The sequence below is a fragment of the Notolepis coatsorum genome (genome assembly GCF_963971535.1).
Source record: "Notolepis coatsorum genome assembly, chromosome: 7".
NCBI lineage: Eukaryota > Metazoa > Chordata > Actinopteri > Aulopiformes > Paralepididae > Notolepis > Notolepis coatsorum.
In genome coordinates, this window is record NC_140171.1 from 95955989 (window position 1) to 96077884 (window position 121896).

A 121896-nucleotide genomic window follows, 5' to 3' on the forward strand; every position below is an offset into this window, starting at 1 on the left:
TATAGTAGTGTCTTTACACCTGTATCACTGTACATATTAATACTACAAATCTGTACATACATACATATTATATATATATATATATATATATATATATATATATATATATATATATATATATATATATATATATATATATATATATATATATATATATATATATATATTAGAGCTGGGCCGTTAACGGCGTTAACGTGCTGCGTTAACGCCAGTGGTGCAGTGGCAAATTGACAGTAGGTCAAACGCTCCACTCGCGTGCGCGTGCGCGCGCATGCACAGTTTTTTTTGGCTGCTCTCGTCCTGCAGCTGGATACTATTGCCTCACAGCGCGGCCGTCAGCGCGCGGCCCAGAGAGCGCCGCTGGCTCTGCGGCTCTGCAGCTGCATGCTTCTCCGGGAGTCCGGTTGGATAATGCCATGTAAAAAGCGATTGCGCGTACTTCAGCCTCAGTGACCAAGGTATAACGCCGTTATACCGAGTTATACCAGCACTGCACCACTGGTTAACGCTATACTAGTATCGCGCGATAATATAATTAACGCATTAATCTAAAAAGAAAAAAAAAAAATTTTACATTTTTTTTTTTTAGCTTTATTTACCCAGGGTAGGTTCTCTGAGCACAGATGCTCTTTTTCAGGAACGCCCTGCTTTCCATTCACACCTGGGAGCTGCCCAGTACAACCACAGTTGACACCATTGGCCACTGAGCAACTCCACTGGAGCAGTTGATTCAAGCCATGTCACATACAGTAGTTCAAGTTTGAAATGATTCTTTCTGTTTGTTTTGCTCCTGAGAGTGCTAGATACTGTACTGTACTGGTAATATTATTTATCTGTGTTAACTTCTGAATAAAACTATTTATTAAACACAAGTACATCTTATTGAACATTATTTTGATATTTCATTACCAATTATCATAGCAAAACAGCTTTTTCAAACAGTCTGTAATGCATTTTGGAAACGGGAGATGGGCTCATGGTGTAATGGGCCACCTGGCCTGAGAAACATAAGGAGGAAAGAAAAAGTAAGGACTTACTTCTGGTCATTATTTGAGTAGAACACACATATTTTGAATGCCTTCGGCAGGTTTTTTTTTTTTTTTTGGGCCATTTTAATCTAGATGAATCTAGATTAAATCCAGGATTGCAGATAGATTAATCTAGATTAAAAAAAATAATCTATGCCCACCTCTAATATATATATATATATATATATATATATATATATATATATATATATATATATATATATATATATATATATATATATATATATATATATACATATTACTCAGTAGTACTAATTGATATATTTTATACCCAGTTTAATCACCTGTACACTGTATATTGCTGTTGCACTTTACCGTTACATCTTAACTCTGGTTGGATGCCAAACTTCTTTCCGTTGTATTGTACCTGTGCTGTATGATGACAATGCATTTGAATCTAATCTAATATTCGAGCCTACTGTATACACCCACCGGGTATGGACAGGCTACACGTCAGCCATCACCCCAGTCATCACTCACATAATAAACCTCTCCATAAAACAGGGACACGTCCCCAAGGACTTCAAAATTGCGAGAGTAACACCCCTGCACAAAAAGGGCAGCAAATTAGACCCAGGCAACTACCGCCCTGTTTCTATCCTTACATCCATCTCGAAAGTCATGGAAAAAATAGTATACGAACAGGTCGAAAAGTACCTCACGGAAAAAAATCTAATCTACGAATTCCAATCTGGTTTCAGAACATCCCACTCCACTGACACATGCCTTCTCTATTTGAACGACCACATCAAACAAGAGGTGGACGTGGGCAAATACTGCGGCATGGTCATGCTGGACCTACAAAAGGCCTTCGACACTGTCAATCACACCATTCTGATTGACGAGCTAAAAGCAATTGGTTTTGATAGTCTATCAGTGAGCTGGATACAATCCTACCTGGAGGGGAGAGAACAGATGGTGGAGGTAAACGGTACCATACCCCCCCCCCTCACAGTGAGCTGTGGTGTTCCACAAGGAAGCATACTAGGACCACTACTATTTCTAATTTATGCAAATTACATGTCGTCAGCTTGTGACTGCAACTTGTTCCTGTTTGCGGACGACTCTGCCCTGCTGGTCTCTGACAAGAACAAGTTACAGGTTGAAAAAGCCCTCAGCTCGGAACTAGGCAAAATCTGCATATGGCTCGCCGACAACAAACTATCATTACACATGGGCAAAACAGAGTCCATTCTCTTCGGTTCAAATAACAAACTCAGCAAGACCGACAGCTTCTCAGTTGCAGTGGGTGACAATATTGTCACAAGGAAAGATGAAATTACCTACCTGGGTTCCATCCTAGAGGCTAAACTTTCCTGTGACAAAATGGCATCCAATGTAATAAAAAAAGTCAACCAACGAACTCGATTCTTGTACCGGATCTCCTCTCTGGTAAACAAGAATACCCTGAAGACTCTGGCAGGAGCACTCATTCAAGGGTACTACGACTATGCTTGCACCTCATGGTACCAAAGCACCTCAAAGGCACTAAAAAACAAATTACAAACATCTCAAAACAAACTAGTCAGACTACTGCTTGACCTGACTCCTAGAACCCACCTCACCCCTGCCCACTTTGACAACCTAGGATGGCTTAGAGTAGACGACAGAGTACAGCAACTTGCAATGGGCCTGGTCTACAAGATACACTACACAACCAAGGTACCCATGTACATGTCAAAATACTTCCCAAAGGTCAGTGAATACCACGATCACAACACCAGAGGGAGCTCCACAAATCATGTTAAACCCAGATTCGGCTCAAACAAGGGACTAAACACGTTTCGCAATTATGCCACATCAATGTGGAACGCCCTACCCAAAGCTGTAATGGAATGTGAATCACTACCCACCTTCAAAAGCACTCTCAAAAAACACCTACGGGAGACTGCAATTCGACTACAAATATCATAACCCAGTTGTACAGTAAATGACCAAGTATGGCTTTGTCAGAATTCCAATGTACAGTGTACAGTGTCCCCTACCCAACCCCCCCCCCCCCCCACACCTCCAATGTACAGCCCCCCACCCACCCCACCTACTCAACCTCCTTCAATGTACAGTTTCTACGTCAAATGTATATACACTCTTTTTCTGGACACTTTTGTATCACAAACAGTACTGTATTTGCAAATCTGGTATGTCATAAATGTATAGATGTAGCAGTACTGTCTATCTGTATGTTGTGTATGTCATATATGTTATGATGAATTGAAAATGGGGGACCCTGATGTAAACAAGACGAAAGTCTTTCTCTGGTCTGCATCCCCTTTAACAATTGTATGTATTGAGCTGTACTCATGTGTGAATGTACAGATTCTGCAATCTGTTAATAAACTTTTCAATCAATCAATCAAAGCTGCACATTTCTGATGAAATCCCTCAATTTATGGACAAGCCGTGGAGGTTCCACTCGAGGACGAGTCACCCGGTGTGGAATGTCTGCCGCCCTGTTGCACTTATCTCTCTGTTCTTTTACATTATGACCTCATCCATCTCATCTCGCTCCTTCTTTTGTGCGTGTTTTTCAGCGGTGGAAGAAGTACACAGTTCTTGTAAACGTAGAAATACCCAGATAAATGAGTACTCTGGTGAAAGTAAAAGTCCTCCATTCAAATTCTACTTGAGTAAAAGTTGATAAGTATTTGCTATTGAATGTACTAAGTATCTAAAGTAAAAGTATACATTCTACATAACGTTTGTGTATCCCAGTGCTTGGGAGCATTCAACCCTCGATCCATTGACCTTTAAGGTTAAAGTGGTATGTGGTCCAGACTAGTTATGCAATGATTACGTCCTCTTGGAGTTCACAGGCTTCAATGTGAAAGTATATCATCTTCATACATGTTTGCCATGTTTTCTATGCAAAACATAAAAAAGTAACTAGTAACTGATGGGTTCAGATAAATGTAGTGGAGTAAAAAGTACAATATTTCCTTTGAAATGTAGCGGAGTAAAAGTATAAAGTTCCCTGAAATGAAAATACTCACATAAAGTACAAGTAGCTCGCAATTGTACTTAAGTACAGTACTTGAGTAAAAATACTTAGTTACTCTCCACTACTCTTTCGAGTCCCCGTCCCAAATCTTTTGGAATGTTACATCATTCCGCCTCGTCTCATTCCACTCCGTTCTCGCTTTGCCCTCACGTCTGCCTCATTTCCCCCCAGTACGTTAGACTCTCCTTCCTGTGGCTGTCTTTCATCTGTCCACACGTTTACCACGGAGGGCTCTGGCTAGCATCATCAGTACCAGCTCAGCATCAGGAGTGGTCCAGCTCCATAGCAGCAGCTGTCAACACTTTTGTGCCCCGTTCCCTGGAATCCATTTTCCCAGGAGGGGCCAACATCCACTGGAAAAACATCTGGAAGAAACTCAATGCAACGTGATTTATGCCGATTGGATAATCCTAATACTACAAATTCTGGGTCAAACCCCTTTTTGACCCTCCTCCGTGTCTGCGCACAGGTGAGTGGGATAGTCTGTTGGCAATGAATGGTTAGTGTCTTAGTGTCTCCCCCCCCTCCCCCCACACACCTCCTCCTTTCATCCCTTCACCCCCCTTTCTTCTCAGAGGGCTATATATTGGGAGTTTGTGATTAATCTGCATCTAAGCATCACTTGTACTCCCGTACTCATCTTTGGTTCATTTTGCGAGTGAGGGACACGGAGCAGACGTTTTGGAGATGAGTTGCCTGTTGAAACTGGCGCTGCTGCTGGTCTGTGTCCAGAGAGGAGAGGGCTGCTGGCTGAGGCCACTGCTCGGTAAGACTGGCCGAGCGGAGGAGAGGGGGTCATGACCCTCTTATCTGTTGGACAGAATTGAATTTATTTGACAACGACGACACAGCCTGTAACACGGTGACTTCAGATCCGGAGTCGTGTGGCTGTTGGAATATGACTTTCTGCTGAGAATTTGTTGATTTTGTGAAGTTGAAATATAGTCAATTGTCAAGTCTGCGTTTAGTTTTGCAGTCAGCGAGAGTAAGGCTCGATAGTTACAGCGTGATTTCAATGAAGAATATCAAGGGGGTTCCGTTAGTGACGTTTTGATTGTTGATACGGGAGGTGATGAATGATTTGACATTGTTGAATGTATAGATAACCTTCTCTCTCTATCTTCCAGAGCACAGAGGAGAAACTGTATCCCCATCCCACTCTCCGGACGAAGACAAGAGAAGTGGAGAGGCCAGCGAAGACGAAAGCCCAAAACAAGGTCCTGGACCCGGAGAGTCGACGGGACACGCCGTCTCCGTCCCGATCCGGATTCGCCGCGCGTCTCCGGATGCCCACTGTAGCCTGCGCTCCGTCCTCCTGGAGGTCAGGGACCTGGGCCTGGGCTACGACTCGGACGAGACCGTCCTCTTCAGGTACTGTGGCGGGGTGTGCCCCCGTGTCCGCTCCAACCATGACCTCACCCTCACCAAGCTGCTGTTGGCCGGCCTGCTGCCCAGCCTGGCGCCCGGGGAGCTGTGGCACAATGCACCCTGCTGCAGGCCCACGCACCACGAGGACCTGGCCTTCCTGGACAACTCCCACCACTGGCACAGAGTGGAGAAGTTCTCGGCTGCCAGCTGCAGCTGCGTTGGCTAGAGGGGAGGAGGTGGAGGCGTTGGAGCGCGCGCTCTTGGAACGTCTGTAAATGTAAAGACTATTTGTTTAAAAAAAACATTCTCTAATGTCAAGCCAATGTCTCCCTTTGCTGGAAGAAGCCTGATTTTCCCCATAATGTGGACTTGAATTGAGGCAAGAAAAACCAAAGAAAAAGTGGTATTGTTTTTGAATAAGCTCAAAAGAAAGGTGTATTTAATTATTTAAGTCCTCCTTGGAGAAACGTTCACCCGGGACAAGAATGGATTGTGCATCCTTTGCTGTGAAACGTGGAGCTTTTACAATTCAAAGTCCTTCATGGTCCAACAATGTATTTATGTACAATAAATTATTTATTTATTTGATATAATTTTTTGTCAAGCTGATTAACTTATTTTGAGACATACGTTGTTTTTACAGTTTGTACAGTTTGTACAGTTCATAATAAATACTGCCATGTACTTAAAACATGTTGGTGGAATCATCATTAATGACAATTATACACAGTCCAATTCAAATAGAAAAAGGTTTATTCAAACTTGTGTTAATTTTTTTTTAATAATTTTACAGGTGTTTCATCCAAGTGTTTGCATGCATTATTATTATTATTATTATTATTATTATTATTATTATTATTATTATTATTATTATTATTATTATTATTATTATTATTATTATTATTATTATTATTATTATTATTATTATTATTATTATTATTATTATTATTATTATTATTATTATTATTATTATTATTATTATTATTATTATTATTATTATTATTATTATTATTATTATTATTATCATTATTATTATTATTATTATTATTATTATTCTGAAGTAGAATAGCCGACTCTGCATCAAAGCCATTGATGGTGTGTTGCGTTGAATTTATCCTACCTTTACAACAAATGCAAGCAAAGTGGATGTTTGTTTTTCTTATTTTCACGATGAAAACATTTCATCAATGAATTTAAATTCAACAAAGAAACTATGACACGTTCAGGTTTCACCCCGATGTTTTAGGCTCAACCATCACAGGGATAATACCCCGATATGAAATTATGATTTTCATCAAGAATAATATGACATTTGGTCGATAACCATGCCTCGCTGGTTATCCACAGGGCCTTGGTGTAGAACTCTGCACGTAGTTTTCAGCCACAGAAATGCATTACGCATTAAAGCCCCAATCAGAGATGTTATGACAAATGTGGGCATGTACAGTACATTGAGAATGGTCTGTAGTCCTTAAAAGAACATGCCAACATTTTGGGAAATTAGCTTATCGTCTTCTCCAGAGAGAGAGAGACAATGAATGGGAGCGGACAGTGCCGGTTAGCCATCGGGAGAGGTGTTAGTTGGACAATGCCTAGGCTAACCGACCATGTCCGCTTCCATTCATTGTGCTAAGCTAGGCTAACGTGCAGCCCGATAGCTTTCTACTGAACGCACAGAGAGGAAACTGGTATCTATCTTCTTGTCTCTCTCTGGAGAAGACGGTACGCTAATTTCTCCAAATGTTGGCGTGTTCCTTTAACGTACGTAACGGGTTGGACATTTACGGTGGCCAGTTTCGAATGGCAGGTCATGGGTTCTTACCATTTTTTTTTTTTGACAATGACATTCCTTCAATGTTCTTCTGAAAACCGTGGTTTATTAGGCAAATTGTTCTTTCATCACACAATAATCATGAGGAATAGAATCTTACGTCATCAAGGCATACAACCAAGCTATAGACCGGAAAAAAATAGTTCCAGGAAGTGGCGGCTTCTGACAAAAACCGTGGGGCTACTACTTGTTGCCCCCGACAGTCTGATGTGCAAGGTGCAGACTCTTGATATAATAATAATAATAATAATAATAGATTTCATTTGTAATGCGCTTTACAGTCTGACATACTGCCAGTAGATGTAGTGACGATCTACAGAGCAGAACATTTGGTTATATACCTATTTATATATATACCTATTTATATATACCTATTTATATATATATGTAACAGATGGTATCGTGAAGTGCAGTCAAGAAGGGCTGGGGTGAGTAGCGGTGCTATGGGTTAAACTCACTCTCACATCCTCAAAAAGACAGATAGACACGTTGTGAAGTAGTGGATTCACCTCTTGGTATAGCGGTTTGTGTTGCTGCCTGCGGTGTGGGAGACCGGGGTTCGACTCCCACTCGGGGCATCAAAGTTTGAGGTGACGTTGTCACAACCGTTACTATCCAAATGTCCTGCTCTGTAGATCGTCACTACATCTACTCTATATAGAGAGAGATTTCAGATACACCACCTGTCACATTATGCAAAACACCCCTTTTAGTTTGATTGATTGTAACCACGCCCCCTTTTGAGCCCGCTGATTGGTCGAGATGTTTAAGGAGGCGGGACTTCCGGGTATGTCATACCTTATAAGGGCATATATCCAAGTTTGATGGATTGTAACCACGCCCCCTTTTTTAGATGATTTATGACCCCTTAGGGCTTTTCTGATTGGTCGAGAGGTTCAAGGAGGCGGGACATCCGGTTTAGGAGGCGGGACATCCGGTTTCGGAAGGGGAGGGGTTGTAACGGCGGGTACTTCCGTTTTTAGAATTTTTTTTCAAAATAAAAGTTTTTTTAATTTAAATTTTTTTCAAAATAAAAGTTTTTCTAAATAAATTTTTTTTTATTGTCAGAAATAAAAGATTAAAAAATAAAAGTTTTTTTTAATTTTCAGATTGTATGTGTATTCCAAGGTCTTAAGAAAAATACAATGTATTCACAATAAATTTATGTGGACATAAACATTTCAAATGTGTGTAGGGGATTTAAGAATACGTGTATGTGTTCAGAATGTGTGTGTGTGTGTGTGTGTTTTCTTGGATAAATGCAAGAGAGTGTTTAGACACTTAAGTGAAGGAATTAAGAAAATACAATGTATCTGTTTAAGTAGAGAATGTTTTCTTCCAGGTGGTATGGTTTGAGCAGAAAGCATTCTCCCCTCTGTTTCTGTCTACCTCTCAGTAGACTGAATATCTCTCCCTCTCTGTCAAACTGCAGCTTCTCTGAAATTCTGAAGTGACAGCCCCCTTAGCTGTCATAGAGGCGGGGTGTATGGATAACGAATAGGGGAGCCTGAAACTACTGTATGCACATTGTGTCACTGGCAAAAGATTTACGACATGTCTTACTTCTCCTTTCTGCAGAAAAAACTCGCGGCCCCCAAGGTGTGGCTGTGCGTGTATGTGTTTGTGTCTGTTTTCTTGGATAAAGCCAAATGCATGTTAGGGGGATATTTTTTAAGACAATACAATGTCACAATCTTTAGACATTTGTGTTCAGAAAATTACAAATGTAGTGTGCCTATATTTTAGTTTCATGGAGAATGCCCAATGCATGTTAGGGGAATATTTTAAAGAAAAATACAATGTCACAATCTTTAGACACTTCACCTTAACATTTCTTTTTGTTATATTGATGTAATGTGTCTATATTTTAGTTTCTTGGAGAATATCATAATCTTTAGACACTTGTGTTCAGAAAAAAGTTTCAGAATAAGTGTATATCTTCAGAATAAAGTTTCAGAATAAGTGTATAGGTTCAGAAAATACAAATGTATTCCCTTAGTGATCTTTGGGTGTCAAAGTGCACCATTTCATTAGCCTGCAAGGGTCTAAGGTTTGAATGTATCGTTAATACGGTCCTGTGAAGCGCTTTATTTAAAATAGATTCTTTTAAAAAGGTTGCATTACAGTGGTTTGTATTATTCACATTAATTATTACACTTAAAGATATGATTAGGTATAAAAGTTATATGTGTTAGCTTAAAGAGTTGTGCTGAAAATAAAATGTCTGTGAGGATCTGTGTGTGAGGGGTGTGAATAGGGCCTTCAAAACACCCCATGGGGGCGTGAAGTTTAGGGGACATGCAAACTTAGAGTAAAACTCTGTAGAACATTATACTCATAGCATATTTTTTGTTCACACAATGGATGGGTTCACATGAACATAATCTGACCAAAGATTATGACAATGTATTTTTTCTTAAAAAATATTCCCCTAAACATACATTTGTCCTAATAAACTAACCTACACTATAACATGCAGCACTTTTGATGAATATTGTTACACAGCTGACAGAGTTGTATTATAATTATAATTTGGATAAAAGCGTCAGCTAAATGACTAAATCTAAATGGTGTAATACCAACTATTTGACAGTTTGAGACACGGTGGTGATTCTTATTTCTTATTTCGTAAAACTAATACATTGTTGACTGGAAAATGAGTCTTTGACAAGGTTAAGAGGTTGCAGATCAGAGAAAGACTTTTGTCTTGTTTACATCAGAGTCCCCCATTTTCAATTCATCAGGGCATACATGACATACAAATAGACTGTAATGCTACATCCATACATTTAGGACATACCAGATTCCAAATACAGCACTGTTTGTGATACAAAACAACTAAAAGAGTTCAGAAAATATGTGTCTGTCTATCCAAGCTGTTTTAACTGTTTCAATAGGGTATTTCATATGTCTTTATTTAAGACTTATTTTTGGATATAGATCACTTCAAAGCATGAATATCCTTAGACTGTATCATTGCTAGGCCTATATTTATAGGTCAACTACCGTTTTTACCACGGTTGAAACCTTACCAACACATCTAACCCCCAATTTAATGTCACAGTATCCTGAAATAGCACAGAGTTTGGGTAAAAGGCCTTCTATGCTAGCTAGACCTTCTATGCTAGCTATGTCTGTAAAGGACTTTCAAAAACTTTGAAACTGTAGGCCCTCAATACCTTCCATCCTCTTTTTTACCCCCGAAAAACCCATTCAATATAGTTTGCTCCACCTCAAATGTAATGTTCAGAAAATATGTCTCAGGCTGCTTTTTGTGTATTATTAGGTGTTTGTTGTTGCAGTCATATGGAGCCAGGTCTAGCTAAAAGAGGGGTCAATGATCTCAAATGACTACTTGGTAAACAACTGTCATGCAAGAATACAGTTCTAATGTGCTACACAAGTAAAACAGACTTTTTGCAAACAGCAGTGTTCTAAACAGTGTATTACAAAATCTTTTTGTATCTACTATAGACAATATGCAATTATATCATTGTCACCTGAAAACATATTGCAGGCTATTTATCAGAAACTATGGTAAATGTAAAGAACATGATAACACATAATCCTATTGAATTCTGAATTTCTTGTTTAATGGCTGAGGGTCAATTATACACTTAAAACAGACATATCAACCTAGTTTTTTTTACCTGTTTACACAATGATAAGGTAAAAACAATACAGATGTATTTTTTAGAAGTTTAGTAACATCAAGCCCCAAAGCTCTCTCTCTCTCTCTCTCTTCTAAGATACAGTATACAATAGGGGTGGACGGTATGGTCTAAAATGTATATCACGGTATAATTTGAAGCATAGATGGTAAACGGTATATATCACGGTATCAGTGTTTCTGTTAGAATAATTTTTTTTGCCTGATAGGCAGGCTATATAAAGAATGACATCCTCAAGGCATGTAGATTTATAATATTTTAACTTAAAACTAGGCTACTTTTGCGTATAAAGTCATTATATTCCAAATAAAATAAGTCCAGAGTCGAGACTCCTGCTCCCATTGCAAACAGCGGGGCTGGATGCTGGATTTTGCTAGAAGCATATGTAGCTGCAGAGCCACAGAGCCAGGGGCTCTTTCAGGTCTGGTCACAGGCCCGCTCAACAGCGCTCCCCCACCCAACGGCTGAATTGCCAATGGCTGAATTGGAGTATTGCACAGTGCAATACTCCAATTCAGCCATTGGCAATTCAGCCGTTGGGTGGGGGGGCGCTGTTTGACGGGCCTGTGACCAGACCTGAAAGAGCCCCTGGCTCTGCGGCTCTGCAGCTGCATGCTATTCGCAAATCCACTGCTGCAGCCGTCCTCCTGGCTCCCGCTGCAGCCGTCCTCCCGGCTCCCGCTGCAGCCGTCGTTATCATAACACTACACACATATCGTAATGTTTACAGCAAACTGTAGTTGATCACCAGGTATGTTTTATTAACGTAGAATAATTCATATAAGAAAAACGATAGGGAAATATCTTACCTTTCTCCACTGGTTAAAAATGCCAGGAACTGAAATTGAAACTTGCTGTGCGCCGCAGTGATATGTGTTTATTATGAAATGACAATTGCGTGTTGACACGCCCACTGCGCGAAGCCTCCTAAATAACTTTTTCCAGTTTGCACATATCTATTATCTATGACTAATTCTATCTATTTTTAGGGGCAAATGCGATTGTAATAGTCGCGCTGTGGTTACATGACGTCATTGCTATTTTAGAGCTGCTCTACCGGTTACACGGTATAGTCAAAATCCATACCGTAGAGCAAATTAATACCGTTTATACCGTATACCGTTTATACCGTCCACCCCTAGTATACAACAAATACATTTCTGAAGTACTCTACAGAACAGCGTCTAGTTTTTTTTCAGGTACAATAAGAAAGCCCCTGCAACTTTAAGCTCTCACTATTTTGGACCTGTATTACAAACTACAGTTACACACAGCATGAAATATTCAATCAACACAAAGATGACGGTTCTAGGGTAAATAAAATGTAATTCAGTCAACATATATATCTGAGTTAGTAGGGGCTAGGAGATAGGTAATGTTTTGAAAATATATGTGAGGGTCTGTGTGTGTGTGTGTGTGTGTGGGGGTGTGAAATGGGCCCCCTTAGGTGTTAAAAAACCCCACATGGTGGTGATAAGTTTAACAGTCTACTCTAGAGGACATGCCGACTTAGAGCAGAACTATGGAAGGGTTCACATAACATAATTATGCTCTCTACTGGATTATGTAATAATAATGCACAAAGTAGATTCAAGAGAACATGCAAACTATTTATTAATTTCAGACTACATGTCTGAAAATTTGACTTGTTCCAAGACCAGATGACATACGAAGGAAACTCAAGATATTGTATGAGGTGTTTTTAAAAGGGGCGAATGAACTATTTTTAGTAGATTTAATCATTAGTCAGAAGGATAATGGTATTTTGTCAAGGGGGTTGAGATATATCACCCCCATGACACATCCATACTTTGTAAGACAAACAGCTTTGGTGCTGTAATTACAGTGATTAGGCTCGTTTGCCTGTCTTCATTTTTTATCAATCTGCTTTTTTGTGTATTTTTAGGTGTTTGGTTATGTTTTATCTGTCATTTGAACCAGGTCTAACTCGTAGAAAAGGGGTCTATAATCTCAAATGACTACCTGGTAAAAAGTATACCAATTGTCATGCAAGAATGCAACTATAATGTGCTACATAAGTAAAACAGACTATTTGCAAACAGCATTGTTCTAAACAGTGTATTACAAAATCTTTTTGTATCTACTATAGACAGTTTGTATTTATATCTTTGTCATATGAAAACATGTACTTTGGTAAAAACATGATATCACATAATCCTAGTGAATTCTGAATTTTTGACTGTCAATGATACACTTAAAAACAGACATGTCAACATAGTTTTTCTACCTGTTTACACAATGATAAGGTAAAAACAATACAGATGTATTTTTTAGAAGTTTAGTATGCTCAAGCCCCAAAGGTATTTTTTTAGGTGCAATAAGAAAACCCCCTGAGTTTTATGCTCTCAATATTTCGATATGCATTAAATCCTACAGCTACACACGATAGGAGATATTCAAACAGCTCACAGATGATAATTCTAAGGCAAATAAAAATCTAACTCACTCACCATAGTTGAGTTAGTGTATAGTATGGCTAACATGTATGAAAGTAACATAAAGCCATTATTAAAGTTGTTGATACAATATTATAATTCATAATAATTATGCAGAAAAAGCAAAATGCACAGTATTACCGGCGAGGTTGTTTGATCTTTCAAGTTTCTCAAGTTTCAAGTTTCTTTAATAGTTGTCATACAGAAGTACAGAATACTTTTATACAAAATGCTTCTTACTGTTGCGCTCCAGAGACTGTGCAAGACAAGATAAGTATGAAATAAAATAACATAGTAAAATTAGAAGTAAAAAAAATGAGGTCACAGTGTTCAGTTTAGACATATGTACAATGTTCGATGCAGAATAGACGTAGTTACCATACAATATACAATACTGTGCAGTGTACTAATATACAATACTATATAGTGCAAGGCAGAAATGGGGAAATGGGACGAGGTGCAATTTAGGTACAATTCACAGTAGGTGTACGAGTTGTAGTGCAAATCCTTTATCAATAAATATAATGTGTAAGTGTGTTTGTGTGATCTAAAGTGTGGAGAGTGGGTGCTGCAGTGTGTTGTTTGTTTGAGTGAGTGTGTGCGTGTGGGTGTGTGTGCTGTGTGCATTTGATGGTTGTTGCATAGTGATTATTGTTCGTTTAGCAGCCTGATGGCCTGGGGATAGAAGCTTCTTCTGAGTCTTTCTGTGCTCGCCTTAAGACTCCGGTATCGCTTGCCTGACCGCAGCAGTTCAAAGAGGCAGTTGTTCGGGTGGCTCGAGTCCTTAATAATTCTCTTAGCCTTCCCCTTGCACCGCTTGTTGTAAATGTTCTGGAGGGTGGGAAGCCCCCCTCCAATTGTGCGTTCGGCTGAACGTGTCACTCTTTGTAGTCTGCTACGGTCTTGTGCAGTGCTATTCCCAAACCAGGAGGTGATGTTGCCGGTCAGGATGCTCTCTATTGTACATGAGTAGAAGTTCCTAAGGATCTTCTGACTGACTTGGAACTTCCTTAGGCGCCTGAGGAAGTAGAGGCGTTGTCGTGCCTTCTTCACAACACTGTCAATGTGTGTGGTCCATGTCAAGTCCTCGGATATGTGGGCTCCGAGGTACTTGAAACTGTTCACTCTCTCAACCGGTGCCCCGTCGATGCTGAGGGGGCTGTAGTCCTTGACCCCCGACCTCCTGAAGTCCACAATCATCTCTTTTGTTTTGCTGACGTTCAGGGAGAGGCAGTTCTCCTGACACCACTGTGACAGGTTCTCTACCTCTTCCAGGTAGGCCCTTTCGTCGTTGGCAGAGATCAGGCCCACCACTACTGTGTCATCAGCAAATTTGATGATGGTGTTGTTGTTCCGCTGTGCTACGCAGTCATGTGTGTACAGGGAGTAGAGGAGGGGGCTCAGAACACAGCCCTGGGGGGCCCCTATGTTGAGCGTGATGGATGAGGAGGTGCAGTTGCCGGCTCTTACCACCTGGGGTCTGCCCGTCAGGAAGTCCAAGACCCACTGGCAGAGGTCATAGTTCAAGCCCAGGTCCCTGAGCTTGGCTATGAGTTTGGAGGGGACTATGGTATTGAATGCTGAGCTGTAGTCGATGAACAGCATTCTCACATAGTTCCCCTGCCTCTTGTCCAGGTGTGATGCTGCTGTGTGCAGCACATGGGCTATGGCGTCCTCCGTGGACCTGTTGGGGCGATATGCAAATTGCAGAGGGTCCAGGTTGATGGGGAGGGAGGAACAGATGTAGCCCTTCACTAGCTTCTCAAAGCACTTCATGGCTATGGAGGTGAGGGCTACAGGGCGGTAGTCGTTGAGGCAAGCGGGCGTAGATTTTTTGGGTACAGGGATGATGGTGGACTTCTTCAGACAGGTGGGGATGACAGCCTGTTCCAAGGACAGGTTGAATATGTCAGTGAATACCGGGGCCAGTTGGTCGGCACAGACTTTTAGGATGCGGCCGGGGATGCCGTCCGGTCCTGCTGCCTTCCTGATATTCACTTTTTTAAAGATCCGTCTTTGTCCCGATGATTGAAGGAAATTCATTTAAGAACCATTTAGCATGAAACATCTTAAAACAAAGATGTATTTTTATTCATTATAACCATGAAAATAATACAATGTTAGGTTTTACAGTGATTATAGTGTTCACAGATAGGAATGTATCCAGGAGGGGGTCCTTTATACATCAGTAACCCTGGACAGACTTGTGAAGTCAGAGATAGGAATGTATCATTCACATTCAATTATCCAAATGTACTCAGTTTGTGTGAAATTTACTCTGCGAAATGTATTGTGTAGCAAAAACAATTCATATTGTTTCAGTGATGGCCTGGTTGATAGGTCTATTGTTGATTTGTATTATTTGTACATGAAAGTTTTGCTTCGTTCACACAATAAATATGCTGTTTGTGTAAAAATAAGGTATAATATCTGGACTGATTCACTGTGCTACAGGTAGCGATACAGTCTACCCCCGTTACAGGGGTATAGTGGGTCGATTATATTTTGTATGAAACACCTTAAGACAATGAGGCATTTCATTTATAATATCAAAACATGGAACTCTTATGTAGAATGATGTAAAAAGAGTTCTAGTAATATATTTCACTTTAAAAACGTGTACAAAAAAGATAAATATCCGACTCCTGCTATGGGAAGTATGCCTTTTTCTATACATAGCAAATGTTATGGTATGTTTTATTGTAACTGTTTGACTGTTTGGTTGTTTTAGTGCAAGACTGTTGCATCATCTAAGAAGGGTCAGAGGTGCATTTTTGTCCTATCGATAGGTTTTTACATACCTTTGCAAGGATATGTATGACTGTGTTGCATTCATTTATTATTATTTAAATTTGGTGGACTTTATGGGGTATTCATGATTTATTGTGATACTTCTTCTTGAATTGTTTAAAGAAGATGTGTTTGGCCCGAGGGGACATTAATGTATGTATTGTAGGACCTTACAAATAAATCTGATTTGATCATGATCCCAACAAATGTTAAAATGTTTGCATGCATTACATTTAACTGACATTTTTATCCAAAAAAGAGACTTAGAAAAGGGGATCAACAAACTCTGCAGCGGGCCTACACCTCTGGCTGCTAGGGGGTAGTGGTATTGTTTACATAACAGTGCTGACATTTCAAAGTTTTAAAGGGATCACATTCACATAGCTGAAGATAGTTAGACAACTGGATAATATTTTAAATTGTTAAACATCTATAACTGTAAGGAGGAACTTAAAATCATTAAAAACAATTATTACATCTTGAGGTAGAAAGAAACGCAGTTGGGTATATTATAAAAAAAATATTAAAGAATATTGCAGATCATGCTGTAACCTTTTTTATCAATAATATAAGCGTGGATAACATCGATAATGTGATTAATATCTAAAGTTTCTAAACACTTGTGATTTTTCAGCTTAAAAGCCGTAACATCCACTATTACAGTGTATAAACATAACAGGTGTGCTCTGTTAAAATGACCATTCATATGATCTAAAATAGTAACTAAGCCGTTTTCAGATAGAAGACTTTCATCCTCTGAGAGTGTCTCTATCATATATTGCCAATTAGCAAGCCTTGCTCTCTCACAAGCTTCAACATATTTTCAAAAAGCCTTAAGCGCAGGCTATTGACATTCCCGTTTACCCATCGATGTACAATTGTCCCGACAGCTCCGCGGCGGTCACTAAGGCTCTAAGACTAGCTTCTTCGATTGGGAAGTGGAGGGTTTTTCTTCTAGTAGGATACAGTCTCTTAACCATACCCCGGGTTGGGGATGGCAGTGATGATGCTTTGTTGGTTACATCAACGATAGGTATTTCTTCTGGGTCAGGGTGGAATACATCAGATTCTGATGTAGGAGGGGTGTACCAGGGGCTATTAGGAGGAGGGGGATCCATACGCCTGACAGGGTTTGGTGGTGATGAATCCGGCGATGAAGTCTCCCAAATCGTTGAAAGAGGGCTGTAACTAGTCCTAGGGGTGTCTAGGAGGCTTTGCAATGAAAAAGTTTTAGTTGAACCATACAGGGGTACGGGTAATGTCTCAACTTCCTCGTCTGGAGCGTATAGTGGTGACAGGCTATCTGTGTATCCGATGCATGCTTAGAAGGATCTTCCCCGTGTCTCACATAGTAAGCAAAGTTTGGTCACGTTAAAGTAGGGTCACCGAATCTATAACCGCCAGCGGGTAGTGTCTCAACATCGTCAGGCGTATATACTGGGGACAGGCCTGTTTGTGTAGCCAATACAGAGTTAGAATGATCAGCCTCATGTGTCACATACAAAGCCATGATTGCTATCTAAAACTACAAATGCACTGTAAGTCATTTTTAAAGGAGGATTTAGGGTTGACACGCCCTATCCTCCGCCCCCTCGATGGGTCACTCCCACTCCATCTCCTCTGAATCGTCGGCTGAAAGGAGCCTTCTTCTAAAATATGCCAGGTCTGTCCTCACCTTAACCCCTTCGTTAGTAACCATTCCGCAAGTCCGAAGACATTCTAACCAGGCCGGTACCGGTACTGAGAAGAGGATATACTCATGACTTGTATTAAGGAACCTTGAGAAGTTGATTAGATTAGTCTCTACACCAAAAGCCAGAGTACTTTTTATAGATATCCGCCCGTAATACACATACCCGTAGTCTATTGAGCTTATTACCAGGGTGAATATATGCCCATCCTTAAGCGTTCTACCCACTAATCCATCCATAGCTTCATACGAAGCTTTATTTAGTTGCCAAAATTCACTCTCCGATAGGTCTATCTCAGATCTTCTTCCAACACCCTGTAAATTCTCCAAGGAGGTCTTGTAGAAGACAACTCTCTCAAATTTAACATCATAACAGAATCCTAGCACACCATCCCTGAGGGGCCATATCTCGGTGTAAAACACGCTACCAAATTTGGATGGTGCAAGTAACTCGGCCTTAAAATGTGCTACTCGGGCTGACGTGTGTATAGTAGATGTAGCTAGACTGCTCGCCATTTTCTTTTTCTAGGGTCTCTCTAAGAGGGAACTCTCTAAATATATAGGTTTTTATCCAACCCTGACCGCCTATATAGCGCACCCGTCCGCAGCTTCGCCCCCACCCTCATACATAAATACATTTACATTTTACATTTACATTTAGTCATTTAGCTGACGCTTTTATCCAAAGCGACTTACAAGTTCTGTGCGACAAGACAGCAAGAAGGGTATAACTCTATCAGCTGAGTAACAATGTTCATCAAAGTGTTGCGTGTTACAGTGTAGGTTAGTTTATTAGGACAAGTGCATGACATTAAGGTTAGTCTGGGTTAGATTTTTTTATTTTATTTTTTTTATCATTTCAGATAATGGTTGAAGAAGTGAGTCTTTAGTCGACGGCGAAAGATTGGACGGGATTCGGCTGTCCTAACTGGGATGGGTAGTTCATTCCACCATTGTGGGGCAAGGACTGAGAATAGGCGGCTTCTCTTTGATGACCCTCCGGGAGCTTGGATAGGAGTAGATCTGAGGCGGCCAGAAGATGCAGAGCGTAGGGGTCTTGAGGGTGTGTAGTTAGAGACCATTGACCGGAGGTAGGCGGGAGCGGTTCCCTTTGCCGCACGGTATGCTAGGTCGAGGGCCTTGAAGCGGATACGTGCAGCAATGGGGAGCCAGTGCAGGTCCCTAAGAAGTGGGGTGACATGGGCCGACTTCGGTAGGTTTGAGATCAGGCGGGCCGCTGCGTTTTGAATGAGTTGAAGAGGCTTGGTGGCAGTGGCCGGGAGGCCAGCTAGCAGTGCGTTGCAGTAGTCGAGGCGGGAGATGACTGTTGATTGGACGAGGAGTTGGGTGGCTTCTTTTGTCAGGAAGGGGCGTATCCTTCTGACGTTGCTCAGGAGGAATCTGCAGGTTCTGGTTGTCGCTGCGATGTGAGCAGAGAAGTTCAGCTGGTCGTCGAGGACAACACCAAGGTTCTTGGCGGTCGGCGACGCGGTCACAGCTGCATTCTCGACTGTGATGGAGAGGTCGGTCAGGGGGGAGGATTTGGCCGGCAGGTGGAGCAATTCTGTTTTGCTTAGGTTCAGTTTGAGGTGGTTGGTCGTCATCCAGGCGGAGATGTCGGACAGACAGGCCGAGATCCGCTCAGAGACGTGGATATCTGAGGGAGGGAAGGAGAGGAAGAGTTGAGTATCATCGGCATAACAATGATATGAGAAGCCATGAGACGTGATAATGTTACCCAGTGATTTAGTGTAGAGGGAGAAGAGAAGGGGTCCTAGGACCGAGCCCTGGGGGACACCCGTCCGGAGGGGGCGGGTGGCCGACAGAGTCCCTCTCGATGACACTTGGTAGGAGCGGTCATTGAGGTATGATGTCAGCCATGTCAGCGCAGATCCAGCCACTCCCATTCCTGCGAGGGCCGCGAGGAGGATCTGATGGTTGACTGTGTCGAAGGCTGCAGATAGGTCTAGGAGAATCAGGACAGAGGAGAGGCCTTTCGCTTTTGCTAAGTGAAGTGCCTCTGTGACCGCAATGAGGGCCGTTTCTGTGGAGTGGCCAGTCCGGAAGCCAGACTGATTGGGGTCTAGGAGGTCATTCTGTAAGAGATAAGCAGTAAGTTGGTTGGATACAGCACGTTCAAGTGTTTTAGAAAGGAAGGAGAGAAGAGAGACAGGACGATAGTTGGCTATGACGGTGGGGTTCAGGGTTGGTTTTTTTATGAGGGGCGTGACTCTGGCTTGTTTTAGGGAGGTGGGGACCACCCCCGAGTTGAGTGAGGAGTTGATGGTTGCAGTTAGGAATGGGAGGATGTCCGGTGCTATGGTCTGGAGGAGTGGGGAGGGTAGCTGGTCCAGCTGGCATGTAGTCGGACGGTTCGACGTTACCAGTGTCAGGGTCTCGGCTTCTGTAATGGGAGAGAAAGATGAGGATGAGGTTCTCGATTCAGCGTTTGGAATGGGTGGGGGTTGGGAGAAGGAGCTGCGGATGTTCTTCACTTTTTCCTCAAAGAAGATCGCAAAGTCTTCGGCAGAAAAAGATGAGGGAGGAGGAGGTGGGGGGGGGAGTGAGGACGGAGGACATGGTAGCATGCAGTTTGCGAAGATTCTTGGCAGAGGCCTCGATCCTATGGTGAAAGAAAGAAGCTTTGGCATTAGTAATGGTTTTGGAGAATGTTAACAAGAGGTTGTGATATGTGTCGATGTCAGCAGTGAGGCGTGACTTTCTATACTTCCTCTCAGCCGCTCTCAGGACCTGTCTTTGTTCTCTCACTGCATCCGTCAGCCATGGACTGGGTGGGGAGCGGCGGGCAGGTTTCTCAACGAGGGGACAGAGCTTGTCGAAGGAGGTTGCAAGGGCTGAGAGGAGGGTGGAGGTTGCCATCTCTGTGGGGAGAGCAGAGAAGGTGTCACTCAAAGGTAGAGCGGATATTATGTCAGAGGAGAGGGTGGAGGGGGATAGGGAGGGCAGGTTGCGTCTGAGTGAGACGGTTTGAGTTGGGGTGAAGACTTTTCGGTTAAACATGAGAGTTAGTGAGAAGGATATGAAGGAATGGTCAGATACATGTAGGGGAGTTACCGTGGTGTTAATGATGCTGGAGTTACGGGAAAATATGAGATCCAAGGAGTTGCCTGCTTTGTGGGTGGGAGGCATGGCAGTGGGAGTCAGGTCAAATTGTTGTAGGAGGGAGACCACTGGGACCGACTGAGATGAGTCAGGCAGGTTGAAGTCGCCCAATAGAAGGAGCGGGGTACCATCTTCCGGTAAGGAGCTTAGAAGCATGTCCAGCTCATCTGTGAAGTGATCGAGGGGACCTGGAGGGCGATAGAGTGTAACAATGGTGAGATTGAAAGGATTAGAGACAGATACTGCATGATATTCGAGGGAGGAGAGTGACAGTTCTGGGAGTTGCGTTAGGTTTGTAGCCCATGAAGGAGATGTCATGAGGCCAGTGCCTCCACCCCGTCTGGAGGGTCGAGGTGTGTGAGTGAAGTTATAGTTTGTAGATAATGCTGCAGGTGTTGACGAGTTATTGGGGGTTATCCAGGTCATCTAGACCAGGGGTAGGCAACCCTAGGCACGCGTGCCTGCATAGGCACGCGGGGGCATTTTCATAGGCACAGAGGGCAGCAGTAAAAAAAAAAAAACATTTGAAACATTATAGTGAAATATTTTGCACTGTTGTCGCATTTATCTTGTTGAAATCCTCCCACATGTTCTTTTTACTACCACATATTTAATTGACACCCTTTATTTGTTTATTATTTCAATTTAGCTGGAAATACATTGCTACATCATTCAGTAACATTTGCAGAGCCTATAACAAAAACATTATTACGGTCACCATTGTGACCAGTGGGATTAATCAACACATTTTATTATTTATTTTTCTATTTCATGTTAAAAGCTATTTTTTTTTACTCAAAATGTGAATATTACCAAGTCAACTTGTGTTCTTAAAAAATTACAATAAACATAGTTTTATTAGGTTGAAATAATGTGGTTGTGTACTTATTTTTCTGTTAACTTATTATGGATTGAAAACTGAAAACCTTAATGCACACTAACTGAACTCAATCTTTTTAAGTTCTGGTAACTTATTATTATAATTTTTTTTCAGTGTAGTCTTGCGATCAATCAAAACTTATTTACACGATATACCTCACATTCACCCTCCATTCACATCCTGGTGTTCTCCTGGTGTTCTCCATTAGGCCTGTAGGTGGAGCTATGACAGCACACGTACAGTACACACACCGATGGTGTGTGATGTGTCCAAAAATGAATGGGCAAATGTGAGTGAAATGGTTGCACTGTATGCAGCTATTTGTCTGCATTGCATTCCCCCCCCCCCCCCAAGATTTAGGGTTGATAATAATATTGTTAATAATAACAATAACAATAATGATGTAATAATGTAAAAATTATCATTAAAAAGACCTGATTATGAGAAAAAAAATTACGATGCATGGAATATTGTTGAGGCACACTAGTTACAACTATATTTCAAACAGGCACTCCATGTCAAAAAGGTTGCTGACCCCTGATCTAGACATACACACCCACACAATCTTTTTTGACAGTCATAGTCTTTGACAGATACTTTGAAGTATCAGCTGTTGTTTAAAGTATCAGCATTGTAGCATAGGAAATGGGGAATTTCTTCAGCACGACTACCACCTATATTATGAGTTTTATAAACTATGATATCGCATTGCTTTTAAAACATGCTATAGCTAATAAAGTCAACGATGCCGACTTGTACACTGTAAACGGGAATGTCAATAGCCTGCGCTTAAGGCTTTTTGAAAATATGTTGAAGCTTGTGAGAGAGCAAGGCTTGTTAAATAACTATGGTGAGTGAGTTAGATTTTTATTTGCCTTAGAATTATCATCTGTGAGCTGTTTGAATATCTCCTATCGTGTGTAGCTGTAGGATTTAATGCATATCGAAATATTGAGAGCATAAAACTCAGGGGTTTTTCTTATTGCACCTAAAAAAAATACCTTTGGGGCTTGAGCGTACTAAACTTCTAAAAAATACATCTGTATTGTTTTTACTTTATCATTGTGTAAACAGGTAGAAAAACTATGTTGACATGTCTGTTTTTAAGTGTATCATTGACAGTCAAAAATTCAGAATTCACTAGGATTATGTGATATCATGTTTTTACCAAAGTACATGTTTTCATATGACAAAGATATAAATACAAACTGTCTATAGTAGATACAAAAAGATTTTGTAATACACTGTTTAGAACAATGCTGTTTGCAAATAGTCTGTTTTACTTATGTAGCACATTAGAGTTGCATTCTTGCATGACAATTGGTATACTTTTTACCAGGTAGTCATTTGAGATCATAGACCCCTTTTTTCCGAGTTAGACCTGGTCCAAATGACAGATAAAACATAACCAAACACCTAAAAATACACAAAAAAGCAGATTGATAAAAAATGAAGACAGGCAAACGAGCCTAATCACTGTAATTACAGCACCAAAGCTGTTTGTCTTACAAAGTATGGATGTGTCATGGGGGTGATATATCTCAACCCCCTTGACAAAATACCATTATCCTTCTGACTAATGATTAAATCTACTAAAAATAGTTCATTCGCCCCTTTTAAAAACACCTCATACAATATCTTGAGTTTCCTTCGTATGTCATCTGGTCTTGGAACAAGTCAAATTTTCAGAAATGTAGTCTGAAATTAATAAATAGTTTGCATGTTCTCTTGAATCTACTTTGTGCATTATTATTACATAATCCAGTAGAGAGCATAATTATGTTATGTGAACCCTTCCATAGTTCTGCTCTAAGTCGGCATGTCCTCTAGACTGTTAAACTTATCACCACCATGTGGGGTTTTTTAACACCTAAGGGGGCCCATTTCACACCCCCACACACACACACACACACACACAGACCCCCACATATATTTTCAAAACATTACCTATCTCCTAGCCCCTACTAACTCAGATATATATGTTGACTGAATTACATTTTATTTACCCTAGAACCGTCATCTTTGTGTTGATTGAATATTTCATGCTGTGTGTAACTGTAGTTTGTAATACAGGTCCAAAATATTGAGAGCTTAAAGTTGCAGGGGCTTTCTTATTGTACCTGAAAAAAAAACTAGACGCTGTTCTGTAGAGTACTTCAGAAATGTATTTGTTGTATACTGTATCTTAGAAGAGAGAGAGAGAGAGCTTTGGGGCTTGATGTTACTAAACTTCAAAAAAATACATCTGTATTGTTTTTACCTTATTGTGTAAACAGGTAAACAAAACTAGGTTGATATGTCTGTTTTAAGTGTATAATTGACCGTCAGCCATTAAACAAGAAATTCAGAATTCAATAGGATTATGTGTTATCATGTTCTTTACATTTACCATAGTTTCTGCTAAATAGCCTGCAATATGTTTTCAGGTGACAATGATATAATTGCATATTGTCTATAGTAGATAAAAAAGATTTTGTAATACACTGTTTAGAACACTGCTGTTTGCAAATATTCTGTTTTACTTGTGTAGCACATTATAACTGTATTCTTGCATGACAGTTGTTTACCAAGTAGTCATTTGAGATCATTGACCCCTCTTTTAGCTAGACCTGGCTCCATATGACTGCAACAACAAACACCTAATAATACACAAAAAGCAGCCTGAGACATATTTTCTGAACATTACATTTGAGGTGGAGCAAACTATATTGAATGGGTTTTTCGGGGGTAAAAAAGAGGATGGAAGGTATTGAGGGCCTATAGTTTAAAAGTTTTTGAAAGTCCTTTACAGACATAGCTAGCATAGAAGGTCTAGCTAGCATAGAAGGCCTTTTACCCAAACTATGTGCTATTTCAGGATACTGTGACATTAAATTGGGGGTTAGATGTGTTGGTAAGGTTTCAACCGTGGTAAAAACGGTAGTTGACCTATAAATGTAGGCCTAGCAATGATACAGTCTAAGGATATTCATGCTTTGAAGTGATCTATATCCAAAAATAAGTCTTAATTAAAGACATGAAATACCCTATTGAAACAGTTAAAACAGCTTGGATAGACAGACACATATTTTCTGAACTCTTTTAGTTGTTTTGTATCACAAACAGTGCTGTATTTGGAATCTGGTATGTCCTAAATGTATGGATGTAGCATTACAGTCTATTTGTATGTCATGTATGCCCTGATGAATTGAAAATGGGGGACTCTGATGTAAACAAGACAAAAGTCTTTCTCTGATCTGCAACCTCTTAACCTTGTCAAAGACTCATTTTCCAGTCAACAATGTATTAGTTTTACGAAATAAGAAATAAGAATCACCACCGTGTCTCAAACTGTCAAATAGTTGGTATTACACCATTTAGATTTAGTCATTTAGCTGACGCTTTTATCCAAATTATAATTATAATACAACTCTGTCAGCTGTGTAACAATATTCATCAAAAGTGCTGCATGTTATAGTGTAGGTTAGTTTATTAGGACAAATGTATGTTTAGGGGAATATTTTTTAAGAAAAAATACATTGTCATAATCTTTGGTCAGATTATGTTCATGTGAACCCATCCATTGTGTGAACAAAAAATATGCTATGAGTATAATGTTCTACAGAGTTTTACTCTAAGTTTGCATGTCCCCTAAACTTCACGCCCCCATGGGGTGTTTTGAAGGCCCTATTCACACCCCTCACACACAGATCCTCACAGACATTTTATTTTCAGCACAACTCTTTAAGCTAACACATATAACTTTTATACCTAATCATATCTTTAAGTGTAATAATTAATGTGAATAATACAAACCACTGTAATGCAACCTTTTTAAAAGAATCTATTTTAAATAAAGCGCTTCACAGGACCGTATTAACGATACATTCAAACCTTAGACCCCTGCAGGCTAATGAAATGGTGCACTTTGACACCCAAAGATCACTAAGGGAATACATTTGTATTTTCTGAACCTATACACTTATTCTGAAACTTTATTCTGAAGATATACACTTATTCTGAAACTTTTTTCTGAACACAAGTGTCTAAAGATTATGATATTCTCCAAGAAACAAATTGACCTCAGACAAAAAAGAGGTGGCGGAGGGGCTGAACACTTTACATCAGTGGCAAGTAATCTGGTAAAAGATCTCCCACAGCATTCAGGGCGTTTCGGAGAAGCACAGGTTAATGAGTATTACTCACAACTAGAGCTGCAAGAGGACTCCTTTTCTTTTAGTAAAGTGACAGAGAGCGCAGTCCTCAAGAGGCTAAATCAACTTAATTCCAGTAAAGTGACAGGATTAGATCAGGTTTCTTAACGACGCAGCAGAGAGCATCACACCTGCTATTACCCACCTAATCAATCTCTCCATTGAGCATGGGAAGGTACCAGCAGATCTAAAGAGTGCTAGAGTAATCCCACTCTATAAGAAAGGTAATAAGTCAGACAAGGGTAACTATAGACCAATTAGCATTTTAAGTATACTATCAAAAGTCATGGAAAAAATCATTCATGAACAGATCAATACATATTTAGTGAGTAACAATATCCTATTTGAGCATCAGTCAGGCTTTAGACAATCTCATTCCACTGAGACTTGTCTGGTGTATTTGACTGACTGCATCAGAAAGGAGATTGATGCAAAGAAATTCTGTGGAATGATCATGTTGGACCTACAAAAGGCCTTTGATACGGTTGACCATAGTGTCCTTTTATTTAAATTGAAGGCGATTGGGTTTAGTTGGTCAGCGTTGAACTGGGTCACCTCATATCTATCAGGCAGGTCTCAGATGGTAGATGTAAACGGGACCTACTCCTCAGCCAAGGCGATCACCTGCGGGGTGCCTCAAGGGAGTGTCCTGGGGCCTCTCTTCTTTCTCATTTACATAAATGATATGAAGAATGCCTGTTCATCAGACCTTTTTCTTTATGCGGATGACTCAGCCATTCTGGTCTCCCATAAGGACTTGGCAGTAGTGGAGAGGACCCTTAGTGAGGAGCTATCAAATGTGCAGACATGGCTGTCAGATAACAAACTATCTCTTCATCTAGGAAAAACAGAGGCCATCCTGTTCGGATCAAAGAAACGGCTTGGTAAAGATATTGAAATGAAGGTAAGAGTAGGTGAGAAGCAAATAACAAACAAGGATTCTGTAGTATATCTAGGCTGCATACTGGACAAACATCTTACAGGAGAGGCCATGGCTAAAAAAGCCCACACTAAAATCTGCCAGAAAACGAAATTCCTAGCTAGACAAGGGAAACTACTGGACCAGGCAACACTTAAAATGCTAGCGGGCGCATTAGTACAGAGTCACTTTGACTATGCTGCCACCTCCTGGTTCAGTGGCGCTCCACAGGTCCTGAAAAATAAACTTCAGACAGCTCAAAACAAATTAATGAGAGTAGTCCTTAAACTACCTCCACGCACTCACCTAGGGCCAACTTTCTTTAGGCAACTAAACTGGCTTCCGGTCAATAAAAGGGTAATTCACATCAAATTAGGTCTCACACACAAGATAGTTCAAAATACAGGTCCGAAATATCTATCTAATTATTTTAATCGATTCCGTGACAATCATTCATACTCCACTAGAAGGAGCAGTACAGATTTCATTCTGCCAAAATTTAACTCCCTAATGGGCACTGTAACTGAGGGGTACAATTCCCTGACTGTATTACTAGATATGATACTTACTACCACTACCTTTGTACTTAATATTCGGCCACCCAGTACACGGCATAAATATATTATCATAAACACTCTCACGTAGATGAAACGGATCCAACACAAATGTACGAAGTCGAAGTATGCGTTTATTACTACACAGCAATGGTGTGTAGAGCAAGCACTTAATCACTTAATTACATTTATGAATTGAAATAGTATGCACTTTTATGGCAAAGAGTATTCGTCGGTATATCAATAGAGAATGTCCAATCTCTGATGGCGCAGGTGGTAAATATACGACCTGGAATAGTTAAGGAATAACAGCAATGATACTTTAATGATTATATACTAGATACACTAAGGGGGGGTTAATCCGGTCGCTTGTAAGCCGACAGGAGTAGGAGGGGGGGGGGGTAGAATCCGGCTGCCTCGTCCGGCCAAGGGTATCCCAGGTGAACCCACTGTAGTGCCGTTCAATGCGCCGGCGATCCTTGGACCACAGATGAAAATTAAAATTAAAAAAACGTTTATTTTAAAAAAATTCTAAAAACGGAAGTACCCGCCCTTACAACCCCTCCCCTTCCGAAACCGGATGTCCCGCCTCCTAAACCGGATGTCCCGCCTCCTTGAACCTCTCGACCAATCAGAGAAGCCCTAAGGGGTCATAAATCATCTAAAAAAGGGGGCGTGGTTACAATCCATCAAACTTGGATATATGCCCTTATAAGGTATGACATACCCGGAAGTCCCGCCTCCTTAAACCTCTCGACCAATCAGCAAGCTCAAAAGTAAAAAAGGTGGCGTGGTTACAATCAATCAAACTAAAAGGGTCGTGTTTTGCATAATGTGACAGGTGGTGTATCTGAAATATCTCTCTCTATATATATACATATGACCTTTTGATTTTACCACTATGAGTAGCATAGATGATGGGATTGGGTTTCTTCATTGAGTGCTTATCCTTATCATTAGGACCCAAGTATCTTGTGTTTTATTATAAATATGGGGGATTGGGTTATGGGTGGAGTGAAGCCTGGTCTGGCTCCAGGGTGGTCTTCCTAGGTATTGGGTTCTGGGTGGAGTGAAGCCTGGTCTGGCTCTTGAGGGTGGTCTTCTTAGGTATTGGTTTCTGGGTGGAGTGAAGCCTGGTCTGGCTCTTGAGGGTGGTATTCCTAGGTGTTGGGTCACCACCCTCCTCTCTTCCCTCTTCTCAGTATCCCAGGTGAACCCACTGTAGTGCCGTTCAATGCGCCGGCGATCCTTGGACCACAGATGAAAGCAGGTGGACTCTTTGTGGGCCGGCTCTCTCCGGTCCACGGGGGAGAGACGTGAAGCGACCTCGTCTTGCAGAGCGTCTCCTCACCTTGCGTCCTCTCCAGGGGGGGGGGTTCCAACACACGGCAGTGTCGGGGGTCTTTATCCATGGAATAATCAAAGTATACAAAGCATAATCCGTGCCTGGGAAGGCGGGCTGTCGTCGGTAGAATAATCCGGTATACAGGTCCACTCGCTCGTCGGCTCTGGGGCTCCTCGGGTGCAGCTTCACATGGGGTCAACCACCCTGGGTAAGCAGCCAGTTCTCTGCCCGAAACGATGGGGTACTGACTACGGTAGTATTCTCACCGCACGAAGCACTATATATTAACAGACTATTATTAGCTTAATAGACTACGTCCAACTCGACGATATAGTGCCAAATATGACTATTCAAATATTAATATACACGATGTCTCAATACCGATGGTAGGCGAACTTGGCCTTACTCCCACACGTGGCGTCGCGGGGAGGCTTTACGTCTGTGACTCTATTGGAGGGTAAGAAACTGGACTGAAAAGAAAGTCCTACTTTAGTAGCGCAGTATATATACGCACTATGAACAAATAGTCCCATTAGTGGTGCGGTAGCCAGATTCCTACGCGGAACTAGGACTTGTTCGTACATGTGGAGCGGTACGTTTGAACTGGGTCTGAGGGGTATGGCAGCCTGGCACCAAGGTCTCGACCAATAGTAGAATGGAGACTATTATGGGATGTTCAGTAGGCTAGAATGGATATTCAATGCATATTGTACAAGGAATATACAAGGGATATCAGGGAATATTAGAGAATATACAAATACAATTAAATATATATATAAATAAATATATATATTCGGTTTAATCTGGCCCTTCACAACAGGCACAAATACATTTTTATATTCTGCAGCACTGGAGTGGAACAAGCTTCCAGTGGCCCTGAAAAACATCGAAGAGGGGGGACGTTTTAGACGTGCCACAAAGAAATGGCTAGCCAGTGAAGTATAGAATAGCCATAGGAAGGAGAGGGTAGGAAGTGCTTTTTTGTATGGGGTTGCTATTATGTTTTATTCTGTTTTTTATTATGATGATCTATGTTTTATTATGATGCTCTATGTTTTATTATGATGCTCTATGTTTTATTATGATGCTCTGTTTTAGTATGTTTTATTATGATGCTCTATGTTTTATGATGTCTGTCCATGTCCAAAATCAGGGACCATGATGGAAATAAGTGCTTGCACTTTCTCATGTTTTTATCCCTTGGATGCTGTCTTTTACTCCACAATAAAAATCTATCAATCAATCAATCAACTAAAATATAGACACATTACATCAATATAACAAAAAGAAATGTTAAGGTGAAGTGTCTAAAGATTGTGACATTGTATTTTTCTTAAAAATATTCCCCTAACATGCATTGGGCATTCGCCATGAAACTAAAATATAGGCACACTACATTTGTAATTTTCTGAACACAAATGTCTAAAGATTGTGACATTGTATTGTCTTAAAAAATATCCCCCTAACATGCATTTGGCTTTATCCAAGAAAACAGACACAAACACATACACGCACAGCCACACCTTGGGGGCCGCGAGTTTTTTCTGCAGAAAAGAGAAGTAAGACACGTCGTAAATCTTTTGCCAGTGACACAATGTGCATACAGTAGTTTCAGGCTAATTTCAGAGAAGCTGCAGTTTGACAGAGAGGGAGAGATATTCAGTCTACTGAGAGGTAGACAGAAACAGAGGGGAGAATGCTTTCTGCTCAAACCATACCACTTGGAAGAAAACATTCTCTACTTAAACAGATACATTGTATTTTCTTAATTCCTTCACACAAGTGTCTAACACTCTCTTGCATTTATCCAAGAAAACACACACACACACACACACACATTCTGAACACATACACTTATTCTTAAATCCCCTACACACATTTGAAATGTTTATTTCCACATACATTTATTGTGAATACATTGTATTTTTCTTAAGACCTTGGAATACACAAATACAATCTGAAAATTAAAAAAAACGTTCATTTTTTTTTCTTTTATTTCTGACAATAAAAAAAAACTTATTTTGAAAAACGTTTATTTTGAAAAAAAATTAAAATTAAAAAAACGTTTATTTTAAAAAAATTCTAAAAACGGAAGTACCCGCCCTTACAACCCCTCCCCTTCCGAAACCGGATGTCCCGCCTCCTAAACCGGATGTCCCGCCTCCTTGAACCTCTCGACCAATCAGAGAAGCCCTAAGGGGTCATAAATCATCTAAAAAAGGGGGCGTGGTTACAATCCATCAAACTTGGATATATGCCCTTATAAGGTATGACATACCCGGAAGTCCCGCCTCCTTAAACCTCTCGACCAATCAGCAAGCTCAAAAGTTAAAAAGGTGGCGTGGTTACAATCAATCAAACTAAAAGGGTCGTGTTTTGCATAATGTGACAGGTGGTGTATCTGAAATATCTCTCTCTATATATATACATATGACCTTTTGATTTTACCACTATGAGTAGCATAGATGATGGGATTGGGTTTCTTCATTGAGTGCTTATCCTTATCATTAGGACCCAAGTATCTTGTGTTTTATTATAAATATGGGGGATTGGGTTATGGGTGGAGTGAAGCCTGGTCTGGCTCCAGGGTGGTCTTCCTAGGTATTGGGTTCTGGGTGGAGTGAAGCCTGGTCTGGCTCTTGAGGGTGGTCTTCTTAGGTATTGGTTTCTGGGTGGAGTGAAGCCTGGTCTGGCTCTTGAGGGTGGTATTCCTAGGTGTTGGGTCACTCACCACCCTCCTCTCTTCCCTCTTCTCAGTCCTCAGAATAAACTCAGTAGCTTAGCTGTGTGACAAGGGGATTGGGTTTCTTCATTGAATGTTTATCCTTATCATTAGGGCACAAGTATCTTGTGTTTTTGACTTCCGGTTTAGCGTTAGAATGGAGTAAGTCGCATGTGACACAGCTGCTCACCCGTTATTTTTTTTTCGTTTTAAAAACATATTTATAAACCATTAATGCGTTTAAAACTTGACGCATATATCAACTGAGATTATCAACTAACTATATTGACCAAAATAATCGAGATGCCAACAACAAGGAAAGACACAACGAGACCAAAATCAGTCGCAGAGGACCCGCCTAAGGAAGCAGGATTCGTGCGGCAAATAGCAGAAAATATTGACGTGACAGTGGCCGCTTCAAGTTCAACCCCTCCAAATACCTCCGCGGACACCGAACATATCATCCGGAGAATGGATAAAATGGAGAATACAATAACCCAAAAAGTAGATGCTATTAAAGAATCTATCGAAGGCAAAATAGAAGCGCTGAGAGCGGACGCCGATGCACATATTAAACGCACAGAGGCTCTGGAAACAGGTATGGAAGTCCACCAACAAAATTTCGTTCGAATCGACAAAGAAGTAGATGATATCAACGTTAACCTAACTGCTGAGATGAAGGGAAACTACAAAGAACTCAATACGGAGCTCAGCGATATAACGATGGAGCTTAAGCGAATCAATGAAGAACAGAAAGCCAAAATATTCGAGATGGAATATCAAAAACGCAAGCTGAATATTCGTATAGTCGGTCTGGACGAGTCGGTGAGCTGCGCACACCCTGAAGAGTTTGCCACAGAATTACAGAAAATCTTGGGAACAGAGATCCTTCCTAAAGTACCAGAGGTGGAACAGTGCTACATTGGGGACCCGATCCAATGACAATAACGTTAAGCCCAGAGTGATATTGGTTATCCTGCGCCAAGTCAGAATAAAATAAATTATTATTCGTGAAACTCGCAGGATGAAAGGCAATCTGAAATACAAGGATATACCAATACACTGCTTTGAAGATTATTGTCGTGAGGTAGTGGACCTGCGTGCCAAGTTCAAGACGGTGATGTCTCAACTCTATCTGGAGAAATACAGACCCCTATTAATATACCCTGCAATACTTTGCATCGTCGATAAACAAGGAGCAAGGGTTTTCCTCAACTCGCCTGAAGATGCAGCCAAATACATGTCTGCACAACACGCAGGATAGTGTATAAATGGCCTTTTAATCTCTGTTATGCATGGACACCATATAGTATAAACTTAAATGAACCAATGATTTGGGACAGAGAGACCTACGAGCTCAGAGCTATTGAATGCTTGCCCCGTCGGGATTCTATTATTGCGGACATATTGGATTCAAAATTGGAACACTCCAGAACATACTGGAACATTCGAACACTGTAAAAACGACATATTGGAATAATCTAGAACATCTAAAGCATTCTTTGATATAGGGAACATTCTGGAATAACAGCAATACGTGGCCAGACATACTACCAGAAGCCCTTCGGGGGAATAATCAACAGCATCTAGCTGCAGAACCACAGAACCATCATAGCAGCGGCCGGCTGGAATAACATTCTACACAACGGATCATCGCCCACCCCTGGCCAGGGGAAATGCTGCATATACGTATTTAAAAACTGCTTTTTATTAATTGGAAATATTTCCACTACTTCTCCAATTTATACTTTAGATGTTTAAGCATAGCAAAGCTCTTTTAAGATCTAAGTTAATGTTCTCTTCCTTTTACTTGTTTTTTTCTTCTGTTTTTTCTGATTTATTGAGGCTCTCTTTTCAGTTCAATACCTCCATATTATTCACGGGTTACTATAAATTACACAAGTTCATATAAAATGTAAGTGATTAGGGCATGATAATTGAAGCTTATTTTTGGTCTTTATTTTTAGTTTTATCTTATTTAAATTTGTATTTAACGGGAAAGTGGCCAAGCCACAGTCGACATTCTACTTATGGTAGAATTTAGAGTGTTAGATCCTATGGTATACATAGGAATATTAAGGATAATTGGATCATTCTGGGATATCCGGTGGTGCAAGGGAGGGAGTCATACGCAAAGGTTGTGTTCATGGAACATAATCCTGTACGACTCTCGGTGGGAGGGGAGGGAAGGGGATTTTTATTTGTATATATGTATGTTTTTAAGCTCGGCTCTCAACGGGACCTCACTAGTTGGATGTATATCTATTATTGCCTCGCACTCCAGAAGCATTACCAAAAACTACAATACAACATGTATAGAATATGGCTAGTTTGAATATAATGATATGGAACACCGGGGGAATAAATAACCAACTCAAACGCAAAAGCGTGCTCACACTGATGAAAAAAGAACATGTGGACATTGCTCTGCTAAGCGAAACGCACATTCTAGAGAAAGACATAGATAAATTAGCGGACAACACATATCATAATATTAGTCACTCTTCTATTGGTACGAGAACTCGGGGTGTAGCCATAGTCGTTAAACGTAAGTTGAATATTGTATTAAAGGGAGTATGGTCTGATGTAGAAGGTCGGATAACTATAGCTAAGATTGTACATAAGAACAGGAAAATAGCGTTGGTAGCGGTATACGCCCCAAATTTGTACGAAGAGGATTTCTTCACTACACTAACCAATGCAATGTTAGACATTCCCGATTACTCATTTATAATAGGTGCGGATTTTAATGCCATCTGGAATCCAAGGATGGACAAATCTTACCTCGCCTTTTCCAGCGAACAAAAGAATTCATCTAAGGCATTAAAGGATTGGTCGAAGATTACAGGTGTAAATGACTTATGGCGATTACTTAATCCCACGACCCGAAAGTACTCTTGTCGATCTGCGAGACATAACACATTATCCAGAATAGATTATGTCTTTGCATCACAGAGACTATTTGATAATTATGAAGTGGAAATGATACCCAACGCACTATCAGATCACTGTTATTTACTCCTTAAAGGAACATTTGGTATACTATCCTCCCGAGCCCCAAGATGGCGATTTAACTCGATGCTGCTTAATAACAAGGAATTCATTACACAACTCAAAGAAGCTCTTATAGTATTCCAACGGGAGAATGCAAACTCGGTGCAAGACCCCAGAATAATATGGATGTTGGTAAAGGGAATGATCAAAGATTTCACTGATAGCTTTTCCTCCAAAATGCGCAAGAATCAATGCACAAAACTGGCTGAGCTGGAAACGCTTTACTCAACGTTATTTAATTCTCTAAAATACAACAACTCAACTCGACTAGAGAATCAAGTTAACGTACTAAAAATAGAGATCAATGCCATATACAGACAACAATCGGAAATACAAATACGCAGCACAAGACAACAGCAGTACTCCCAAGGTTCTAAACCTAGTCACCTATTAGCCATGCGATTAAGAATTAATGCAAAATTTGCAGATATAACTACCATTAGAGCACAACAAGTACTTGAAACAGACCCTGTAAAAATAAACGATACATTCAAAGAATTCTACTCCGACTTATATAAATCAGAAACGACCTTCGATCAAAACAAAATGGACACATATCTTAATCAAATTATTCTCCCTAAACTTTCAGAGGATGACGCTAAACAGTTAGAAACACCGATCACACTAGAGGAACTCAAGAAGGCCATAACCGAAATGCAAAGTGGTAAGGCTCCTGGAAGAGACGGTATCCCATCAGAAATGTACCTTTCTTGTTGGGACATAATTGGACCCTTATTACTAAATATGATCTTATACTCAGTCAAGGAGGGGAACTTCCATAAGAATGACAATATTGCACTCATAACAGTCCTCCTTAAAAAAGACAAAGACCCCAACGAGTGCGGTAGTTACAGACCTTTAAGCCTCCTCGGAACCGATATCAAACTGTACTCTAAGGTATTAGCCATCAGATTACAAAAGCATATGACGTCTTTAGTTCACCCGGACCAAACTGGCTTCATAAGAGGCCGCCTGATCACTGATAACATAAGACGAATACTGCACGTACTAGATGCCGACAAGGATGACACCATACCTAAGGCGATGCTGTCCCTGGATGCTATGAAAGCCTTTGACAGGCTGGAATGGTCGTATCTATGGGCAGTATTAGAAAGGATGGGGTTAGGAAAAGGATTCATTGATATGATTAAAGTATTATACAAAGACCCATCGGCCATGATTACAACAGGTACAATCATCTCCAAAATCTTTCCGGTATCACGCTCAGCCAGACAGGGTTGCCCTCTTAGTCCCGGACTATTCAATCTATCATTAGAGCCTTTAGCACAATATATAAGACAATCCCAATCCATAGAACCAATCGTAATCAAGGGCACACAACATAAAATTAGTTTATATGCGGACAACGTAATATTGTTCATGCAAAACCCCAACACCACATTGCCTCATTTGCTCAAGTTGATTGAGAACTTTGGTGATTTATCGGGATTTAAGATAAATTGGCCGAAGTCGGCTTTCCTTCCACTTAACACCCCTGCAAAAAAAGATATAACCCTCCCAGGACAGATACCGATGGTGAAACATTTTAGATGCTTGGGAGTGGAAATATTCCCCACCATAAGACAAACGGTGAAGCACAATTACACAAAAATCCAAAACAAAATCAAAGACGACCTTGATAGATGGGCAAAACTTAAAAACACAGTACAAGCACGGATATCAATAGTTAAGATGGATGTACTACCTAGAATCAACTTCTTCAGTTCAATGCTACCGTTACCCCCTCCAGAGGGTTACTGGAAAAGATTACACTCCTCCACATACAAATTTATTTGGAATAACAAACCACCACGTATAAAAAGATCCACCGCACAGAGAAATAAAGCAGATGGTGGCATGGCATTTCCAGATTTTTTCCAATATTTTAAGGCGTACACATTAAGACCATTGACAACATGGTTTGACCCCCAAGCATTAGTATCCTGGAGAAAATTAGAAGAAAACATAGTAGCCCCACATAGACTGAAGGACATAGCATACACTAAACTACCAATCAAGCACTGTGAACGGAAATTTGTACCATAATTACTCATGCGATCCGGATATGGCGTGAAACACAAAAAAAAAATCCTAACCCACATAAATGGCACAATCATACTCCCTTATTCAATAACAATGCACTCTTAATTGAAAAACGACCTATAAGATTCCCTATATGGGAAGAGCAAGGCATACACTCATTAGGGGATGTTTTTAACAAACAGGGTTTTTGTAGTTATAAAGAAATACGCAAAAAATGTAATCTCACCAAGTCCACATGGCTTTTTTACATACAGTTACAGCTATGTTTGAAGTCTCACGGTGTTCCATTAGACATACCAATTGTACACCACAGATACCACAAATTCTTCTATGAAAGAGAGACATCGAGAGGTTTTGTTTCAGATTTTTATCATCAATTACTAACGTCCTCGTATGAAACCCTCCAACTAGACTCTGCCTGGAGGAGGGATATACCAGACCTGGAAAATGACTTTGATTGGCAAGGAGCCTGGTCAAATGTCCGACTTACATCAAGGAACCCGGACCATCAACAAATCAATCTTAACTATATTCACAGGACATACTTGACTCCTATAAGACTGTGCAGAATGGGTCTTAAACAAGACTCCAAATGCTCCCAATGTACAAATGGGGACGAAGGGACATTTATGCATCTGTATTGGGACTGCCCACCAGTTAAGGCATTCTGGAAAGATGTGACCCAACAATTATCAAAACTCGTATCTTGGAATATACCTGTACACCCCTCGGTATTACTATTGAATGATGTTTTTGAGTTTGCAGTAAATCCACAGCTAAAGAGATTGGTTTTATCGGGTATCACAGTAGCTAAAAAGCTGATCGCATCACGCTGGTTTCAACCGGAAAAAATGTGCCTGAAAGTTTGGTTTCTTACATATCTCGATGTGATTTATCAAGAAATATCTACAGCAAGAATTCTGGGTCTCAATGAATCCAAAATGTCAATGTGGTTAGAAGTGGTGGAGAGAATAAAAGCTAGCTTATAATGGTAGTGTCTGGTTAGGTGCGAGGGATAATGGAGGTACTACCCAAGGTGGGGTCCGGGAGGGGGGGGTTCGAGCTGGAGCATATGTGTGTAGGTTTTTAGATAACAGGTATTAGGGGTATATCTTATATAAGACAATTAACTAAAATGTGATTTCATTGGATGTGCTCTGACAATTAATGCTTGTATATCTTATCGTGTGTTGTCATGTTTGTTTATGTGTTTGTTTAAAAAATAATAAAAAAATAAAATACAAAAAAGTATCTTGTGTTTTATTATAAATGGTAAGTGGTGCATTTATATAGCATTTATAAAGCTCTTTACAATCCATTTTCACTCACACACCGATGGCAGAGGCAACCATGCAAGGTGCCGACCTGCTCATCGGGAGCAATTAGGTGTCTTGCTCAAGGACTACTAATATAATATCTACTAATATAGATAATTGTTGAAGCAGTTAGGGCTATTGTGAATCAAGTTGACTACCAAACAGCAAACAGAATTTCTTGCTTTTAAATTGACCAATACATTTCTCACAACCGTTATCAAACATTGGAAATATATATTTTCCATAGTAAATTATTATAACATAATTGTTTTCTGTGTGTTTTTCGGTTAATCACTACCAAGGATCAGTGGTGGAAAGTAACTAAGTATTTTTACTCAAGTACTGTATTTAAGTACAATTTTGAGCTACTTGTACTTTATGTGAGTATTTTCATTTTAGGGAACTTTATACCTTTACTCCACTACATTTCAAGGGAAATATTGTACTTTTTACTCCACTACATTTATCTGAACCCATCAGTTACTAGTTACTTTGAAGAAGAAAAGGATTTTGCATAGAAAATATAATATATATACTAATTAAAAAATGTATGAAGATTATACTTCACATTTGAAGCCTGTCAACTTCAAGAGGACGTAATCAGAGCAGCATAACTGGACCACATACCACTCTAACACAACCTATAGAGGTCAATGGATACACAAACGTCATGTAGAATGTGTACTTTTACTTTAGATACTTAAGTACATTCAATAGAAAATACTTCTCTACTTTTACTTAAGTTGAATGGAGGACCTTTACCACAGTACTCATTTATCTGAATATTTCTACTTTTAAGAACTGTGTACTTCTTCCACCACTGCCAAGGATGCTAATAACTCTAGGCAAGGAGGCATTGTTACAGTACCCGTTTGAGAAGAGAAAACAAGCGAGACATTTAAGAGTCTTATCTTTAATCATCACCTTGTCATTCAAGCACAATACCTAAGCAATGTGTAAATTAATGTGACAAAGCACTGCATGCAGTATCTGAAGAGCACATTTACCAGTATGTTCAACATTTGTATACATTGTGAAGTCCATGTGAAAAGCGCATTTTGGCCATTCTAGGTTACTGCTCCCATATATATATACAGTATATAGGCCACTTTTCAACATCAAACAACTCAGATTGTCTATTGTATCACTTCATGGCTGAAGCCTTCACTATCCATACTGTCTCCTCGAAGCTTTTTCTAATTCGACATTTGGCACAAGACTTTCTCTAAAAGAAAAAGCTGTTCATCCATGTACTAAAATGGACTGCATTCATATATCCAAAGCACTGTACAACGTATGCCTCACATTCACCCATTCATTCACACACACCAATGGTGGAGGAAACCATGCAAGGTGCCGACCTGCTTGTCGGGAGCAGTTCATTAAGTGTCTTCCTCAAGGACACCTCGACACACTCCTGGGAGGAGCCGGAATCAAACTGGGAACCTTCAGATTACCAGACGATTGCTCTACCTGAGCCACTGTCGCCCCCTAATGTAACTAATTACAGCAGGAATCCTTCTTCAGCACCTTTCAAAAATGCAAAATGAACAAACGAGGGGGGATCAAATCTGCAAGCAAATTTGGAACGTCACCAGATAATATTATGATCTTGTTTACACTGGCATTGTATGCGTTACAGTATATACAAATACCTTTTCTTATTTATCTATTTATTATTAAAATGTTTGAATAACCCGTCAGAAAAACACACAGCAAGTGTTGCATGAAACTTCAACAGGTTAACCCTTTCACTACCACACTACGAAAGGGTTAACCCTTTCACAACCACACTACAGAAAACGTCTGTAGTGTGGTGGTGAAAAGTTTACCTTCTGTAGTGTGGTAGTGAAAGGGTTAATTATACTCCCAACCATAACATCAGTTTCACTTCAAAATCAGTCGTACAAACGTTGATTAAAATGGGGCCTTCATCTTCCTTTGTTGTATCTTCACACTGTGTATGACATGTATTGGATCTTAATGCTAACCTCACAATCTAGTCCTAACTGGGAGGTAATGCTGTCATTCCACTAGTCATATGTTAATGAGTGGTTCATGGTCACGAGACGCCCGCCCATTCAAGTCTTCCTCTGTGGTTCCCTCAACTGCGCTTTTTTCTGTGTCCTTCTCCTTCTCCGGTCCTCCGCCACTTCCATCCCCGTGGTCAGGAGCAAAGTAGTACCTGAGGATGACAAGGAAATTCGTACAATAATATTATTTTGATAAGATTAGAGCCTGGGAGAGAGAATCTTGAGTCTCTACTGTCTTGAGGGAGGGAGTTCCAGAGCCTGGGATAGAGACTCTGAGTCTCTAACGTCTTGAGGGAGTTCCAGAGCCTGGGATAGAGACTCTGAGTCTCTACTGTCTTAGAGTCTCTCTCCCAGGCTCTGGAACTCCCTTCCTCTCTCTACTGTCTGAGGGAGGGAGTTCAAGAGCCTGGGATCTGCCCTGCAGAAGGGATCAAACTCTTTCAGGATGTACGTGAATATAACTGTAATGTATTAATTTATATATGGTAAAATGTCTTAATCCAGATTGAGCCTTTAACAAAGCATCTCAAAAGGAATATACCACAAGTGTCACGATCTAATAGTTGAAGCAAAGTAGTACCTGAGGATGATGAGGAATTCCTAAACGTTTGGAATATTTTCTCAAATGTCTTTACTGAATAATAATTATCAACCCCTTACACATGTCTTTCACTTAGTTTTCTCAGATTGCCTAAACTTAATTTACATTCATTTATATGCATGCATGCAAGCAGTATCCTTGATCGCCTCAATGTTTTCTATCACTCTTAGGTTTGCTATAAATGCCCCCTTCTCAACACATCACTGTGACTTATACACATCTGTAAATTACACTCTCGATGAGAAATCCATTGGTTTACACTCACGTTTGTAAATTTTTTACAAAACCCTCCTTGGTCTGACCCCTCCTTATTTGATACACCTGTTAAAATTGTCATCTACTCCCTATAACACCAGAGCTGCTCACCATATCTCGCTAGATGTTCCCTGTGTTCAAGTTCAAGTTTCCTTTATTGCCACACAACCAGGTTGGTGGTATTCTTGATCGGTACAGGCCAGGGTGGATACATAATACAGTACAACATGACACAATAAATACATAAATACAGCACAGCACAACACAGCACAACATAACACAGAAGAAACTAGTCCATCGGTCAGGAGCTTGGTTAGTGTGGGGGCGGAAGGGGGAGAGGGGGGCCAAGGGAGTTCAGGGTCCGAATGGCGGTGGGGAAGAAGCGGGTGGTTTTTAACACTTGTGTTAACACTTCCTTTGGTCATTTGCTGCTCCCAGCAGTTGGAATGAGATGCAAAATACTTTGAAAAAGGACAAATTGATTCCTGTCACTACTTTTAAAGACTCTTATCGCAGAGTTGTTTATACACACCTGCAACTGTCACCCAGCCTTTTAACTGTAATCCGTCTGTTCTGCTTCATGTATTTCATACCTTGTAATTCTATTAGGATGTTTGCTTAATGTGCATTTAAATGATTTCCCGTATCTGTGTAATGTATGTATCGTCGGTCTCCTTTACATTTTCTTTGTCCCCTTTCCCTGTTACCCTTTGAGTGGCCCTTTTGTCCTCTCGCCAGGCCGTCATTGTAAATAAGAATTTGTTCTTAATTGACCTGCCTGGTTAAATAAAGGTTAAATAAAAAAGTTATTTCCCATACCTGTCGTCGAGGACTCCATTGTTAGTATCCGTAGCGCCCCTTCCCACTACGTTATTAAACATGACCATGGCATCTGAAATGGCATCTGAAATGGCAGCTGAAATGTAAGAATCAGACAATTAATAGCATATTAGTCATAGCAGGCCAGCTGCAAATTTTTTTATTATAAAAATTCATCCGCAAGGAATGTAGATACAAACAAGCCCAAAGAGTATCTAATTGATACGAATTAATAGATACTTATGAGGATATCTGTACTGTATGCGCTCGGCTTCTTAGGTATCATGTACTTTATATATAAATACATGGTTCCCAAAGTTTTAAGGCTCGACCCCCGAAATAACGTGTCAGAGAGGCTTGGAGGGAGGCTATATACAGTTTCACTAACATCCACAGCGGAGAATATGAAAGGAATCAGAGCCAAACGAGCGAGAAAAAAAAAATCTAACCCCAACTAACCTTACTGTCATGCACTTGTCCTAATAAACTAACCTACACTGTAACACGCAACACTTTGATGAACATTGTTACTCAGCTGATAGAGTTGTACCCTTCCTGATGACTTGTCGTACAGAACTTGTAAGCCGCTTTGGATAAAAGCGTCAGCTAAATGACTAAATATAAATGTAAATGTAAATGATAGGTTTCATTCATTAAAAACATCCCAGCGGGATTCACATTTGCAATGCTGCGCGTTATTAAAATAACTACATAATGTGTATATCGCACCTTGCGAGCGCCGTATATATAACGTGCATTATTTAGGACAAAGTAAATTTATCAATTAGATACTCTTTGGGTTTGTTTGTATCTACTTATTCTGAACGAGCTTAACTATAATGTGTATATCACACCTCGCGAGCGCCGTATATATAACGTGCATTATTTAGGACAAAGTACATTTAGTATCAGCATTTTAGGTCTATTATTTTACATTTCAAAAGCCCCCTCTAGAAAAACGAAGCACAAAAACATAATTCAGAATGGTATAATGGAATCTAGACTGTGAGAATTATAGACAGAAATGCATGCGTGCAGACACAGATTCCTTCCTTTATAGACCCGTTCGCTGTATACGTTAAGACTCAGTGTGTGCGTGTATCATGGGGGCAAAAAAGAACGTAATCCTGGTCAGAACAACGGGGCAGACAAACAAGCCACAGTACAGCGACAGTCAGCCGGTTGTGTTTTTGTTGTGTTCTTCACAGGATTGAAATGTATTCTACCAGAAAACTTATGTACATCATCTCTGTACATATTTACTCTCAAATCTTTGTTAGAAATGATTAAGTGACCCAAGACCTTTGTTGCATAATCACCCCCCCCCCCCTTCTCTCTCCCCCTGATTTCCTGTCACTCCCTGTCCCATCTAATGAGCAGGAATACCCTAACGAGGAAAATAGAGGTCACTTTAACCCTTTACTGGCCAAGTAACCATTTTTGGCCACTTCCCCATACAATATATTTAGCCAGGTGGGAGAGGGGGGATCTTTAATCTATGAAAAAAACTTTTTCCAGACAATCAGCACAGGTCAGGCTATGACACAGATATTGTCACCATCCCATCTGACCAATCAGGATAGACCCTGGGGATCTGCAACTTCCTTCTTTTCACCACATCAAAAAAATGCCAATTTTTGCACCCGCTCTTCAAAATCCATTATTTCCTCAACAAGTCATGGTGAGTTGATAACATTTACTAATTTTTGCAGTTGAACAATCATTGTAAAGGATGGGATAGGTGTTTTTTGCATAGGATTAGTGAAATCAGGATTTGTTCTTACTGTAGCTAAAAAGTGGTGAAGCCATAAACGGTCATATGCCCCTTCAGGTGAAGTGACAGTGTCCATTTTTTGACATATGCCTGATGCATCTAGTCAGTCACACTTAGGGTATTACTTCTACCATGTAGTACCCTGTAGTGCTGTAGTGCCATGTAGTACCCTGTATTGCCATGTAGTACCCTGTAGTACCATGTATTGCCATGTAGTACCCTGTATTGTCATGTTGAGAGAGTCAACAGCTTTAAGTACCTCGGAGCCTACATATCCGAGGACTTGACATGGACCACACACATTGACAGTGTTGTGAAGAAGGCACGACAATGCCTCTACTTCCTCAGGCGCCTAAGGAAGTTCCAAGTCAGTCAGAAGATCCTTAAGAACTTCTACTCATGTACAATAGAGAGCATCCTGACTGGCAACATCACCTCCTGGTTTGGGAATAGCACTGCACAAGACCGAAGCAGACTACAAAGAGTGACACGTTCAGCCAAACGCACAATTGGAGGGGGGCTCCCCACCCTCCAGAACATTTACAACAAGCGGTGCAGGGGCAAGGCTAAGAGAATCATTAAAGACTCCAGTCACCCGAACAACTGCCTCTTTGAACTGCTGCGGTCAGGCAAGCGATACCGGAGTCTCAAGGCGAGCACAGAAAGACTCAGAAGAAGCTTCTATCCCCAGGCCATCAGGCTGCTCAACGAACAATGAACACTACACAACAACAACCATCAAACGCACATAACACACACATCCACACGCACACACTCACTTTAAACAAACACACTGTAGCACCCACTCCCCACACTTTATAGCACACACTCACTTTAAACAAACACACTGTAGCACCCACTCCCCACACTTTATATTTATTGATGAAGGATTGCACTACAACTCGTACACCTTACTGTAAATTGTACCTAAATTGTACCTCATCCCATTTCTGCTTTGCACTATATAGTATTGTACATTAGTACACTGCATAGTATTGTATATTATATGGTAACTCAGTTACGTCTATTCTGCATCGAACATTGTACATATGTCTATACTGAACACTGGGACCTCATTTTCTACTTCTAATTTACATGCTATACTATGTTATTTGATACTATCTTGTCTAGCACAGTCTCTGGAGCGTAACAGTAAGAAGCATTTTGTATGAAAGTATTCTGTACTTCTGTATGACAACTATTAAAGAAACTTGAAACTAGTACCCTGTAGTGCCATGTAGTACCATGTATTACCCTGTAGTACCATGTAGTACCATGTAGTATCATGTAGTACCATGTAGTTATATAGTTTTGTCCGCTATTCTTATTTGGGCCTTTATCGACTACTGTTGCCATGGCAACGCAAATTCAAGAAAACTCCCAATACATTTTCTTATTTATTTTATGTTATGAATCAGCCTGCCAAGTTTCATAGATATGCTCCCTAAGGAAAAATATGCCCCATAGCCCCCACATTTTTAGGGGTACCGGTCGAGGGCCTGTTTACGGATACTTTGGTTAACCTTAATTTACAGGGGGGAAATCTATTTTTATTTTTTTTTCATAATTGTAGATAACTTTTGAAATAGCACCAAAATAACATTCTAGAGTTGAAATTGTGAATTTCCAGGTATTTCAAGAAGTGACCGATAAAGGAAAGAACTGATGTGGTTCTTGTATAGTATAGTTTAGAAATAGCATAAGGATATAGAGTAAAAACTGTATATTGTATAGTAGTGTACATAGGACCCAGTGCCTAATTCGTAGCTAACATTGTATTGCATTATCTCAGGACTTTAACATGTCTATTTTATCATGCCTATTTCATGTCTATTTTATTACCTGTTTATTATGTCTATTTTATTATTTAGTATTATTGCACAATCAAAGCGGGCATGGCCACCCACATTTCACTGTATACCCTGGTATGTAAGTGACAAATAAACCTCTTGAATCTTGAAAAATACCTAACCCTTTAATGTTCACTCCAAGAAAACAACTATGTAAAAATTATTCTTTTGTATTTTTTATGTTATATATAGTAATAGCTTACGCTCTGCTCGTAGTGGAACATATCCCATATCAGTCTAATACTGAATACATTTCTTCACATGTACACACCCATCCGCCTGGCCACACCCCCATCCGCTCCTCTACATAAGCGGGGATGTGGCCATACTAACAGCTCCTTCCCTATTTTCACCACCGACAAGTGTCTGTATACACCACTTGAGTTTAGTGCCGAAATAGTTGTTGGAAAGGAGCTACGTGGACATTGTATCTTATTTTTTCTCTCGCCAATTTACGAGAAAAGCTAAGTCATAATGTCTGCACCTTCGGGGGGTTCGAGCGCTCACAACGTCACCCTTCACCAGCGCTTCTCCATTGCCGTGTCCGCCGTGCGTCGTGGGGCTGCTCTGACTCCACGTTGTGGCAGTCAGATACGCCCGAGCAGTGCCCGGTGGTGAGTCAGCCTCTCCGAGGGGCCGTGGCTCGAGACTAACGATGTCCCGTCGTCCCGGGGACGATCAAATATTGATTTGGGACGAACAGAAATCATTGCCGGGACACAAATGGGACGAAGAGGATTTTTTTTTTTTAACAGGAAATGTCAATTAGCCGACTGTCAGTGCGCGCACATATTGCTGTCAAACGGTGCGTGTCTCGTGCCGACTTAGTTGACAGAGAGACGGCAACATTATCATGTGGGGTTCACTGAAGTCTAAACGTTGCATGATTTGCCGAATCCAATGACTATCTCCGCTGTCCCAACGCAGCGATACGCTAATCCAGCATCAAGCTCCCGCCCACCATTCTGATCAGCAAACCACAGGTCGCGCTGCAGCAGCCCCAAATTTATCTCGACATCGAAAAAGAAAGAGATTAAAAATGGCCAGGAACTGGTGATACTTACTGTGTGCGTGAACATAATCCCTTGGACATGAACTGACGGTACGTTTTTATTGATATATCATTGGGATCCCCCTCCGAAATTGGTCAACACGTCACCATGCATTTTGGCCGGAGCTTAAAAAAGCACGGTGGACACGGTGGACACCTTACGTCTGTGTTTATAATGAATGAATGGTAAAACGGATTATATTGAAACATAGTGCGAGCACTCACAACAACTATTCACACAATTTAAAACAGCCCATATTTATTATAGTTGACAGTCGCACGAGACCACTATACAAGAACCTTGAAAATATCAGAATGTTATAAAAATAAAAATAAACGTTATACTGGCATCCTCTCAGTGAAGAGAGCACCGCAAATATGCTGCGCTATTTGAAGAGGATAAACACAGCAGAAGAAGATGGAGAACAGACACACACTGACCAACAGGGAACTGCATCCAACAATACAACCCCTGACTCTAACGTAAGGACACATTTAAATAACAGAAGTGTAATGTTATCCACAACGCCCCAACCCTGGACACCTTCAAAACTGCTCTAAAAACACCAAGGCTTTTCCCCATCAGTTAGTTTAGATTAGATTAGGTCCATTATCCATTATCCCTAACCTTCCCTCATTCCCTTTTTCCCCCCTATTTCCCTAGCCCTATTTTTTGTCCTGATTGTGAAGCGACCTTGGGTTCTATGAAAGGCGCTATATAAATTTGATCTATTATTATTGGAACTGTATATAGTTATCGACACGTTCTAGTTATAGCTGCTTATTATCTTTGTGCTTACAATAATCAAAAGGTACGGTACACAGTAGGTCTCACCCTCTGTGCCATTATCAGCACAAAATATGTCCCCATATGATCAAATTGACGTTGATAGATTATATATATAAAAGAAAATTGGGACGGTTTACATTCACTTTGGGACGGTTAAAACTGTATTTCGGGGCTGGCTTTGGGGTTGTGCTGGAGCCGAACGAGAGTGCTCTTGCCCCGTCTCCGATGGAAACTGAGGATCACATGGAGGGGGCGAGAGCACTCTTGTTTGATGAGCCAATGGATTCGTATCATTCTCCCCCTCGGGGTGTGGCAGGGAGTGTTGCGTCTCCTTGGGGTCCCTTGTTCTCCGGTGTTGGGTTAGAACCTCCGACCCCGAGACAAGATGCCCAGCTATCTGCCGCGTCGGATGATGGCGCCCGACATGGCAGCCTCCCGTACGTGAGGGACGCGAGTGACGTGGAGGGAGGTACGCAAGGGGAGTTGCTTGCCTTGTTCCCCGAGCTCATGGCGGCCGCCGCAGCCGCTATTGGCATGGCGTTGCTGCAGCCTCTGCCTGCACCTGTCCCTGATGACATGATAGGTCATCTCTGGCAACGTCGTCCTGTGAGAGAGACAGGCGTTGTCTGCCCATTCTTCCCTTCAATGGAGGCCTACGTGAAACAGGGACAGGTAATCTCCCGCATCACTGGCCTTACCCCCGCCTACGTGCCAGTCACACGGGTGGTGGGTTTGGTCCAGGGACTAAAGGACAGGGTGCCTCGGCTTGATAGCCCGATGACATCCATACTTTGTCCCGAAGTGGTGTGGGAGCCGTTGCGGAAGCCGGTTCCCCAAGGGAAATTGGCTAGGCAGATGGCTAATTGGAGTGACCAGGCATACATCGCCGCGACTCAGAGCCTAGCTGCGACGTCTAACATCGCGCAGCTAGCGCGCTACATGTCAGGGATGATGGCGGGCCGGTCGGTATTGGATCACCACCATCAATATCTTCACGCCCAAGCGGCTGGAGCCATCCTGCACCTTACCCAGCTGCAGGCGATAGCCGCCGGGAAGGGGCGCGCCCTGGCCACTCTGTCCCAGCGCCACCTTTGGCTGGAGCAGGCGAGGGTGCCGGAACAGAAGAGGATTCCCCTGCTCACGGCCCCCCTCTCCGATGCTGGGCTGTTCGGGTCGGCCATGCAGCAGATGACGGCTGCCTGCAGAGAGATGGAGGAGGAGCGCTCTGTGCTCCAACCCCATTTCCCCCGACCCGATGCCACCGGTGATGGCCGACGAAAGCAACGCCGGCAGAGGACCGCGACCGTTGCCTCCGCCACCACCGCCGCCGCTGCTGGGCCTTCGTCCAAGAAGGCCAGGAGTGGAGGGAGTGCCTCGTCCGCCGCAGCCAGCCGCACCACGCCCGGAGGTGACGGTAAGGATCGACGTGACCAGGCTCCCCAGAACAGTCCCTCCGGGCCGGCTCCCCGTGGGGGCAAGCACCGCTAGTGACTCTCCCCTGTTTACCCCTGTCCCTTTCCCCTCCGCGTGAATATTAAAGGCAACCAACTTGTGTTTGGCTTTTCTCTGATTGGCCGCGCCCCCCCGCCCCCACGCGCAGGCAAGCGCAGTCGTCCCACGTCCCAAATGAAATTCAAGGAGCGCAAGCGAGCGGCAGCGCGGGCAACCAACTTGTGTACCATGGGCTGCTGTTCCAACGCACTTGTGTTGGGCTGCTGTTTCACTCGTGTATAAACAAAGCCCATACAGTTATGAAACGCGCTGAACTAGAAAGCGTAACGTTATTATGTTTCGCGTTTTTAACAACCAACTACCAGATTCACTCGTGTATAAACAAAGCCCATACAGTTATGAAATGCGCTGAACTAGAAAGCGTAACGTTATTATGTTTCGCGTTCCATTGATTAACGCCATTACCTGCTGTGCTGTAGGAAGCAGAGGTACAGTAAGTTACAGTAGGTGTAGGTTACATGTTTAATCAAAGCCCATACAATTTTTTAGATGAATGATTGTGGATATAATATAGAAAACACATCATAAAATCTCGAGACTCCAGTGATAAAACCCAGTGCAGTCTATGTCTCTATGATACCTGCTGTGCTGTAGGAAGCAGAGGTACAGTAAATTACAGTAGGTATAGGTTACATGTTTAATCAAAGCCCATACAATTTTTTAGATGAATGATTGTGGATATAATATAGAAAACACATCATTATGATATTGTCAGAGGGAGAGGCATGACTTCACGACAGCCATATTAGACACTCACTGTACATCAGTGTGGAACTGTAACGTTATATGTTATTTCGCCCGTGGAGGCTGCTGAGCCTGAAGCGCCAGCGGGGCGACGCGGTGGTTTATCCCCGGCTTCCGTGCGCCGCCGCCGGCTTGATACAGCTTCAGCAGCAGCAGCGGCGGTGCTCTGTTGTAGGAAGCCCTTCAATGACAGCGGCGCGCTCTCATATTTTGCAAATGCATAAACTATATCTTAAATTATGGCTATGTGTCTAATATGGCTGTCGCTTATCAATGACTTCGCGACAGCCATATTAGACACATCGCCATAATTTAAGATATAGTTTATGCATTCGCAAATATGAGAGCTCTGTCATTGAAGTGGGTGGTGGCAGCATTACTAACAGTAGCGATTTTTATTGTTTTGTCATGACCAAACATAATCCCAACATAGATAGGAGGTGTACTGTATGTCAAATGTCGGTCATGTGGTAGAAGAGTTTAGTACAGTCACACAACAGAACACCGCTGTAGTACAGTCACACAACAGAACACCGCTGGTTCGACCAGTGCTCCTGCCGCGTCTCTCTTGCCGCAAGGGCGTGTGCTAGTGGATTGATTGATTGGCCGTGTGGCCAATCAGAGAAACGCTGAACGAAAAGCTGAACACAAGTTGGTTGCCTTTAATATTCACGCTTCCCCTCCCCAACATATAATTGTTACTAAATAAAAGGTCCCTCCTGGTGGGGGACTGTTTTTTGTTACAAACTGTGTGTTATTCACTGTTATATATTGGGGATACGATGTGTAAACCCTCACCTAGCTGTGGGGTTGTGTGTTTGTTTAGGAGAGTTTCTTGTAAATCGTTCTGGTCGCTATATATATATTATGTGTGCTTGGCAAGGCCTGTGGCTAGCACTCGGTCGAAAGACTGGTCTTCCCTAATCATGAAGAAGACTGTTCTTCTTGTAATGGTAAATTTTACAGTTTTTTTTATCTGAGGGGGTTGTGTGTATTCTGTTACGTTGGAAACATGGCATCGAGTCCACAACTTGGTTAGAGTGTTAGCCTACAGAAGTGCTCATATATGTAGCTTGTACCGAGGTCTTGACCCTCTCTTAAACGTCTGTGTTTTTCTTTAGACATAAAACACGGGTGACGTGTTTCGCACATAAGCCTAAAGCCTTGTATATAAAACCCGTTCGCAAACGAGTTGTCGTCTGTGGCTGGCGTGCATTGGTTTAGTTTATCCTAGTGGATACACGCTTTTCATGTAGCATGCTAGGTACACGAGTATCATCTCTGCTGGTTGTTTTTCATCGTATCCGGGGTGTGGGGTCATGAGGGGGTGAACTGATAAACCTCCCTCCTCTTTTTTTCTGATTGGTCAGGGGGTTGGCCCTCCTGTTGGGTCAGCGTGTCACAGGGTAGGGAGAGGGGGGGTGGGGAAGGGAGTTCCCTGGTCCCACGCCATATTTGGGCAGGTGGGTAACGGAATTCCCCCCGCCATAGAGTACGTCACTGGGCGCGTTTCTATTGGTTGTGAGACTTCCGTGAGTTCTTTTCAGGCTCCATGTTGTGGACCTCTGTTATTGTCAAGATGAGTTATGCGGTGCGTGAGAACTTAAAAAGAAGTTTTCTGCTCTGCGCTCTGTTGCATATGTCTTGAGCTTTTGGTCACGTAGCTCAATGTTACATATATCTTTTCAATTATTACTCACGTGGGAAGTCTCTCTGGGGGTTCCCCGTCTCCTCTCTTTTATACAGAGCAGGGTTGACAGGGGTGTTTTCCCTCGGACGCGTCATATGGGACCCATATCTGTGTCTCTTGGCCGGCTTCCTGCCGCTCTGCCAGGCGCCTCATTGCTTTTACCAAACGGTTCGTGTGTTTTGCGAATCTGATTGGCCACTGACGTTTCTGGGACGTTTCTGGTCATGCGACATGTGCGCCCAATCGTGTGACGGCAAGTTCTTTGGACGGTTAAGCTTAGGCGCTCTTCCGAAGTTGGTTAAGGTTAGAGTTTGTCTTAGAGCATGGCGATAGAACGCCAGCCCTGATTCCAAACTCTAACCTTAACCAAACCCCGAAAGAGTCGCCTAAGCTTAACCAGTGTTATACAACGGCATGCAAATTTCTCGATTCTGATTGGCTGAAACAGTCCATTTACACGTATGTATAGGGACCATTCTACGGTCCTGGTCCCAGGACCCGCCCACAACCGAATCACATCACTCCGCCAGGATCACTCCGTCGGCAAAAACAAGATGGCGGACAATAATCTTTAACAAATGGATATGTTGATAGCGTCATAACGACTAAATATAAAGCGATTCTGTCAAGGCGAATGTCTTAGTCCTTTAAACAATGTTGGATGATGTAATTGATGGGTCATGAGTCATTTTAGAACAAAAGAAAAATCGCGGATTGATTGATTGATTATTTGCAATTTTATTTTAAATTTCTACTTCCTTCCCCCGGACTGCAGCGTTCACTCTCACACTGTCCGACGCTGGCGTACCCACCCACCCCCACACAAACACACACACACACACACACTCCTGTCTGCAACAGCGGGGGAGTCAGACTGAGAGAGAAGCAGCGCTGTTTTAAGTGAGCATGGTCTATTGAATTGATTGGTTGATTGCTAATTTTATTACTGTACGCCTGGTTTCCAACTGGTTAAGTTTAGGCTAAAAAAATAAATAAAAAAATAGGGCGAAGAAAACTTTTTAATTTGTTTTACCTACTTTCTATAGAAGCATCTAAGAATGAAGTTCTATAGAAAGTAGGTCTGCATCCCCTTAACAATTGTGTGTATTGAGCCGTACTGTATTGTACCCATTCTGCATCTGGTAATACAATTTTCAATCAATCAATCATTCCAATAACCACTAACTTCATAATTAAAAACTAAAGAAAAGTTGGATGTGTTAGTTGGTTAGATGTCCTAGTTGAAAGGCAGTTGGATGTGTTAGTTGGTTCGATGTCTTAGTTGAAAGGCAGTTGGATGTGTTAGTTGGTTGGATGCCTTAGTTGAAAGGCAGTTGGATGTGTTAGTTCCAATAACACACAGTTGGATGTGTTAGTTGGTTGGATGCACTTCAAGCTGCTTCCAATAACACACAGTTGGATGTGTTAGTTGGTTGGATGCACTTCCGAGCTGCTTCCACATGGAGGCAACTTGTCTTTTTTGTAGTTGTGGGAACAAGTTTTTCTGGCGGATGGTTCTCAATAAATCTTCGATTAATGTGTTTATTGTATAGCAATGAGGTTGGATGAATGTGGCAGTTGTATAAAAGCATTACACCACTTGCAGTCGTGATTTGTGAACAATAAACCATGCCTAGGGGGGGGTCTAATGACCACCCCTAGGCATGGTTTATTATTCACAAACCACTCCTGCGCGTGATGTAATGCTTAAATAAACTAGGCGTTAGGTCGTTTGCAGGCTGTTCGACGCGGAAATGGGCTAAGACACTGCTCGTCATGCGATTGGGCGCACATGTCACATGACCAGAAACGTGCATGGCCAATCAGAGCGGAAAACGGGAACGCGGAAACGGGAACCGTTTGGTAAAAGCATAGACACCTCCCAGGCGGCTTGGAGGGAACGTTATCTGGGTTCTTGTTAGAATTACCATTGATATGTTTTGGGTCTCGACGTGTACATAGTGCTGGCCCTGGGTGCTTCTGTGTGGAACCACGCATGGGCTTGCACGCTTTGGTTGCTCATCATGGAAACATGGTTTTTATGGGGCAACTAGGATGGAGTTTGTCTCTTCCGAGCGCCAGTGTACTAGGTTAGTCTCGATGAATTCTCGTTCATCTCTGGGGGGAGATAACGGAATAGATCAAAGCATTGGCGGAGGGGTCTCACGCTTTTGGGGTGGGCCACCGGGCGCGGTGCTTTTATGTTCTGACCGTCTTGGTGGCACCCTCTGTGATGTTTTAGATCGACACGCGTACCTACCCCCCTCTTAGGACTGGGGATGGTGGCGTGATTAGGACACAGGACTGGTTCTGGTCACGCCGGACCAGGTCAGTTAACCCGTTGTCCGCCGGGGCGCAGATCTGCTGTTCTGGTACCCTGAAGGACTTGTGCTTTTTCGGGGGGGGAAATGCCGGGTTAACTGACCCTCTTTTCTCCTGCTTGGCGGGGCTGAGAGGGGGCTGTCGAGGTGGTTCTTGTACCCTTCTCGCATCCCTGTGTACATCCCGGTCCGCCGGGCCCAGGTCCGGACTCGTTCTCGTCGACCTGTTGGCCTGGGTTAACCCCTTCTTGAGAACTGAAACACTTGTACTGCTGTATAGCCGGTGTATACTTGCAGTTGTGTTTGAGTTTTTTCTTGGGGGGGTTATAGGAACAACCGCCTCCTGTTAAACTAAACATAGGGTGGTGGTTGGTTTCCAGGTGTGTTGGTAGCGGAGTCGACACTCGGGTTAGGCCGGGCTTGACCCCGTCTGCCTGCGAGTGTGCCCCTGCACCTTTCATGACGTCTGCCAATCATCTCAGCCTTCTCTGCAGGGTCAGGTTTTTTTGTGGAGGCTGCGACATGGTGCACAGCATACCGAACGCCCCTTCCACCGGGGTGCTGTTTTCAGCAAACCCCTTAGGCGCCTGTCTAGTCCGCAGTGCTCCAGGCACAGGTCGAGTCCTTTTGACCTGTTGCCTGGATTGAGGGATCAACCTCTTTGGGGGTTGTCTCCCCGGTGCGCTGCCTGGTCCCGCTGTGGGGGTGTAGCCTCTTGAGTGCTTCAGGGCAGCGTGTTGTAGGGGGGGGAAGGGCCTGCTCTTGGATGGGCCCTGTCCGATACGCTGGCGATGTGGGGGGTGGTGTCACTAGTGACCGCCTGGTGGGGTCTCGATGCTGCGGCGTCATTGGCCTCACCAGGCCCCCTTTTCCGGGGGGTCCTGACCCTTCCTGGGGCTGGGTCCTCCTTCACGCTCCGTTGCTACGGCCTTGCCACAGGGTTGGGTTCTTGACCTTGACCCCGTGATATTAGGGATTGTAACAGGTTTTTTTTCCTTCCCGTTCGTTCCCTAGTGGCATGTGGGTTGCACGCCTGTGTAGTCGTGGGTTCTTCTGTGGGAAGGTAAGTCCCACGATCTGCTCACCCTGTGCGTTTGAGTTGCTAAACCCTCTTCGCACAGTCGGATCCGATTCCCTCCCGTCCTCCACTAGGGGGGTCCGGGGGCTCGGGTACTCCCCGGTTCTGATGGTTGTGGGGGGCCTCAGCGGGCACATTTGTTGAGCTTCCGCTCTGCTCAGCTCCTGTGTTCCACTACGAGCAGAGCGTAAGCTATTACGATATATAACATACGGTTATCCTATAACCATATAGTTATACGAGTATAGCGAGCGCTCTGCTCGGACTCACTGAGGACCCCGTGGTCTTCGCCTTCGGTGGTGAAAGACTTGGGAAGGAGCTGTTAGTATGGCCACATCCCCGCTTATGTAGAGGAGCAGATGGGGGTGTGGCCAGGCGGATGGGTGTGTACATGTGAAGAAATGTATTCAGTATTAGACTGATATGGGCTATGTTCCACTACGAGCAGAGCGCTCGCTATACTCATATAACTATGGTACAAAATGGCACAAAAGGTGGTCACAAAGATCAATCAGAGAATAAAATTTCTCAGTAGAGTGTCCACCTATATTAACAGGTCAGCAATGGAAGTCCTGGCAGGGGCACTGATCCAATGTCATTATGACTATGCATGCTCCTCCTGGTACACTGGCATCACAGTAGCACTGAAAGGTAGGCTCAGAACAAATTAGTTAGAATGATTTTAAAACTCCATCCCAGGACTCACCTTACACAGACACATTTTAACAGCCTCAAATGGCTCAGGGTTGAGGAGAGGGTCTCTCAAATAAAACTCAACATAACACATAGGATACTCGGGAATACTGTCCCTCAGTACCTCAGTGGATATTTTAACATGGTAAGGGATGTACACGGACACGCCACCAGGGGGAGCCCTACAGACATCGTCCCAGTGAGATGCAATAGGAAAATAGGCCAAAACGCATTCCTATATTCAGCAGCAGTACAATGGAATAGCCTACCAATGGAGTTGAAGACCATAAGCCCCTTCTCCACTTTTAAATTAGCTATAAAGAGGTGGATCATAAGTAGCAGAAGCTGGGAGTAGTGAACAAAGGGTTTTTAATATGTCATACATAATCAGTATAATAACACTATGAATGTAACATATTAACACATTGTCTGCCACGCAGTTTGCCCATCTTAAGGTGCTCCCATGGTCGAGCGGACTGTATGCGGACTGGACTCTGCGAGGTCTGCATGGACTCTTTGAGCTTTCATAGTCGAGCGTACCTCCGCGGAGGTACCAATTTCCTACATGTCTCGCGCCAGTTTACACAAAATATTTGACCCTTATAAAACATTTTTGTGTTGCATCAAGTTACATAATTATGTTAAGTAATGTGTTAGATGATATAATATGTTGAAAAAACTAAGCTTAGCTTTGAAAATCCAGCCAAAATTGTTTCATGTCAGGAGAGATTTTTCAGCTTCTAACAGTGCATGTGAGCGGATCGGAGCGTGAGCGGCGCGGGGCGCGGAGCGGCCGGTTTTGACGTGAGCGAGGAGTGGGTTTTAAAATGAGTCGGCGCGACGTCCGGAGCGAGAGTTCTCCTCCGCTCCAATCCACTCCAGGCCGCTCACAGTGGTTTAACACTGATGTAATATATACATGCAGTACAATGCCAAAGCAACAGATGGCGATGTACAAACATGAAGGCCATTTTCAACCAATGAGAAGGGTGAACCTGTGATAGGCTGTTCGTTCAGGCTTTGTCACTGTAGAGACGCCCACACTCACTCCAGTTAGAAAAAGTATATCGACGCCATTGTTGTTGACGTTAGCTTACATGCTAACGTTAATGGCAGCGACCATAGCATTGTGGCTCGGCTAGCCTATCATCGCTTAATAGAGATAGTGAATGGATAAACAACGTTATTTAACATTGCAGAATGGCTACAATTACAATGCGGCTCAATACAAACAATTGTTAAGGGGCCCAGGGGGTGTAGACTGTTGTAGTTTGAGCTCATTTACACCATGCTCCAAAAAAAGAAGAAAAAAAACTGCCGAGCGATCTGGCGCGGGGAGCGGGGAGCGCTCGATTCAAGGTGAGCGGGGAGCGAGCGGAGAGCGACTTGGGGGCGGGGTCAACATGAGTGATTAGCGGAGCGGACCAAGCTTTAAAGAGCGAAGAGCGGATTTCTCGGCCGCGCCGATCCGCTCACGTGGTCTGGTTTCTAACTTGCTGGTAGCACACTGAGTGAGAAGGCTACTGTCAAAAAGCAGAGGGCCATCTAATGGATTTTTTTTGGCATAGCATACGTGAACCGAATGGTAGAGATGGCTCAGTTAAGTTTAACACATTTTTCAATGAGAGATAGTGACAAAAAATTTGCTATTCCAAATGGTTGAGCAGACTATTAAAACCAGTGGTGGAAAGTAACTAAGTATTTTACTCAAGTACTGTACCTAAGTACAATTACGAGCTACTTGTACTGTACGCAAGTATTTTTATTTAGGGAACTTTATACTTTTACTCCACTACATTTCAAAGGAAATATTGTACTTTTTACTCCACTACAATTATCTGACCCCATCCAGTTACTAATTACTTTGACGAAGAATATTTTGCATAGAAAACATGGGAAATGTATGAAGATTATATACTTTCACATTTGAAGCCAGTCAACTTCAAGAGGACATAATCAGAGCAGCATAACTGGACCACATACCACTTTAATCAGAGCAGCATAACTAGACCACATACAGTACCACTTTAACATAACCTATAGAGGTCAATGGATTGATGTTTGAATGCTCCCAAGCACTGGAATACACAAACATTATGTAGAATGCACACTTTTACTTTAGATACTTAAGTACTTTCTTAAGTAGAATTTGAATGGAGGACTTTTACCAGAGTATTTCTACTTTTACTTAAATAAAAAGGAACTGTGTACTTCTTCCACCACTGTTAAGAACCAGTGTAAATGTGTTACTCACGACCAATGAGTTGCCTTCTCCTCCAGACCAGGAAGCCGGCGGCCAGGACGAGCAGCAGGACGAACAGCCCGCCAAGAACTCCTCCGACGACCGACGCTGACGCTGTGTGGAAAGTAACTTTTTAAAGTATTTTTACTCAGCTACTTGTACTTTATGTGAGTATTTACATTTTAGGGAACTTTATACTTATACACTACATTTCAAGGGAATTGTTGTACTTTTTAACTCCACTACATTTATCTGAACCCCTCGGTTACTAGTTGCTTTGAAGAAAAGGATTTTGCATAGAAAACACAATACAAAATAAAAAAAATGCATGAAGATTATATACTTAAGCATTACATCACGCGCAGGAGTGCTTTGTGAAAAATAAACCATGCCTAGGGGTGGTCGTTAGACCACCACGACTACAAGTGGTGTAATGCTTTTATACAACTGGCACATTCATCCAACCTTATTGCTATACAATAAACACACATTAATCGAAGATTTATTGAAAAAACCATCCGCCAGAAAAAGTTGTTCCCACAACAACAAAAAAGAGAAGTTGCCTCCATGTGGAAGCAGCTCGGAAGTGCATCCAACTGTTCTCAGTAGGACATCCAACCAACTAACACATCCAACTGTCTTTCAACTAAGACATCCAACCAACTAACACATCCAACTGTCTTTCAACTAAGACATCCAACCAACTAACACATCCAACTGTCTTTCACCTAGACATCCAACCAACTAACACATCCAACTTTTCTTTAGTTTTTAACCTACTTTCTATAGAACTTCATTCTTAGATGCTTCTATAGAAAGTAGGTAAAACAAATTAAAAAAAGTTCTCTTTGCCCTATAGGATTTTTTATTTTTATTTTTTTAAACCTACTTTCTATAGAAGCAGCTGGGAGGTGCGCTGTTTTAAGTGAGCGTGGGTTATTGAATTGATTGATTGTTAATTTTATTACTGTCCGCCTTGTTTCCAACTGGTTAAGTTTAGGCCCTCTTTCGAAGTTGGTTAAGGTTAGAGTTTGGAACCAGGGCTGGTGGTCTATCGCCCTGCTCTAAAGACAAACTCTAACCTTAACCAACTTCAAAAGAGGGCCTAAACCCTGTTCCACCCCAGGTGAAAATCCACATAAAATGTATACCTAGGTAAATGGAATATTGCTCCACTTTTACAAGGGCTATTTGCATATTCTTGGTATCTAGGTACATCTATGGACCTCAGTGAATGTATTCACAGTGTCAGAAATATTGTGTCTATTACTAGGCTTGCTTAAATTGTGATGAAACAAAGGAAAATATGAATTATGATTTTTCTTTGCATCTTTGACAGTGAATAACACCATGATAATAATGACCAAACTTAAAAAAAACTACCACTGACCTCGTTCAGTACCCTCTTGAGATCATGTGTACAAAAAATCTAAGGAAATTAATAAAGGGAAGATGATAAAACCGAAGGTTCTGTATATACAGTACTGAATTCTCCCATCCGGACCAATGCAATTTGAAATATTATTATAGAATATATGCTTATACATTACCTTATTATAGCCAATTTGCACATTTATATATATATATACACATATAGTATCTTTCAAATGCCCGAGTTCAATTTGGATTTAGTATCACCAGGCGTGCATAATAACAGATACTGATATTTACTGTAATCGACTGTACTTTCTTATTTCCCCCACAGTGTAACTGTTGTGAAGGGCCAGATTAAAAGCTGAGAATCTACATTTATTGTTTTATATACCTTGTATATTATTTATATATACACGTTATATCCCTTTAAGCCTGCGTTTGAATCCCAGTAATATTCACTTTCCTCATTGGATAACGTTCTCGGCGCCAGGCGGCGAGCCCCCAAAGTCAGGTTCAAAGGCGAGTCCGGGCATGTTGGAACATGCCTGGGGACGGCGCATTGATTCGAGACGAGAACTGAGGTTCGGCACTAGAAAGCCACTTAAGTATATATATCGCGGCAGGTGCGAACAGTAGCTGTTCATCAAGTTCAGTGTGATTCTAATGTAGTGAGAAGCAGTTCGTCTAACAGAGCGTTGAGAACCACGTGCGAAGTGAATAGTAAAAGTGTCAGATTTAATGCAGTAACGTCAAGTTCGACTTAGCTTAATGTGAAGTAAAGAGTCGTTAATTATTGTGTATCGTGCCAGCAGCAGTTCGTTCGTGTGCAGCATTACCCAGCAGTTCGTTCGTTTAGCTAGTGGAACCTTAGCCAGTGTGCGTGGACTAAATACATTGGTGCCAGTACACGAGGAGGGCCTAGTCGGAGAACCTACTGGACATGTGCATATTGGAACCGACGGCGGCGATTGCAGAACCAGTATTGGTTGGATTATAGTGATTGTGGAACGTACTACCCTTGGAGAAGAGCATCGTTAATACCCACTGTCGTTTGGATTTAACCACCGTGAGGATCTACTTCGGGCTGGCTTCGTGGACCGAGGCTAGCTGGCTATCATCATTGCTATCGTGCAATTGGATTACAGTTATTGCTTTGTTGCTGAGCATTTGGATTACAAGGACTGGATTCTGTACGTGAACCCCCTTCTTCTTCAATTGAACAGACTGAGTATCCGAACATTCTTCTCTCCTCCAGAGCTTACATCTCTGGGAGGAAACCCCTTGTCTCCAGCAGTACCAGCGTTTCCCCCTATAATTGCCATCCTACGCCAGGCGGCGTTAGCCTAGTACCCCATCGTAGGAATTATTCTATTCCCACTGACTTTTGCTACTGACTGACTTATGCATATTCTTCGCCATACAAGCGCGACCTTAATTCTCATATCTGTACAATTTGCTGCATAATAATAAATACCCTCAATGATATTTCTTTGTCACCGTGCCGTGTTATTATGAGTGTCTGCCATAATTAGTTGTACTGTCTGGCAAGTAATACTAAGTACATAATTAGCAGTGGTTTAATCTATCACAATCTTTAATACAGTCAGGGTTTTGTAACCCCTCAGTTACAGTAACCGTTTTGAAACTAATTTCACATCTAATTGTTCCTACATGATAACAATAGTGAGGAGAAACTGACTGCGTTTCAATATTTGTCAAAAACGTTACCTTTTGTGGCTTATTATCGCGAATCATAACAATTCTTGATATGATTCATTCAGAACGCTGTACTTTGAACCACCATAGTATGTGACAGGAAGTGTAGATCTGATAAATTTCAACGCTGGCCGACAGCTATGAATGTCCTCTACAAAACTACAATTCCAATGGTTCAAAATTTCCATTTCCGGTTCCGGCTTGGATAGACGATCGCATATCGAAAACTTAAAACGATATAAGGACACTTTTAACCTATTGCTAACCTATTGCCAACCTAACGTTTTACATTCTACATGCTTTTGTGACATGTTAGTGATGTTAATACTTGGAAACGGTTGATTTTAAAATCGCTAATTATTTTCATCACTCATAAAAATATGCCTATATGATCATAATGTCAAAAGGGGTCGGTACCGACCCTGTGGGGGGGGAACAGGTTACCAGTTGGAAACCAGGCGGACAGTAATAAAATTAGCAATCAATCAATCAATCAATCAATTCAATAGGCCATGCTCACTTAAAACAGTGCAACTCCCAGCTGCTTGAAAGTAGGTAAAAAAAATAATAATTTGCAAATTAATCAATCAATAAGCGCGATTTTTATTTTGTTCCACAATGACTCATGACCGATCAATTACATCATCCAACATTGTTTAAGCAACTAAGACATTCGCCGTGACAGAATCGGTTTATATTTAGTCGTTATGACGCTATCAACATATCCATTTGTTGAATCCATCGTGATGCTATCAGCTTTTTAGCTGCTGTGAGACGAAAATTCTGATAATTGCAGAGTCACTTCTTCCCAGAATATCTTAACAGGTGGGCAATCCCAATACATAAATGTACCCTCATCACCATTTGTACATAAGGAGCATAGAGAATCTTGTCTAAGTCCCATTCTGTTCAATCTTATAGGAGTCAGGTATGTCCTATGAATATAATTAAGATTAATTTGTTGATGATCCGGGTTGCGTGACGCAATTCGAACGTTTGCCCAGACTTCTTGCCAATCAAAATCTACTTCCAGGTCTGGTATATCCCTCCTCCAGACTGAGTCTAGGGGAAGGATTCCATACGAAGACGTTAGTAAGTGATGATAAAAGTCAGATACAAAGCCTCTCGATGTCTCTTTCATAGAAGAATGTGATATCTGTGGTGCTCAATTGGTATCTTTAATGAGACTCCATGAGCCTTCAAATAACTGTGCGTAGAAATAATATGTGGAACTGGTGAGGTTAAATTTGTTACGTACATCTTGATAGCTACAAAAACCCTGTTTGTTGAAAACATCTCCCAATGTATGTATGCCCTGCTTTTCCCATTTGGGGTATCTGATAGGTCATCTTCCAATAAGGAGTGCATTGTTATTGAATAGGGGAGTATGGCTATGCCATTTATGTTGGTTAGAATATTTTTTCTGTGTTTCACGCCATATCCGAATCACATGTGTAATAAGAGGGCCAAATTTCTATTTGCATTGCTTAATTGATAATATGGTGTATGCTATGTCCTGCAGTCTATGTGGTGCTACTATATTTTCTTCTAAGTTTCTCCAAGATACAGATGCTTGGGAGTCAAACCAGGTTGTCAGTGGTCTTAAAGAGTACGCTTTAAAATAGTGGTAAAAATCTGGAAATGCTAAACCTCCATCGGCTTTGTTTCTCTGTGCGGTGGATCTTTTTATTCATGGAGGTTTGTTATTCCAAATACATTTATATGCTGTGGAATGTAATTTTTTCCAGTAACCATCAGGAGGGGGTAACGGTAACATTGAGCTAATGAAGTTGATTCTAAGTAAAACATCCATCTTAACTATTGATACTCTGGCCTGTACTGAGCTTTTAAGTTTGGACCATCTGTCAAAGTCGTATTTGATCTTATCTTGGAATTTTGTGTAATTGTACTTAACCGTTTGGCATACAGTAGGGAATATTTCAACTCCTAGACATCTGAAGTGTTTTACCATTGGTATTTTTTCTGGAAGGAATATATTCTTTGCAGGGGCATTAAGTGGTAGGAAGGCCGACTTTGGCCAATTTATCCTAAATCCCGATAGATTGCCAAAATCATCAATCAACTTGAGAAGATGAGGCATTGAGGTGGTAGGGTTTTGCATGAACAATATTACGTCGTCCGCATATAAACTAATATGATGTTGTGTGCCCTTAATTGCGATTGGTTCTATGGATTGGGATTGTCTTATATACTGTGCTAAAGGCTCTAATGATAAAGCGAATAGTCCGGGACTAAGAGGGCAACCCTGTCTGGAGGAGTGCGATACAGGAAAGATTTCTGAGGTGATTTTACCTGTTGTAATCATGGCCGATGGGTCTTTGTATAATACTTTTATCATATCAATGACTCCGTTTCCTAACCCCATCCTTTCTACTGCCCATAAATAAGACCATTCCAACCTATCAAAGGCTTTCATCGCATCCAAGGACAGCATCGCTATAGGTGGAGTGGCATCCTTGCTGGCATCTAACAGTTGCAGTAACAGTCTTATATTATCCGTGATCAAACGGCCTCTTATGAAGCCAGTCTGATCAGGATGAACTAAAGATGTCATATGCTTTTGAAGTCTGATGGCTAATACCTTGGAATACAGCTTGATATCGGTTCCGAGGAGGCTCAAGGGTCTATAACTACCGCAATCGGTGGGGTCTTTGTCTTTTTTAAGGAGGACTGTTATGAGTGCAATATTGTCTATCTTGTGGAAATTCCCCTCCTTGATTGAGTATAAAATCATATTAAGTAATAGGGGTCCAATTACATCCCAGCATGAGAGGTACAATTCTGGAGGGATCCCATCCCCAGACTTGGCCTTATTCAGTTTAAGGTCCTTCACAGAGTCCATTATAGTAAAGCCAGATTGGCTAAAATATATCCCAATGTGACAGACAACTGTAACAGATGTGCACAGTCACCAGGGGATCTAACCCACATGTTCTGGTCCTGCTCGAAACTGATAACATTCTGGAAGTTCTTTTTTGATACCATTTCGGAGGTACTGGAGATTACTATATTGCCCTGCCCCCAAATTGCTATCTTTGGGATCCCCGAGGAGGATGTGATCTTGACCAAAAAACAATACAATGTAGTGTCCTTTGCCTCACTGATTGCCCGCAGGAGGATACTCTTGCATTGGAAAGCATAACCTCCCCCATCATCCAGATTATGGCTGAATGATGTGATGTCATTCCTAAAACTGGAAAAAAATTTAATTTACAATTCGAGGATCCGCTGATAATTCTACACACATTGGCAACCGTTAATCTCATATGTAGATAGAATAGATCCGTTACCTCCTGACTGAAGTTATGTTGAGTGCCATGTAGGGGAGGTGCAATTTTCACTGAGTAGGCTTACCTGTTGATTGGGGTTGTTGGGGACAGTGGGCGTGTATTTATTTAATCTCCCACCTCACGTATTTAGGGTCATACGACCTGGCTTGTGTATCGGACCTGGAGTTGCACTTATGTTTCATTATATCCATATCAAATAGACTTATCCTTTAAGAGTACCATATGCTGTTAAAGTGGATCCTAATTTCACATTTTGCATTTGTCTTATTTTATTTTGTATGTATTTATTTACTTTTGTACCGTCTTTTTTATTTTTCTGGGTGGGGCGGGAGGGAGGGATATTCAGTAAGGAAAAAACAAAGAACACATGACATCTGTATGCAAGATATAAATGTAAATGTAATCTTTGAATAAAAAACGTTGTTTAAAAAAAAAAAAACACCTACGGGAGACTGCAATTCGAAACTGGCCCCTACAAATGTCCTAACCCAGTTGTACAGTAAATGACCAAGTATGGCTTTGTCAGTATTCCAATGTACAGTGTGTCCCCCCCACCCCCCTCCCCCCCCCCCCCCCCCCCCCCCCACCGACCCAACCCCACCCCACCTACCCAACCTCCTCCAATGTACAGTTTCTAAGTCAAATGTACACTCTTTTCTGGACACTTTTTGTATCACAAACAGTACTGTATTTGCAAATCTGGTATGTCATAAATGTATAGATGTAGCAGTACTGTCTATCTGTATGTCGTGTGTGTCATATATGTTATGATGAATTGAAAATGGGGGACCCTGATGTAAACAAGACGAAAGTCTTTCTCTGGTCTGCATCCCCTTAACAATTGTATGTATTGAGCTGTACTGTACCCATTCTGCAATCTCTTAATACAATTTTCAATCAATCAATCAGTTGGCACATATTATGCAGAGAGGACCTCGGCACGCAAGAGTCACCTGTTGCGATAAACCCGTATTTTAAATATGACTCCTGTTTATTAAAAGACGCTTTATGTGTCTTGGAGGTCGTAGGCTCCTCTTCTGGCTCCTCAGTTGGGATTTCCCCTTTACAAAGAAGCTATCCAAAGATGTTCGTTTTGTTTTTTTTAACATTTTTGCTAACGTTAGTCGCTCGCATCCCGAACGCGGAAGTGAAAGTGCGTTAGGGAAAATATACACGCGGTTCTCCCAGTCCATGTGACCATTTCTAGCATTTCAATTGGCTATAGTGACAGACATAGATATAATGAATAGATAGATACAGCTTCACAAAGACACTCTGGCGTCACAAGTGAATATTTCCCGTGCGTAAAATAAATATCATATTCTCAAAATAAACCGACAGGCCAGAAATTATTGCTGGCGGGCCAATTTCGGCCCGCGGGCCGCCTATTGCCGACCCCTGACCTACAGTATCATGCTTACTGTAAGAGTGTTTTAAATGTTTTTTTTGCACTTACAGTAATTAACATTGGCAGATTATTTGACTTGTTTCAAGCACATAGTATTTGCTTAAAACTAGTTCTTATTTCTTATTTTAGTCAGACCATTTTTGCAGTGTGTTCTCTCCACAATAAACGGTACAGGTTTTCATTTGATAGAACTACTCCTTGGACTAGTAGGAAGAGAGCATTATTATTTGTAATAGACCATCACTTTGCCCTCTGATTAATCACTAATGATAGATATGACACTCATCACTGTGTCCTTTATGAGAAGGAAGGTTGGTTGGTCCTCTCTGACGGAGAGGCGCAACAAACACTGGTATTTCTTGATTTTTTTAAGGCCCTTATTGGTAAGCTACCTCCTTATACTACATCATTATTGAGAATTTTGGAACCTATGGAAGCCGTTCTAGTGGCTGGCTGGTCCTTAAGGTCCCCTGAGTTTGCTCAGAACAGGGTAAATCTGCACTTTGCTATAATGCCCCTCTAGTTCATGGAATGAACTCCCAATATCTTGATCTCCAACCTTTATCAATAAAGTTGTACATTGATTTGTTATCCTTGCTTTTTACCTCATCTTGTCGCCTTATTGTTATGATTTTATACAGTGTGATTTTATTTGCTTATTTCTGTATGTACACTCGATGCGACTGTAAATGAGGGAAACCTCAGTTGCCTTTTGAGTTTAAATAAAGGTTTGAAATTAAATTAACTACTGGAGTTGGATCTTACCTGGTACTGTGACTGTAAGTGTTTTGGAGGGAGGAGAAGTGTCCGTCTGTGTAGAAATGGTGATGCTATAGACGCAGCTGTATTCACCCTGGACATTAGAGTCTGCTACATACTCAAAGTTAGCCGTGCAGACGCCATTTTGGCTGGTTATGGGCTTACGGACAGTAATGTTGATGTTAGATTTGGTCAGATCGAAGAAACTTTCAGAGTACGAGCAGTGAGTGGAGCATGTGATGGAGAAGCCGTCTCCCCCGTTGATCCGATATTTGTTCGGGCTTAAGACCACCACTGTGTGATGAGATGTCAAGGAGATACTGGGTTGCTCCAAGATCACTGAGGAACAAAAATTTAATTAGATTAGATTCAAATATATTGTCATTATACAGCACAAGTATACAAGTTACTGTACTATAATTGTATGACCTGTATCTACTGTACTATAGTTTTATGACCTGTAACATGTCTTCTACTATCACCATGTACCTGTACCTCCTCCCCTATGCTACCTGAATGTCCCCAAGGGGATCAATAAAGGAATATCTTAAGTACAGTACAACGAAAATAAGTTTGGCATCCAACTAGAGTGCAAATGTAACAGTAAAGTGCTGTAGTAACATACAATGTACAAGTGATTAAACTGGGTAGACCCATGTTACTGACCAAATACTCAAATACACAACACAAAATAATATATGAGAGGCAGTCAGAATGTAGAGCTATTATTTTAACACGTAGACCAAAGAAAATAGCACTTACAGCACCTTTAAACTTTTGCAAAACACGACTTTCAGTGTACCGAATCTTCAAGCATAGACTACGGTCTCAAAATAATGATTTGAAAACATCATTCCTTTGAAAATCGACTTAGGACTTATATTGTTATTTACATTGTTATTTACTTCACCATAAAGACATGCATGTTAGGCAGGGACTACAGATAAAAACTAGCTCATTAGCTAATTCTGGCACATTTACATTGATGTGGAAACTGAAGATGTCGATTAATGTGTACTGTCCCTGGGTAAAAAATAAACTAAACTAAACTAAAACTTGTATGCTACTCTAGAAACAAAACAAAACCATTCACCTGAGAGTTGGACAGGGTCTCCGTGAGGAAAGCTCATGGTTCGAGAAGCGGACCTCTGGCTATACAGACAATTGTAGGACCCCTTGTTTTCAAAGTTGACCTTAGGGATGACGAAGGTGGCAGCACCAGCGTCAGAGTATTTCTCCATTCTTAAATGGCCGTCAGTCTTTTCCAAGGCGAACGTTCCACCAAAGTCCTGCGTTATGGTACATGTGAATTCAACCGTGTCGCCCAAGTTCACTTCCGATGCAGGGCTCAGACTTATGTGGGTTTTCTCTAGTGAGCCTACAGTGGGAGACACGAGTGATAGGATAAAATGTATTAATGGGAGGCTGTATCAAACAAACAGGACGAGGTGTGTAACACATTAAGAGACAAGATGTGATGACGTGTATTGTAGAGAGAGAGAGGAGAGAAAGAGAGAAAGAGGGGAAAATACAACCGAAATACAGCACAAGACTGCAGTATCCCACGTGTGTATGTTTGAAATACCATTTTATTAGTAATAATAAATAGGGATGTCCGATATTATCGGCCTACCGATATTATCGGCCGATATCGGCATTAAAATGTGATATCGGAAAATATCGGTATCGGTTTTCAATTTTTTTATATATTTTTTTTACATTTCTATAACCTTTATTTACCCAGGCAAGCAAGTAAGAACAAATTCTGATTTTATTTATTGTCAAAAGTATGCATAATGTTGTGATATGTGATAAAGAGATATGTAATGTTAATTACCTGAAATTATTAAATTTTTTGGGGGGGGGGAAACCCTGCATATATCGGTATCGGTTGATATCGGTTGATATCGGTATCGGAAATTAAGAGTTGGACAATATCGGTATATCGGTAAAAAAGCCAATATCGAGCATCCCTAATAATAAATCATTACATTTATATAGCGCTTTTCTAAACACTCAAAAGCGTTCCCCACTGGTAGCAGGCTCAATGGCTGCCATACACTGGCACCAGGCACACATCACACTACACAATGGCTGAACGGCTCAGGAGACGGGGATTGATATCAGCCAATTAAGGGGAAGGGATGATTAGGTGGCCTTGATGTCAGAGACCTGATAGGGAATTTGGCCAGGAACGTCGGGGAACCCCCTACTCTTTGCCATAAGCGTCCTGGGTTCTCTAACGACCGAGATTCAGTCGAGACCTCGGTTTAGCGTCTCATCCGAAGGACGGCACTCGCAGCTGTCCCCATCACCGTAACAGGGGCATCGTTACTGACTAGTCCAGAAGACAGACTGCCCCTTGTTGGAAAACACCACCACCACCACTTTCCGACAACGGCCTTGACCGGGGCTCAAACCGGTGATCTTCCGATCATGAGTCCGGAGCTCTACTCATGTAGCCACGCTGCCGGATTGTGATGTGATAGTGATTGTGAAAATGTGCCTGAAAGTATGATTGCTCTGTCCTGGTTTAGCATGGGGCTTGGATGTGCAGGCTCCATGTTCTGTCAGTGTAGGATGTCACCCAATTTGATTAAATTACTTTTCAGTAGTTGAATGGTAGCTTAAGAAAATGTCAACTTTAAAAAAGTAATGTGTTTTTAATAGAATTTGGAAATAATTCAGGGGGGTGGGTTCAACTTCTCAGTGGGTTATTTTTCTTCCCTCCCCCCCTACCTATGTGAATTCTTATATCTTATTTATATATATTTATTTTTTTAATGTATTTTTGCTACAACAAATGAAAAAATCACCAAAACATTTTAATAAATAAATAAAAAGGATTAAATGTATTACAGCATTATGCGTGACTGTACTGAGTTTTAACTAATGGTTCGTGGCAGGGTCAAAGCGTGTGCCAGGGATGCAATAAAAGCAATGCCTCTTACCATAACAGACGACACCGGCGTCTTCACCGTGGCTACAGTCGTTACTTCCAAATCTACTATGCGAACACAGTGTGATGGCGCTCTCCTGACCTTGACAATTAACATTGTCCAGCCATATGGGACCTCTGCCACTACCAAAGTGAGCATTTGTAGGGGCACTGATGGCCCCACCGCAGTGAAGCTGTCTGCACACCACTTCGGCATTTCTCAGGACCCAGTCATCATCACAGACTGTCCCCCACTGCCCGCTGTGGAAGATCTCCACTCTACCAGAGCAGTTACGTTTCCCATTGACCAGCCGCAGCTTCTCTAAAAAAAAAAATTTAAAAAAGGATGTAAAAAGGAGTATTATGAATTTCCATGCACTGATTAGATGAAAGTGTATTGTCAATAAACAGTGTAAGTACAGTACAACAGAAATAAGTTTGGCATTCAACCAGAGTACAAATGAAACAGTAAAGTGCAATAGTAATATACAATGTACAGGTGATTAAACTGTCCAAAATGACCAAATCAAATTCCTTGTATGTAAAAACTACTTGGCAATTAAGACCTTTCTGATTCTGATTGTGATTCTGAAGTCCTGTGGTCGGAGTTCTGGCCTGGTGCTTAGTGAACCGGGAAGCTTCAGAGTTCTGGCCTGGTGCTTAGTGAACCGGGAAGCTTCAGAGTTCTGGCCTGGTGCTTAGTGAACCGGGAAGCTTCAGAGTTCTGGCCTGGTGCTTAGTGAACCGGGAAGCTTCAGAGTTCTGGCCTGGTGCTTAGTGAACCGGGAAGCTTCAGAGTTCTGGCCTGGTGCTTAGTGAACCGGGAAGCTTCAGAGTTCTGGCCTGGTGCTTAGTGAACCGGGAAGCTTCAGACAGGCAGCCAACAAGTGTCTACACCACAACTTGCAGGCAAAGGTTTTAACCATCCACCACAGAAAACCGTGGGCCTCTAGCATCTCCTATGCTTCAGATCGACGCTGTGTGTTGAAACTAGTCCCAGTGTCACGTAGTTACTACACTCTGGGGCTGGGTCCAACACGAATCAGTTACTACGCTCTGGGGCTGGTTCCAACACGAATCAGTTACTATGCTCTGGGGCTGGTTCCAACATGAATCAGTTACTAGTACGCTCTGGGCTGTTTGTGTAATGACATGTCGAGAGGAGTATGGCTAATGAAAAAAATATGGTTAAATGGAAATCATCGTGGGTATGATTTGAGCTTCACACGCGTGCGTTCACATGCACACAAAAAAATCAATCATGCATATTTCCATCCTATAATAATAGTGTCCCCCCACTTCTCAAATAAAGTCTCACCTTTGCCTGCAGGACTCATGCCATGCCTTCAATGAAGACTCTAGTTTGTTATAGATTACATAAAGCAAGTACTCTCACATGAAAAAGCTACATTTCAAATCAATAAACAGAGACGTACCGTATGACAATTAGGAAATTATATCCAAATTGCATGAAATACATTTTGAAAATCATCATCAACACGGAATGTGAACAAGCTGTTTTACCTGCGCAGTCCACACTGGCATCTCTCTCGTGGCCACAGCTCGTGAGGTTGAATCCCATCTTGGAGCACTGTTGGAGAGACGTCTCACTGCTGAAGCACGAGTCGCTGGCATCTCGGACCGGCCCGGTGCCTTGACCGCCTTGACCGCCGCCGGTGGCGACGGCAACCCCACACTCCAGCAGTTTACACACCACGTTGGCCTTAGCCAGGCTCCAGCCTTGGTCACACACTGTCCCCCACTCGCCAGCGTGCCTGACCTCTACCCGACCAGCGCATTTCTCACTACCGCCGACCAGCCTGGCATCGACGCTTTCTGTCAAGAAAGTGAGATAAATGCATTCAATAACTGAGCACAGGAAAAACAAGCCTACTTAAAGGCACTTCACACCTGACACCAATCAGGTGCCAATCCAGCACACACACCTGCCATGCCACATGGTAATTAACCCACAGTGTCTGGTGATTGACAGCTCACAAGAGAAACCCCCAAATAACCCCAAAAATAACTCCATAGCTCACAGGAATAATTAAAACCAAACCCACATAGACAGTAGTCCATCACACATACCTATTCTAATCGACCAAGATTCCAATCACCATATTTGTAACCAGAGGAAGCCAATCTTACCTGTACAGATGACACCTGCAGCTGAGGTTTGGTTGCACCCACCTCCATTCCCTCCTTGCATGCACAGGTTGAGCGAGGCCTCCCCTCCGTTACAATGAAGCCTGTCGATCAAGACCCTTCCGCTGCCGGGGCCAAAATGGCCGACAGCATGAGCGACCCCACAGTTCAGCTGTCTGCACACCACATGTGCATCATTCAGGTCCCAGGAATGGCTACACACAGTCCCCCACTGGCCCTCATTGAAGAACTCCACCCTTCCAGCACATCGACCAGACCCGTTGACCAATTTGAGATTACCTGGGAAACACAAACAAGACATGACGCTGTATAGACCTGTTCGCTGTATATGTCAGACTCAGTGTGCACGCGCATCAAGGGGGCAAAAGGAACGTAATCCTGGTCAGAACAACGGGGCAGACTACAATATATTTTCATTTGTTAGCCATGCTAGCGATCTAAACAATCAATCCATGCCAAAGCTAGATATGTAAAAGGTGAAAGACTCACACTCACAGGCAGCCATGCTGATTTGGCTAAATTACATTTTCGTTTGAAACTACTTTTAGGGCATGTCCACACGAATCCGGTTATTTTGCAAAACGCACATTTTCTTCCATGTTTGGGCCTTTCATCCACATGTAAGCGGCATTTTCGGAAACGTAAACAGAGATTTTCCAAAACGCATTTTAAAGTGAAGATTTTTCTAAATATCCGTTTCAGTCGATCCGTGTAGCCATGCTAAACGCATAGTCTAGATAAATGATGACGTCACAGCTCACTACGCATGCTCAGACTGTTGTTCTATGGCAATAGGCGGCCCGTAGCGCTTGCTTAACCCATTCTTCGCCAATGACGGATTCAGACGTCATTCCTCGCCATGCTTAATCTGCCAATGACGGATTACGCCGTCATCGAAATCAATATTACAAATTTCTGTCATGGTAATCATATTTCACCGACGGATCCTTGACGGGTGCTGTGGATCTCCACTCAACTCTCCAACGGTTCAATATCGCCACCTGGTGGCCGATCGGCCAACCGGAAGTGGGGAAGTGGGGCCGGAAGTGCTTGGTGTCCCCCCTATTCCGTCCGCCACTCGCTATCGCTCCCGGGGCTCCATCTCGACACACTGGATAATCGATCGGTTGCCATAACTCAATAAACAATGTTATTTGGACGTATATAGTATTATACAACCCGAAAATGGTTCATCTAGATCAACATCCCATAATAGCGAACTTTTTGCTCCACGCTGATCACCCAACGGTAAGAGGAAGCTGCGGTGAGTTTCAGCGTTTTTGATTATTATTATCCATACAAACTGCTATGATCAATATCACCCATATACATGATTCATTTAACGTCGGTCATTGCATTATAAACGACCCCCCCCCCCCCCCCCCCCCGGTCACCAGCAGATGATGAGTCATGACGTTTAGGACCTTGTACAATTGAAATTTTTTATCTGACGTCAATCGCTAGCAAACTGCATTTGATGATGTAATATATGCATAAATGGCTATAACTCACGTTCTATGAATTACTGCAGAAAACGATAAAAACATATTTATACTCTGGACGGAATTTTAGTATGAATGTGTGAATGAAAAAGTAAAACGTTCCTACACCCTGAACAATAGCTAATCGATGTTGAATGGGCCATAGTAATGTCAATTTAGCAATACAATTAAAAAAGTTATAGCCCTGCAAAGTAGGTGAACATCTCCATAGACAAATAGAGCTGGCAGAGGATGGTATAAGAAGGGTACAATGCCTGGCGAAGAATGGGTTTTAACATGAAGATAATAACGTTGGTGGACAGCGCCTGGTGCTGAAATGGCAGAGCAGTGAGTGCTCTTCAGCCACTCTGCAGTGGCTCTGTAAGTTTGAAAAATAATAATAATATAGAAATACATTTTTTATAAAATTTTATAAATTAAAGAGTGTTTAATATTTAATCAACTAAAATATACGTCACACCCCGCGTCCCTCCCTGCCATCTGCAGGTGGCTAATCTTGAGTTTCGGATCCCCCATTAAGTTAACATATTGGGCGCCAGCCATTAGCTTGTAGCTAACATGCCAGGTTTCCATAGCCTACTTTCACTGTGCGCCACTATGTTTGGAGAGCTATGGAGACAATATTATGGTCCTTATACAGTATTACAGTGACTTTCTTCCGTCGAACATGCAAAAAATAGATCGTTTTTTCATGCATACGTTTGCGCGTTATCCCGTGGTGAATATTGTATAGTTTAGGAGTGATCCGGGATAATTCCTGAAAAGCTGAGTTATAGGGCGCTACGTGAATTCTGCTATAAGCGTTGGCGTTTCTTGCCTGGACACGCTACTATTTCCAAATCAAATGCATATAATAGGTATTATGTTTCATCATGAATGCATGAAAGGGGAGGGGGTCATTTTTTTATGCTTTGATGGCCAGTAACGGCATTCGTTTTGAAGACCACACACGCTGATCAGCTGGATCGATATGAAAACATTGTTGGATCAAGCTGAAATTGATGTCAGATAGTCCTTACCTTTGATCAGGGTTATTCCAAAAAGAATATTACAATTGTCTGATCGCGATTTCCAGTATTGGTGTCCATCTGGTCCCGGACATAATTTGGCACAATTTATGGATTGAATGTGCTAGATGCATTTCGAAGTGGTCGGATGAAGAGATTTACTCTGCTCCGTCTAAATTCAGTGCCTAGAGGGGTTTAAGTGTAACACACGGTGAGATATAAGGTTTCATAGGGTGGGCAACACTGCCACCTAGCAGGATGCGGCCGGTATTGCACTTTGGCGATCTCAGAATAATTTCCTATTAACGACACCGAGGTCAGTGGATGAATAATGAATATAAATATCGAATAAAAGAAAAAACAACCAAAACCCGAGATATCTCGGGTCTGGCGCCCAACGCATGGCGAGTTAACCCGAGATATCTCGGGTCTGGCAGTCCATGTGTTAACCATGGATAAATAAATTAAAAAGAAAAGTAGAGGGTTTAATTCAGCGTGGACAGATTAATTAGCTTCCACTACTAATGATGCAGGCTTGATGTGTTGAGAATAACAACAACAAAAAATGTCACTCGCCACTTAAAATAATCGAAAACATGTATTTAACAAACTCTAAATTTTCTAAACACTGTTTCATATTAACTTAATAAATAAACAAAAATGGAAAATCTACTTATGTCAACAAAAATGTCCAGTAGGCCTAACTAAATAACACTCCGTTACACGCAAGCAGCGTCTGATGGCCGAATCTGTCCGACGGCGCACTGGAGTAGATAGAAAAACTATATGAAATATAGAAATACTGTAGATGCGTTCATTAGAGAAAATAATTTCAATAGCATACTGTATGCGCTATTCTATGTGCACTGCTAGCCAGCTATGTGCAACGGAGATATACACTTTCAATTTTGACACAGAGAAGATAATCTCCCGATTCAGATACAATTTAACACAAATGGGTCCAAAGATATTTAAAGGGGAACTATCTTATAAATTGCCCTTTTGAGTGTTTAGCATTGTTTCCTAGCTATGTGAACTTATATTAATATGATCTATGTCTCAAAATTCTCATATTGGCGCATTCTTCCAATTCTCCTCTCACAATATTCACCCTCACTGAACTGAGTCGTTTGAAAATGTGCCTATATGTGATGTCATATAGTCACTGCTGCATGTTAATGTTCAGGCGAACACGACGCGGCGCAGTGGTTTAGGAGCCCAGGCTCAAAACAGCTCAAGATCTTGAGGTAGAAAAATGCTGTTTTTGAGGACTTGATTAGAAATACAAAACAATGAATAAAAAATATATATATATTACAGAGGTGTTCCATAGACTCACAGGAATTGTGTAAAAGTGCCCAAATAGTGAAATAAATAGTAAAATAGTTCCCCTTTAATGTTTGTCTGCATATTTTCACTACATTATTTTACTCTTTAGTTTTTGCCGCCAATGAAAATCAGCTCACTACGCATGCTCAGGCTGTTGTTCTATGCTATTTGATATATCACTTATCGCCACGTACTGGCCTGGCATGCTTGTTGGAGCAATTTATATGCGTTTCTGCGTTTACGTCTGGATGGATTTTTATTTCATTTTCTTTTCGCTGCCATGTGGACGAGGATATTTTTTTAAACAGAGCCTAAAAATATCCGTTTGGCAAAATATCCAGATACGTGTGGACATGACCTTAGTCAGGAGAGTGTCATTCATGGTTTCATAGAGCCCCGTTGTACTTTTTTAGCGCAGCAGTTCGCGCAGGTAGGGGAGAAGCATCCATCTGCAGAACGTCAGCCCAGCACTCTCAGTCCCCACGCTGTCAGTCCCCACGCTGTCAGGCCCCTCAGGAATTTGGGTCACGAGACCATCACAGGCCCGCTCAGCAGCGCCACCCACCCAATGGCTGAATTGCCAATGGCTGAATTGGAGTATTGCACTGTGCGGGATTGATTGATTGATTGATTGAAAACTTTATTAACAGATTGCAGAATGGGTACAGTACAGTACAGCTCAATACACACAATTGTTAAGGGGATGCAGACCAGAGAAAGACTTTCGTCTTGTTTACATCAGGGTCCCTCATTTTCAATTCATAATGACATTTATGACATACTCAATGCAGTACTGTTACATTTGTGACATACAGTAAATATATACAAGGGGGAGGGAACTGTACATTTATGATGAATTGAAAATGGGGGACCCTGATGTAAACAAGACGGAAGTCTTTCTCTGGTCTGCATCCCCTTAACAATTGTGTGTATTGAGCTGTACTGTACTGTACCCATTCTGCAATCTGTTGACCAAGTATGGCTTTGTCAGTATTCCAATGTACAGTGTACAGTGTCCCCCACCCACCCCCTACCCAACCCCCCCCCCCCCCCCCCCCCACACACCTCCAATGTACAGTGTATAACGTTTTCAATCAATCAATCAATCAATCAATCAATCCCGCACAGTGCAATACTCCAATTCAGCCATTGGCAATTCAGCCATTGGGTGGGTGGCGCTGCTGAGCGGGCCTGTGACGGTCTCGTGACCCAAATTCCTGAGGGGCCTGACAGCGTGGGGACTGAGAGTGCTGGGCTGACATTCTGCAGATGGATACTATTGAGGTAGGGAGGAACTTAGTCACGTGACTCAGTTGGTATTGCTGATTGGCTCAAACATGGTATGTTTGTATACAGCAAACAGGCATTCATTCCTCTGTCTTTGCCCGTCTTGGGGCCAGCTTAGAATTAGAAGAGCTTGTCTAATAGGTGATTGCTCACCCCACTGTGTGTGTGCATGCGTGTATGTGTTTTCAATGTTAAACTATTGTGCAACCTTATACACTGTACTTGATAAACAACTTATTTGGAACTTACCCTTGTGTTTGCTATGTTATTGAAATTATGTTTTCAAGTTGCAGGAAATTACAGAAAATGTATTTCTTTATTGCAATTTATTTTGCCTCCCGGGCGGCGGGGGGCACAGCCCCCCTCAGGACCATCATCTAGTTGCGATTCAGCAACCTTGTTGGAAGATCCTGGGGAAAGCCTTCTTACCTGAACAACTGACGGTAGCCTCTCCAACACCAGCCCGGAATTGTCTCCAGATAAGTGAACACTCTGCGATCGAGCGCTCCGGACCGCGACATATGGCGGTGTACCCTGGTCCCCCGCTGCCCTGAGCGGAGCCAGACGGTGTCTGGGCAGTGACAGCATCTCCGCAGTCCATCTCTCTGCACACCACTGTAGCTTCAGCTGGACCCCAGTTCTGTTGATACACTGGGGACCAGTGGTCGCTCTTATAGACCTGCACTCTGCCGGAGCACTGGTTGGCCCCACCAATCAATCTGAGATTGCCTATAGGAGTCAAGGGAGAGAGTTTGACATAGTTTGAAAAGGAAAAGTACTAATTGGTGCACTCTGTTTGGCTGTTATCCAAAGCGACTTACAAGTTCTGTACGACAAGTCAGCAGGATTTATTGATTGAACATTTTATTAACAGATTGCAGAATGGGTACAATACAGTACAGCTCAATACACACAATTGTTAAGGGGATGCAGACCAGAGAAAGACTTTCGTCTTGTTTACATCAGGGTCCCCCATTTTCAATTCATGACATTTATGACATACACAACATACAGATATAAGAATCTAATCTAATCATCTAAACAAATCTAATCATGACATTTAAGACATGCATGACATACAGATATATATATATCTGACTCTGAGCACCTGAAGACTGTGCTATTAAACCAGGAAGTGCAACACTATGTCAGCAGAGTAGAGCCTCCACTACTGCAGTGCCCCGCACTGCAACACGAGTGAACAAAAATGCTCAAAAAGCCCTGTCAGTGACTGCTCGCGCGTGTTGTTCGTTGGATTCGTTTTGGATTATTTGGCCACCAAACAAACTATCAAAATGTACACGGACCGCGGTCTCACGTTGACTGAGTCGCTTGTGTTGTGTCGCTGTGTGTCAGACTCTGGAGGCACCCGCCCACCTCTACCTTTGATTGGCTTACCATGACATTTTACTCAACCTCAGCCAATCGCGCGCTGAGGTTGGCTGAGAAGAACAGTATGCCTCTCGGCGCAGAGATCTTTCTGATGAAAAAAAGTTATTAGGTTGAATTCATAATGTCATTGATGCCTCTTAAAAATCATGATAATGTGTGCATTGTGATGCATGCTTCTCCGTTTTCCTTTCAACCTTTCTCTCCTAGTGTTGTTTTTGAAGCATTGCAATCCATTGATACCAGGAAATCAACTGGAGGATAAACTGGATCCTTTTCTCAGGCTAGCCGCTCCATTAATTACAGAGCAAATAACATCTGTACATTTTTTCTGATATCCTGGAATCATTGGTAAATAACCAACTCAAAGCATTTTTCTCAAATCACTCTGTATTAAAGAAGCTGTAAGTGGTATTTTTGTGGCAGTGGTAGTTTTGTATTTTTGTAAGTGGTCTTTAAGCCCACACCAATCTGGTTTTACAGAAAAACATAGCATGAGCTCAGCCACCACTTTAGAACAGTGCAGAGACAATAAAATTACTTCTTTGTTTGGTTTCAGTCAGAAGCTATCAGTTTTTTCTTTTCTTTTTGGAAGAAAATGTATATGTGAACCATGAACGCTCTCATTAACGCTTTGTGCCAAAATAAAAATAAATTGCGATGTGCACCAGGACAAATAAGTGAAATGTGATCGTTTTACCTGATTGGATAGTTTTGGTTTAGCACTCCTACAGAGTTACACAAGTTAAAGGCGCTAGATAACATTCAGCCTCTAGATGTCGCACAAGAGCACCAGCAAGTCATTTATCCCAGCGGTTCTCAAACTACGGGTCACGACCCAAAGTGAGGTTGTGGGTAGGTGACAGCATTGGCAAGTAAAAAAAAAATACGATATATATATTTTTTATTATATATATTTTTGTATGTTCTGGCAACATATTTTGGCTAAATATGCCTCATTTTATAAATGTGTATTGATAACATAGTGTTGTAAAAAAAAGAAAAGGTCTAATATATGCATTATCAAGTTCAACAACGTGTGCGTTTATTTTGATATTCCTTAATTCCACGCTGAAATTACGCGATACATTAACTCAATCCCCGCCAACAACGATTATATACGTGTTTGGCCGACAACCGTTGAACGCCAACCACGTATATGTTATTTGATCGTTTTTCCTTTTTTTAGATATTCATTATTCATCCAGGGACCTTGGTGTTACCATAGGGAATGAGTCTGAGATCGCCAAAGTGCAATACCGGCCGCATCCAGCTAGACGGCGGTATCGAGCACCCTTTGTAACCTTGTATCTAGCCTGTGTAACGGAGAAATGTCTCCGGTCTCACTTTTCCTTGTCGGCCGAGTGGAGCGGTTCTCCCGGTTCCATTGAAGAGTGAAATATCCCCAATTCATATGTTGTGGTGGGTTATGCCGTGGACCAAATGGACATCGGATGACCAGATGGCGATCAAACAATAAATTGGAATATTATTTTTGAAATACTCCCAGGTAAATCACAGGTAAGGACTATCTGACGTACATTTTTGCTTGATCCTGCAATGCTTTTATACCGATCAGGCTAATAAGCGTTTTTAGTGTTCAATACGAATGCTGTTACTGACAATCAAATAATCAGAACCCCCCCCCCCCCCCCCCTTTCATGCATTCATGATGAAACATAATACTTATGACATAGATGTGATTTGGGAATAGTAGCGTGTACAGGCAAGAAACGGCAATGTCTATAGTAGAATTTACGTATAAGGCTATAACTCAGCATTTCGGGAATTACCCCAGACCGCTCTAAAACTTATACTTATATTCACCACGGTATAACACCGGAACGTATGTGTAACGGTTCACCGTTCCCTGGCCAGACTCCCCCTCCTACTCCCCCCTCCCCTCCTGTCCATCCTGGCTTCATGAACTGCCAGCCTTTCATAAACTGTCCTCTGCTGCCATCCTGTGGACTTCCGTCGCTACTACCTCTATTTATGTTCACCCACTTCCTTGTCAATCTGTCCTTAGTCATTAATGTACTTTCTGTCATGTTGTCATCTAGCCTAGCTTTTAGTCTCCCCTGTGTCTGTGTAACTCTTGTTATCTTTAGTCTTTACCCCTATGTGTTCAGTCTGTTCTTGTCCCCATGTGTGTCTCGTTTGCTGATTGCCCTGCTGTGTCTCATGTGTTAATTGTTCCCTCTATATCTGCTGTGTGTTCCCTGCCCTCCCCTCGGTTCATTGTTTTGGTTCCTGTTTGGTGTCCACGTTTGCTACTACTTTGTGTTCATGGTCCGTTTGCTGTTGCTGTTCTTGTGATCCTGTGACCCCCTATCCAGCATTTTTTTGTAGTAAGTGTTTCCAGTGTTAGTGTTCTTTGTTCTCCATCTTTGTTTTCGTGTTACAGTTCGTTTTTGGTTAGTGCTTTGTTTGTAGATTAGTTTGGTCTGTGCTTGGGTCTTCCGCCAACACTATCCCTAACAGTATGAACCGACCAGTACTGGACCAAGTGAACAGGACGAGGGAGGCCTTGCGCACCCTTGACACCTTTTTTAGGGTTGATTTTTCAGCCTCCATCCTGGCTGAGAGGATGTCTGCCCTGGAGCTAATGCGCTCCATCGGCTCCAATCCCACAGCTTGGACAGACTCAACTGTTAGCTTAGCCTCAACTGCTAGCGTAGCTACTGCTAGTACAGTCCCTACTGCTAGTGTAGCTTCCACAGTTAGCACGGTCCCCACGGCTAAGTCTGTGGTTACCACAGTTAGGAGAGTCTGTGTGGGCTCCTTGGCCCCTACTGCTAGCCCCACTTTATGTGTAGCGCACTCAGCTAGCATGGCCTCCACGGCTAGCACAGCCCCTATAGCTTCGTCAGCTAGCCTGTTCCCCACTGCTAGGACTGCCCCTTCAGCTAGCAAGGTCAGTTTCCCTGGAGCCGCTCTGTCGGCTAATCCCTTGGTCTCCACGGCTAGCACAGCCTCTACTGCTAGTACAGTCCCTACTGCTAGCGTAGCTTCATCAGCTAGCCTGTTCCCCACTGCTAGGACTGCCCCTTCAGCTAGCAAGGTCAGTTTCCCTGGAGCCGCTCTGTCGGCTAATCCCTTGGTCTCCACTGCAAATTCTATGTTTCCCACGGCTAGGTCTGCCCCTTCAGCTAGCACTCATAGTTTCCCTGGAGCCGCTCTGTCGGCTAACTCCTTGGCCCCTACTGCTAGCCCCACTTTATGTGTAGCGCACTCGGCTAGCACGGCCTCCACGGCTAGCACAGCCCCTACTGCTAGTACAGTCCCTACTGCTAGTGTAGCTTCATCAGCTAGCCTGTTCCCCACAGCTAGGACTGCCCCTTCAGCTAGCTTGTTCTCTACTGCTAGCTTAGCTTCTACTGCTAGTACAGTTCCTACTGCTAGCATAGCCTCTGCAGCTAGCACTGCCCAGGCAGTTAACCCAGCCTCTACTGTCAGCCTAGCCCCTGCTACTGTAGCCCTGGCTGCTCCTGTCCCTTCTCCGGCTCCCGGGGAGACCCCGACTTTTGGTCCGTGCCCTGCTTCTGCTCCTGTACACGGGGAGTCACCTGTTTCCGGTTCTACGCCCGAGTTATGAATTTTTTTATTATATATTTAATTGGTAAACTTTGGTAACCTTTTACATCACAATTCACAACACTGGAATGGAATCTTGGAACCTATTCTACACGTTCAAATGATGGTTGGTAATTTGGTTGATTCTTAGTGTTCCCCCAGTTTGCTGAGTTTGAAACAGCTTTTTCCTTTGATGCTTCCAACACCTGGAATGTCCTCCAACTGACTCTGAAGCTGAAGGTTCTTCCTTCTTCTGATGCATTTAAAAGTATGACGTCTTATTTCGTAAGCTCGTCGTCGCTATAAATGAGGGTAACCTCAGTGTCTTACGAGTTGAAATAAACGTTTGAAATCAAATCAAATGAATAGACCGGCTCACTTGAACAGATCAGGCCGGCGTCCCGACGATGACTGCAACTATTCTCCCCGTACTGTTGGCGTCGACAGTGGGCGAGGGAGGTCTCGTTTCCTGTGCAGTACACGTTACTCCACCAGACCGGCCCGGTGCCCGGACCGAAGTAGGCGCCAGACAGGGCTTTCCGAGCAGAGCCGCAGTCCAGCACTCTGCAGAGCACCTCGACGTCTTTGATGTCCCACTGGTCGTCACACACGGTCCCCCACTGACCGTCGTACATCACCTCCACTCTGCCCGAGCATCGCTCTGTGGCCGTACCGTTGACCAGCCTCACGTGTGGATCACCTTTAGAGATTTAGATTAGATTGAATTGTATCATCATTATATACAGCACAAGAAAGGGAAGAAAGGGATTCAAAGGAGGTGTATTTCTATTGCCGGGGTTAACTTGTGGAACAATGCTGATATCAATTTAAGAATAAGACAGTCACTTTTGTTTTTCAAATAAATGGTTTGTATAGCTATATTTGAGGGGGAGGGGGGAAGGGTTAAGGTTAGTTTAAGGTAACATTGTGGTTAAGGTTAGGGTTAGGGTCTCGGTAGTCTTGCTGTAAAGGCACTTGCCTCCCATGCGAGTGCCACGGGTTCATTCCCCAGCAAGGGAACTGAAATTTTTCTGAATCTTTTGAATATGTACTTATTTGTAAATACGTAAATACTTTAATATATTACTTATTTGTAATATCTACACATTGTACATTTTTGTAAATTCGTCAATATATTACTGATGGCTGTAACACAACATACAATTATGTACCTTTTTCCTGTGGTCGAGTAAAAAGTACTTTATTTACAGATTTAGCATGAAGGGACAATAGATGGAAACAGTGATTATGAACACATCTATCTTACCTGAACAATTAAGAGACACATCTCCAACTCTTGTGGTTTGGACCTGAATTAAGCACTGCGTGATAGAGGTCTCAATACCAATGCAACCAGTTGTATAACCTCTGAGCGCTGTGGCATCCCCAGGTTGGGATCTCACTGGAAGACTAGCAGGCTTCCCACAGTCCAATTCTTCGCACACCAAGGTGGCTTCTCTGGTGGTCCAGTCACTGTTACCAATCGTGCCCCAGTGGTCAGCATAGTAGACCTCCACTAGGCCAGAGCAGCGGTCAGTTCCATTCATCAACCTCACTGTAGCTGGAAGACAAAGAATGGGTGAATCATTTGAATGGGTGCACATGGGCAGAGAAGCACACGCACACGACTATGCTTGCACCTCATGGTACCAAAGCACCTCAAAGGCGCTAAAAACAAAATTACAAACATCTCAAAACAAACTGGTCAGACTACTGCTTGACCTTACTCCTAGAACCCACCTCACCCCTGCCCACTTTGACAACCTAGGATGGCTTAGAGTAGACGACAGAGTACAGCAACTTGCAATGGGCCTGGTCTACAAGATACACTACACAAGTTCAAGTTCAAGTTCTTTAATAGTTGTCATACAGAAGTACAGAATACTTTCATACAAAATGCTTCTTACTGTTACGCTCCAGAGACTGTGCTAGACAAGATAGTATCAAATAACATAATAACATAATATAGCATGAATTTAGAAGAAGAAAATGAGGTCACAGTGTTCGGTATAGACATATGTACAATGTTCTGAGTTACCATATAATATACAATACACAATACTATGCAGTGTACTAATGTACAGTACTATCTAGTGCAAAGCAGAAATGGGATGAGGTACAATTTTAGGTACAATTTACAGTAAGGTGTTTAAGTGTGTTTTACCTACACAACCAAGGTACTCATGTACATGTCAAAATACTTCCCAAAGGTCAGTGAATACCACGATCACAACACCAGAGGGAGCTCCACAAATCATGTTAAACCCAGATTCGGCTCAAACAAGGGACTAAACACGTTTCGCAATTATGCCACATCAATGTGGAACGCCCTACCCAAAGCTGTAAAGGAATGTGAATCACTACCCACTTTCAAAACCACTCTCAAAGAACACCTACGGGAGACTGCAATTGGAAACTGGCCCCTGTAAATGTCCTAACCCAACCCCGTCCAATGTACAGTAAGTTACCTAGTATGGTTGTCAATATTCCAATGTACAATTTTGCTTGTACAGTTGTACAGTGTTTCCCCCCCCAACCTCTCCTACCAAACCCCCCCCACCCAACCCCACCCAACCTCCTCCAATGTACAGTTTTTACGTCAAATGTATATACTCCCTTTTCTGGACTCTTTTTGTATCACAAACAGTACTGTATTTGCAAATCTGGTATGTCATAAATGTATAGATGTAGCAGTACTGTCTATCTGTATGTCATGTATGTCATATATGTCATTATGAAATGAAAATGGTGGACCCTGGTGTAAACAAGACGAAAGTCTTTCTCTGGTCTGCATCCCCTTAACAATTGTGTGTATTGAGCTGTACTATATTGTAGCCATTCTGCAATCTGTTAATAAAGTTTTCAATCAATCAATCAATCAATCAATCAGTCAGAGTTCGAGTCCAAGTCATCAAGGTTGAATCCACTCTGGCAGTCAAAGAGCTGACGTCCAAATAAAAAGAGGTCTACAAACCTGTTCCACCCAACGGGGTCGGTACCGACCCCAAAATGGCATCTGGTCATAAATCTGGTCATAAATCAATATTTTATTAGTGTTGCAAAAAAAAAATTGATTTTAAAATCAAACGTATTCAAGTATTAACATCACTAACATGTCACAAAAGCATGTAGAATGTATATTATCATCAATACGTTAGTTTAGCAATAGGTTAAAAGTGCCATTAGATAGTTTTAACTTCTCGATTTGCTGAAGTCTATTGCAAGACGACGACCATTTTGGACATTTTGAACCATGGGAATTGTAGTTTTTTTGCGGACATTTTGTCGAGGGCATGCATAGCTGTGGATCAGCGTTGGAATTTTTCCGAACTACACTTCCTGGCAGATTCTATTGGGGTTCAAAGTTCAGTGTTCTGAATGAATTATATCGATAACTGATATTATTCGGGATAATAAGCCACAAAAGATAACGTTTTTAACAAATATTGAAACACAGTTAGTTTCTCCTCCCTATTGTCAGCATGTAGCAACAATTAGATCTGAAATTAGTTTCAAAATGGTTGCACTGTGGTGAAAATAAAAAAGTACAGTAAATTACAGTAGATATCATTATCTGTTCTTATGCACGCCTGGTGATACTAAATCCAAATTGAAGTCTGGCATTTGAAAGATAATATATGCATATATATATAAATATGCAAATTGGCTATAAGGTAATTTATAAGCATCATATTCTATATTCTATAATAATATTTCAAATTGCATTGGTCCGGATGGGAGAATTCAGTACTGTATCTACACAACCTTCGGTTTAATCATCTTCCCTTTATTTCCTTAGATTCTTTTTACACATGATCTCAAGAGGGTACTGAACGAGATCAGTGGCAGTTTTTTAAGTTTGGTCATTATTATCATGGTGTTATTCACTGTCAAAGATGCAAAGAAAAATCATTATTCATATTCTCCTTTGTTTCATCACAATTTAAGCAAGCCTAGTAATAGACACAATATTTCTGACACTGTGAATACATTCCCAGAGGTCCATAGATGTCCCTAGATACCAAGAATATGCAAATGGTCCTTGTAGAAGTGGAGCAATATTCCATTTACCTAGGTATATATTTTAGGCGAAAATATCCCACGGGTGGAACAGGTTAAACATAAATGACACACTGCAGTCAACGTTTCAAAGGGAATTTATTTACTTTGTGACACAATAGCCAAATAAATGCACTAGCCATCAATATCTTATGCCAAATTATTGGGGCCTATAACAATTATTATTATAATTTTTTGTAACTGTATTTATCAATTAACAAGTCTGAGTCTGCACCTTCCAAGTCCATGTCCGAGTCATCAGTGCTCAAGTCAAGTTGAGTCACAAGTCCTGAAAATCAGACTCTAGTACTACAGCACTGGTCAGTGGGCGAGGGAGGTCTTGTTTCCCATGCAGTACACGTTAGTCCACCAGACCGGCCCGGTGTCCGAACCGAAGTAGATGTTAACCATGGCTGTCAGACACCCCCCCCCCCCCCCCACTGCAAAGAGTTCATGTGGTTGTCATGTGTATTGTGAGTGGTATATCTTTTTTTTTAGATGGTTTTGTATCTCTGTGATTTGTGTGATGTATCAACAGCATATAGACAAGTGAGTGATGTGAGTGGAATAGCTAGGTTTCGAGTGCATTATCATGAGATGTTGATGCTTGTTGGGATGTAGCTCAGCCAATCACAATGATATATGGATGCATGTTTACCATGTTGACTTGTGTATTCTTTCAACAATTTATATATATATTTCCTCTTTGTGATCCATTCCAGTTTTAAAAATGGGAAGCATGACAGATGTAAACAAGAGGAATGCACTCAGTAGAGTGTGTAGACCTTAGCCAAGGCTTAACAACATTTTACTGGGTAGATGACAGAAACAATAGTTGTATATTATTGCCTATACTCAACAGACCCAGGCTGTAACTCCATGTTTTATGCAGTGGTGGAAGAAGTACACTTTACTTTACTTAAGGCGAGACACTGCAGGTGAATAGTCAAATATCCTTTTTTTGTTGATTTTGAGATTTTGTTATATTTTGCTTCTTAAACATGTCTTCTATGAAACTAGTGACAATAAAACGTCAATAACACACATTTAGTTGTTTATTTTACATCATTTTGCCTTATTGCATCCATAAATGTGCACATATTTAATGGGGAAGTGCCTCATTTGCATATATAAACATACATTTCAGAAAACTTGCAATATATTTTTTCTTAGTTTATATGTACATAACAAATTGGGAAAGTTTCATAGTGGTATCTATTCAAATATGTTTTGCCTATTAGGGGGTACTACACTGTACTACACTGTTTGTAGCCTGTGTGTAGTTCTGTTCAGTTCAATAACATCATTATTATTATTATTCAGTTATCAGGCATGTGTTTAGGTTGTCTATTACTAATGGTTTGATTAGGTATTGTGTTTGTAAATATCTGTTTAAAAAAAAAAAGTATGGCATTTTACAATACAGAACTTTGAAGGCGTTTTCCCAAAAATTAGTTTTAAGAGTTTTTCCTCATACTCTGAGCCAGAAATCTCCACTTCAGTAGTGGTATGTGGTCCAGTAACTTATGCTGCTCTGATTAAATGTTATGTTAGAGTGGTATGTGGTCCAGTTATGCTTCTCTGATTAAAGGTTATGTTAGAGTGGTATGTGGTCCAGTTATGCTGCTCTGATTACATCATTTTGAAGTTGGCAGGCTTCAAATGTGAAAGTATATGTTTTATTTTGTATACAGGGCCGCCTCAGGGGGTGTGCGAGCAGTGCGGTCGCACAGGGCCTCGCGGGAAGGGGGGCCTCGCACAAAAAAAAAAAATTATTTTATTTATTATTTCTTTTAATTTTTTTAATTTTTTTTGTGAGGCCCCCCTTCCCGCGAGGTCCTTTTTCATCACAGACCTAAAATCTAGTTTTGCTTATATGCTTATATATTTCCATTAGACACGTTTGTAGAATGTGTCTGACTTGTTCCTGGCTCTGCGGCTCTGCAGCAGACATACTCACTATTGGAGCTCTGGGGCTCTGCAGCAGACATACTATTGGTTTCAACGAAGGGAGGGGTTACATGTGTACAGTCGGCCGGCGTGCGTCAGCTGCGTCTGACTATTTTGCGCGTGCAGCATTGGAGGTTATGCCAGCCAAGACAAAGAGGACGGTCGTTCGGCAGATGGACTGAAGATGAAAGTTGTTGCATGTTAGACAGTTCAGTCAGGCTAGCCATGTCGGCTTAGCTAAAGGCAGGGACAGCTAGTTAGCTTTAGCTACGTTATAATATCGAGTGCTAACATGTGGTTCAGTCGGGATAGCCATGTCGGCTAGTATCTTAGCTAAAGGCTAACTAGCGTTAGCTAACCTAGAGAGAGCGCGTGCAGCATTGTTATGCCAAGATGAAGAGGACGGTCGTTCGGCACATGAACTTCGTCAACTCCACGCGGTTGTCTCCATCCTCTTGGACGTTTGGTGAGTTTTTAATGCACTCTATTCTATTCCCGCCGTGGAGATATCTCTCTCTCTCTCTCTCTCTCTCTCGGGCCGGCTAGCTATCATGGCTAACGTTATGTTGGCTAACGTTATGTGGAGCCAGCGGGCCGGCTAGCTATCGTAGCTGACGTTCTGTTGGACCAGCGGGCCGGCTAGCTATCGTAGCTAACCTTATGTTGAGCTAGCGGGCCGGCTAGCTATCGTAGCTAATGTTATGTTGAGCTGGCGGGCCGGCTAACTATCGTAGCCAACGTTATGTTGAGCTAGCGGGCTGGCTAGCTGTCGTAGACGTTATGTTGAGCCAAGCGGGCCGGCTAGCTAACGTAGCTAATGTTATATTGAGCCAAACGGGCCGGCTAGCTGTCGTAGCTAATGTTATATTGAGCCAAAGCGGGCCGGCTAGCTAACGTAGCTAACGTTATATTGAGCCAAACGGGCCGGCTAGCTGTGGTAGCTAACGGTGTGTACCTGGTGTCAGTACCTGGCTACTCTATTTGCAGTTAGCCTATTTAGCTGATGTCGGCCGTTGGCTCCTTGCTACTTTGTTTTCTCTGGGATAGACCCTCTTCTCTTTGGATTTAAGTGTTGATCTTTGTCCTTTTGGATCTATGTATATTCATGTTGCCTTTGTGAAGTTATCTTTTCCTTCTGTTTTGTTCTTCCATTAAAAGTTGAATATCCTTTAGGGGCTCATCTTAGCTGTCTTGCTTATCTCTCTCATACATGCTCTCTCTCTAACACACACACACACACAGACATGCTCTCTCTCTCTAACACACAAACACACATGCTCTCTCTCTCTCTCTCTCTCTTTCTAACACACACAGACATGCTCTATATCTCTCTCTAACACACAAAATGACATGCTCTCTCTCTATATTTCTCTCTCTTTCTAACACACATATACATGCTCTCTCTCTAACACACACACACAAACAGACATGCTCTCTCTCTATCTCTCTCTTTCTAACACACACAGACATGCTTTATCTATCTCTCTCTCTTCAATTCAAATGGGCTTTATTTCACATTCTTGTATTTCTCCCAGTAGGTATGGGAGTTTTGAGTTATTGTCCATGTTTTCAAAGTCTCTTTGGGTGTTTGCAATTTGTGGGAAGTATATGTCTTGGTATAGTGGGCAGGTTGTTAAGAAGTGGAGCTCGGTTTCCACCTCATCTTGTGTGCAGTGGGTCTGTCTTCGCTTGGGAGCCAGGTCTGCCTATGGCGGCCTTTCTCGATGGCTAGGCTGTGCTCGCTGAGTCTGTACCTAGTCAAGGATCTTCTTAGTATTGGGTCAGTCACAGTGCTCAGGTATTCTGCCACTGTGTACTCTCTGTTTAGGGCCAAATAGCATTTCAATTTGTTCTGGTTTTGGGTTGTTTCTTTCCAATCTCTCTCTCTCTCTCTCTCTCTCTCTCTCTCTCTCTCTCTCTCTCTCTCTCTCTCTCTCTCTCTCTCTCTCTCTCTCTCTCTCTCTCTCTGGCCTTGCTCTGGTGGAGGGTCAGGGGCATTGCCGGGTCTGTGCAGCGATAACACTGTATATTGACTGTAGAACGGGAGCTCTCTCTCGCTCTCTCTCTTGCTATATGTTGACTGTATCATGCCCAGCCTCAGGCAGCCTCGCGTTTAAATCTCGCACAGGGCCTCGCATTTCTCCCAGGCGGCCCTGTTTGTATATATTGTGTTTTCTACACAAAATCCTTTTCTTCAAAGTAACTAGTAACTGATGGGTTCAGATAAATGTAGTGGAGTAAAAAGTACAATATTTCCGTTGAAATGTAGGGAAACCTAACCTCCTATAGGTGAAGGTAAAAAGGCTGTATTACCTGAGCAGACAACACCAGCATCTTCACTATGGTTGCAGTCACCTGCTCCAAATCCTCTGTGTGGGCAGGTAGTGAGGGAACTCTCATGACCAACACACATAACATCGTCCATCCAAACTTGACCAACTCCATGGCCAAAGTAGGCTCTGTATTTCACAGCCAGAGGTGTCCCGCAGTCCAGCTCTCGGCACACCACCTCCGCCTCCTCCATGCCCCAGCGGTCATCGCAGACGGATCCCCACCTCCCTTCATGCAAGACTTCCACCCTACCAGAGCATCTATTACTCCCATTCACCAGCCGGACCATGTTAACATCTGTCAGGTCAAAAGAGTCAACAAAAGTGTGGTTATTGACAAAACATCCTAAAATCACAGGTATTCCATAATGAGATGAAAGCTGCTCCTAGATCAGTGAAGGGATGAGATCTATTTCACAGATTCATTTTGATTGAATTCTGAACAATATAATTCCTTTGATATCCGACATTGACGTTTGGTTGTTCTACCCGGTTTGTTTCACTTTGTGACTTCTCTGAGAAAGATGCTCTACTAAATAAACTTTACTTACTAAACTTGACTTATATCTTGGAACTATTTTGTTTCTTGAATGCCAGTGTATTGCTATGCACTGGGGCCGGTTCAAATATCATGCCGCCTATAAATGGAATAGTTCTAGGATATAGTGTTGGTCTGAGAGAAGAATCAAGCACGGAAATACATGAGCGTTGTTGTACTCTGTTGTGGATGGTGGAACTTTTTTGGCATGTTGTGGTGTGACTTGAAATACAACAATCCCTGTGTGCTGCCTGTCCTGAAGGGGGTCATCCCTATGTTCCCTGGGTCCTATGTTCCCCGGGTTCTATGTTCCCTGCTTAAAAAAAAAAGGGTCCTATGTTCCCCACTCCCGAAATAAAGGTTCTATGGTCCCCGCTCCCGAACAAAAAAAGGGTCCTATGTTCCCCGCTGAAATAAGGGTCCTATGTTCCCAGCTGAAATAAAGGCTCTGCTGCCGGCGGTGCAACAGATTCGAGTTCATTGGGAAATGACCGTCAGTCACTCGAGTATTTTAAAGTGTTATTGACGAGTTACGTGAATACGTGAATATAGCTTGCCCGGGGACACAAACCTTCAATACGCATTAACAGCTCAGTCTTTTAATACACACTTATATCGTACAGTAACGTCAAATAAGATATTTAAGCATTACATCACAAGACAGAGTGGGTTATAGAAATTAGATCACGCCTATGGGTGGTTGTTAAGCCCGAGGCGCAGCCGAGGGTCGTTAGACCCCCATAGGCGTGATCTAATTTATATAACACACTTTGTCTCGTGATGTAATGCTTTTATACAATGGCCGATGTCATCCAACCTTATTGCTATACAATAAACACACATTAATTGAAGATTTATTGAAAAAACCATCCGCAGAAAAAGTAGTTCCACAAAAAAAAATTGAGAAGTTGCCTCCGTGTGGAAGCAGCTCGGAAGTGCAACTGTCTCTCAACTAACACATCCAACTGTTCTCAGTAACACATCCAACTGTCTCTCAACTAACACATCCAACTGTCTCTCAACTAACACATCCAACTGTTCTCACTAACACATCCAACTTTTCTTTTTTTTTAACCTACTTTCTATAGAACTTCATTCTTAGATGCTTCTATAGAAAGTAGGTTAAAAAAAGTTTTCTTTGCCCTATAGGAGGTAAAAAAAACATTTTTAACCTACTTTCTATAGAAGCAGCTGGGAGGTGCGCTGTTTTAAGTGAGCATGGATTATTGAATTGATTGATTGAATGATTGCAAATTTAATTAATGTCCGCCTTGTTTCAAACTGGTTAAGTTTAGGCCCTCTTTCGAAGTCGCCCTCTTTCGAAGTTGAATCAGGGCTGGTGGTCTAACGCCCTGCTCTAAAGATAAACTCTAAGCATAACCAACTTCGAAAGAGGGCAACTTCGAAAGAGGGCCTAAACTTAACCAGTTTGAAACAAGGCGGACATTAATAAAATTTGCAATAAATCAATCAATTCACGCGATATTTATTTTGTTCCACAATGACTCATGACCCACCAATTAGATAATCCAACATTGTGTAAGAAACTAAACACATTCGCCGTGACAGAATCGTTTTTGATTTAGTCGTTATGACGCTGTCAACATATCCATTCGTAACGATTATTGTCCTCCATCTTGCTTTCACTTCTAAATCCACGACTGGCGGAGTGATCGTAATTCGGTTGTGGGCGGGTTCTAGGACCACGAGCGGGGGTTATGACAAATAACCACGTGTAACTTGACTGTTTTAGCCAATCAGAATCGAGAAATGTGCATGCCATTGTATAATGAAAGATAAAGGATGAAGTTACAAAGGGAAAAGGGCAAAAGCAATTACTCTTTGACAATGCTACAGCGCACAATAAAAAGAAAAGATCCAGGCGGAATTAAATATGCCATAGGAGTAGAAGGGTTTTAAACTGACGTCAAATCGGAGCAAAACAAGCTGAATCCGCTTCAAGAAGACGCATGACATTGGGTATATACTAATTACAACAAGACATTAATTAATTGCATTGTTACTGTTCACATGTGTGGTGCCGTCGTCGCCCGTCACAGTCAACATTGTATCTCTCTGGCGAGAAATAAGCGGACAACGAAAAAGACGTCACTCGCCACTTAAAGAAATCAGAAGCATGTATTTAACAACCTCAAAAACTTTCGAAGGGCGGTCAGGTGGCGTAGCGGAGATTGCGTTTGTCACCAACGCCGGAGATGCTGGATTCGCCTGTTCGAATCCAGCTCCTGGCGTTGTCACCAGCTTGGCTGGCCGTTCACACTAATACAATTGGCAGTATTAGAGGCAGTGGCGGCTCTACCACTAGGGGCGCTAGGGCGCCGACCCACCTGCTGGCCAGCTGCTGTTAAATCAGAGAAGAAGACAATAAAACTTTTTCGTTTTTGTGTTTTATAGCCCTATAAATAATATAAACATGTTTAAAATTAATAATATTTACTCATTTTAAGTATGTTTGTATTTCCAATGCACAATATAACGTTATTATCTAAATAAAAAAAACATCGTTTTCCAGAGCAGGAAGTGACATCACGTTTTTTTTTTTTTTTTTTTTTTCTCGGTCCGGGCTATACGCGATAGCGCTCTGAGTGCGCGTCACAGTTTGATCGCTGTCTCCGTCACAGCCAATCAGTGCATACGGCGTTGTGCGTTGAAATATGACTATTATGTTGGAATCCGAGCGCGATTTGAAGCGGTCTAGAAAGCAGCGTGAACTTCCGTGAGAATTTCCATAGCCACATTTCGCGGAGACGCTCTCTGATTGGCCGACGCCAGTATTTTTTTCCATGGCAGAATTTCACAGAGACGATCTCTGATTGGCCGAATCCAATTTCTAATGTTCCAATTCTAGCTTCTAGCTTGGTTCCTGGTACTAGGACTGTTGTTTGTCTTAGAGCGTGCCGTGCCGTGACTGCAAGTTCTTTCTTTAGACTGTTAAGCTTAGGCACTCGTTCAAAGTTGGTTAAGGTTAGAGTTTGTCTTAGAGCATGGCGATAGAACGCCAGGTAGTTTGCAGTCTGTTCGAGCGGAAATGGACAAAGGAATGTACTTGTTGAGTGTTGTGCTAACGTCGACGAGCTCAGCTGAGCTAACACTTGGCTAACAAGCTATATGGCGGATATCAAGCTCTCCTGCCCTGGACGTTTCAACTAAACAGTGAGTCTCTCTCTCTCTCTCTCTCTAACGTTAGTACTAGTACTAGGCTGGTGCGGGCTAACTGGCTATCGTTCTGGGAGCTAACGTTAGTACTAGTACTAGGCTGGTGCGGGCTAACTGGCTATCGTTCTGGCAGCTAACGTTAGTACTAGTACTAGGCTGGTGCGGGCTAACTGGCTATCGTTCTGGGAGCTAACGTTAGTACTAGTACTAGGCTGGTGCGGGCTAACTGGCTATCGTTCTGGCAGCTAACGTTAGTACTAGTACTAGGCTGGTGCGGGCTAACTGGCTATCGTTCTGGGAGCTAACGTTAGTAGTACTAGGCTATCGTTCCGTGATTTGTTTACTTGGTAACACGGGTTGCTAAGGAATTTAGGTTCGAGGTTGAAGAAATCTCTCCTCTCTCTCTCTCTCTCTCTTCTCTCTCTCTCTCTCTCTCTCTCTCTCTCTCTCTCTCTGCTTAACGTTAACGTTTGTAAATAGTTTTTTTAGGAGCAGTACTACTGCTGGCCATTCATGAAGCGAGACATTGCTGATTGTTTATTTATCGATGGCTCATTGATTTAACTACTGCAGCTCTCTCGGATTGAAAATACATGGATTATGGCTTGTTCAATATCGTCTATGTTTGAATGAATGAATGAGAACTTTATTAACAGATTGCAGAATGGGTACAATACAGTACGGCTCAATACACACAATTGTTAAGGGGATGCAGACCAGAGAAAGACGTTTGTCTTGTTTACATCAGGGTCCCAGATTTTCGATTCATATCGATAGTTTAATAGCTAGCCTTGGCTCGTTTAACAATATGCAAAATATGTGTACAGCCCTGTACTCATACTGAAGTTATTCTTGGTATATAATAGGTCTGATTGTGTAACGAATCGATTCCACGTCGCGCTGTGTGTGAGAGAGAGAAGGAGAGAGGGAGAGATCTGCCTGTGTTTGTAGACGGGCGAGTTTTGTTTCTAACTTTTCTATTTATATATTGTGTTTCAAGTTGTGAATTAGAGTCTAGACTATACTTTATTTGACTGGTTGTGTGTTGTTGTAGTAACAGCTGAGCGACTCGTTCATAAGAGCCGATTCATTGCAGTGAGCGTGAGTCGAATCGCTCACGTCTTGCCATGAGTGTTGCGTGGTACTGTACTGTACAAAATATTTGGTATAGCGCCCCTAGTGGCGAAGTACCCAGCGGCCGCTACTGATTAGAGGGTGGGAAAGCTGGCGGGTGGGTCCTGAGCGTTGTGGACAGCGACCCCTACAGTTCGGTCGGGGCGCCTGCTCAGCAAGGGTAGGATCTAGAGAGAGGTAGTGCGGCCTCCCACACGTTACACTCTCCCAGTGAGAACCTGCGGGGCCAGGCTGGCCTGCCGGCTGGCTTCACATGCGTCGGAGGAAAGCATGTGACAGTCTCCGGTCTCTCGGACCAACAGTAGGGGAAAGTGCGCAACAACCAGGAAGGGTGGGATGGGAGAAAAATCGGAAAAAGAAGGAGGGGGAAAAAGATAACAAAAAAATTAAAATAAACGTTAGAAACACTCTTTATATTAACTTAATAAATAAACAAAAACGAAAAATCTACTTATGTCAACGAAAATGTCAAGTAGGCCTAACTAAATAACAGATATACATCTCTGTTACACGCAAGCAGCGTTTGATGGCCGAATCTGTCAGACGGCACTGGAGTAGATATACAGTACTGTTACATCCAGAACACACACACACGCATACACAATTACACATGTTGCACCATCTATCTACTAGTGTTGTCAAAAATATCGATTTTTCGATACATATCGATTCTGAATATTTAAAACGGTTTCAATACTAATTTCTCGCAATATCGATATTTAATTATTCATAAAAAAAGAAATAATAATTTTGTATAAGGAAGTTGCATTGTTCATTTCAATACCTGTAATAGTACAGTAGTCCACACACACACCACACACACACACACACACACACACACACACACACACACACACACACACACACACACACACACACACACACACACACACACACACACACACACACACACACACACACACACACACACACATTCAGTTAAGTTGGAATATGACTGTAATACAAACAGTTCAGTTTGTCAGGTATACATGCAACACAGATTACAGTGTTTACATCTGTCTGCTTGAGAAAATACCATGTTCTGCAATACAAATGATTGAAGTGAGATGAACAGACTGAACTTTATTTTATTAGATAAAACATGTTGACAAAGTTTTACTTTGCAGTTGAAAAAAGGTAATAAATTAAATGTGATTAAAATTTCATTTTTTTTAAATGTCATACGTTATGATTAATTGAAAATGGGGGACCCTGATGTAAACAAGACAAAAGTACTGTATTGTACCCATTCTGCAATCTGTTAATACAATTAGCAATCAATCAATCTGTTATGCTTAACACGCAGTACTATTAACTTTACTTAATTTCTAAGATTATATCATTTAGTTATTTTTAAATGTGTGATCTAAAGATAAACAAAGGGTTTTAAAAGTGTTATATTTATCTTCTCTTATAGTACCAGAGAGAAGCTGAGGAGAATCAATCAGCAACAAAAGCTAAATTTATTAAAAGAAAATATTATTTATATATATATTGTTTTTTATATATTAAAAAAAAATTAAGGTTGAACCTTTTTCCCCGTGGTATCGAAAATGGTATCGCATATCGATACTTTTCAAGGTATCGTATCGAAGTTCGAAATTCCAGTATCGTGACAACACTACTATCTACACACCCTCACACAACTCTGTCGCTTTTCCGGGAGTAGCGGGGAACATAGGACCTTTTTTTAGTCGTGACGTGTACGTTTGAGAACACTACCGTAATGACAGAGAAATTAAGCAAGCTGACATGGTCGGCCCTCACACAACTTGGTCGCTTTTTCGGGAGCGGGGAATATAGAACCCGGGGAACATAGGACCCTTTTTATCGCGAGCGGGGAATATAGAACCCGGGGAACATAGGACCCAGGGAACATAGACATGCTCCCTCCTGAAGCACAACAAGAAGTCAAGTCCTGAAGCTGCGAGGCTAGCTTGGAACACAACAAGAACTCAAGTCCTGAAGCTGCCAGGCTAGCTTGGAACACAACAAGAACTCAAGTCCTGAAGCTGCCAGGCTAGCTTGGAACACAACAAGAACTCAAGTCCTGAAGCTGCCAGGCTAGCTTGGAACACAACAAGAAGTCAAGTCCTGAAGCTGCCAGGCTAGCTTGGAACACAACAAGAAGTCAAGTCCTGAAACTGCCAGGCTAGCTTGGAACACAACAAGAACTCAAGTCCTGAAGCTGCCAGGCTAGCTTGGAACACAACAAGAAGTCAAGTCCTGAAGCTGCCAGGCTAGCTTGGAACACAACAAGAAGTCAAGTCCTGAAGCTGCCAGGCTAGCTTGGAACACAACAAGAAGTCAAGTCCTGAAGCTGCCAGGCTAGCTTGGAACACAACAAGAAGTCAAGTCCTGAAGCTGCCAGGCTAGCTTGGAACACAACAAGAACTCAAGTCCTGAAGCTGCCAGGCTAGCTTGGAACACAACAAGAAGTCAAGTCCTGAAGCTGCCAGGCTAGCTTGGAACACAACAAGAACTCAAGTCCTGAAGCTGCCAGGCTAGCTTGGAACATAGCCAGAACTAAAGTTAGCTAATGTCTTTTGATTGATTGAATACTTTATTTTGACACAAATCGTAGGACAAAAACATTTTAAAAGACAAGACAATAACAGTGTCAACAACGCTGGTCAAAAATGGATAAAACACAATAAAGCCAAGGCTTGTTTCCATTGTGGTCCATACATGGAACATAAAAAGGCACAGAAACATAAATGGACATGTACACTAGACAGGATACATCCTAAAAATTTGTATAAAAACACCTAACCTGACAACTCATACAGTTAACTAATGTTAAAAGAAAATCCGCAACCCTTAAAAGCAACTCATGATAAAAGAAATAAAAGCCAAGTTATGATAAAAGAGATAAAAAACATTTTAAGACCAATTTGAGTTGCTGCTGAGCCATGTTTTTAGGGCGGATTTAAATCCGAGAGGGGAGTTCAGGAGTTTTATGAATGTTGGCAGGGCATTCCACATTACCGTAGCCGAGTAAAAAAAATTCATCTTTCCCCATGCATGTCCTGACTCTCGGCGGGACCAGGTCCGTGGGGCTCCCTCTTGTGGCGTGTTTGTGGACATCTCCTACTTTATTAAAATAATTTACTAGGTACTTGGGGACCGTTTCTTTCAGTACTTTAAAAACCAGTAGCATTTTAAGCTGGTGTACCCTTTCTTCAACCCTAAGCCATCCCAGACTGCTAAAGTGGGCTGGCGTTAGGTGAGTCCTAAAGTGAAGGTTGTGCAGGAGTCTCACTAGTTTGTTTTGGGAGGTCTGGAGCTTTGTCTTCATTTGTTTTGATATGTTGCTGTACCATGAAGTGCAAGCATAGTCAAAGTGACATTGGATGAGGGCTCCAGCTAGGGTCCTCAGAGCGTTTCTATTTATGAACGAGGAAATTCTAAATACAAATTTGGTTTTTTGATTGACCTTAGTAATAACTTTTTGTGCCATTTTTTCGTTAGAAAGTTTGTTATTTAAAATAAAGCCCAGGTAGGTGACCTCCTCTTTATCCTCAATAATGTTTTCACCTACTCTAATTTTAAAACCCTGGGATTTCTTTAGGTTGGCGTTTGACCCAAAGAGTATGGCCTCTGTTTTTCCCAGATGAAGAGACAATTTATTGTCACTGAGCCAAGAGCAGATCTTTTTCATTTCATTGCTCAGGACACTTTCCACTTTAGACTTATCCCTGTCAGAGACCAGGAGTGCCGAGTCGTCAGCAAACAGGAACAGGTTGCAATCGCATGCCGATTTCATGTCATTAATATATATTAAAAACAGTTGAGGCCCCAAAATGCTTCCTTGGGGGACCCCACATGTCACTGGAAGGGACGAGGACAAGGTGCCATTGATGTCTACCACCTGTTCTCTTCCCTCCAGGTAGGACTTGACCCATTTGGCTGACTTGCTATCAAAGCCTATCGCTCTCAATTTTTCTAGTAGGATGGAGTGGTTGACCGTGTCAAACGCCTTTTGCAGGTCCAACATTACCATCCCGCAGTAGTTCCCCTTGTCCATCTCCCGTTTTATATAATCGGTCAGGTACAGTAAACAGGTGTCAGTGGAGTGTGATTTTCTGAAACCTGATTGGAACTGGTACAGTAGTCTATGTTCAGTCAGGTAGTTGTCTATCTGCTCATATACCAGCCTCTCAATTACCTTTGATATGGAACAAAGGATAGAAACGGGGCGGTAGTTACCTGGATCTAGTTTGTTTCCTTTTTTAAATAGAGGGGTTACCCTAGCAAGCTTGAGTTCTTGTGGGATGTGACCCTGGTTGATGGAGAGGTTGGTGATATGGGCTACAATGGGAGCTATGATGGAAGCAGAGTCTCTGAGAAATCTGGTGGGAATATTGTCATGGCCTGTGGCTTTTGTTGGCTGCAGCATACTGAGCTTTTTCATAACCTCTTCAGTAGTTACTTCAGTCAATTTAAAATCATTTTCACGTACACCCAGTTCCTTATAAAAGGCCTGGATGTGCTGTATGCCATATCGGCCAGAGTGGATCGGCAGTTTGTTCACCAAAGTGGTAGCAACAGTTGTGAAGAAGGTGTTTAAACAATTTGCCACGCTCAATTTGTCAGAGATGATCGTGTTATCTATTTTCAGGTTGAGATTTGTGGTTTTAGTCTTGAGTCTATTATTGTGACCCAATGTTTTTAAAGACTTCCACAGTTTGAGGATTATTTTAATTTTCCTCAATTTTTTCGTTAAAATAGTTCAGTTTTGCTTATTTGATCATATTGGTTATGATCATATTGTCCATGCAACAGTTACTCTGAACTACTGAACTTAATCTATACAAATATCATAGTTTTGTGTTTACATTTCACATTTGCATTAGATTAGATTCAAATGTATATACAACACAAGTACAGTATAACGAAAAGAAGTTTGGCATCCAACCAGAGTGCAAATGTAGCATTAAAGTGCAGTATAGTAATATACAGTGTACAGGTGATTAAACTGGGTATAAAATATATAAATGAGCACTACTGAGTAATAGTGTTAATGAATCAGATGTATGTACAGAGTTGTAGTATTAATATGTACAGTGCTACAGGTATAATGACACACTGGCCAGCAGTATAACTAGTAAGTCAAGAGTAGGTAAAGAATATGTACAGCTATAGGGATTATATGCAGGTATATTCAGACAGACATGGATATATATATATATATATATATATATATATATATATATATATATATATATATATATATGTGTGGTAAATATAAATATATAAATGTATATATAGCACTATTGTCCATGCTATCATACAGAGTTACATGGGTAGACTATTATGAGGTAGCCAGTTAGGATTATTATGATTACTATTAGTCAAGTCAAGAGTTTTATTTGTCACGGCATACAAGTATACAATGAAATGCGGGTGGTCTTGCCCGCAACGATGTGCAATACAGTGGTACAACATATAATAGAATCCAATAAAAACAACATTGTGCAATAAACAGGTAACAGGTAACATGGTGGGACATCTCGGTATCTGTACATAGTTATTTTTTTTTGATCCACTTTTTCTCCCATTTTTCTATATTTTCTCCCATCCCAATTTCGTATCATCTAATTCAACCCTCCCCTGTCACGAACGCTGTTTCTTGCCTCCCACAAGCCGGCTGCAATGTGGACTAAGTCATACATAGCACAAGTCCCCTCCGGTACTTGAGGTAACAGCAGTCGCATCTTTTCACCTGCGCAGCTCGATCTCTCAGTGGCGAGGAGTAATGCGTGGGAGGCTCACGCTGCCCCCGACACTTCCTGATTCTACTGCGCAGGCGCACCAACCGACCTGTAGGAGTCGCTGTCCACAACGCCCGATCCCCACCCATCAGTTTCCCACCCCCTAATACGGCCAATGTGTATTAGTACGGACAACCAGCTAAACTGAAAGCAAATGTGGAGCGCTGGACTCGAACAGGCAAGCCCAGCGTCTCCAGATTTCGTGGCGAGCGCCTTGCCCACTACGCCACGTAGCCGCCCTGTACATAGTTATTTACAGAGCATATAGGACATGCTAGGTAGCTTTGGTAGTGCAATACACTGTTACTGTTGTTATACTAATTTAAAGTGGCCTTTCCTTTTGGCCATAAGTGTGGGTGTGTGCGGCATGAGTGTGTGCCCGCTCATGTTAAAGTGTTAAAGTGGCTGCTAGTGTGTGAGCGTGCACAGCGTGCGTGTCGTGTGTGTGCTCATGTGTGTGGATAGTTCAGTGTTCTGTGGCACTCAGTGTTCATTGTTCAAGGCTCTGATGGCCTGGGGGAAGAAGCTGAGCCTAAGCCTCTCTGTCCTAGTAGCTGGGGTTCGCAGGCGTCTGCCTGACCTCAGCAGCTGGAACAGGCTGTTATTGGGGTGGTGGGGGTCTTTCATTATTCTGCACGCTCTGGATTTGCACCTCTTGTTGTATAGAACCTGCAGGGGAGGTAGTGCAATAACAGTGGTACGCTCGGCTGAGCGCACCACTCTCTGTAGGGCCTTCTTGTCCTGTGCCGTGCTGTTTCCATACCAGGCAGTGATGTTTCCGGTCAAGATGCTCTCTACAGCTCCTGATTAGAAGGACTGGAGTATCTTCCCCGATACTCTGAACTTCCTTAACTGTCTCAGGTGGTAGAGGCGCTGCTTCGCCTTCTTTACGACTGTGTCTATGTGTGTTGACCATGTCAGATCCTCTGAGATGTGGACCCCCAGGTACTTAAAGCTGCTCACCCTGTCCACGGTAGCCCCGTTTATCATCAGTGGTGTGTGTGTCTCCTGCTGTCCTCTCCTATAATCCACGATCAGCTCCTTGGTTTTACCAATGTTCAGGAGCAGGCTGTACCTCAACCTCCTCCCGGTAGGCCTTCTCGTCGTTGTCCGAGATCAGCCCCACCACCACTGTGTCGTCTGCGAACTTCACTATGGAGTTGGAGCTGAACTTGGCCACACAATCGTGTGTGTAGAGTGAGTACAGCAGGGGGCTCAGAACACAGCCCTGGGGGGACCCGATGCTCAGGGTGATGGTGTTGGAGGTCTGACCCCCCACCCTGACCGCCTGGGGTCTTTCGCTCAGAAAGTCCAGTACCCAGGCGCTCAGGGTGGAGCTCAGACCCAGCTCGATCAGCTTGTCCACCAGTCTGGTGGGGACTATGGTGTTGAACGCTGAGCTGTAGTCAATGAACAACAGTCTCACATAGCCCCCCTTCTGACGGTCAAGGTGAGAGAGGGTGCTGTGCAGTACCTGGGAGACCGCGTAGTCAGTGGACCTGTTTGTCCTGTATGCAAATTGAATAGGGTCCATATCACTGGGGAGGGAAGCACAAATGTGGTCCTTGACCAGCCTCTCGAAACATTTCATGACCACAGAGGTGAGTGCCACCGGTCTGTAGTCATTGAGACATGTTGGGGAGGGTTTCTTCGGTACAGGGATGATGGTAGACATCTTGAAGCAGGCAGGGACCACTGACTCCGCCAGGGATTGATTAAATATGGCGGTGAACACCGGGGCTAGCTGGTTGGCACAGGACTTAAGTATGTGTCCTGTTATACCATCTGGGCCTGCCGCTTTCCTGGTGTTCACCTGCATAAATGCTCTTCTCACACTGTGTTCCGACAACGAGAGAGCGCCCCCGCCCCCCCGCGGTTGCCCTCCACAACAGCCGGCGCGCCAGTGACGTCACTAGCCGGAGAGCTAGCGGCGCCACTGTCTACACCAAACCGAGCGTAGAAAGAGTTGAGTTTGTCCGCGAGAGAGGCGTCGTCGCTCCCCATTGAGGGAGCGCTGACTTTGTAGTCAGTTGTTGTCTTCAGTCCCTGCCACAAGCCTCTTGTGTCGTTTTGTGCCATTTGTGTCTCCAGTTTATCAGCATATGTCCTCTTAGCAAGTTTAACAGCCTTGCGCAGAGTATAGACTGAAGCATTGTACTCCTCCATATTTCCTGACTCTCTGCCCAGGTTGTAAGCAGTGGTGCGAGAGTTCAGGGCTGCTCTAATAGTACTGTCCACCCACGGTTTCTGGTTTGGGAAAACCTGCACCTTTTTCATGAGGACAATACTATCAGCGAGTGTTGATATGAAGCTCACAACGGTATCTGCGTACTCGTTGACGTCACTGGCGCTTCCTCGAAACATATCCCAATCCGTGTCTGCGAGCGCATCCTGGAGCGTGGCCTCTGATTCGTCATTCCATTTTTTTGTCTCACGTGACACTCAGTGTTGCATATTTGGATTTTATGGTGGATTTTGTTCTTGATTTATTGTGATGTTTCTTCTTGACATGTTTAAAGAAGACTTGTACAGCCCACGAGGGCATTACCTTGTGATTGTGGGTTTTACAAATAAAGTTGATTTATTTTATTTGAATGTAAACAATATAAGACGAGACAGCTAAATCTACGAGTCAAATATGTATTTCAAGAGTTTGTAAAAATGGATATTACGTACATCTACACATAACGGAGGCGTCCGTGCATGTGTGGTTGACTCTTTCAAGTGTTTCAAGTCTGCAGGCTGCCAGAGAGCTTTCGTTTCCATAGCAGCTGCTCGTGTACATGAACGACCCACTTCCCGCGCCAAAGTGTGGCAATGGTTGAGTGATGGGAGAGCCGCACTCCTGCTGCCGACAGACCACCTCGGCCTGTTCTCTTCCCCACCCGCTGTCGCACACTCCTTTCCACTGGTCGTTATACTTTACCTCCACTCTGCCAGAGCACCGGTTGGTCCCGTTAACCAGCCTGACACTCTCTGGAAGTCAAAGAAGGGCATTCAATTGGTATCACTTCATATTATACTGTGCAATAACATAAATAACTTAAAGGAACAGGCCAACATTTTGGGAAATTATCTTACCGTCTTCTCCAGAGAGAGACAAGAAGATAGATACCAGTTTCCTCTCTGTGCGTTCAGTAGAAAGAATCTGGCTGCACGTTAGCCTAGCTTAGCACAATGAATCGAAGCGGACAGTGCCGGTTAGCCTTCGGGAGAGGTGTTAGTTGGACAATGCCTATGCTAACCGGCCATGTCCGCTTCCATTCATTGTGCTAAGCTAGGCTAACATGCAGCCAGATAGCTTTCTACTGAACGCACAGAGAGAAAACTGGTATCTATCTTCTTGTCTCTCTCTGGAGAAGACGATAAGCTAATTTCCCAAAATGTTGGCGTGTTCTTTTAACTAGACATTTGCTGTTGGTGGCAGACGGCCCAGATTCTCAATCCACATTTTGACCATGTCCCCTAATCCGAGCTATTGAGGAGTAGTTATAATGTTTTTAGGTTTATGAGAATAGTGCCACCATGAGGTAAGATGACTCAGAACTTCACAGGCCTCCTTGCTATTGTAAGGCAAAGACATTTATCATGTTTGGTGGATGGACAGTGCATTCACAAGTAACAAATCACTTCCTATTAACCATGCAGTTATATGGTTAATTATATGGTTTGGACTATCAATTATCTAAATGGCACATTTAATGATATTAGTCCTCAGATCCCACACAGCAAGTTTAGTGAGAATCAGGCTAGGGGGAGTCAGGACCTAAATAACCAAAATCAATAGTTCATAGATTGATACTACTATGCACTCAGAGTGTAACACTGAAGTTCAACACTATATTTGACGAACAAAGCCACTGACCCTTAGCTGCCAGAGAAGTACCCCTCCTGGTGACTTGTTCACAAGTTGTAAGATAAATTACTAAATGAAAATGAAATTAAATGAAATATGAGCAAAACAAATAAATGTTGGGCCACTGTCGCCTGCAGTGCGGATGTAGCCTAAGACAAGGATGTAGCCTTTTTCACAAGGTAAGACTTTTTTTTCCCCTTACCTGAACAGACAACGCCTGCATCCTCGCCGTGGCTACAGTCATTATCTCCATAAGTCTTCCTCTGGCAGTCCGCGAGGGAACTCTCTTTACCGTTACACCTAAGGTCATCCAGCCAGATCTGTCCTTTCCCTTCTCCAAACTGAGCTAGTTTGGTGATCTCCAGAGCCGAGCCGCAGTCCATGGCTCTGCACGCCACGTCCCCGGCATTCATGTTCCACAGATCGTCACACACCGTGCCCCAGGTGTCCCTGTACAACACCTCCACCCTGCCCGCGCACTGGTGAGGCCCGTCCGCCAGCCGGATGTTCACAGCCGCTGTCAGGTATAGCAAACATATCATTATCAAAGTCAATGTCAACTTTATTGTCAATTTTCCATTTGTGCAAGACATACAGACATTTGAAATTGCGTTCCCCCATTCCCACGGTGTATATAAAAATATATAGACAATAAATAAACACAAATGTAAACATATAGGACAAGATATATAACCCAATATACAGCACTGCAAGATATGTACAATATTTAAACAATAATTCAAATTAGATCAAATGAGCTTAGTGCAATTATCAAATCAAATATCATACATTTTTACTTTTAATTATACTATATTATATTGTGCTTATATTTAATTTCGTTTATATCTAATTTTATTTGATTCCACCTCTTTATTTTACAGTTGTACAGCCCTGGCCTATTTAAAAAAATATTGAATTGCCTAGTATATTACAGGTCCGCCATTCTGAAACGGATTTCAAAACGGATGGTTGCTAAATGTTATTCACAGAAGGTAGACAAACTAACTGCGCTCCAATCTATACCAATAACGTTCAGTTTTGTGGTATATAATCCTGGGAAATAAGAGAAATAAAAAATAATAATCAGGAAGTCATTAGGAAGCTGGAAATCGCTAGCAGATGTAGTTTTTCGAAATGTCAACGCTCATGAGAGCTCTGGATGCCCTCTTCTCATAAGACTACAGAAAAATGGCCACTCTCGTTTATTTCTGGTCGAAATACGCTAGTTTGGTTGTGTGGCGCAGCGGAGATTGCGCTCGTCACCAATGCAAGAGACTCCGGTCTCGAATCCAGGTATCAGCATTGCCTCCGGCCTGGGCCAGCCGTCATACTAACTCATTTGGCTGAGTTAGCGGGAGGGAAGTCATGGGTGGTAATCTGGCGTTGTGGACAGCGACTCCTACAGGTCAGGTCTGGGTGCCTGCACAGCAAAAGACAGGAAGTGGTGAAGGCAGCGTGACCTGCCACGCGTTACACTTCACCAATGAGAGTCCGCGCTGCCAAGTGAAAAGAGAGCTGCTGGCTGTCTCCGCATGTGTCGGAGGAAGCATGTGGTAGACCTCAGGGCTCCCTAGACGACCAGTAGGGGGCACATGCGCACAACAACCAGGTAGGGGAGGGGGGAATTGGCATAACGACTAAATTGGGATGGGAGGAAAAACACAGAAAAATCAGGCGGAGAAAAAGAGGATAAAAAAAAAGAAAAGAAAATACGCTAGTTTATTAACACAATTCCTGAACTGATATTTCATTAATAACACTTTAACCTATTGGTAAACAAACGTATTGCTGAAAATATACACTATGACTGCTGTTGTGACATGGTTATGGTGTTAAGGTGGGCTTCCCACTCTCCAGGACGCGTGTAGCTTTTCTCCAACGCATCAGTGTTTCCGGGTTCCCGTTTTGCGCTCTGATTGGCCGCAGACCTACGCTAGTACGCCCCCCTCGCTATAGCGTAGCAGGAGGATGGACGCTGAAATCGAACAGCTGTTTCCGCGAGTACTTATGGACACGACAATAGTAGTAGTTATAAGACGCTGTTGTTAGCTTACATGCTAACGGCAATGGGATCCACCATAGCATTCACGTTGTACACAATATGTACAACGTTACAAGCTCAAACACCTTATAACTACTACTATTGTCGTGTCCATAAGTTTCCTGGCAGAATACTTGTGAGGACAAAGGTATACAAAGAGGAGAGAACCATTTTGACATGACAATAGTAGTAGCTATAAAGTGTTTGAGCTTGTAACGTTGTACATATTGTGTATACAACATGAATGCTATGGTCGATCCCATTGCCGTTAGCATGTAAGCTAACAACAGCGTCTTATAACTACTACTATTGTCGTGTAAAAATGGTTCTCTCCTCTTTGTATACCTTTGTCCTCACAAGTATTCTGCCAGGGAACTTATGGACACGACAATAGTAGTAGTTATAAGACGCTGTTGTTAGCTTACATGCTAACGGCAATGGGATCGACCATAGCATTCACGTTTTGGTCTACTTTTTCTCCCATTTTCTATTTTTCTCCCATCCCAATTTCGTATAGTCCAATTCTACCCTCCCCTGTCTCGAACGCTGTTTGGCCATGCCTCCCACAAGCCGGCTGTAATGTGGACGAAGCCATACATTGCACAAGTCCCCTCCGGTACTCGAGGTAGCAGCCCTCGCATCTTTTCACCTGCACAGCGCGATCTTTCAGCGTCGGGGTGTGCGCTTTGGAGGGACGCCGCCCCCGTCGCTTCCTGATTCTACTGCGCAGGCGCACCAACCGACCTGTAGGAGTCGCTGTCCACAACATCCGATCCCCACCCATCAGCTTCCCACCCCCTAATACTGCCAAATGTATTAGTATGAACGACCAGCAAAGCTGAATGCAATGCGGAGAGCTGGGCTCGAACCCAGCGTCTCCTGCATTGGTGGTGAGCGCCTTGCCCACTGCACCACCTAGCCGCCCTCAATAGTAGTAGTTATAAGGTGTTTGAGCTTGTAACGTTGTACATATTGTGTATACAACGTGAATGCTATGGTCGATCCCATTGCCGTTAGCATGTAAGCTAACAACAGCGTCTTATAACTACTACTATTGTCGTGTCCATAAGTACTCGCGGAAACAGCTCCTGCTACGCTATAGAGAGGGGGGCGTACTAGCGTAGGTCAGCGGCCAATCAGAGCGCAAAACGGGAACCCGGAAACGCCGATGCGTTGGAGAAAAGCTACACACCTCCAAAGACTCTAGTCACCCAAACAACTGCCACAATACACATTCTGTGTATTGTCGCAGTGAGAGAGTTAACCGTTTTGGTGGTGCGGCAGTGAAAGGGTTAAAGAGATTTGCACCACATTCATACCTAATTTGCACCCTACCCCAAGTTTTGTACCTCTGCATTCTACCTCACTGTTACTGATTTTACTCTGTATTGTATATTGTATATATGTATATTGACTTTTTACTTAATTTTTTTTTACTTACTTTCTTTTTACTGTATGTAGCACACTCTCAGAGGCTCATACAGAAACAAGCATTTCATTATAAAGTATTCTGTATTTTGTTCTGACAAATAATAAACAAACTTGAAACTTAACTCTTGGATACATTTGAAAAACGCTAGTTTGATTCATGACGTGATGTCCTCTGCGGTCCACCGGCGGACCTCTCGGTAGAACAGGTTAAAGTTATTTTACTATCCAGTGATTTTGTAGTTCAGGTGCAATTCTTGTAGAGTTCAATCTTGCTAGATTGTTGTGAAACTTGGTCACAAGATAAAACAGATATTGAGAAGTGCAATTTCACTTACAACTCAATTTAGATTTTCTTTCGTGTTTTTTTTTTACAGTGATTAGCTTGTGCAGGGCAGTATAGACCACCGCAACACTTCCGGTATTTTCAGATCATGGGAGAGCGCGGGATCAAATGAATGAATGTTGATGAGAGCATTAACGTAAGTGGTTGTAGCTACGGCTGTGGAGGTGTGTGGGAGACATGATCCAATACACTTTTTTATACGCCTGAGTCTTCTGAACACGTAGAGACCAATCCCAAGTCGATCGCCACTTTCACGGCTGAGCTACAGTATCGTCACTTTTCCGCACCTACTCCCCAAACACTGCATGTGCAGATTGATAAACCTAGATTTCTGGACAATCCAGAGACTCCCATGGGCAATCTGCGCATGCAGAGTTTGGGGAGTAGGTGCGGGAAAGTGAATATAGCTCGGCCGAGAAAGTGCCGATCGACTTGGGGTTGGTCTCTCTGTGTTCAGGAGACTCAGGCGTATACAAAGGTTTATTGGATCATGTCTCCAGCACCCCCACAGCCGTAGCTGCAACCACTTACGTCAAGGCTCTCATTAACATTCATTAATCCCCCCCCCCATGCTCCCCCATGAGCTCAGAACACTGGACGTGTAGCGGTGGTCTATAGCCCCACTCAGGCCACTTTTCAAGCGGGGAAGAAAGATTTATTTCTGCAGGCCATATGTCAGGCCAGTCCGGGCCTGCTGAAAGGTTTGCCAACTCATCTTTGCGTATTATGTGAAAGGCCTATAAGCAGTGTTTTTGATGGCATGTCAGCAATAGTAAGTAAATGGAATTCACTAACCTGTAGTAGTCCAAGGCACGTTCAGCAGGCCTACAATAACACATACATAATAGATTGGTGTAAAGCTGAGAACTCATAGATGTGCTCATATCTATGATAGGTATAAGTAATAGAATAGAAGTACTTTATTAATCCCGAGGGAAATTCAGCACCACAGATCGCTCACAGTGAACATTTAGTTGGTAAAAGTCAAAAATAAGACTAGGAATAAGAATAAAATAAAAATACACAGTCAGAGATATACATTCTAAAATTCTGAAATATACAGTCAGACAATATACAGTAATATACAGTCAAATGTAAATGTCAAGGAAGGTATACCTATAGTCAAATGTAAATGTACAGGAATATACAGGGATTTTCTCTGTGCTCAGTGAGGCACAGTGAGGCGTTGTACAGTCTGATGGCTGTTGGTATGAAGTACTTCCTGTGACTTACAATTGAATAATGATTCTTTCTTCTTCTTATTTATTTATTTTAAACCAAGCCTGAGATGATGTTGTATCAGCTAATCTAGCTGTTGGCAAAAAATCACAACATGATGAAATGTGTTTGTTACTGTCATGACATGATGAAATGTATTTGGTACTGTCACGGCATGATGAAGTGTGTTACTGTCATGCCATAATGAAGTGTGTTTGTTACTGTCACAACATGATGAAATGTATTTGGTACTGTCACGGCATGATGAAGTGTGTTACTGTCATGCCATAATGAAGTGTGTTTGTTACTGTCACGGCATGATGAAGTGTGTTACTGTCATGCCATAATGAAGTGTGTTTGTTACTGTCACAACATGATGAAATGTATTTGGTACTGTCACGGCATGATGAAGTGTGTTACTGTCATGCCATAATGAAATGTGTTTGTTACTGTCACAACATGAAGTGTGTTTGTTACTGTCACAACATGAAGTGTGTTTGTTACTGTCACAACATGAAGTGAGTTTGTTACTGTCACAACATGAAGTGAGTTTGTTACTCTCACAACATGAAGTGTGTTTGTTACTGTCACAGCATGAAATGTGTTTGTTACTGTCACAGCATGAAATGTGTTTGTTACTGTCACAACATAAAGTGTGTTTGTTACTGTCACAACATGAAGTGTGTTTGTTACTGTCACAACATGAAGTGTGTTTGTTACTGTCACAACATGAAGTGTGTTTGTTACTGTCATGACATGATTAAGTGTGTTACTGTCACAACATGAAGTGTGTTTGTTACTGTCACAACCTGATGAAATGTGTTTGTTACTGTCATGACATGAAGTGTGTTTGTTACTGTCACAACAGGATGAAATGTGTTTGTTACTGTCACAACATGAAGTGTGTTTGTTACTGTCACAACCTGATGAAATGTGTTTGTTACTGTCATGACATGAAGTGTGTTTGTTACTGTCACAACAGGATGAAATGTGTTTGTTACTGTCACAACATGAAGTGTGTTTCTTACTGTCACAACATGAAGTGTGTTTGTTACTGTCACAACATGAAGTGTGTCTGTTACTGTCACGACATGAAGTGTGTGTTACTGTCACAACATGATGTATGTTTGTTACTGTCACAACATGAAGTGTGGTTGTTACTGTCACAACATGAAGTGTGTTTGTTACTGTCACAACATGAAGTGTGTTCGTTACTGTCACAACAGGATTAAATGTGTTTGTTACTGTCACAACATGAAGTGTGTTTCTTACTGTCACAACATGAAGTGTGTTTGTTACTGTCACAACATGAAGTGTGTCTGTTACTGTCACGACATGAAGTGTGTGTTACTGTCACAACATGATGTGTGTTTGTTACTGTCACAACATGAAATGTGGTTGTTACTGTCACAACATGAAGTGTGTTTGTTACTGTCACAACATGAAGTGTGTTTGTTACTGTCACAACATGAAGTGTGTGTTACTGTCACAACCTGATGAAATGTGTTTGTTACCGTCATGACATGAAGTGTGTTTGTTGCCATCACAACATGATGAAATGTGTTTGTTACTGTCACAACATGATGTGTGGTTGTTACTGTCAAAACATGAAGTGTGTTTGTTACTGTCACGACATGAAGTGTGTGTTACTGTCACACCATGAAGTGTGTGTGTTACTGTCACAACATGAAGTGTGTTTGTTACTGTCACAACATGAAGTGTGTTTGTTACTGTCACAACATGAAGTGTGTTTGTTGCCATCACAACATGATGAAATGGGTTTGTTACTGTCACAACATGATGTGTGTTTGTTACTGTCATGACATGAAGTGTGTTTGTTGCCATCACAACATGATGAAATGTGTTTGTTACTGTCACAACATGATGTGTGTTTGTTACTGTCACAACATGAAGTGTGTTTGTTACTGTCACAACATGAAGTGTGTGTTACTGTCACAACATGAAGTGTGTGTGTTACTGTCACAACATGAAGTGTGTTTGTTACTGTCACAACCTGATGAAATGTGTTTGTTACTGTCATGACATGAAGTGTGTTTGTTACTGTCACAACAGGATGAAATGTGTTTGTTACTGTCACAACATGAAGTGTGTTTCTTACTGTCACAACATGAAGTGTGTTTGTTACTGTCACAACATGAAGTGTGTCTGTTACTGTCACGACATGAAGTGTGTGTTACTGTCACAACATGATGTATGTTTGTTACTGTCACAACATGAAGTGTGGTTGTTACTGTCACAACATGAAGTGTGTTTGTTACTGTCACAACATGAAGTGTGTTTGTTACTGTCACAACATGAAGTGTGTTCGTTACTGTCACAACAGGATTAAATGTGTTTGTTACTGTCACAACATGAAGTGTGTTTCTTACTGTCACAACATGAAGTGTGTTTGTTACTGTCACAACATGAAGTGTGTCTGTTACTGTCACGACATGAAGTGTGTGTTACTGTCACAACATGATGTGTGTTTGTTACTGTCACAACATGAAGTGTGGTTGTTACTGTCACAACATGAAGTGTGTTTGTTACTGTCACAACATGAAGTGTGTTTGTTACTGTCACAACATGAAGTGTGTGTTACTGTCACAACCTGATGAAATGTGTTTGTTACCGTCATGACATGAAGTGTGTTTGTTGCCATCACAACATGATGAAATGGGTTTGTTACTGTCACAACATGATGTGTGTTTGTTACTGTCATGACATGAAGTGTGTTTGTTGCCATCACAACATGATGAAATGTGTTTGTTACTGTCACAACATGATGTGTGTTTGTTACTGTCAAAACATGAAGTGTGTTTGTTACTGTCACGACATGAAGTGTGTTTGTTACTGTCACAACATGAAGTGTGTTTGTTGCCATCACAACATGATGAAATGGGTTTGTTACTGTCACAACATGATGTGTGTTTGTTACTGTCATGACATGAAGTGTGTTTGTTGCCATCACAACATGATGAAATGTGTTTGTTACTGTCACAACATGATGTGTGTTTGTTACTGTCACAACATGAAGTGTGTTTGTTACTGTCACAACATGAAGTGTGTGTTACTGTCACAACATGAAGTGTGTGTGTTACTGTCACAACCTGAAGTGTGTTTGTTACTGTCACAACATGAAGTGTGTGTGTTACTGTCACAACATGAAGTGTGTTTGTTACTGTCACAACATGAAGTGTGTTTGTTACTGTCACAACATGAAGTGTGTTTGTTACTGTCACAACATGAAGTGTTTTTGTTACTGTCACAACATGAAGTGAGTGTGTTACTGTCACAACATGAAGTGAGTTTGTTTGTTACTGTCATAAAATGATTAAGTGTGTTACTGTCACAACATGAAGTGTATTTGTTACTGTCATGAAATGATTAAGTGTGTTACTGTCATGACATGAAATGTGTTTGTTACTGTCACAACATGAAGTGTATTTGTTACTGTCACAACATGAAGTGTGTTTGTTACTGTCACAACATGAAGTCCTGCTCGGCATGATGGCATCTGCCCACTTCGTGGTCCCGCTTGGTCTCCTCTTTATGAGGAGGATACAGGGGTGGTTTTTCAGTATGAAAATAGACCCTGTGAGAGGCAAGTGGAAGCATCTGAGAGTTCCCACTTCAGTGATAGGGGACCTCAACCACTGGAGGAGGCCGGGGACTCTCACCGGCGGGGTCCCCATGGGCAGCAGGATGTCGCATGTGACAGTCTTCTCTGATGCCTCCCTCACAGGATGGGGGGGGGACATGTCGGACAAATGCGGTAGGAGGCAGCTGGCCTGCTCTGCCTACCCTACGTATCAATGTGTTGGAATTGAAGGTAGTGTGATGTGGGCATGTGATGGTTGAGCACGTTCTGGTCAGGACAGACAGCACGGCGTCAGAGTCGTATATCAACAGACAGGGAGGAGTGCGCTCCCCCCATCTCCACCAGGCGGCGGTCAGACTCTGGCTATGGACGTCTCGCAATCTGCGCAGCCGGAGGGCTCATCCCCGGCAAGGAGAATGTGGGTGCAGATTTGATGTCACGGGGAGGTCCCCACCCAGACGAGTGGGGACTACATCCAGACATAGTCAGACTGATCTGGAACCGATTCGGGGATGCCGCGGTGGACCTATTTGCGAGCAGTCAGACCTACCAGTGCCCCCTGTGGTTCTCGGTCAGTGGATTGGGAGTGGATGCCTTCTCGACGTACCCGTGGCCGCCCGGGATTCTATACGTGTTCCCCCCATACATCTGATAGGCCAGCTGTTGGAGCGGGTACGTCAGGAGCGTAGGACTTTGATCCTGGTCACGCCGGACCGAGGCTCAGCGTGGTGGTTCCCGGCCCTAATTCAACTCCTGGTGGCCCTGCCGTGGCCTGTCCCATGGTCGCTGCGGGCCGTCTCTCAGGCACACGGCTCGGTGTTTCTACCGCCTGTCCTGGGGCAGCCTCTAATGGCTTGGCTGCTGAGAGGTTGAATTTGGAGGGGATTTACGCAGGAATGTGGCATATGTTTCGAGAGTGGTGTGAGGCTGAGGGCCTGGACCTGGTATCATGCCCCCTGAACTCGGTTCTTTCCTTCCTCCAGTCTATCTTGGATAGGCTTTCGGCCTCGACAGTGAAAGTATATGCCGCGGCTATATCTTGTTGTCATGTGGGCTTTGAGGGCAGAACGTTATTCAGCCACCCTCTCGTGAGACGTTTCCTGCTGGGCGCACTGCACCTCAAGCCTGTTGAACGTGCTCTGTCCCCAAGCTGGGACCTCCAATTGGTCCTGGGGGGACTGTCGGGGGCCCCATTTGAACCACTTGAGCCGTTGGATCGGCTGTCTTTCAAGACGGCGTTCCTTCTGGCCATCACCTCCGCTAAACCCGTGGGTGAGCTATGTGCTCTTTCGGTTCGGCCCGAGTTTCTGTCTATACAGGGTAATAGCAGCGTGACTCTGAGGCCCAATCCAGCCTTTGTGCCAAAAAATATCCGGAGTTCTTATCGCTCCAGGGATATTGTGCTACAGGCGTTTTACCCTCCCCCTCACGCAGGTGAGTTGGAGAGGAGCCTTCACCTGTTGTGTCCTGTCCGTGCGCTGGTGGTATACCTTAGGCGCACACAGGACCTCAGGGCTACCAGTCAACTACTTGTATGTTACGGTGGCCTCAACGCGGGTAAGGCGATGTCCAAGCAATGCCCGTCGCATTGGTTGTGCGAGGGCATTGCCCTCTGCTACACTTTGACTGGACAGGTTCCCCCCGCAGGCGTCAAGGCACACTCCACTTGTGGAGTGGCAGCCTCTGCTGCCCTGCTTGGGGGGGCCTCGGTGGAGGACATCTGCGCTGCGGCCTCCTGGTCCTTCCCGGGTCCTTTTGTCAGGTTTTACCTCATGGACATGACTGGGGGCGCTGTCTCCCAGGCAGTCCGGAGTACTGGGGCTTCTCCTGCTCTCCGCCACCAGGTGGGCTAGCAGGAGTGTGTGGCGTTGTGAAGAAGGAGCAACCCTCTTTTGGAGTGGTTGTCTCTCTGGAATGCCAGCTGACCCCATGAGATTATGAGGGGGAGCCCCCACAGTGAGAGAGCCTCCTCAGAGAGTTTCAGAGCCTCCTCCTCAGGGAGTCTTTGCGACGTACCAGGTGGAGAGGAGCTGTTGTGTCCTGTCCACACGCTGGCGGTGTACCTTGAACGCACACAGGACCTCAGGGCTACCAATCAACTACTTGTCTGTTACGGTGGCCCCAACACGGGTGAGGTGCTGTCCAAGCAACAGCTGTCACATTGGTTGTGCGAGGGCATTGCCCTCTGCTACACTTTGGTTCTCCTGCACCCCGCCACCAGGTGGGCTAGCAGGAGTGTGTAGGTGTGTGTACGGGCCCTCAGGGGGTGCATTTGTCGGTGGCTGCGCGTCCGCTCCCCCCTTTTGTTCCCAATAGGGCAGAGCGGAATGCTCAGACAGATGAAACATAACGAAGGTTATCCTATAACCCTAGTTATGTGAATACTGGCTCTTCACGCCCTGAGGACCCTTGGCTGTTTTTTCACGCATGGGGCATGGAAGTGGCCATACCCTGTGTTTTAAGGAAACACAGGGTAGGTGTGGCCATGGGCGAATGCAAGTTTGTTCAACGCGCGCGCAATAAGCGCTCGAAAGACGAATATCTCAATAGGGCAGACCGGAACGCTCAGCCAGTATTCACATAACTAGGGTTATAGGATAACCTTCGTTATTTTCACAACACTATGACGTGTGTTTGTTACTGTCATGACATGATTAAGTGTGTTATTGTCACAACATGATGCAGTGTGTTTGTTACTGTCATGACATGATTAAATGTGTTATTGTCACAACACGATGAAGTGTGTTTGTTACGGTCATGACAGGATTAAGTGTGTTATTGTCACAACATGATGAAGTGTGTTTGTTACTGTCATGACATGAGTGTGTTATTGTCACAACATGATGAAGTGTGTTGCTACCGTCACAATATGAGGCTGATAAAAGACATTTCTCTGCAAGTTGAAAATTAAGTTGGATTTCTTTATTCACTAAACGCTTTCATTTGTATATTAAAACAAATACCCAAAACACAATTAGTTATAGTTAAAACCTAAGCCTATGTATTAATGTCTTTTCACTTCAATATATGCAGTACAATATTGTTCTCCATTTAGCTGTTCTTTGAAATGACTTGTGTGTTATACTTGTATAGGTCAGTGGTTATACTGGTCAGTCTCTGCGTATACAGTAGACACTACATGCAGCAAGTATTTCTTCTTTTATTTCTTCAGATTTTATCTGCAGATCTGTGTTATGAAGAGGGGGGGGGGGTGAAAACTCACCTATTGACAGATAAAGGAGATAATGGAGTTCTCTGATCTCCATGGCAGAAATGAAGACTGAATGATGTTTTCAAAGTTTGACCAGTCCTGTATTCAGGGACAGTTTTCAATGGTGGCTCTTCATGAAAAACAAAAACAAGACATATTTAAGAACAAAACATAGACTAGCCTTTAACCTTCCCAGTCGCGTAGCCTTGTCTATCTTGAGGATATTTAAAGCAGTTACTAAACAGTATATGGGCTAGATCCACAAAGAATGGATTACACACAGTGCTAATTGCACCCTTACTTACAATTCATTATTAATTGAAAATGGGGGACCGTGATGTATAAACAAGACGAAAGTCTTTCTCTGGTGTGCATCCCCTTAACAATTGTGTGTATTGAGCCGTACTGTATTGTACCCATTCTGCAATCTGTTAATACAAATTGTATTCAATCAATCACTGCACAATCCATTCTTTGTGGATCTAGCCCATGTATATTGTTAATGCACTTTACAGTTACATTTGCACTCTGGTTAGATGCCAAACTTATTTTTGTTGTACTGTACTACATGGTGCTGTATAATGACAATACATTTGAACGTTATCAACGTCATCATTTACCTCTCAGTTCCAGGCAGTCTGGAGAAATCCAGGATTAGGAAGGTAAGGCGGGAAATGTATTTGTCCAGATGTGGTATTTGTTATAGAGAACCGCGGCTGCCTGCCTGGACTTGGACTGCAAACTGGATGTATATTGACTTTTGGATCAATCATTAAAGACAGACGTCAAGCGACAGCACGTTTCATTCTCTTTCACACAATTGTGTCTGTGTCCTGTGTATCGTTTTTCAATTTTATTTTATTTTATTAGAAAATTCTAAATGTTTTGTCCCCTTTCCTTGTTACCCTTCAAGAGGCTCTTCTGTTCTCTCCCCAGGCCATCATTGTAAATTACAATTTGTTCTAAATTGACTTGCCTGGTTAAATACTATAAAATAACATATAATAACATATATGATATAACAATAAGTTAGTGTACAGGAACACTTCAGTCATATTGAGAATCAAATGGATTGATTCAGCTATAGCAGCCATGGCATGTTACACATAAGTTTGTTGTACATTTTCTTCCTTACTGCACTCCCCCCCCCCCCCCCCCCCCCCCCCCCTTGTTTTTTTTTCTTTTTAAACAATCACAAATGTAACCAATCACAGGAGGGCAGTGGTGGGGAAAGGGGGGGGGGGTTGAGGAACATTTACATTTAACTTCTGCTTTTGATAATTATCATACTAGCTGCCAACAATATTAAAGGTGCTATATATAAGGATTTTATGTAGACTAATAATAATTATATTTAATAATACATCCACAGCTTTTTAGAACGGTGCAGAATAATAATAAAAATGTTTGCGGGTCCAAAATGAATGTTGTTGATTACATGTATCCCTCCCTACTCCCCATTTCCCCACGTGGAACACACTTGATTGGATAGATGACGCTCTTGTGCGATATCTGTCATTATCTGTTATCTATAGTACCTTTAATTACTGTATATGTTTTTTTTTTTTTTACTCTTTGAGTGTCTCTTGACTGACTCAGCATCTGACTCAGTGAGAGTCTTTTATAAGGAAGTGGGTCCATTTAGGGAAGTCCTGTGACAGTAAAGATGGTGGCGACTACTTGCTACAAATTAAAACATTCGGAGAAAGCAATTATATACCATGTGTTTTTATGTTGAGTAAAACTATAATTGACTCCATATACAGAGATAATTTCAGTTTTAAATAAATAAAATGTTTGTTTAAAATGTATAATAATCTCTGCCAAAAGGCTGGGAGTGAGTGCAGTGAGTGTTGCCATGGTAACTAATTAGGACTCCAGAAACCACTGAATGGCACATGTTCACAAGCTGAACTGAAAAAGATTTCCATCACAAAATAGTTTTGGACCAGATTAACAATTCTTTGTTGTCAGTAATTTACCAGAGACCTCAAATGTTAAAGAAAATAATTCCTGGATATGTACAACTCCCTATTCAAAGAGATAGGAGTCTGGTCTTAATGTAAATAAAATGTGGTTAATTTGCAACACTTTGACATCTTATAAAACAACTACTATAGAAACACACATTTTGGTGCAACCGCAAAGCATGTTGGGATGGCCAACTGTCTAGTATTGCAGCACTGTCTCTGCATTTGAAGCCATTGTTGTTGTGCCCTCTGTCGGTAAAACGTGTACTACACCAATGACCAATGACACCAAAGTCCCAAAATACTTCCCGCTGCTTGATGTGAAACATTCTCCCACGCGCTCATCCTTGTGTCTCTGTAATCTTCTGCCCCAAAGCACAGACGGATCGGCCCTATAGTTTGCGAGATATTGTGCGCCCCCCCCCCCCCCCCCCCCCCCACACACACACAGATTGAATGTATAATGTAATAATGACATAACGTCCTCCTGACTGATATTGTAATACCATATTACATTATTGGGAATTGATCACTCTTTCAGGTTGACAATTTTGTCCAAACTGATGATGTAATGGCTAGTTTAATAAACCCTTGATGGCTTACAGCCATTTAGTGAACAAATGTGTTGCATATAGTACCAGTATTACTCCACACACACACACACACACACACACACACACACACACACACACACACACACACACACACACACACACACACACACACACACACACACACACACACACACACACACACACACACACACACACACACAGTAATGCAGAGGTTGTAGAGTGGAGTTATGTGAACTGTTTACAGATTTAACATCACAAGACCATGGAATCTTTAGTAAACTTCAGTAGGGGATATAAGAAAAATATATAATGGATATAATGTTGACTGATAATATAATAATGCCTAACGCATCATTTGTAAGTAATATTTGTCTAAATTACAAGCATATGCCCATAGCTCATGCCTCATGGAATGAACTCCAACTCCAGTCCTTAAAGGGGAACTATCTTATAAATGGCCTTTTTCAGTGTTTAGCATTGTTTCCTAGCTATGTGGACTTATATTAATAGGATCTATGTCTCTAATTCTCATATTGGCACATTCTTCCAATTCTCCTCTCACAATATTCACCCTCACTGAAATGAGTCATCTGAAAATGTGCATATCTGTGATGTCAGAGATTTATCAGCTGCATAATAATGTGGCAGTTGGTGTAGCAGTTGGCACCAGGCCACACAGTGGTTGGAGCTGCAGCCTCAAAACGGCCTTGAGGTAGAAAAATGCTGTTTTTGAGTACTTGATTAGAAATACAAAAAAAATATTATTAAAAAAATAAATAAAAATAAACACCTTACAGAGGTGTTCCATAGACTCACAGGAATTGTGTAAAAGTGCCCAAATAGTGAAAGAAATAGTAAAATAGTTCCCCTTTAAGCTTAAAATGATCCCTCTGTTGCAGAGTTTAAAACCTTGATCTTCAACTTTTGTCAATCAAGTTGTACGTGTTGTAATTGATTTGTCCTTTGATCCTTGCTTTTTGCCTCGTCTTGTTGTGATTTAATTTTTTTATTTATTTTTTGTATACACTCGACGTGACTGTAAACTAGGAAAACCTCAGGTACCTTTCGAGTTTACTTCCAATATACATACTGTATATCTGTGTGTGTTTTACAGTAAAAATAAAATAAATTATATATATTATTATATTATACCCCCTTGCATCAATCTGATGCACACTATAATGTATTAAATTAATATATATAATGTGTTAAAATAAATAATTTATTTATATGTTAAAATAAATAATATATATTTAACATAACCGTGTAACATCTGATGTACCAATCTGATACACACTATAAACAGACACTAAAGAAAACATATAACATAATAAACAGACACTAAATAAAACATATAACATAATAAACAGACAATAAATAAAACATATAACATAATAAACAGACACAAAAAAAGAAAAAGAAAACAAACCTTCGTACTGTCTTTTATATCATGCACTCTTCCACTAATTAGTCTTTCTTGTCTATATTACTACCTACAGTACTAATATATCTCTACTACTATGCATTGAACACTGCAGCACCCAGATTTCAACACTGTTTGATGATCATTGTTACTCAGCTGAAAGAGTTGTACCCTTCTAAATGACTAAATGTAAAATGTATTCAATTAATTTCAATCATAAAGATTTATCTAAAATATTTGGTTTTGTTTAGTTTGAAACAGTTAAACTCCATTCAGGTGAGTTTCTCTCCACATTGTGATTTGTAATTATTGTCATTTGATACATTTTTACATTTACATTATACATTTCCCAACATCAAGGTCCATGTTGGAAATAAGTGTTGCATTACGCGTTCATGTATAAGCTCTGGGTTTGACTGAGCATCCAGTGATGTTTTTATGTGTGTTCTATGTTTTTATGTGTGTTCTATGTGGATAGTTGGCTGTGCTAAGAGAGTTTGTCCTAGAGCAGTTATAACAAATCAAATGATGCATTTGAAGCTGAAGGAGGACACTCCTGAAATTAATATTCCACAAAAAGTGGACTGAATTAACATCATTGTACTGGTTCTTTAAAGTAACAATTAATTCCAAAAAGTGTACAGTGAAATTGGAATAGTGTTATCAACTATACTGTGATCAAATAAAAGCGGGGTAAACTGATGATACAAATAAAGTAAATAAGTTCCAATATATATATGTGTATATGTGTGTGTGTGTGTGTGTGTGTGTGTGTGTGTGTGTGTGTGTGTGTGTGTGTGTGTGTGTGTGTGTGTGTGTGTGTGTGTGTGTGTTAAAAATCAAATAAATAATATATATCATTATTATATTTGCATCGCATTATTTGCATTGTAACTTGCATCAATCTGATACACACAATCTGATTCACTATTCATTGAATTTTAGTCATAAAGATTTATATAAAATATTTGGTTTTGGTTAGTTTTAAATGGTTAACTGAGCTTAGATGTGTTTTCTCCTACATTGTGATTTATAATTATTGTCATTTGATAGATTGCATTACGCTTCCTTGTACTAACCTCCAGTGAATTTTTTTTCACCCATATCATTTATCCTTTATTTATCCAGGAATGTCCCATTGAGATACAAGATCAATTATCAATCAATCAATCAATCACTGCAATCCCTGATTACACACATTCTTTCAGGATGTTTATAACAGTGTTTGTGTTTATAATCTTATTGTCAAAATAATTATAGTATAGTCCAACAAGTAATCACCTATTTTCCAAAATGTTATTCAGTAATTGTAATGTATATAATGTGTGTTTTTCTAAGGTGATTACTGTAATGCAATTACATGCACTCGGTTACCCGCCAAGCCTTATTAGATTAGATTCGATTTGATTAAAATGTATTGTCATTATACATATACAGCACAAGTACAATACAAAAATAAGTTTGGCATCCAACCAGAGTGCAAATGTAACAGTAAAGTGCAATAGCAATATATAATGTACAGTTTCTATGTCATGGATCACAACTAATAGCAAGTATATCACTACTCACCAAGACAATGCTGTGTTCGCCTCCGGTTCGTCTTAGCTATCGTTCAGTTCAGTAGCTTAATAAGAACTAAAAGGATGACTGGTGATGAGCACTCCCACTAGGGTTTGGGCCATCAATGGCACGATAGTATTTGTACCAAGACAGAAGTAAACTCCTCTTTTCTCTCTCGCTTCTCTATTCCTCAAGAAAGTAACATTATTTTCATATTCTTGCTCAATTGCACGTTGCAAAATCACTTCCTACAGTTATTAGAATAAATGCTGATGATGCGTTTGTCACACGTTATAGAGGATTAATGAGAATGTGACAATTTTGTCGACACGGATGTTTAGTCGCTTTCTTCGGTTCAGTTGGCTGAAGTTGACATGCTTCAAATGTGAAAGTATTTTTTTCTTAATTTTGTATATGTTTACTATGAAAAATCCTTTTCTTCAAAGTAACTAGTAACTGATGGGTTCAGATAAATGTAGTGGAGT

The 121896-nt window shown here is 42.1% G+C and overlaps 1 protein-coding gene across 2 annotated transcripts; it reads right to left on the reverse strand.

The window, feature by feature from the left end:
* Positions 1–38905: 38905 nt before the first annotated feature.
* On the reverse strand, positions 38906–121495 carry LOC311231984 (scavenger receptor cysteine-rich type 1 protein M130-like). 2 transcript variants are annotated; one of them, XM_084318631.1, is made up of 17 exons: positions 121421–121495; positions 115896–116013; positions 108649–108678; positions 104241–104555; positions 102859–103158; positions 89543–89857; positions 82488–82781; positions 81600–81920; positions 76685–76984; positions 71113–71409; positions 70486–70797; positions 68975–69283; positions 67117–67401; positions 66030–66362; positions 57468–57569; positions 41711–41795; positions 38906–40187 (listed from the first exon to the last, which is right to left on the reverse strand). In XM_084318631.1, the coding sequence occupies exons 2-17, from the start codon at positions 115936–115938 to the stop codon at positions 40040–40042; spliced, it is 3789 nt and encodes a 1262-aa protein (XP_084174757.1). In that variant the 5' UTR covers positions 115939–116013; positions 121421–121495; the 3' UTR covers positions 38906–40039. The 2 variants fall into 2 exon arrangements, with proteins under 2 accessions (XP_084174757.1, XP_084174756.1); XM_084318630.1 differs by having other exon boundaries at positions 41711–41807.
* Between the last annotated feature and the right edge of the window lie 401 nt (positions 121496–121896).

What these genes read in the sequence shown, in the direction of transcription:
- LOC311231984 (XM_084318630.1), bottom strand. Translation starts at nt 115,938, where the DNA reads ATGGAGATCAGAGAACTCCATTATCTCCTTTATCTGTCAATAG. An exon ending in TGCAGGCGTTGTCTGTTCAG is followed by an intron (nt 103,159 to 104,240) that starts GTAAGGGGAAAA and finishes TTTGACTTCCAG; the next exon opens with AGAGTGTCAGGCTGGTTAAC. An exon ending in TGCAGGTGTCATCTGTACAG is followed by an intron (nt 70,798 to 71,112) that starts GTAAGATTGGCT and finishes CTTTCTTGACAG; the next exon opens with AAAGCGTCGATGCCAGGCTG.